The sequence below is a fragment of the Heteronotia binoei genome, chromosome 2 (assembly GCF_032191835.1).
Source record: "Heteronotia binoei isolate CCM8104 ecotype False Entrance Well chromosome 2, APGP_CSIRO_Hbin_v1, whole genome shotgun sequence".
NCBI classification, from domain to species: domain Eukaryota; kingdom Metazoa; phylum Chordata; class Lepidosauria; order Squamata; family Gekkonidae; genus Heteronotia; species Heteronotia binoei.
In genome coordinates, this window is record NC_083224.1 from 9,758,952 (window position 1) to 9,893,533 (window position 134,582).

Genomic DNA, 134,582 nt, shown 5'->3' on the forward strand with positions numbered 1-134,582 from the left:
GGGGCTGGAGAGGGCTCTCACAGCAGCTGCCCTTTCAAGGACAACCTCTGCCAGAGCTATGGCTGACCCAAGGCCATTCCAGCAGGTGCAAGTGGAGGAGTGGGGAATCAAACCCGGTTCTCCCAGATAAGAGTCCGCACACTTCACCACTACACCAAACTGGCCCTTTCATCAGAAAGGGGAGGGGGGAGGGAAATGTCTTCTGGGCACTGCATTATTCCCTATGGAGACCGATTGCAATAGGACATAATGGAGAATTGATCTGCAGGTATCTGGGGCTCTGGGGGTGCTGTTTTCTGAAGCAGAGGCACCGATTTTTTAGCATAGCATTTGGTGTCTCTCCTCACAAAAACCGTCCACGTTTCAAAAGGATTAGACCCACGGGTTCAATTCTCTGAGCCCGAAAAGGAGGTGCCCCTATCCCTGATTATTTCCAGTGGAGAGAAGGCATTTAAAAGGTGTGCGGCGGCTTTAATATTTTCAAAACGTTTTATTCGTTTCAGAAAAAGACAGGGATGAGGAATAGGAAAATTTAAAAAAAAACGCAATACATTCTGGTATTATTTTGCATAAGAGTACTTTCAAGAAGCTTAATTCTACAATATTTTCTTTACATAAATTGTCCCCTAAAAGGTGTGTGGTCGCTTTAAATGTGATGGCCAGAACTCCCTTCGGAGTTCAGTTATACTTGTCACAACCTTGTTCCGGGTTCCACCCCCAAAGTCCCCAGATATTTCTTGAATTGGACCTGGCACCCCTATAAGGGGCTAGGGGGGTTTCTATAACTCTAGAACAGGGGTGGCCAACAGTAGCTCTCCAGAGAGCCAGTTTGATGTAATGGTTAAGTGTGTGGACTCTTACTTGGGAGAACCGTGTTTGATTCCCCACTCCTCCGCTTGCACCTGCTAGCATGGCCTTGGGTTAGCCATAGCTCTGGCAAAGGTTGTCCTTGAAAGGGCAGCTGCTGTGAGAGTCCTCTTCAGCCCCACCCACCTCACAGGGTGTCTGTTGTCAGGGAGGAAGGTAAAGTAGAATGTGAGCCATTCTGAGTCTCTTTGGAGTGGAGGGCGGGATATAAATCCAATATCTTCATCTACCTCACAGGGGGTCTGTTGGGGGGGAGGAAGGGAAAGGAGATTGTGAGCCGCTCTGAGTCTCTTTGGAGTGGAGGGCGGGATATAAATCCAATATCTTCATCTACCTCACAGGGTGTCTGTTGGGGGGGAGGAAGGTAAAGGAGATTGTGAGCCGCTCTGAGACTCTTTGGAGTGGAGGGCGGGATATAAATCCAATATCTTCATCTACCTCACAGGGTGTCTGTTGTGGGGGAGGAAGGGAAAGGAGATTGTGAGCCGCTCTGAGTCTCTTTGGAGTGGAGGGCGGGATATAAATCCAATATCTTCTTCTTCTTCTTCTTCTCTTGCTCCCTTCTGCATAACAGTTTGCCTTGCAAGGCTTGCTCAATTGCACAGGAGCTACAGAGCAAAACCTCTTTTTTCTTCATTGGCTGAGGCTCCTCCCTTGGGGAGGAAAAGGGGGAGGAATAGCTTGCTTTGCTCTCAATTGCACAGCAGAGCTACTGAGCCAAGCCCCTCTTCCTTCTATTGGCTGAGCCTCCCCCCCCCCAGTCCCCTGGGGAAGGAAGGAAAGAGCCGGAGCTTCCTTTGCCCAGTTCCCTGAATCCGATGGGAGAAATGCAAAGAAAAGCATCTTTAACACCCATGAGTGCTAACGTTTATGTTTTTAAAAATATATATTTGTGTTTGTGTTCTTTATAAAAATTTGTATCTCTGCTCTCTAATTTTAAATAGGTAAACGCATGGCCAAACCCGACCTGGCCCAGCCCAACAAGGTGTCATTTATGTCATATTCGGCCCTCATAACAAATGAGTTTGACACCCCTGCACTAGACAAACTCAGCACTGGAGGGTGGACTTTATGGCGTTCCACCCCCCCCCCCCCCAGAGCCCTCTTTCCCTTCGCAGGCTCCGCCTCCAACCGGAACTCTCCACGTACCTCCCAATTGCAGGGTTCTCAGCCTGAGGCCTTTCACATCACCTGTTGCCTGGTTCAGGGTGGTGAGAACCGGAGAGGATTGTGAGGCACTCTAAGGGGACCTGTTGAGGCTGGGTGAGTGGGCGTCAACGTGGCAGATGCGGTTCAGTGTGGCCAAGTGCAAAGTAATGCACATTGGGGCCAAAAATCCCAGCTACAAATACAAGTAGATGGGGGGTGAACTGGCAGAGACTGACCAAGAGAGAGATCTTGGGGTCGTGGTAGATAACTCACTGAAAATGTCAAGACAGTGTGCGTTTGCAATACAAAAGGCCAACGCCATGCTGGGAATTATTAAGAAGGGAATTGAAAACAAATCAGCCAGTATCATAATGCCCCTGTATAAATCGATGGTGCGGTCTCATTTGGAGTACTGTGTGCAGTTCTGGTCGCCGCACCTCAAAAAGGATATTATAGCATTGGAGAAAGTCCAGAAAAGGGCAACTAGAATGATTAAAGGGCTGGAGCACTTTCCCTATGAAGAAAGGTTGAAACGCTTGGGACTCTTTAGCTTGGAGAAACGTCGACTGCGGGGTGACATGATGGAGGTTTACAAGATAATGCATGGGATGGAGAAAGTAGAGAAAGAAGTACTTTTCTCCCTTTCTCACAATACAAGAACTCATGGGCTTTTGATGAAATTGCTGAGCAGCCAGGTTAAAACGGATAAAAGGAAGTACTTCTTCACCCAAAGGGTGATTAACATGTGGAATTCACTGCCACAGGAGGTGGTGGCGGCCACAAGCATGGCCACCTTCAAGAGGGGTTTAGATAAAAATATGGAGCAGAGGTCCATCAGTGGCTATTAGCCACAGTGTGTGTGTATGTATAAAATTTTTTGCCACTGTGTGACACAGAGTGTTGGACTGGATGGGCCATTGGCCTGATCCAACATGGCTTCTCTTATGTTCTTATGTTCTATCAACTGGAGATGCCAAGGATTGAACCTGGGACCTTCTGCATGCCACGCAGATGCTCTACCACTGAGCCACAGCCTCTCCCCGAGCCTTTTCCCGGTGCCCATCAAGTGTTTTTAGAAAGTGGGTGGGGCCAGGAGGGGTCTTTGCCCAGCAAGGCTTTTGATTCGCCACGCAGGTTGTTAAAAACATTGCTTCGGCAGTAGCTTCCACGAGGAACTGGTTGGCCACTGTGTGAGACAGGAGGCTGGACTAGATGGACCCTCACTGGTCTGACCCAGCAGGGCTCTTCTGATGTTCTTATGAAGGCCTCGGCCTCTCTGCCCTGTTGTTGGCCCTCCAGAGGAACTGGTTTGCCACTGTGTGAGACAGGAGGCTGGACTAGATGGACCCTCACTGGTCTGACCCAGCAGGGCTCTTCTGATGTTCTTATGAAGGCCTTGGCCTCTCTGCGCTGTTGTTGGCCCTCCAGGGGAACTGGCTGGCCACTGTGTGAGACCGGAGGCTGGACTAGATGGATCCTCCCTGGTCTGATCCAGCAGGGCTCTTCTGATGTTCTTATGAAGGCCTCGGCCTCCATGCCCTGTTGCTGGCCCTCCAGAGGAACTGGCTGGCCACTGTGTGAGGCAGGAGGCTGGACTAGATGGACCCTCCCTGGTCTGATCCAGCAGGGCTCTTCTGATGTTCTTAACCTCTTCCCTTTTCCAGGTGAATCGTGTGGAAACGGTGACCATGGCAACTTTGTATCCATCACTCGAGGACCTGAGGGTGGACCAAGTGCTGAGGGTGAGGCCTTTTCCTTTCAGCCGCTTCTTGGTCAGACACAGGTTGTACCCGTCCTCGCCTGTTTTCCCTTTATGCTGAGTTAGTGTGAGCTATCTCGTAGGTTTTTTAGCCTTCGGCTCACACGTTTTTGTCTTAGCTCAGGAAAAATGGCCCCAGGGCAAACTAATTAATGCAGTAGCAGGAGCTCACAGCTTTATTGCCAGTAGCTCACGAAGTAGAATTTTTACTCACAAGACTCTGCAGCTTAGAGGGACTTATTGGTCTGGCCTGCTTCGTTTATTTTCTCTTATTTCCTTTTATTATTGTTGTTGTTGGCTGACCGGTGCTTGCACAGGGGGCCTTTCCTTTTCCTTACTGTGTATGCTGTAATTTGTTAGCTGTCTTCGTGGCGCCTGTGAGGCAGGAAGGCAGGGAACAAATTTTGTAAAATAAATAAATTTGTATTAACCAGAATGCAAAACTACAAAATAGTTAACAAAATTGTTGTTGTTCAGTCGCACAGTCGATTCCGACTCTTTGCGACCCCCTGGACCAAGTCGCGCCAGGCCCTCCTGTTTTCCACCATCCTCCGAAGTCTGCTCAAATTCGTGTTAGTGACATCAGTAACGCTGTCCAGCCGTCTCCTCTTTGGCCGTCCCCTTCTTCTTTTGCCTTCTGTCTTTCCTAGCATCAGGATAACAGACAAAGTAACAGACAATAATACAATAACACCATTTTTTGAACTTAGTTTCTGTTGCAATTGACACTTTGAAAGGATGCAAAATTAAGTCCTCTGAGCTGTTTTATAATAGACAGCCAGAAAGTTGCATATGTAAAGGAATTGGGACTGTGGCCTAGACTACTATATTGTTACCTAGTACTGTAAATCATCTCCAGACTAGGTAGTTCCTAAGATCATCAGTAGAGCCCTGCTGGATCAGACCAGTGGTCCATCTAATTGAGCCTCCTATCACAGCGGCCGACTAGTTTCTCTGGAGGGTCAACAACAGGGCAGAGAGGCCGAGGCCTTTCCCTTCATAAGAACATCAGAAGAACCCTGTTGGATCAGACCAGGGAGGGTCCATCTAGTCAAGCATCCTGCCTCGCCCAGTGGCCAGCCAGTTCTTCTGGAGGGCCAACAACAGGGCAGAGAGGCCGAGGCCTTCATGAGAACCTTAGAAGAGCCCTGCTGGATCAGACCAGTGAGGGTCCATCTAGTCCAGCCTCCTGTCTCACACAGTGGCCAAATAGTTCTTCTAGAAGGCCAACAACAGGGCAGAAAGGCCGAGGCCTTCATAAGAACATCAGAAGAGCCCTGCTGGATCAGACCAGTGAGGGTCCATCTAGTCCAGCCTCCTGTTTCACACAGGGACCAGCCAGTTCCTCTGGAGGGCCAATGACAGGGCAGAGAGGCTGAGGCCTTCATAAGAACCTCAGAAGAGCCCTGCTGGATCAGACCAGTGAGGGTCCATCTAGTCCAGCCTCCTGTCTCACACAGTGGCCAAATAGTTCTTCTAGAAGGCCAACAACAGGGCAGAAAGGCTGAGGCCTTCATAAGAACATCAGAAGAGCCCTGCTGGATCAGACCAGTGAGGGTCCATCTAGTCCAGCCTCCTGTCTCACACAGTGGCCAAATAGTTCTTCTAGAAGGCCAACAACAGGGCAGAAAGGCTGAGGCCTTCATAAGAACATCAGAAGAGCCCTGCTGGATCAGACCACGGAGGGTCCATCTAGTCCAGCCTCCTGTCTCACACAGTGGCCAAATAGTTCTTCTAGAAGGCCAACAACAGGGCAGAAAGGCTGAGGCCTTCATAAGAACATCAGAAGAGCCCTGCTGGATCAGACCACGGAGGGTCCATCTAGTCCAGCCTCCTGTCTCACACAGTGGCCAACTAGTTCCTCTGGAGGGCCAGCAACAGGGCAGAGAGGCCGAGGCCTCCATAAGAACATTAGAAGTGCCTGCTGGATCAGACCAGGGAGGGTCCCTCTAGCCCAACATCCAGTCTCACACAGTGGCCAACCGGTTCCTCCGGAGGGCCAGAGAGGCTGAGGCCTTCATAAGAACTAGCGTCGCCAAGTCCAATTCAAGAAATATCTGAGGACTTTGGGGGTGAAGCCAGAAGACACTGGGCGTGGAGCCAGGAGCAAGGGTGTGTCAAGCATAACTGAATTCCAAAGGGAGTTCTGGCCATCACATTTAAAGGGACCGCACACCTTTTAAAAGCCTTTCCTCCACTGGAAATAATGGATGGCAGCACCTTGTTTTGGGGCTCATAGAATAGGACCCACTGGTCCAATCTCTTTGAAACTTGGTGGATGTTTAGAGATGAGGCACTGAATGCTATAATGAAAATTTGGTGCCTCTACCTCAACAAAACAGCCCCCCCCCCCGAGCCCCAGATAGCCACTGATTTGTTCTTCATTATGCCCTATGTGAACTGGCCTCCATAGGGACTAATGGAGTGCCCAGCAGATATTTCCCTTCCCTCCCCCTGCCTTCTGATGACCTTGAAGCAGGGGGAGGGCCTCCAAACTGGGGGATCTCCTGCTCCCAACTGGGAATTGGTAATGCTATCAGCCGGAGACCCTGGAGACCCCCCTGCCAGTTTAAGTAGACTGTATAAATCGATGGTGCGGTCTCATTTGGAATACTGTGTACAATTCTGGTCACCGCACCTCAAAAAGGATATTATAGCATTGGAAAAAGTGCAGAAAAGGGCAACTAGAATGATTAAAGGGTTGGAACAGTTTTCCTATGAAGAAAGGTTAAAACGCTTGGGGCTCTTTAGCTTGGAGAAACGTCGACTGCGGGGTGACATGAGAGAGGTTTGCAAGATTATGCATGGGATGGAGAAAGTTGAGAAAGAAGGACTTTTCTCCCTTTCTCACAATACAAGAATTCGTGGGCATTCGATGAAATTGCTGAGCAGTCAGGTTAGAACGGATAAAAAGAAGTACTTCTTCACCCAAAGGGTGATTAACATGTGGAATTCACTGCCACATGAGGTGGCGGTGGCTACAAGCATAGCCACCTTCAAGAGGGGGTTAGATAAAAATATGGAGCAGAGGTCCATCAGTGGCTATTAGCTACAGTGTGTGTGTGTGTGTGTGTGTGTGTCTGTATATATATATATATATATATATATATATATATATATATATATATATATATATATATATTTTAGCCACTGTGTGACACAGAGTGTTGGACTGCAGGGTCCATTGACCTGATCCAACATGGCTTCTCTTATGTTCTTATGTGACACAGAGTGTTGGGCTGGAGGGGCCACTGGCCTGATCCAACATGGCTTCTCTTATGTTCTTATGTGACACGGAGTGTTGGACTGGATGGGCCACTGGCCTGATCCAACAGGGCTTCTCTTATGTTCTTATGTGACACAGAGTGTTGGACTGCAGGGTCCATTGACCTGATCCAACATGGCTTCTCTTATGTTCTTATGTGACACAGAGTGTTGGGCTGGATGGGCCATTGGCCTTATCCAACATGGCTTCTCTTATGTTCTTATGTGACACAAAGTGTTGGGCCGGATGGGCCATTGGACTGATCCAACATGGCTTCTCTTATGTTCTTATGTGACACAGAGTGTTGGACTGGATGGCCCACTGGCCTGATCCAACAGGGCTTCTCTTATGTTCTTATGTGACACAAAGTGTTGGGCCGGATGGGCCATTGGACTGATCCAACATGGCTTCTCTTATGTTCTTATGTGACACAGAGTGTTGGACTGGATGGCCCACTGGCCTGATCCAACAGGGCTTCTCTTATGTTCTTATGTGACACAAAGTGTTGGGCCGGATGGGCCATTGGACTGATCCAACATGGCTTCTCTTATGTTCTTATGTGACACAGAGTGTTGGACTGGAGGGGCCACTGGCCTGATCCAACATGGCTTCTCTTATGTTCTTATGTGACACAGAGTGTTGGACTGGATGGGCCATTGGCCTGATCCAACAGGGCTTCTCTTATGTTCTTATGTGACACAGAGGTTTGGACTGGAGGGGCCATTGGCCTGATCCAACATGGCTTCTCTTATGTGACACAGTGTTGGACTGGATGGGCCATTGGCCTGATCCAACAGGGCTTCTCTTATGTGACCCAGAGTTTTGGACTGGATGGCTCACTGGCCTGATCCAACATGGCTTCTCTTATGTTCTTATGTGACACAGAGTGCTGGACTGGATGGGCCATTGGCCTGATCAACAGGGCTTCTCTTATATGAAACAGGGTGCTGGACTGGATGGGCCATTGGCCTGATCCAACAGGGCTTCTCTTACGTTCTTATGACAGACCTTGATAGCTCCATGGTCTGATTCAGTGTTAGGCAGCTCTATGTGTTCCTTTCTGTGTCCAGGGAGGGACCTGTCTCCCAGTTTCTGGCCTTTCTTGTTATTTTAGGCTCAGGCCAACCTGGCCCCTCGTGCTCCAGCTTCTGCTCCAGTTCCGGCCGCTGTCTCTGTTCTGGCCGCAGCTCCTTCTGTGGTTTCGACTTCAGTTCCAGCTGCTGGGGCCCCTCCAGAAGAGAAGGCTGAAACCTCCAAAGCAAATGGTAAGTCAGGGGTGGCCAAACTAGTTTAACATAAGAGTCGCATAGAATAAATGTCAGAAGTTTGGGAGCCACAAGACAAGGGAAGAAGGGAGGGAGGCAGATAGATGGGGAGAGGGAGGGAGAGGTGGAAAGAAAGCAACTTTAACTAAAAATGCATTCCTTCAAGCTGCCGGCTGTCTTGTGATTTAAGGAGACAAATGTCTTTTCCAAGCCGGCTGAAGGGGCAGTGCGGGTTTCAAGAGCCGCATAATATGTGTGAAAGTTTGGCCACAGTTTGGCTACCCCTGTGGTTAGTCATCAGAGAAGAAGAAGAAGAGATTGGATTTATGCCCTGCTCTTTGGTAGCCAAAGAACTCTCCGAGTGGCTTCCAATCTCCGTTCCCTTCCCCTCCCCACAATGGACGCCCTGTGAGGTAGGTGGGGCTGAGGGAGCTCTGACAGAAACTGCCCTTGAGAGGAACAGCACTGTGAGAACTTGTGACAGACCCAAGGTCATATCAGCAGGTGCATGTGGAGGAAGAGGGCGAAATCAAACCCGGTTCTCCCAGATAAGAGTCCACACGCTTCACCGCTACACCAAACTGGCTCTCAAGAGAAAGGACCCTCAAGTCAGATGTTCCCAACATGGTGTCCTCAAGTGTTTTTAGAAAGTGGGCGGGGCCAGGTTCAGCTTTTGCCCAGTGAGGCTTCTGATTGGGTGCTGGAGACTTCAACTAATCCTTCTCTCTCCCCTTCTTTCCAGACCCTCCGGTGTTGTACCCCAACCTTTCCGAACTCAACGATTACATGGGTCTCTCCCTTTCCAGCGAGGAGGTCCAGAGAAACCTGGCGCTCATCCCAGCAAGCAGCAACGTAAGTATTCTCTTTACAACTAGGAACTTCTCTTTCCAAAATCTATTAGTAATCCCCAGGCCAAGACTGACATCCACCAGAGAGAGAGCCTTCTCGATTGCTGCCCCCTATTGGTGGAATCAGGAGAGTCCCGCGGCGCAGAGTGGTAAAGCTGCAGTACTGCAGTCGGAGCCCTCTGCTCATGACCTGAGTTCGATTCCTGTGGAAGCTGGGTTCAGGTAGCTGGCTCCAGGTTGACTCAGCCTTCCATCCTTTCGAGGTCGGTCAAATGAGTCCCCAGCCTGCTGGGGGGAAAGTGTAGATGACTGGGGAAGACAAGGGAAAACCACCCTGTAAAGAGCCTGCCGTGGAAACGTGAACGTCACCCCAGAGTCGAAAACGACTGGTGCTTGCACAGGGGAATACCTTTACCCTTTTACTGGTGGAATCAGCTTCCAGAAGAGGTTAGGGCCTTGGGTGACCTCGCACAGTTCTGCAAGACCTGTAAGAAAACGCAATTCCGACTGGCCTTTAATGGATCCGGAATGACTGATACGGTAGTAGGGAATGACATCTAACATATGCTGAACGCCCTCTGAAATGAAACGGTATCAAATGATATTAGCACCAGACTGTTCTAACTGTTTAACTGTAATGTATGATGTAAATAATATGAGTGAATTGTTTCGATTTCACTGGTTGTGAGCCGCCCTGACTCTGCTTCGGCAAGGCGGGCAGGATATAAACCCAATAAATAAATGAGAGCCAGTTTCGTGTAGTGGTTAAGTGTGTGGACTCTTATCTGGGAGAACCGGGTTTGATTCCCCACTCCTCCACTTGCACCTGCTGGCATGGCTTTGGGTCAGCCACAGCTCTGGCAGAGGTTGTCCTTGAAAGGGCAGCTGCTATGAGAGCCCTCTCCAGCCCCACCCACCTCACAGGGTGTCTGTTGTGGGGGAGGAAGGTAAAGGAGATTGTGAGCCGTTCTGAGACTCTTCGGAGTGGAGGGCGGGATATAAATCCAATATCTTCATCTACCTCACAGGGTGTCTGTTGTGGGGGAGGAAGGGAAAGGAGATTGTGAGCCGCTCTGAGACTCTTCGGAGTGGAGGACGGGATATAAATCCAATATCTTCATCTACCTCACAGGGTGTCTGTTGTGGGGGAGGAAGGGAAAGGAGATTGTGAGCCGCTCTGAGACTCTTCGGAGTGGAGGGCGGGATATAAACCCAATATCTTCATCTACCTCACAGGGTGTCTGTTGTGGGGGAGGAAGGGAAAGGAGATTGTGAGCCGCTCTGAGACTCTTCGGAGTGGAGGGTGGGATACAAATCCAATATCATCATCATCATCATCATCATCATCATCATCATCATCATCAACCTTACACCTTTCCATAGGCTGCGTTTGCACCATCTGTGGCACAAGGGTTTTTATTTTTTTGTAGCGGGAACTCCTTTGCATATTAGGCCACACACCCCTGATGTAGCCAGTCCTCCAAGATCTTACAGGGCTCTCAGAACAGGGCTTACTGTAAGCTCCAGGAGGACTGGCTACATTGGGGTGTGTGGCCTAATATACAAAGGAGTTCCTGCTACAAAAACTGCCCACGTGGCACACAGGACAGAATGCGAAAATATCTGTATCAACAGAAGTCTAGTGTCCAGGTCACATGATGTGATGGTATCGCTTTACTCTGCTCTGGTAACACCTCACCTGGAGTCTTGTGTTCAGTTTTGGGCACCACATATTAAGAAGGATCTAGACAAGCTGGAATGGGTCCAGAGGAAGGCGACAAAGATGGTGAGGGGTCTGGAGACCAAGTCCCATGAGGAAAGGTTGAAGGAGCTTGGGATGTTTAGCCTGGAGAGGAGGCGGCTGAGGTGATACGATCACCATCTTCAAGTACTTGAAGGGCTGTTGTATGGAGAAGGGTGCAGAATTGTTTTCTGTGGCCCCGGAAGGTCGGACCAGAACCAACGGGTTGAAATTAAATCAAAAGAGTTTCTGGCTCAACATGAGGAAGAACTTCCTGACCGTTAGAGCTTTCTGATGACTCTGAAGAGAGGGGAGGGCCTCCAAACCGGGGGATCCCCTGCCCCCACCTGGGGATTGGCAACACTATAGAGAAGGCATGTCTCTTGGTAAATCACTTCTCCAAGCCATGCCAACTGGTAGCATGGAGAATGCATTTAAAGTTAAAGTTGCTTCCTTTCCATTTTCCCATCCCCATCTAATTGCTTCCCTCCCTCCATGTCTTGTGGGTCTCAAACATCTGACTTTCCTGCCTTTTGGCTCTCAAACAGTTAACGTTTATTCTGTGTGGCTCTAAAGTTAAGCAAGTTTGGCTGACCCTGGACTATGGGTTCCAGATGCCTCCTGCAGGGAGTGAATCGCTGGCACAGCTTCCTGCCGATCCTTTCCCTTCTGGTTCTTTATTTCCTCCCAAGCCCCATTCTAGGACTGCTGATTTTTTTGCCCAACCTCCCTCTCTGCATGGTTCTGGCCCTGCTGGTGAACTTCCTGATGGCACCTGGGTTTTGGCACTGTGTGACACAGAGTGTTGGACTGGATGGGCCACTGGGCTGATCCAACATGGCTTCTCTTGTGTGACACAGAGTGTTGGACTGGAGGGGCCACTGGCCTGATCCAACATGGCTTCTCTTATGTTCTTATGCGACACAGAGTGTTGGACTGGAGGGGCCACTGGCCTGATCCAACATGGCTTCTCTTATGTTCTTATGCGACACAGAGTGTTGGACTGGAGGGGCCACTGGCCTGATCCAACATGGCTTCTCTTATGTTCTTATGTGACACGGAGTGTTGGACTGGAGGGGCCACTGGCCTGATCCAACAGGGCTTCTCTTATGTTCTTATGTGACACAGAGTGTTGGACTGGATGGGCCACTGGCCTGATCCAACATGGCTTCTCTTATGTTCTTATGTGACACAGAGTGTTGGACTGGAGGGGCCACTGGCCTGATCCAACATGGCTTCTCTTATGTTCTTATGTGACACGGAGTGTTGGACTGGATGGGCCACTGGCCTGATCCAACAGGGCTTCTCTTATGTTCTTATGTGACACAGAGTGTTGGACTGGATGGGCCACTGGCCTGATCCAACATGGCTTCTCTTATGTTCTTATGTGACACAGAGTGTTGGACTGGAGGGGCCACTGGCCTGATCCAACATGGCTTCTCTTATGTTCTTATGTGACACGGAGTGTTGGACTGGATGGGCCACTGGCCTGATCCAACAGGGCTTCTCTTGTGTTCTTATGTGACACAGAGTGTTGGACTGGAGGGGCCACTGGCCTGTTCCAACATGGCTTCTCTTATGTTCTTATGTGACACAGAGTGTTGGACTGGATGGGCCACTGGCCTGATCCAACAGGGCTTCTCTTATGTTCTTATGTGACACAGAGTGTTGGACTGGATGGGCCATTGGCCTGATCCAACAGGGCTTCTCTAATGTTCTTATGTGACACAGAGTGTTGGACTGGATGGGCCATTGGCCTGATCCAACATGGCTTCTCTTATGTTCTTATGTGACACAGAGTGTTGGACTGGATGAGCCATAGGCCTGATCCAACAGGGCTTCTCTAATGTTCTTATGTGACACAGAGTGTTGGACTGGATGAGCCACTGGCCTGATCCAACAGGGCTTCTCTAATGTTCTTATGTGACACAGAGTGTTGGACTGGATGAGCCATTGGCCTGATCCAACATGGCTTCTCTTATGTGGCACAGAGTGTTGGACTGGATGGGCCATTGGCCTGATCTAACAGGGCTTCTCTTATGTTCTTATGTGACACAGAGTGTTGGACTGGAGGGGCCATTGGCCTGATCCAACAGGGCTTCTCTTATGTTCTTATGTGACATAGAGTGTTGGACTGGAGGGGCCATTGGCCTGATCCAACAGGGCTTCTCTTATGTTCTTATGTGACACAGAGTGTTGGACTGGATGGGCCACTGGCCTGATCCAACAGGGCTTCTCTTATGTGACACAGAGTGTTGGACTGGAGGGGCCACTGGCCTGATCCAACATGGCTTCTCTTGTGTGACACAGAGTGTTGGACTGGAGGGGCCACTGGCCTGATCCAACATGGCTTCTCTTGTGTGACACAGAGTGTTGGACTGGAGGGGCCACTGGCCTGATCCAACATGGCTTCTCTTATGTTCTTATGTGACACAGAGTGTTGGACTGGAGGGGCCACTGGCCTGATCCAACATGGCTTCTCTTATGTTCTTATGCGACACAGAGTGTTGGACTGGAGGGGCCACTGGCCTGATCCAACATGGCTTCTCTTATGTTCTTATGTGACACGGAGTGTTGGACTGGATGGGCCACTGGCCTGATCCAACAGGGCTTCTCTTATGTTCTTATGTGACACAGAGTGTTGGACTGGATGGGCCACTGGCCTGATCCAACATGGCTTCTCTTATGTTCTTATGTGACACAGAGTGTTGGACTGGAGGGGCCACTGGCCTGATCCAACATGGCTTCTCTTATGTTCTTATGTGACACGGAGTGTTGGACTGGATGGGCCACTGGCCTGATCCAACAGGGCTTCTCTTATGTTCTTATGTGACACAGAGTGTTGGACTGGATGGGCCACTGGCCTGATCCAACATGGCTTCTCTTATGTTCTTATGTGACACAGAGTGTTGGACTGGAGGGGCCACTGGCCTGATCCAACATGGCTTCTCTTATGTTCTTATGTGACACGGAGTGTTGGACTGGATGGGCCACTGGCCTGATCCAACAGGGCTTCTCTTGTGTTCTTATGTGACACAGAGTGTTGGACTGGAGGGGCCACTGGCCTGTTCCAACATGGCTTCTCTTATGTTCTTATGTGACACAGAGTGTTGGACTGGATGGGCCACTGGCCTGATCCAACAGGGCTTCTCTTATGTTCTTATGTGACACAGAGTGTTGGACTGGATGGGCCATTGGCCTGATCCAACAGGGCTTCTCTAATGTTCTTATGTGACACAGAGTGTTGGACTGGATGGGCCATTGGCCTGATCCAACATGGCTTCTCTTATGTTCTTATGTGACACAGAGTGTTGGACTGGATGGGCCATAGGCCTGATCCAACAGGGCTTCTCTAATGTTCTTATGTGACACAGAGTGTTGGACTGGATGAGCCACTGGCCTGATCCAACAGGGCTTCTCTAATGTTCTTATGTGACACAGAGTGTTGGACTGGATGAGCCATTGGCCTGATCCAACATGGCTTCTCTTATGTGGCACAGAGTGTTGGACTGGATGGGCCATTGGCCTGATCTAACAGGGCTTCTCTTATGTTCTTATGTGACACAGAGTGTTGGACTGGAGGGGCCATTGGCCTGATCCAACAGGGCTTCTCTTATGTTCTTATGTGACATAGAGTGTTGGACTGGAGGGGCCATTGGCCTGATCCAACATGGCTTCTCTTATGTGGCACAGAGTGTTGGACTGGAGGGGCCATTGGCCTGATCTAACAGGGCTTCTCTTATGTTCTTATGTGACACAGAGTGTTGGACTGGATGAGCCATTGGCTTGATCCAACATGGCTTCTCTTATGTGACACAGAGTGTTGGACTGGATGGGCCATTGGCCTGATCCAACAGGGCTTCTCTTATGTTCTTATGTGACACAGAGTGTTGGACTGGATGGGCCATTGGCCTGATCCAACAGGGCTTCTCTTATGTTCTTATGTGACACAGAGTGTTGGACTGGAGGGGCCATTGGCCTGATCCAACAGGGCTTCTCTTATGTTCTTCTGTGACACAGAGTGTTGGACTGGATGGGCCATTGGCCTGATCCAACAGGGCTTCTCTTATGTTCTTATGTGACACAGAGTGTTGGACTGGAGGGGCCATTGGCCTGATCCAACATGGCTTCTCTTATGTTATTATGTCTGGGGCAGTGATGCTTTGTCTTCTTGGTGCTTGGGAGGCCACAGTGGGAGGGCTTCTGGAGTTCTGGCCCTGCTGATGGACCTCCTGAAGGATCCTGTGTTTTTGGCCACTGTGTGCCACAGAGTATGGGACCGGATGGGCTATTGGCTTGATCCAACATGGCTTCTCTTTCCCTCATCTTGGAAAAATGGCATCGTCTCCCCACCCCCAGACTTTGGGATTCCTGGAGTAAGACCAACACCATTGGCCATGCTGGCTGGGGCTGATGGGAGTTGTAGGCAAAAAACATCTGGAGAGCTACCGTTGGCCACCCCTGAAATACAATAAAAACATTTTATGATCAAACCACTCAGCAGCACTCAGGAAATTTCCAAATCATCACAATATCTGGAAGTCATGTTGACCTCCGGTGGCTGACCCCTACTGGGGGCAATTCAGAGAGGTGGCTGAATAGAGACCGCCCCTGCTTCCGGGGCACTCTTGGTGGATGATAAGAGCTGCGAAGTCCCTCTGCCACTGCGGTGGGGGACTTCCGCACACGTGGAACGAGGACGTCACCTGGAAGTGACGCCGTCGTGTTGGGGACGTCGCGCTAGGGATGCTCTAGGACTCACGATAAAACTCCATGGGACCATAGAGTTTTTAGCGCGAGTCCTAGAGCATCGCACTGGAAACACTCACGGGAAAATTCTGTGGTACCATAGAGTTTTTTAGTGCAAGCCCTAGAGTGTCCCTTGCGTGACGTCCCCAGTGTGGCAATGTCACTTCCTGGGGATGCCATTGTGCCGGGGATGGTGCGTGCCAATGGCACTCTTCAGGGGCAGAGACCCCCCCGGTGGCCAGCTCCCTGCCGAAGGGTTGGGGTCTTCCAGGGTGGGGGATTCTCCACCCCTGGTGAGAGTTTGGCAGCCCTAGTGGATGAAGATGAAGATGATATTGGATTTATATCCCGCCCTCCATTCCGAAGAGTCTCAGAGCGGCTCACAATCTCCTTTCCCTTCCTCCCCCACAACAGACACCCTGTGAGGTAGATGAAGATATTGGATTTATATCCCGCCCTCCACTCCGAAGAGTCTCAGAGCGGCTCACAATCTCCTTTCCCTTCCTCCCTCACAACAGACACCCTGTGAGGTAGATGAAGATATTGGATTTATATCCCGCCCTCCACTCCGAAGAGTCTCAGAGCGGCTCACAATCTCCTTTCCCTTCCTCCCCCACAACAGACACCCTGTGAGGTAGATGAAGATATTGGATTTATATCCTGCCCTCCACTCCGAAGAGTCTCAGAGCGGCTCACAATCTCCTTTCCCTTCCTCCCCCACAACAGACACCCTGTGAGGTAGATGAAGATATTGGATTTATATCCCGCCCTCCACTCCGAAGAGTCTCAGAGCGGCTCACAATCTCCTTTCTCTTCCTCCCCCACAACAGACACCCTGTGAGGTAGATGAAGATATTGGATTTATATCCTGCCCTCCACTCCGAAGAGTCTCAGAGGGGTTCACAGTCTCCTTTCCCTTCCCCCCCCTCAACAGACACCCTGTGAGGTAGGGGGGGCTGGAGAGTGTTCTCACAGCAGCTGCCCTTTCAAGGACAACCTCTGCCAGAGCTATGGCTGACCCAAGGCCATTCCAGCAGGTGCAAGTGGAGGAGTGGGGAATCAAACTCAGTTCTCCCAGATAAGAGTCCGCACACTTAACCACTACACCAAACTGGCTGATAGTCGAAGACCGGCCTGTTTACGTTTCACCTGGTCACCAAGTAGATTTGCAGAGCAATCAATTACAGAGTGATTAAAAGGGCACCACGAAAGACTACCCTGGAACTGACCCGTGGCTTAGGCGAGTGGGCACTCATGAAAACAAGCCTTTCTCTTACATGCCACTGGCCAAGTTCTAAGTATGGCGGAGAGAAGTCTTAGAATTAAAGCCGATCATCGAATGATGGAGCTCTGTTTCCCTGGAGAAAATAGCTACCTTGGAGGGTGGACTCTACGGCATTGTACTGCACTGAAGTAGTCCTCCCCCCAGGTTCCCCCCCCCCAATCTCCAGGTATTTTTTAGCCAGGAGTTGGCAACCCTATGAGTGTGGCACCCCTATGATGAGCTGGGTCAAACGTTGCTCTCTCTCTCTGTCCCTCACACTAACGGTGGGTTCTTGGGCAGGCCGTGGCCTCCGGCGTTCCTCCGCATGGCGGGATGGCTGCCCCCGTGACCGGAAACAACGCAGGGATGCGTCGGGCAGAGATCAAACCGGGCCTGCGGGAGATCCACCTCTGCAAGGACGAGCGCGGGAAGACCGGGCTGCGGCTGAGGAGCATCGATAAGGTGGGACAGGACTCCCTTGGGAGAAAGAACATCGGAGACTCCTTTGGGTAGTGAACGCCACTCGGAGACTCCTTTGGGTAGTGAAGGGCGGGGCATAAATCCAATCTCCACCTTCTCCTCCTCCTCCTCAGGGGATGTTTGTCCAGCTGGTCAAAGCCAACTCTCCAGCAGCCTTGGTGGGCCTGCGCTTCGGGGATCAGGTCCTCCAAATCGACGGGAAGGACTGCGCCGGATGGAGCGCAGACCGGGCGAAGAAGGCGCTGAAGAAGGCTTCCCCCGAGAAAATCGTCATGGTGGTTCGAGACAGGTGAGAACTGGGTTATGGGGATCGAGGCCGCTCTGTAGGGTTGCTGACCCCACCCCGAAGAGTTGTCCCTCGTAATGGTGGAAAGGCCCATACAGTCCAACATTCTGTGTCACAGAGCGGCCAAAACCCAGGTGCCATCAGGAGGTCCACCAGTGGGGCCAGGACACTAGAAGCCCTCACACTTTGGCCCCCAAGCACCAAGAAGACAGAGCATCACTGCCCCAGACAGAGTGTTCCCTCTATTCCTTGTGGCTGATAGCCACTAATGGATCTCTGCTCCACATAAGAACATTAGAGAAGCCATGTTGGATCAGACCAATGTTCCCTGCTGTCCAACATTCTGTGTCGCACAGTGGCCAAATCCCAGGCGCCATCAGGAGGTTCACCAGCAGGGCCAGAACTCCAGAAGACCTCCCATTGTGGACCCCCAAGCACCAAGGAGACAGAGCATCACTTGCCCCAGACAGAGAGTTCCATCAATACCTTGTGGCTAATAGCCACTGATGGATCTCTGCTCCATATAAGAATATTAGAGAAGCCATGTTGGATCAGACCAATGTCCCATCAGGTCCCACAAGAGAGATACAAAGAAAGCACCTGTAAAAACAGAAAAGGAAAGCACCTCTGTGTCTTTTATAAAATGTGTAACTTTTGCTTCCTGGCATTACATTTTATGACACACATGGACCGGCCCAAGAAGGCCTCGTTTATGTCAGATCCAGCCCTCATAACAAATTAGTTCGACACCCCTGATAGACCTTGTGGCTAATAGCCACTGGTGGACCTCTGCTCCGTATAAGAAGATAAGGGAAGCCATGTTGGATCAGGTCAGTGGCCCATCCAGTCCGACACTCTGTGTCACACAGTGGTAGGCTTCCCAATCCCCAGGTCCCAGCGGGGGATCTCCTGGTTTTACAGGCTTCCCCCTTCCCCCAGCCAGCTGGCCAGCGGGGGGAGCCCCACCCCCCCACAGCCATTATACACCTCCATGAACGATTCCCATAGGGAATGATGGGGAATTGATCCGCGGGTGTCAGTGGCTCTGGAGGGGCTGTTTTTTGAGGTAGAGGCGCCAAATTTTCGGTATAGCATCTAGTGCCTCTCCCCAAAATACCTCCCAAGTTTCAAAAGGATTGGATCAGGGGGTCCAATTCTATGAGCCCCAAAAGAAGGTGCCCCTAACCTTCATTATTTTCTATGGAAGGAAGGTATTCTAAAAGCTGTGCTGTCCCTTTAAATGTGATGGCCAGAACTCCCTTGGAGTTCAATTGTGCTTGTCACACCCTTGCTCCTGGCTCCGCCCCCAATGTCTCCTGGCTCCACCCCCAAAGTCCCCAGATATTTCTTGAATTGGACTTGGCAACCCTACACACTGACCAAAAACCAGGGGCCATCAAGAGGTCCACCAGCAGGGCCAGAACTCCAGATGCCCTCCCACTGTTGCCCCCCAAGCATGAAGAATACAGAGCATCACTGCCCCAGACGTAAGAGAAGCCATGTTGGATCAGGCCAATGTCCCATCAGGTCCAGCACTCTGTGTCACACACTGACCAAAAACCAGGGGCCATCAAGAGGTCCACCAGCAGGGCCAGAACTCCAGAAGCCCTCCCACTGTTGCCCCCCAAGCATGAAGAATACAGAGCATCACTGCCCCAGACGTAAGAGAAGCCATGTTGGATCAGGCCAATGTCCCATCCAGTCCAACACACTGTGTCACATAAGAACATAAGAGAAGCTATGTTGGATCAGGCCAGTGGCCCATCCTGTCCAACACTCCATGTCACATAAGAACATAAGAGAAGCCCTGTTGGATCAGGCCAATGTCCCATCCAGTACAACACTCTGTGTCACATAAGAACATAAGAGAAGCTATGTTGGATCAGGCCAGTGGCCCATCCAGTCCAACACTCCATGTCACATAAGAACATAAGAGAAGCCCTGTTGGATCAGGCCAGTGGCCCCTCCAGTCCAACACTGTGTCACATAAGAACATCAGAGAAGCCCTGTTGGATCAGGCCAGTGGCCCCTCCAGTCCAACACTCTGTGTCACATAAGAACAGAAGAGAAGCCCTGTTGGATCAGGCCAGTGGCCCCTCCAGTCCAACACTCTGTGTCACATAAGAACATAAGAGAAGCCATGTTGGATCAGGCCAGTGGCCCATCCAGTCCAACCCTCTGTGTCACACAGTGGCCAAAACCCAGGTGTGTGTGTCAGATCTGGCTCTCATAAGGAATGAGTTCGACACCCCTGTAGGTGGTCATGTGAAACAAAAACTTCAATTGTGTTTGTCTGTGTCCTTTATAAAGTTTATATCTCTGCTACCTAATCTTAAGTAGGTACATAAGTGGACCTGGCCCAACAAGGTCTCGTTTATGTCTGATCTGGCCCTCATAACAAATGAATTCAACTCCCTTGATTAGGTGGTCATGAGAAAGACCTCGACCCAAAACCCTGGAGAGCAGCTACCAGTCTGAGTAGACAATACTGACTTTGATGGACCCAGGGTCTGGTTTGGTAGAAGGCAGGTGATTTTTTCCACCCGGGCTGCAAATCTTTCCTTAGTCGTGTATGGTGGATGCAGTTGGCAGTGCAAATGCCCCCCTCCCCTCAGCAGTCATGGAGGAAAAAGTGTAAATCATTTGCAGAGATGTGTGGCTGAAGTGTCCAACTCTGGCCTCTTCCACATGTTAGGTGTAGCGGTTAAGCGTGTGGACTCTTATCTGGGAGAACCGGGTTTGATTCCCCACTCCTCCACTTGCACCTGCTGGAATGGCCTTGGGTCAGCCATAGCTCTCGCAGAACTGTCCTCAAAAGGGCAGCTTTTGTCAGAGCTCTCTCAGCCCCACCTACCTCACAGGGTGTCTGTTGTGGGGGGGGAAGGTAAAAGAGAGGGATGGTGGCTCAATGGTAGAGCATCTGCTTGGGAAGCAGAAGGTCCCAGGTTCAATCCCTGGCATCTCCAACTAAACAGGGTTCAGGCAAATAGGCATGAAAAACCTCAGCTTGAGACCCTGGAGAGCCGCTGCCAATCTGAGAAGACAATACTGACTTTGATGGACCAAGGGTCTGATTCAGTATAAGGCAGCTTCATATGTTCATATGAGATTGTGAGCCACTATGAGACTGAGATTCGAAGTAGAGATCGGTATAAATCTAATTTCTTCTTCTTCCTTCTTCTTCGTCTTCTTCCTTCTTTCTCCTTTTTCTTCTTCCTTCTTTCTCCTTTTTCTTCTTCCTTCTTTTTCTTCTTCTTCCTTCTTTCACCTTTATTTTTTTTCCTTCTTCCTTCTTTTTCTTCTTTGTTCTTTCTCCTTTTTCTTCTTCCTTCTTTCTCCTTTTTCTTCTTCTTCCTTCTTTCTCCTTTTTATTCTTCCTTCTTTTTCTTCTTCTTCCTTCTTTCTCCTTTCTTTCCTTCTTCTTCTGCCTTCCTCCTCCTCCTCCTCCTCCCCCTCCTCCTTCTTCTTCTTCTTCTTCTTCTTCTTCATCCCTCAGGCCTTTCCAGCGGACGGTGACCCTGCACAAGGACAGCTCCGGCCACGTGGGCTTTGTCATCAAGAAGGGGCAGGTCGCCTCCATCGCCCGAGGGAGCTCAGCCGCTCGGAATGGCCTCCTCACCCACCACTACATCTGTGAAGTCAACGGGCAGAATGTCATCGGGCTCCGGGTGAGGATCCGGACCGGGGAGGGTGTTGCGGCAGCGGGGAGAGGGATCGATTCATTCCGAAGTAATTCTTTCAACCCCTACCCTGAATGTCCCGGGCTAGCCCCACCGTGTCAGATTGCAGAAGCGAAGCAGGACTGGCCTTGGTTAGCGTTTGGATGGGAGGCCACCCTGGAAGTCCAGGGTTGCTTTGCAGAATCAGGCAAGGGCCAATCACTGCTGTTTGTCTGCCCTGACGATTTCCCAGGGTAGCTCGATCTCATACGGTGTCAGAAACCAAGCAAGGTTGGCTGAGGTTAGGACTTGGATGGGAGACCACCCAGGAAGTCCCAGGGTTGCTACACAGATGTTTGAGAGCCACAAGACAGGAAGGAAGGAGGGAAGGAAGGAAGGAAGGATTGTAAAGGTGGGACAGGAAGGAAGGAAGGAAAATAGATGGAGAGGGAGAGATGGAAAGAAAGCAACTTTAACATTCAATGCATTTTCAAGCTGGTTTGGCTTGGAGAAGTGATTTGAAGAGACCAATGCCTTCTCCAAGCCAGCCAATGGGGTAGTGGGGGCTTTGAGAGCCACACAATATGTGTAAGAGTCATATGTGGCTCCCGAACCTGTTTGGCCACCCCTGCTCTGGAAAGGAGATTGTGAGCCGCTCTGAGACTCTTCAGAGTGGAGAGTGGGATATAAATCCAATATCTTCATCTACCTCACAGGGTGTCTGTTGTGGGGGAGGAAGGGGAAGGAGATTGTGAGCCGCTCTGAGACTCTTCGGAGTGGAGGGCGGGATATAGATCCAATATCTTCATCTACCTCACAGGGTGTCTGTTGTAGGGAGGAAGGGAAAGGAGATTGTGAGCCGCTCTGAGACTCTTCGGAGTGGAGGGCGGGATATAAATCCAATATCTTCATCTACCTCACAGGGTGTCTGTTGTGGGGGAGGAAGGGAAAGGAGATTGTGAGCCGCTCTGAGACTCTTCGGAGTGGAGGGTGGGATATAAATTCAATATCTTCATCTACCTCACAGGGTGTCTGTTGTGGGGGAGGAAGGGAAAGGAGATTGTGAGCCGCTCTGAGACTCTTCGGAGTGGAGGGCGGGATATAAATCCAATATCTTCATCTACCTCACAGGGTGTCTGTTGTGGGGGAGGAAGGGAAAGGAGATTGTGAGCCACTCTGAGACTCTTCGGAGTGGAGGGTGGTATATAAATCCAATATCTTCATCTACCTCACAGGGTGTCTGTTGTGGGGGAGGAAGGGAAAGGAGATTGTGAGCCGCTCTGAGACTCTTCGGAGTGGAGGGCGGGATATAAATCCAATATCTTCTTCTACCTCACAGGGTGTCTGTTGTGGGGGAGGAAGGGAAAGGAGATTGTGAGCCGCTCTGAGACTCTTCGGAGTGGAGGGCGGGATATAAATCCAATATCTTCATCTACCTCACAGGGTGTCTGTTGTGGGGGAGGAAGGGGAAGGAGATTGTGAGCCGCTCTGAGACTCTTCGGAGTGGAGGGCGGGATATAAATCCAATATCTTCATCTACCTCACAGGGTGTCTGTTGTGGGGGAGGAAGGGGAAGGAGATTGTGAGCCGCTCTGAGACTCTTCGGAGCGGAGGGCGGGATATAAATCCAATATCTTCTTCATGTCCTCGTGTCCTCTATAAAGTTTAAAGCTCTGCTACCCGGCATTACATTTTATGACACTTGTGGCCTGGCCAGGCAAAGTCTCATTTATGTCAGATTCGGCTCTCTTAACGAATGAGTTTGACACCCCTGTCTTATGCTTTCCTCCACCAGGACAGGGACGTCACGGACATCCTGGCCAGTGGCGGCGACGTCGTCACCCTCACCATCATCCCCGCGGTGATCTATGAGCACATGGTCAGAAAGTAAGCCGCTCGAGAGAACCAGCACAGCGCAACGGCTGGCTTGACAGCTCTGGGTTGGGAAATACCTGGAGACTCGGGGGGGTGGAGCCTAGGGAGGGCGGGGTTTGGGGAAAGGCGAGCCTTCGGTAGGGCATATTGCCATCAAGCGCACCCTCTAAAGCCACCGTTTTCTCCAGGGGAAGATGATCTCTGTCACCTGGAGATCAGTTGCAAACCCGGGAGATCTCCAGCCACTACCTGGAGGTTCAAAAATACAAAAATACAAAATATTGTGCACAAACAAACACTCTTAACTGGTGTATATAAAGTTCTATTATAATGAAATGAACAGCCCACAACAGTGGGCATACATTCATACAGTATAAATAGAAAACAACAGTCTCAAAACAATACTCCAAGGAGGACCCCACACAGTCACAGAGTTTTCCAAAATGAGTACACAGACTCAAAAATAATGTTCCACAGGAGTCCCTCCGTTGTTTGTTGACTTCTGAAGGACAAATTCTAACCTTCACGCAAACCCCGGATTTGATTGCGTTCCGCTGCTCCTGCAGCTTCCTCCTAAGTCAAACTGAAAACTCCAGCCAAGTTCTTTCTCAAACGCCCATTTAGGTATCGCAATCAAATCCGGGGTTTGCGTGAAGGTTAGAATTTGTCCTTCAGAAGTCAACAAACAACGGAGGGACTCCTGCGGAACATTATTTTTGAGTCTTTGTACTTATTTTGGAAAACTCTGTGACTGTGTGGGGTCCTCCTTGGAGTATTGTTTTGAGACTGTTGTTTTCTATTTATACTGTATGAATGTATGCCCACTGTTATGGGCTGTTCATTTCATTATAATAGATCTTTATATACACCAGTTAAGAGTGTTTGTTTGTGCACAATATTTTGTATTTTTGTATTTCATATATTGTGCTGCCACTGTTCTTTTGCACTACCTGGAGGTTAGCATCTTTACCAATGGCTGAGCATGGGTTTGAGTGGGCAAACCTTGAGTTCAATGCTCGCTAGCCAAGTGACTAGCTTTGGCCATTGTGTAAGGTTGGAAAAACGCTCTTGGATCAAGCCACAGTCTCCAGAGGGGGACTCTCCCAGCTCAGTTCGGAAATAGGCTTTGCAAACTGAGCTATTTTGGTGAAGTGGGCGGACTCTTACCTGGGAGAACCGGGTTTGATTCCGCACTCCTCCACTTGCACCTGCTGGAGTGGCCTTGGGTCAGCCAGAGCTCTCTTATCTGGGAGAACCGGGCTTGATTCCGCACTCCTCCGCTTGCACCTGCTGGAATGGCCTTGGGTCAGCCAGAGCTCTCTTATCTGGGAGAACCGGGCTTGATTCCCCACTCCTCCGCTTGCACCTGCTGGAATGGCCTTGGGTCGGCCAGAGCTCTCTCATCTGGGAGAACCGGGTTTGATTCCCCACTCCTCCGCTTGCAGCTGCTGGAATGGCCTTGGGTCAGCCAGAGCTCTCTCATCTGGGAGAACCGGGTTTGATTCCCCACTCCTCCGCTTGCAGCTGCTGGAATGCCCTTGGGTCAGCCAGAGCTCTCTTATCTGGGAGAACCGGGTTTGATTCCCCACTCCTCCGCTTGCAGCTGCTGGAATGGCCTTGGGTCGGCCAGAGCTCTCTCATCTGGGAGAACCGGGTTTGATTCCCCACTCCTCCGCTTGCAGCTGCTGGAATGCCCTTGGGTCAGCCAGAGCTCTCTTATCTGGGAGAACCGGGTTTGATTCCCCACTCCTCCGCTTGCACCTGCTGGAATGGCCTTGGGTCGGCCAGAGCTCTCTCATCTGGGAGAACCGGGTTTGATTCCCCACTCCTCCGCTTGCAGCTGCTGGAATGCCCTTGGGTCAGCCAGAGCTCTCTTATCTGGGAGAACCGGGTTTGATTCCCCACTCCTCCGCTTGCAGCTGCTGGGATGGCCTTGGGTCAGCCAGAGCTCTCTTATCTGGGACAACCAGGTTTGATTCCACACTCCTCCACTTGAGGCTGCTGGAATGGCCTTGGGTCAGCCAGAGCTCTCTTATCTGGGAGAACCGGGTTTGATTCCCCACTCCTCCGCTTGCAGCTGCTGGAATGCCCTTGGGTCAGCCAGAGCTCTCTTATCTGGGAGAACCGGGTTTGATTCCCCACTCCTCCGCTTGCAGCTGCTGGCATGGCCTTGGGTCAGCCAGAGCTCTCTTATCTGGGAGAACCGGGTTTGATTCCCCACTCCTCCGCTTGCAGCTGCTGGAATGCCCTTGGGTCAGCCAGAGCTCTCTTATCTGGGAGAACCGGGTTTGATTCCCCACTCCTCCGCTTGCAGCTGCTGGAATGCCCTTGGGTCAGCCAGAGCTCTCTTATCTGGGAGAACCGGGTTTGATTCCCCACTCCTCCGCTTGCAGCTGCTGGAATGCCCTTGGGTCAGCCAGAGCTCTCTTATCTGGGAGAACCGGGTTTGATTCCCCACTCCTCCGCTTGCAGCTGCTGGGATGGCCTTGGGTCAGCCAGAGCTCTCTTATCTGGGACAACCAGGTTTGATTCCACACTCCTCCACTTGAGGCTGCTGGAATGGCCTTGGGTCAGCCAGAGCTCTCTTATCTGGGAGAACCGGGTTTGATTCCCCACTCCTCCGCTTGCAGCTGCTGGAATGGCCTTGGGTCAGCCAGAGCTCTCTTATCTGGGAGAACCAGGTTTGATTCCCCACTCCTCCGCTTGCAGCTGCTGGAATGGCCTTGGGTCAGCCACAGCTCTCTTATCTGGGAGAACCGGGTTTGATTCCCCACTCCTCCACTTGCAGCTGCTGGAATGGCCTTGGGTCAGCCACAGCTCTCTTATCTGGGAGAACCGGGTTTGATTCCCCTCAGCAAGAGCTCTCTTTATCTGGGACGAAGCCGGGTTTGATTCCCCACTCCTCCACTTGCAGCTGCTGGGAATGGCCTTGGGTCAGCCAGAGCTCTCTTATCTGGGGAGAACCGGGTTTGATTCCCCACTCCTCCACTTGCAGCTGCTGGAATGCCCTTGGGTCAGCCAGAGCTCTCTTATCTGGGAGAACCGGGTTTGATTCCCCACTCCTCCGCTTGCAGCTGCTGGCATGGCCCTTGGGTCAGCCAGAGCTCTCTTATCTGGGAGAACCGGGTTTGATTCCCCACTCCTCCGCTTGCAGCTGCTGGAATGCCCTTGGGTCAGCCAGAGCTCTCTTATCTGGGAGAACCGGGTTTGATTCCCCACTCCTCCGCTTGCAGCTGCTGGAATGCCCTTGGGTCAGCCAGAGCTCTCTTATCTGGGAGAACCGGGGTTTGATTCCCCACTCCTCCGCTTGCAGCTGCTGGAATGCCCTTGGGTCAGCCAGAGCTCTCTTATCTGGGAGAACCGGGTTTGATTCCCCACTCCTCCGCTTGCAGCTGCTGGAATGGCCTTGGGTCAGCCAGAGCTCTCTTATCTGGGAGAACCGGGTTTGATTCCCCACTCCTCCGCTTGCAGCTGCTGGAATGGCCCTTGGGTCAGCCAGAGCTCTCTTATCTGGGAGAACCGGGTTTGATTCTTCCCACTCCTCCGCTTGCAGCTGCTGGATCGGCCTTGGGTCAGCCAGAGCTCTCTTATCTGGGAGAACCGGGTTTGATTCTCCCACTCCTCCGCTTGCACGCTGCTGGATCGGCCTTGGGTCAGCCAGAGCTCTCTTATCTGGGAGAACCGGGTTTGATTCCCCCACTCCTCGCGCTTGCAGCTGCTGGAATGGCCCTTGGGGTCAGCCAGAGCTCTCTTATCTGGGAGAACCGGGTTTGATTCCCCACTCCTCCGCTTGCAGCTGCTGGAATGGCCCTTGGGTCAGCCATAGCTCTCTTATCTGGGAGAACCGGGTTTGATTCCCACACTCCTCCGCTTGCAGCTGCTGGAATGGCCTTGGGTCAGCCAGAGCTCTCTTATCTGGGAGAACCGGGTTTGATTCCCCACTCCTCCGCTTGCAGCTGCTGGAATGGCCTTGGGTCAGCCAGAGCTCTCTTATCTGGGAGAACCGGGTTTGATTCCCCACTCCTCCGCTTGCAGCTGCTGGAATGGCCTTGGGTCAGCCAGAGCTCTCTTATCTGGGAGAACCGGGTTTGATTCCCCACTCCTCCACTCTGCAGCCTGCTGGATGGCCTTGGGTCAGCCAGAGCTCTCTTATCTGGGAGAACCGGGTTTGATTCCCCACTCCTCCGCTTGCAGCTGCTGGAATGGCCCTTGGGTCAGCCAGAGCTCTCTTATCTGGGAGAACCGGGTTTGATTCCCCCACTCCTCCGCTTGCAGCTGCTGGAATGCCCTTGGGTCAGCCAGAGCTCTCTTATCTGGGAGAACCGGGTTTGATTCCCCACTCCTCCGCTTGCAGCTGCTGGAATGGCCTTGGGTCAGCCAGAGCTCTCTTATCTGGGGAGAACCGGGTTTGATTCCCCACTCCTCCGCTTGCAGCTGCTGGAATGCCCTTGGGGTCAGCCAGAGCTCTCTTATCTGGGAGAACCGGGTGTGATTCCCCACTCCTCCACTTGCAGCTGCTGGAATGGCCTTGGGTCAGCCAGAGCTCTCTTATCTGGGAGAACCGGGTTTGATTCCCCACTCCTCCACTTGCAGCTGCTGGGATGGCCTTGGGTCAGCCAGAGCTCTCTTATCTGGGAGAACCGGGTTTGATTCCCCACTCCTCCGCTTGCAGCTGCTGGAATGCCCTTGGGTCAGCCAGAGCTCTCTTATCTGGGAGAACCGGGTTTGATTCCCCCACTCCTCCGCTTGCAGCTGCTGGAATGCCCTTGGGTCAGCCAGAGCTCTCTTATCTGGGAGAACCGGGTTTGATTCCCCACTCCTCCGCTTGCAGCTGCTGGAATGGGCCTTGGGTCCAGCCATAGCTTTCTTATCTGGGGAGAACGGGTTTGATTCCCCACTCCTCCACTTGCAGCTGCTGGAATGGCCTTGGGTCAGCCAGAGCTCTCTTATCTGGGGAGAACCGGGTTTGATTCCCCACCTCCTCCGCTTGCAGCTGCTGGAATGGCCTTGGGTCAGCCAGAGCTCTCTTATCTGGGAGAACCGGGTTTGATTCCCCACTCCTCCACTTGCAGCTGCTGGAATGGCCTTGGGTCAGCCAGAGCTCTCTCTTATCTGGGAGAACCGGGTTTGATTCCCCACTCCTCCACTTGCACCTGCTGGGATGGCCTTGGGTCAGCCAGAGCTCTCTTATCTTGGGAGAACCGGGTTTGATTCCCCCCTCCTCCACTTGCAGCTGCTGGAATGGCCTTGGGTCAGCCAGAGCTCTCTTATCTGGGAGAACCGGGTTTGATTCCCCACTCCTCCGCTTGCAGCTGCTGGAATGGCCTTGGGGTCAGCCAGAGCTCTCTTATCTGGGAGAACCGGGTTTGATTCCCCACTCCTCCGCTTGCAGCTGCTGGAATGGCCTTGGGTCAGCCAGAGCTCTCTTATCTGGGAGAACCGGGTTTGATTCCCCACTCCTCCACTTGCAGCTGCTGGAATGGCCTTGGGTCAGCCAGAGCTCTCTTATCTGGGAGAACCGGGTTTGATTCCCCACTCCTCCACTTGCAGCTGCTGGAATGGCCTTGGGTCAGCCAGAGCTCTCTTATCTGGGAGAACCGGTTTGATTCCCCCACTCCTCCACTTGCAACTGCTGGAATGGCCTTGGGTCAGCCAGAGCTCTCTTATCTGGGAGAACCGGGTTTGATTCCCCCCTCCTCCACTTGCACCTGCTGGAATGGCCTTGGGTCAGCCATAGCTCTCTTATCTGGGAGAACCGGGTTTGATTCCCCACTCCTCCGCTTGCAGCTGCTGGAATGGCCTTGGGTCAGCCAGAGCTCTCTTATCTGGGAGAACCGGGTTTGATTCCCCACTCCTCCACTTGCAGCTGCTGGAATGGCCTTGGGTCAGCCAGAGCTCTCTTATCTGGGAGAACCGGGTTTGATTCCCCACTCCTCCACTTGCAGCTGCTGGAATGGCCTTGGGTCAGCCAGAGCTCTCTTATCTGGGAGAACCGGGTTTGATTCCCCACACTCCTCCACTTGCAACTGCTGGAATGGCCTTGGGTCAGCCAGAGCTCTCTTATCTGGGAGAACCGGGTTTGATTCCCACTCTCCGCTTGCACCTGCTGGAATGGCCTTGGGTCAGCCAGAGCTCTCTTATCTGGAGAACCGGGTTTGATTCCCCACTCCTCCGCTTGCACCTGCTGGAATGGCCTTGGGTCAGCCAGAGCTCTCTTATCTGGGAGAACCGGGTTTGATTCCCCACTCCTCCACTTGCAGCTGCTGGAATGGCCTTGGGTCAGCCAGAGCTCTCTTATCTGGGAGAACCGGGTTTGATTCCCCACTCCTCCACTTGCAACTGCTGGAATGGCCTTGGGTCAGCCAGAGCTCTCTTATCTGGGAGAACCGGGTTTGATTCCCCACTCCTCCGCTTGCAGCTGCTGGAATGGCCTTGGGTCAGCCATAGCTCTCTTATCTGGGAGAACCGGGTTTGATTCCCCACTCCTCCGCTTGCACCTGCTGGAATGGCCTTGGGTCAGCCAGAGCTCTCTTATCTGGGAGAACCGGGGTTTGATTCCCCACTCCTCCACTTGCAGCTGCTGGAATGGTCTTGGGTCAGCCAGAGCTCTCTTATCTGGGAGAACCGGGTTTGATTCCCCACTCCTCCACTTGCAACTGCTGGAATGGCCTTGGGTCAGCCAGAGCTCTCTTATCTGGGAGAACCGGGTTTGATTCCCCACTCCTCCGCTTGCAGCTGCTGGAATGGCCTTGGGTCAGCCATAGCTCTCTTATCTGGGAGAACCGGGTTTGATTCCCCACTCCTCCGCTTGCACCTGCTGGAATGGCCTTGGGTCAGCCAGAGCTCTCTTATCTGGGAGAACCGGGTTTGATTCCCCACTCCTCCGCTTGCACCTGCTGGAATGGCCTTGGGTCAGCCAGAGCTCTCTTATCTGGGAGAACCGGGTTTGATTCCCCACTCCTCCACTTGCAGCTGCTGGAATGGCCTTGGGTCAGCCAGAGCTCTCTTATCTGGGAGAACCGGGATTGATTCCCCACTCCTCCGCGTGCAGCTGCTGGAATGGCCTTGGGTCAGCCACAGCTCTCTTATCTGGGAGAACCGGGTTTGATTCCCCACTCCTCCACTTGCAGCTGCTGGAATGGCCTGGGGTCAGCCAGAGCTCACTTATCTGGGAGAACCGGGTTTGATTCCCCACTCCTCCACTTGCAGCTGCTGGAATGGCCTGGGGTCAGCCAGAGCTCACTTATCTGGGAGAACCGGGTTTGATTCCCCACTCCTCCACTTGCAGCTGCTGGAATGGCCTTGGGTCAGCCACAGCTCTCTTATCTGGGAGATCCGGGTTTGATTCCCCACTCCTCCCCTTGCAGCTGCTGGAATGGCCTTGGGTCAGCCAGAGCTCTCTTATCTGGGAGAACCGGGATTGATTCCCCACTCCTCCGCGTGCAGCTGCTGGAATGGCCTTGGGTCAGCCATAGCTTTGGCAGAGGTTGTCCTTGAAAGGGCAGCTTCTGGGAGAGCTCTCTCAGCCCCACCTCACAGGGTGGGTGATGGTATTGCTTTACTCTGCTCTGGTAAGACCTCACCTGGAGCATTGCGTTCAGTTTTGGGCACCACTTTTTAAGAAGGATATAGACAAGCTAGAACAGGTCCAGAGGAGGGCGACGAAGATAGTGAGGGGTCTGGAGACCAAATCCTATGAGGAAAGGTTGAATGAGTTGGGGATGTTTAGCCTGGAGAGGAGGCGGCTGAGAGGTGATAGGATTGCTATCTTCAAGTACCTGAAGGGCTGTCATATAGAGGATGATGTGGAATTGTTTTCTGTGGCCCCGGAAGATAGGACCAGAACCAATGGGTTGAAATTAAATCAAAAGAGTTTCTGTCTCAATATTAGGAAGAACTTCCTGACCGTTAGAGTGATTCCTCAGAGGAACAGGCTTCCTCCTTGGGAGGTGGTGGGCTCTCCTTCCTTGGAGGTTTCTAAACAGAGGCTAGATGGCCATCTGACAGCAATGCAGATTCTGTGAATTTAGGGGGAGGTATTTGTGAGTTTCCTGTATTGTGCAGGGGGTTGGACTAGATGACCCTGAAGGTCCCTTCCAACTCTATGATTCTATTGTGTCTATGTGGGGAAAGAAGAAGAAGATATGGGATTTATATCCCGCCCTCCACTCCGAAGAGTCTCAGAGCGGCTCACAATCTCCTTTACCTTCCTCCCCCACAACAGACACCCTGTGAGGTGGGTGGGGCTGAGAGGGCTCTCACAGCAGCTGCCCTTTCAAGGACAACCTCTGCCAGAGCTATGGCTGACCCAAGGCCATGCCAGCAGGTGCAAGTGGAGGAGTGGGGAATCAAACCCGCTTCTCCCAGATAAGAGAGCTCTGGCTGACCCAAGGCCATTCCAGCAGCTGCATGTGAAGGAGTGGGGAATGAAACCCGGTTCTCCCAGATAAGAGTCCGCACACTTAACTACACCAAGCTGAAAGAAAATAAAGGAGATTGTGAGCCACTTTCAGACTCTGATTCAGAGAGAACAGCGGGGTGTAAATCTGTGGTCTTCTATTTAGCCCTCTGTCAGAAAATAGCTGGCTCTTCCTGACCCTTTGTAAGGTTGTGGTGCTCTACGTTATAAAACTTATATCTGATTTTCCATCTCTCTTCCTTTCTCTCACAAGGCTTTCTGCAGGGCTCGTGAAAGCATCTATGGATCACTCAGTCCCCGATGTTTAAAGCTGGCGAAGATTTTTACGCGTGTCTCCTCTCTCTTATGACATGAAATGCCACGGAGAACACCAGAATAACACGAAGAACCCGTGCTTCTTGGAGAATATTTAGTGGCAACGAGAGACCAAACCAATTCCTTTATGCTTTCATACTTTGCATAATTTTCAGATGGCCAGTGGTGGTCCAGTTGAGTGTGCCAGAGTATACAACTAACACACACTTTTCTGGTGCCTCTGAATAGGACCTCACAATTGTTCCCCCTTGCATAAGGAAATAGCCTCTTCTCTAATGTGTACTTAACCTGAACTTTAACCTTCAGAGGGGCTGTGGCTTAATGGCAGAGATGTCCCGTTGTCCCAGTTCCCGAGGAACTGTTTGGCCCTCTTGTGAGACAGGAGGTTGGACTAGATGGCCTAATGGTCTGACCCAACAGGGCTTTTCTGATGTTCCTACAATCTGCTTTGCAAACAGAAAGTCACAGTTTCAATCCCCAGCTTCTCCAGCTAAAATGTCAAGTAATAGGCAACGTGAAAGACTTTCCACTTGCAAATTAGGCATTTGCCTAGGGCGCAAACCCTGGGGGGTGCTGAATTGGGTGCCCCCCCCACGTGGCTCGCAGAGGCCTTCCCTGCTCTCACGCTGGCTTTCTCGCTCTCCTGCCGCCTTCCCACTCTTGCACCACCTTCCCTGCTCTTGCGCCAGCTTTTTTATTCTTACGCCACCGTCCCTGCTCTCGCACTGCCTTTCTCGCCCTCGCGCTGCCTTCCCCATTGTCACGCCATCTTACCCACTCTCACACTGGCTTTCTCACTCTCTTGCTGCCTTCCCACTCTTGCATCGCCTTCCCCGCTCTCGCACCGGCTTTCTCGCTCTCGCGCTGCCTTCCCCACACTCACACTGGCTTTCTCATTCTCTTGCACTGCCTTCCCCACTCTCGCACTGACTTTTTCGCTCTTGCACTGCCTTCTCCACTCTCATGCCACCTTCCCCACTCCACACTGGCTTTCTCACTCTCCTGCTGCCTTCTGTCTCTTGCACCGCCTTCCCTGCTATCGTGCTGCCTTCCCCACTCTCACGCCATCTTCCACACTCTCACACTGGCTTTCTCACTCTCCTGCTGCCTTCCCACTATTGCATCACTTTCCCCACTCTTGCACTGCCTTTCTCGCTCTCGTGCTGCCTTCCCCACTCTCATGCCACCTTCCCCACTCTCACACTGGCTTTCTCACTCTCCTGCTGCCTTCTGACTCTTGCACCGCCTTCATCGCTCTCGTGCTGCCTTCCCCACTCTCACACCATCTTCTCCACTCTCACACTGGCTTTCTTACTCTCCTGCCACCTTCCCACTCTTGCAGCGCCTTCCCCGCTCTCGCACTGGCTTTCTCGCTCTCGTGCTGCCTTCCTTGCTCTCACGCCATCTTCCCCACTCTCACACTGGCTTTTTCATTCTCCTGTTGCCTTCCGACTCTTGCACCGCTTTCCCCACTCTCGCTTGCTTTCTCGCTGTTGCGCTGCCTTCCCCACTCTCACACCATCTTCCCCATTCTCACACTGGCTTTCTCACTCTTTTGCCACCTTCTCACTCTTGCACCTCCTTCCCCGCTCTCACACCGGCTTTCTCGCTCTCGTGCCACCTCCACACTCTTGCACCGCCTTCCCCACTCTCACACTGGCTTTCTCATTCTCCTGCTGCCTTCCCACTTTTGCACTGCCTTCCCCGCTCTCGCATTGGCTTTCTCGCTGTCACGCTGCCTTCCCCGCTCTCACGCCATCTTCTCCGCTCTCACACTGGCTTTCTCATTCTCTTGCCGCCTTCTCACTCTTGCACCGCCTTCCCCAATCTCACACCGGCTTTCTCGCTCTCGTGCTGCCTTCCCCACTCTCACACTGGCTTTCTCATTCTCCTGCCACCTTCCCACTCTTGCACTGCCTTCCCTGCTCTTGCACTGGCTTTCTTGCTCTCGTGCTGCCTTCCCCACTCTTACACTGGCTTTCTCATTCTCTTACCACCTTCTCACTCTTGCACCGCCTTCCCCGCTCTCACACCGGCTTTCTCGCTCTCGTGCTGCCTTCCCCATTCTCACACTGGGTTTTTCATTCTCTTGCCGCCTTCCCACTCTTGCACTGCCTTCCCCGCTCTCACACCGGCTTTCTCACGCTCGTGCTGCCTTCTCCACTCTCACACTAGCTTTCTCATTCTCCTGCTGCCTTCCCACTTTTGCACTGCCTTTCCCGCAGTCGCACCGGCTTTCTCGCTCTCGTGCTGCCTTCCCTACTCTCCTGCCACCTTCCCCCACTCTCACACTGGCTTTCTCACTCTCTTGCCGCCTTCTCACTCTTGCACCACTTTCCCCACTCTCACACCGGCTTTCTCACTCTCACACTGCCTTATCCACTTTCACGCCACCTTCCCTGCTCTCACACCAGCTTTCTCACTCTCACGCCACCTTCCCCACACTCACGCCACCTTCCCCACCCTTGCACTGGCTCTTTCGCTCTCATTCCGCCATCCCCACCTCCATCTCTCCCCCCTCACTGTGCGGGTGGTGGGGCACGGTGTCGCAGGGCGCCGCCGCGTAGGGGACGGCGGACCTGCCTAGGGCACCATGCGCCCTAGGACCAGCCCTGAGTCAGCCACCCACTTGGCACTGGTCAACATGGTGCTCAGCTGGCTGGCACCAGGGTTAGCCCTCGCATGGAATACTGACACCGTTTGGAGACCCAGATGATGTTTATTACAGCCACCGAACAGACAAAGGTTACAGGACAACAGGAAGTAACACCCCCGGAAGAGCATACAGCTTTTAAGGTTCTGTATTTAAAATATAATATATAGATTATTTTGTTTCTCTTTCAAATGCAATCGTACATTTATTTCTCAGCAGAGCTTTGGATAGTTTAACGGACGTGAACGTGCGCCCAGGAGTATGCGGCACAAGGGATTTATTCACTGTTGCCGCTTCACCAAAATTCACTCCACACTCCCCCCCCCCCCCTCCACCAAATAAAAAGGTCAAGGTAGTCCCCCTGTGCAAGCACCAGTCGTTTCTGACTCTGGGGTGATGTAGCTTTCATGTTTTCACGGCAGACTTTTGACGGGGTGGTTTGCCCTTGCCTTCTCCAGTCATCTGCGCTTTCCCCCCAGCAAGCTGGGGACTCATTTCACCCACCTCGGAACGATGGAAGGCTGCCTGAAAGCCAGCTACCTGAAAACCTAGCTTCTGCTGGGGATCGAACTCAAGTCGTGAGCAGAGCGGAGGACTGCAGTACTGCAGCTTTACCACTGTGCACCGCGGGGCTTCTCCACCAAATACTTTACACTAAAAACAGAAGCATCACCAACATGACCCACCTAAATCACCCTCTTTTCCTTGACTCCCTTTCCCCGCGTGGGGCTGTTCCCGTGTTTGTCGTGCATATCGGCCACAATTCAGTGGGCCGTCCCAAACCCTCCTAAAGCAAGCTAAGGCCACGTAGGACCCCGCCCAATTCCTTAAGGGCTGTTAGACAACTCTGTTCCAGCAGGCCTTTAATCTGACATTGAAGGACTGATACGGGGTGACTGAGATACATTGAATATAGACTGAAGAAGATATTGAATTTATATCCCGCCCTCCACTCCGAAGAGTCTGAGTGGCTCACAATCTCCTTTCCCTTCCTCCCCCACAACAGACACCCTGTGAGGTGGGTGGGGCTTGAGAGGGCTCTCACAGCAGCTGCCCTTTCAAGGACAGAGTCTCAGAACGGCCTACAATCTCCTTTCCCTTCCTCCCCCACAACAGGCACCCTGTGAGGTGGGTGGGGCTGGAGAGGGCTCTCACAGCAGCTGCCCTTTCAAGGACAGTCTCAGAACGGCCTACAATCTCCTTTCCCTTCCTCCCCCACAACAGGCACCCTGTGAGGTGGGTGGGGCTGGAGAGGGCTCTCATAGCGGCTGCCCTTTCAAGGACAGAGGTTCAGAGCAGCTCTCAATCTCCTTTACCTTCCTCCCCCACAACAGACACCCTGTGAGGTGGGTGGGGCTGGAGAGGGCTCTCACAGCAGCTGCCCTTTCAAGGACAGAGTCTCAGAACGGCCTACAATCTCCTTTCCCTTCCTCCCCCACAACAGGCACCCTGTGAGGTGGGTGGGGCTGGAGAGGGCTCTCACAGAGGCTGCCCTTTCAAGGACAGAGGCTCAGAGCGGCTCACAATCTCCTTTCCCTTCCTCCCCCACAACAGACACCCTGTGAGGTGGGTGGGGCTGGAGAGGGCTCTCACAAAGGCTGCCCTTTCAAGGACAGAGGCTCAGAGCGGCTCACAATCTCCTTTCCCTTCCTCCCCCACAACAGACACCCTGTGAGGTGGGTGGGGCTGGAGAGGGCTCTCACAAAGGCTGCCCTTTCAAGGACAGAGGCTCAGAGTGGCTCACAATCTCCTTTACCTTCCTCCCCCACAACAGACACCCTGTGAGGTGGGTTGGGCTGGAGAGGGCTCTCACAGCAGCTGCCCTTTCAAGGACAGAGAGCAGCCTACAATCTCCTTTCCCTTCCTCCCCCACAACAGACACCCTGTGAGGTGGGTTGGGCTGGAGAGGGCTCTCACAGCAGCTGCCCTTTCAAGGACAGAGAGCAGCCTACAATCTCCTTTCCCTTCCTCCCCCACAACAGACACCCTGTGAGGTGGGTGGGGCTGGAGAGGGCTCTCACAGCAGCTGCCCTTTCAAGGACAACCTCTGCCAGAGCTATGGCTGACCCAAGGCCATTTAAGCAGGTGCAAGCGGAGGAGTGGGGGAATCAAACCCGGTTCTCCCAGATAAGAGTCCGCACACTTAACCACTACACCAAACTGGCTCTCCTTCCCCATCTGAAGGGAGAAAACATCAGATACGGTTAGCACCAGGCTGTTTGAATTGTTCTTAACCGTTTTGTTTAACTTGTTTCGTTGTTTAACGGTTAAATTGTTCTCATTTTGCTGGTTGTGAGCCGCCCAGAGCCTGCTTCGGCGTGGAGGGCGGGATATAAATCCAATACACCTTAACCCTTAAGGAGCTTCATGCACCTCTGGTGTTAAACCCATCATGCAATTGGTTCCCCGGTTATGTTTTGAGCCCTGCTTTGAGTGCGCTGAGACTGTGCAACCTGGCTCTTTTTGCTCAACGCTCAAGAGGCGTCAAGTGGGCAGGAAATTGGCTCATCACCATCATCCAAGTCTACCTGTGGAATTAAAGCAAATCTGACCAACAGGCCAAACGCTTTGACTCCAAAGGCTTCCAGTTTCTCTGGACTGGATGTTCTTTGTGTCCTGTGTCTTCACTGACTGCCTTTCTGCTTGTCCATTCCTCGGGTGGGTGAGTGACTATATGCACTTACCAGGGGTGGAATTCTAGCGGGAGCTCCTTTGCATATTAGGCCACGCCCCCTGATGTAGCCAATCCTCCAAGGTGATGAAGAAGATGAAGATACTGGATTTATATCCCGCCCTCCACTCCGAATCTCAGATTCTCAGAGTGGCTCACAATCTCCTTTATCTTTCTCCCCCACAACAGACACCCTGTGAAGTGGGTGGGGCTGAGAGGACTCTCACAGCAGCTGCCCTTTCAAGGACAACCTCTGCCAGAACTCTGGCTGACCCAAGGCCATTCCAGCAGGTGCAAGCGGAGGAGTGGGGAATCAAACCCGGTTCTCCCAGATAAGAGAGCTCTGGCTAACCCAAGGGCCATTCCAGCAGCTGCAAGGGGAGGAGTGGGGAATCAAACCCGGTTCTCCCAGATAAAAGAGCTCTGGCTAACCCAAGGGCCATTCCAGCAGCTGCAAGGGGAGGAGTGGGGAATCAAACCCGGTTCTCCCAGATAAGAGAGCTCTGGCTGACCCAAGGCCATTTCAGCAGCTGCAAGGGGAGGAGTGGGGAATCAAACCCGGTTCTCCCAGATAAAAGAGCTCTGGCTAACCCAAGGGCCATTCCAGCAACTGCAAGGGGAGGAGTGGGGAATCAAACCCAGTTCTCCCAGATAAGAGAGCTCTGGCTGACCCAAGGCCATTTCAGCAGCTGCAAGGGGAGGAGTGGGGAATCAAACCCAGTTCTCCCAGGTAAGACTCCACACACTTCACCACTACACCAAACTGGCTTGCAAGGCTCTTTTTAGCAAGCTCTTGGAGGATTGGCTACATCAGGGAGGTGTGGCTTAATATGCAACGGAGCTCCGGCTAGAATTCCACCCCTGGTGCTTACCATCGAGTTGCCGCTGATTCATGGTCTGAGCCTGCTTCGGTGGGGAGGGTGGGAAATAAATCTAAGAAATAAACAAACAAACAAATAATAATGGTGACCCCAACAAGCAGCTTTCAAGGCAAGTGAGATTAACCTGTGGAATTCACTGCCACAGGAGGTGGCGGCGGCCACAAGCATAGCCAGCTTCAAGAGGGGATCGGATAAAAACATGGAGCAGAGGCCCATCAGTGGCTATTAGCCACAGCATATTGTTGGAACTGTCTGGGGCAGTGATGCTCTGTATTCTTGGTGCTTGGGAGGGGGCAAAGTGGAAGGGCTTCTAGCCCCACTTGTGAACCTCCTGATGGCATTTGGGTTTTTTTGGCCACTGTGTGACACAGAGTGTTGGACTGGAGAGGCCATTAGCCTGATCCAACATGGCTTCTCTTATGTGACACAGTGTTGGACTGGATGGGCCACTGGCCTGATCCAACATGGCTTCTCTTATGTTCTTATGAGAAGCAAAGGTGGTTTGCTGCTGCCTTCCTCCTCAGAGGCTTCCTTGGTGGTCTCCCATCCAAGTACTGACCCTCCTTACCTTCTGAGAGCTGCTGAGATGGGGGCTGCATCTTACCATTCCACATCCCCAGCCTCGCAGTTGCTTGTGAATTGCTCAAGTCACACCCTTTGCTATCTGCAAGGGGACCACTATCTAAGAAAAGGATATGGCAGATGGCTTGAAGGAGCAAGGCAGGGAAAACGAGGCCCCCTTTATGTTCACTCACAGATTTTTGTTTTGCCTCTCACTGCTTGGCATCTCCTAAAAAGGCAACGCATTCAGAAGGTACGTTTGGCTCAAGATCCTTTTGCCACATTCCATTCGCAGGGCTTCTCTGCATTTCCGTATTTTTCTCGTGTGCGTCCCCTTTTGCCACAGCAGGGGTGGGGAACCTTTTTTCTGCCAAGGGCCATATGGATATTTATAACACCATTCGCGGGCCGTAAAAAATTATCAACTTAAAAAACAGTGCTCCGTTGAGGGAACAAAATTAATGCAAATAATTGTTTTTCTATTGGAAGTCATGTGGGGAGAGCCTAATCTGGCACACACACACACATACCTGGCCCACCGCCCTAGGCAAATGCATAGGTCCAGGGCTTTTTCGTAGAGAAAGCCCAGCAGGAACTCAGTAGCATATTAGACCACATTCCCTAATAGTAGTATATTAGGTCACACACTCATTAGCATATTAGGCCACACTCTCTGGGATAATCAAGTGCAAACTGAACTGTGACAGTAACTTTTCCAGGCCCTGCAGCAATTCTGGCCGGCCAGCCAGGCCCCTGGGAGGCTGCCGCACAGTACATCTGGGCCCTGTGATCCCTGCCTGGCCCTGGGGAGGCTGCTGCACAGCGCGGCTGGGCCCCACGATCCTTGCTGGCCAGCCAGGCCCCAGAGAAGCTGCCACATGGCTCGGTTCGGCCCAGCAATCCCTGAGGGCCACACCAAGTGACATCGAGGGCCGTATATGGCCCTTGGGACAGAGGTTCCCCAGCCCTGTGCTGCAGGGTCCCAGCCCCGTTCTGCATGTGTTTTGCTCCCCCTAGTGCCCAGTTCGATATTACATCAGTTGATGTCCTGCACAAAAACCCACACTTTAAATCCGCAGGGGGAGAGATTGGATATAAACTGATCACATATCAAATGGACTACTGGAGAAGGCAGAACATGTGTGGATCAGAATCCCTCCCCAAGCAGCAGGAACACCCGAGTCAGGAAAACAAGAATGCAGAAAAACTCACAGATTTGGACCATGACATAAGCAGGTGTTAAAAACTGGCCTGCCTACTCACCAATGTTCCCTCTAATCTCTCCCTCTCCCACTTTGAGCAGAATCGTAAAATGCTGTAATCTTCAATTGTGAACAATGAAAAAACAGGGACGGGGAGAAAGACTAAACAATCAGAAAACACCAGCTATCTCCCTCGTATAATGGAAACAACGCACTCAATATCTCCAACACATAAATAACACACAGAACACTAGTATTACTCATAGTGTTACTTATGAGAGCTACTGGCCTAGCAGAAAGTATGTACCACTGAGTCGTGAACATTATAGAGGATGTAAGGCTCCAGAGATAAGAAATATTAAAATAAATATTTTTTGAAGCTGACGTATGGTTTAGAGAGCCTCGGAGTAAAGGCTTAAGTTATAGGTGCATCTCTTGACAAAGATATTAATCGAAACGGGAAATATAGCGATCGAAATTCCGTTGAGGACCTGCTTTATGTACACCTGAATATATTACCTTTGAAGAAGAAGAAGAATTGCAGATTTATACCCCGCCCTTCTCTCAGAGCGGCTTACAATCTCCTATATTTTTTCGCCCCACAACAGATGCCCTGTGAGGTGGATGGGGCTGAGAGGGCTCTCACAGCAGCTGCCCTTTCAAGGACAACCTCTGCCAGAGCTATGGCTGACCCAAGGCCATTCCAGCAGCTCCAAGTGGAGGAGTGGGGAATCAAACCCGGTTCTCCCAGATAAGAGTCCACGCACTTGGTTTCTGGGTTTTAGCACTTTGTCGTCGGTGGGGTCTGCAGAGCTTGTCTCTAGCGACCCCCCCCCCCCCACAATCGGGCAGTTGGACGTGTGCCACAGCTGTGGTACCCCCAGTGGGGTCCAGGCAAGGATTCCTTGACAGCAAGCAGCTTGACAGGAGCTGGGGAGAACGGTAGCAGCCAGCCCCCGAGTCTCCTGCTGCTCCGATGCTCCACTGCAACGATCGCCATGATGGCAGCAAGAGGTGAATGCCCAATTGTTTCTTTGTTCTAGTAAACTTTTCTAAGCAGCTTCTTTTCTACGGCAATCACGGATATTCTACCATGCAAGTAAGTCTACTTTACATCCTAAACGACTAATGGAATTCGTATGGTAAAACCAAACGAGACTGTTCAAAAGGAGGGGAAGGAGGGCAATTTCCCCCTCCCCCACAACAAAGGCTTCAAAAAGGAGAAGAACAAATTGTTGAAAATTGGCATCCTTCTTTTTGGGCTTTTTTAATTGGACTGAATGCAGCTATTTGAATTGATTTGGTTTATAATTAAATAAGCCACAACTGGAACACTAACATACATTAATACAGTCTGAATAAAAGCTGAATATTTTCTTAAGAAAAGTTTATCTGATGGGGGAGCAGAACTGATGCGGTTTGAACTGGAACGTAAGGAAAAAGTTCACAACAGGAGTAGAGCTGGAGGATAAACTAACTGGGACTTTGAGCTATTTATTGGCTTTTGCTATTGGACTGAGTAATTCAGTGCAAAGATGACTGAAACGGATGGAAAGATTTTTTTTTTGCTACTCTATCTTCTATAAAGCACGGAATTGATCTATTAGCGGAGTATAACATTGAAAATCTACATGAGCAAGAATGCAGAGAGATCTCAGAGTTGTTGAAAGACAACAGCCTGGAAATGTGCAGGATGAAATCAAGATGGAGAAGCCACACGCAGTTACAAAAGAAGACCGGAAATCACAACTTATTAAAGCTGTCATAAGAGGAAGTGACAGTGTGTGGACCTTTTTGTTCCCAGCAGAACGGATGAGCGTGCTGATGGGAGAAGCCATACATTGCATTCAAAAAATCAAAACTTGGAAAACTTTCAAAAAGAAGGGATTATAAACTGCGTTTTCGTATTTGGTCATCAATGGTCCAACGTAACGGAACTGATATGTCATATGAAGCTGCCTTATACTGAATCAGACCCTCAGTCCATCAAAGTCAGTATTGTCTACTCAGACTGGCAGCCGCTCTCCAGGGTCTCAAACTGAGGTTTTTCACACCTATTTGCTTGGACCCTTTTTAGTTGGAGATGCCGGGGATTGAACCTGGGACCTTCTGCTTACCAAGCAGATGCTCTACCACTGAGCCACCGTCCCTTCCCTGCTCTCCAGGGTCTCAAACTGAGGTTTTTCACGTCTACTTGCCCGGACCCTTTTTAGTTGGAGATGCCAGGGATTGAACCTGGGACCTTCTGCTTACCAAGCAGATGCTCCACCACTGAGCCACCGTCCCTCTCGAAGTCATTTTGAAGTGGAAGCTGGAATTTTATAATCTGGAGGTTTTATATTTTATAATCCAAACAGGGTAACCCACTAGAGACTGTGTTGTAGAGATTATTTTCTTTTTAGGTAAAAATAAATATATACGGGGGATAAGGTCGTTATGTTTAACAAGTCTCCTCTTCTTAAAGTAATAGTTGGATACAGTGTCTCTAAAAGCTTCTAAGTAATTCCTGAATAATTAACTAATAATTAACACACAAATACTTGGTTATGTTCAACTCGTGTTAATGAAGAGAATATAGATATTATATGATATTAAAAAATCTGCTCCTGCTTAGTAGCTCTGCTGTGTGATTGGGAGAGCCTGGCAAAGCAAGCTATCCCTCCCCCACTTCCTTCCCAAAGGAGGCGCCTCAGACAATGGAGAAAATAGAGGTTTTGCTCTGTAGCTCCTGTGTGATCGAGCAAGCCTGGAATTGGTTTATATTGAGATAGACAAAGTAATGTGCTTTTATTTCCAGCTTTGGTTGGCAGCAAATAAGTCAGCTTTATCGATAAAGTGTATATTCATTTTACTTGTTTAGGCCTACTTTTAATATTTTTAAAACTATTCAGTTAGTTTTGTTCTCTCGTTTGCCTCCTTGTTATTCTCATTTAGATAAGTGATTTGATTCTTGTTGCATCAAAGATAAATAGCTTAGATTTATACCATGGGTAGTAGAATTGTATTAGAAAGGGGGAAAAATTACAAAAGGACTGTAGAATTTGACGGTAATATCTGGTTATAACGCAAAGTCTTGCTGGTAGAAGAAATTTGGTATGTTTATTTTTCTTTCTTGTTGTAGAAATGTAATGGAAATAAAGGCTCCAGGTTGACTCAGCTTTCCATCCTTCCGAGGTCGGTAAAATGAGGACCCAGCTTGCTGGGGGGGGGGGAAGTGTTGATAACTGGGGAAGGCAATGGCAAACCACCCTGTAAAAAGTCTGCTGTGAAAATGTTGTGAAAGCAACCTCACCCCAGAGTCGAAAACGACTGGTGCTTGCACAGGGGACTACCTTTACCTTTTAGCAGAGCTATAAACCTCATAAAGGACACAAACACAAAGATTGTTCTTCACCCTTAAAACATGAGCACTTGGTCTTAAAGGTGCTTTCTTTGTATTTCTCCCATGGGACCCAAGGAACTGGGCAAAGGAAGCTCTGGTTCTTTCCTTCCTTCCCCGGGGGACCAGGAGGGGGAAGAGCGTCAGCCAATAGAAGGAAGAGAGGCTTGGCTCAGTAGCTCTGCTCTGCGATTGGGAGAGCCTGGCAAAGCAAGCTATCCCTCCTCCACTTCCTTCCCAAAGGAGGAGCCTCAGCCAGTGGAGAAAATAGAGGTTTTGCTCTGTAGCTCCTGTGTGATTGAGCAAGCCTGGCAAAGCAAGCTGTGATGCGGAAGGGAGCAAGAGAGAGGGAGAAGGAAGCAGATGACAGCCGGTTGCACAGGGGCCTAGTAAGAGTCCTTCGGGGCTGATGGATATTGCACTGATGCATCTTAAACGGTATTCCCAGGAACTGGAGAACCAGAGAGGGAAACGGACCCCGCTGGAAGACAGGTTGTTAAGTGCCCTTTGTGTGACAACACGGAGCTCAGTCTATGTTACCAATTGCCCCTTCACCAATGTTCCCGTTAAGCTGAGTTAGTGTGAGCTAGCTCACGGTTTCTTAAGGCTCTGGCTCACACCTTTTTTGCCTCAGCTCAGGAAAAATGGCCCCAGAGCAAGCTAATCGACGCAGGAGCTCCCAACTCTAATGCCAGTAGCTCGCAAAGAAGAATTTTTTGCTCACAAGACGCCACAGCTTAGGGGAAACACTGCCCTCCACCCCCAATTATTTCAAAACTCCCTCTCTCTCGGACAACCCAGTGCTCTAGCAGAGGGCCAGCAGAAAGCAGCATCCGGAGGCACTGGCTGTGCCCCCCCCCCTCACTGCGGCTCAAACATTCAATGAAATTGCTGAGCATCCGGGTTAAAACTGAGAAAAGGAAGTCCTTCTTCACCCAAAGGGTGATTCACACATGGAATTCACTGCCACAGGAGGTGGTGGCAGCTGCTAGCATAGACAGCTTCAAGAGGGGATTGGATAAACATCTGGAGCAGAGGTCCATCAGTGGCTATTAGCCACAGGGAATTGATGAAACTCTCTGGGGCAAGGATGTCCTGTATTCTTGGTGCTTGGGGCGCGGCACAGTGGGAGGGCTTCTAGTGTCCTGGCCCCACTGGTGGACCTCCTGATGGCACTTGGGTTCTTTTGGCCACTGTGTGACACAGAGTGTTGGACTGGATGGGCCATTGGCCTGATCCAACATAGTTTCTCTTATGTTCTTATGTCTGGGCCAGTAATGTTCTGTCTTCTTGGTGCTTGGGGGGGCACAGTGGGAGGGCTTCTAGTGTCCTGGCCCCACTGGTGGACCTCCTGATGGCACCTGGGGTTTTATGGCCACTGTGTGACACAGAGTGTTGGACTGGATGGGCCATTGGCCTGATCCAACAGGGCTTCTTTTATGTTCTTATGTGACAGAGTGTTGGACTGGATGGGCCACTGGCCTCATCCAAAAGGCCTTCTCTTATGTGACACAGAGTGTTGGACTGGATGGGCCATTGGCCTGATCCTACATGGCTTCTCTCATGTTCTTATGTGACACAGAGTGTTGCACTGGAGGGGCCATTGGCCTGATCCAACATGGCTTCTCTTATGTGACACAGAGTGTTGGACTGGATGGGCCATTGGCCTGATCCAACCTAGCTTCTCTTATGTTCTTATGTGACACAGAGTGTTGGACTGGATGGGCCATTGGCCTGATCCAACAGGGCTTCTCTTATGTGACACAGAGTGTTGGACTGGATGGGCCACTGGCCTGATCCAACATGGCTTCTCTTATGTTCTTATGTGACACAGAGTGTTGGACAGAATGGGCCATTGGCCTGATCCAACATGGCTTCTCTTATGTTCTTCAATCAGACAAAAGAAACGGCTGGCCACACAAGCGATGTATTCCTTTTCTTCAAAGCTGATACAAAGAGAGAAGCAGCAGCCAGTGGGGGAAACAAACGAACGAATGAACATGGAACCCCAATTCCTCCGGCTCGATCGCCATCCTCTTTTGTCCCGAAAGAGAATCACAAAGGTTCTCCCAGTAGCCCTGAGACGCCCAACCAGCAGATTTCCCCGGGCTGTAGTCTCGAAACAGTCAAGAGTTCAAGTTTGCCAAAAGTGAACATAGTGCAAAGCGAGACAAAAACCTCCCCCCCCCCCCGAACTTGAGGCCTTCTCAGATGCTGCCCCCAGAGGGGGTTGGACGGCAGGTTGCTCGACGCGAGGTATATAGCGGCCTTCTCTTCCTCCAGGACGGGTGCCCTTCCCTGGAGCTGCTAGACCGCAGCAGCCTCAGGAAAATGAGTTGCCAGCAGGCAGAGAGGGAGTGAACAGTTCAGAAAGTCTTGTGAATGTGACGGAGGTGGCTGGGAGTGGGGGTGGGGAGAGTGCAGACGTGACATTCAGATGGCAGCCCAGAGTGAATTTTGCATACAACTATTGTGATCTGCTACATTTCCCAACGCGATGCCGTGGGTGCCACCGTCTCTGCCAACGCCGGTGCCCACCTCGTAGTTTTCGAAAGTGGGTGGCGCTTTTGCCCAGTTGGGTTTCTGACTGGCCGCAGGAGATTCTGATTGGCTGTGCGGGTTTTGGTTTTTTTAAAGTTGTTCCAGCAGAAGCGGCCACCACCGCGCAAGGATCTTCATGGTCTGGCTGAAGATAAGCCGTGGCGGCCATTTTGTGGCTGGCTCTGCCTCTTGTGGCAGCCATTTTGCGGCTGTACCCACCACCCTGGGTCAGAATTCCCAAGGTGCTTGCAGGCTCAAAGAGTTGAAGACCCCAATTCCCCCCGCTCTAGGATGGAGGTGGATGCTAAGCAGCTGATTTCACTCTCTGTGTTCTGCAGGCCTTCTTGGGAATAAGCAAAACAGGGCCCAGGCTACGGTTGCCATGGCCGACTCCGGAACTCTGGGGACTTTGGGGGTGGAGCCAGGAGCAAGGGTGTGACAAGCACAATTGAACTCCGAAGGCAGTTCTGGCCGTCACATTGTAAGGCACCATGCTCCTTTTAAATGCCTTCCCTCCATTGGAAATAATGAAGGACAGGGGCACCTTATTTTGGGGCTCATAGAATTGGACTCCCTGGTTCAATCTTTTTGAAACTTAGGGGGTGTTTTGAGGAGAGGTGCCAGATGCTATGCTGAAAATTTGGTGCCTCTACCTCAATAAACAGCTCCTCAAGAGCCCCAGATACCCGCAGATCAATTTATTATAGTCTATGGAGATCCATCTCCATAGGATATAATGGAGAGCCCAGCAACCATTTAACACCCCCCCCCCCCGGTTTCTGGTGACCCTGAAGCAGGCAGAGGGCCTCCAAACTAGGCGATCCCCTGCGCCTGGGGATTAGAAAAGGAACAACCACATAAGGTTATAGTGCCCAAATAACGAAGGCCTTGAGTCTGTGTGAGCATAAAGCAAAGGTAGTCCCCTGTGCAAGCACCAGTCGTTTTCGACTCTGGAGTGACGTTGCTTTCACAACGTTTTCACGGCAGACGTTTTACGGGGTGGTTTGCCATTGCCTTCCCCAGTCATCTACGCTTTCCCCCCTAGCAAGCTGGGGACTCATTTGACCGACCTCGGAAGGATGGAAGGCTGAGTCAACCTGGAGCCGGCGACCTGAACCAGCTTCCACCGGGATCGAACTCAGGTCGTGAGCAGAGGGCTCCGACTGCAGGATTGCAGCTTTACCACTCTGCACCATGGGGCTCTTGTGTGTGAGCATAGTGCCTGTCTTAAATCTCTGGAAGCACTGTTTGTGCCCTTGTGAAAGCATTAATATTATTTGCCGTTACAATACGCGGTGGAAATATCGATGTTAGCTATTTGAGCTGAAACTTTTGAAAATGGAGCACCCCATTCATGAAGACTGATCGAAGCCGGACGTTTCAAGTCGACCCCTCGCAATTGGGATGCCTTGTTGCTTATTATTATAAATGCAATTGATTTTGGCTTGTTCGTTAATCTAATTCCGTTATTTGGTCACTATAACCTTATGCGGTTGTTTCTTTTCTAATCCTGAAGTGACCTTAGCAGTAGTCTGTGCGAAAAGGATCTTGGGGTCTTAGTGGATCATACCCTGCACGTGAGTCAACAGCGTGACGCGTTGGCTAAAAAGGCTGTAATTCTGGGCTGTATCGACAGAAGTCTAGTGTCCAGATCACGTGATGTGATGGTATCGCTTTGCTCTGCTCTGGTAAGACCTCGCGTGGAGTATTGTCTTCAGTTTTGGGCACCACATTTTAAAAAGGATCTAGACAAGCTAGGCACAATGACGTCACCAGGAAGTGACATTGCGCCGGGGATGGCATGCAGGGACGCTCTAGGACTTGCACTAAAATCTTTATGGTGCCATAGAGTTTTACCGGGTTTCCTAGAGAGTTTCCAGTGTGTCCCTAAGGATCTGCCAAATCCGTATCTTAGGTTGAGTCATCTATGAAGCCAGTGAGAATACATTCCATCGTAGCTAAGAGACCATAATACGCTTCCCGCTTCCCTCCAGAACCAGATAAACGGTCAGGAAGAACATCTGTTTTCAGCTGGGGGGACAGATGCTGCAAGGCAACGAGAAAGGAGGGGAAGAGGTGTCGGTCGTGGCCTGTAAGATACATTCAAGCTCAATGGCAGGCATGTTGTCTGGGGCATGAGAAATGAAAACGAACAGGCAAAGGCAAACCTCAACGTGTCCAGTGAGACGGGCTAGGAAGGAGGGATGGGAGAGATGGAATGAGCTAGTGGTAGTTGGTTTTTTTGGAAGCGGGTGGGGGAGGACCACCGTTTTCCTGAAGTGAAACGAGAGGACAGCATCCACGACTGACATAACCTAGGTGGCCTGGATTCTTCTGTAGGGAGGTGGGCTGCCAGCACAGGCCGCCCCGGGAATATATCGGTTCCTTTGGCCTGCAATTCTTCCAAGGCTTCCGCTAGGAAACAGAAGCAACCGCACGACTCCAGGATGGCGTTTCCAAAGTCGTTTGCATAAATCTAGATGCGGCGAGCACTCTGGCCTAGTCGCTCAGGCGTGTTCCGAAATAAATAAAACACATACGTACATAAATAATCCCTTAGAAAAGAAAAGGTTCCCAGTGCCTGTATGTGGAAACTTACAATCAGCGGTCAACTGAAAACCCCGGCTATTTCTGTCCTGTCTCGAGAAAAGCGTGTGCGCGATGCGGTTGGCTGGGCGGGAAGGCGGAGTCACGGCTGGGAGGCGGGGCCGCTGGGACTGGTGACCGAGCGACAGCTGATCTTGCGGATGGAGTGCAAAGCGACCGTGCAGCAGCCCCGCAAGAGGGAGCTGATGTTGTAGATGGGCTGGCCTTGCCTCCGCTGAGAGCGGCACAGCCAGGCGACCGTCGGCACTGCCGGCACCACAATGGCCAACAGATCCACAATGAAGTGGCGGCTCCAGTAACTTTTGGGCTCGATGGACGCAGCTGCCGCCTCTTCTTGGCTCTGGTCAGCAGCCTCTTCGTTCAGGGCGCACATGACGCTGATGGACTGGCTGTCGCCGGATGGCTGGTGCACGGCTGGGTTGTTGTCGTCTACCGACCTCGGGTAACCGGGCGGCCCATCGGGATCCTCGGCACAGACACCTGCAGACACCACCATGGCCAAGTTGGGCTCGGCGGCTGCCAAATCCACGTTCCCATCGGGGCAATTTTGGATGCAAACCTCCGAGTTATTTGGCTCGACGCCCTCCACCACTTCGGACGCCCATCCCGCCGTGGGGTTGCCCGCACCGCAGGCCTGAGACTTCAGGACCTTCTCCAAGATCGTATCAAGATCCGGCTGGTAGTGCACAAAGTCCGTCTGTATGGCTTGCTCCTGCATACAGCTGGCCTGAACGGCAGCCTCCACGCTGTGCTGAGACCCCATCAGTTTCTCGTATGTGGAGCTGGTTGGCATCCGGGAGCCCAGGGTGGACGAGGTCTGGATGGAGGTCTCGTCTCCACCGCAGTCCACCCCGGAGGACAACAGGCTGCTCTGCTCCAGCAAGTCAGTCCGGCTCAGAGAGTCGTCGGCAGCCACGAAGCCGCTGTCTGCCATTTCGTCCACCGAGATGGTCTGGGAACCCCCCACGTTCCTGTCGGCCGCCCCCTGATCGCTCAGCTTCGTGTAGGTGGAGCTGCGTGTGAGCGAGCGAGCCGGGGAGCCCCCTGCTGACTCGGCGGCGCCTTCCTCTTTCACCGTCCCGTTCTGTGCTACCTCCATGCTGTGCAACAAAGTCTCCAGCTTCTTGTTCTGAATGTTGATGTCCACAAAGTATTTCTGGAGCCCTTTGTCCTTCTCGATGAGGTTGTTCTTGACAGTGTCGATCACCTGCTTCAGCTGTTTGATTTCCTTTCGGGCCTCTTTCAGAGCCAGCTGGGCCTCGACACGATGGCACTCTTCCTCGATCCAGTCCTCCTGCATCCGTGAGAGCTGCATCTTTAGATCATCGATCTCAGAGTCTCTGGAACACATAACAAAGCCAACAGTCATGGAAACACAAAATTGGAAGGGACCTCCAGGGTCATAGAATCATAGAGTTGGAAGGGACCTCCAGGGTCACAGAATCATAGAGTTGGAAGGGACCTCCAGGGTCACAGAATCATAGAGTTGGAAGGGACCTCCAGGGTCAAAGAATCATAGAGTTGGAAGGGACCTCTAGGGTCATCTAGTCCAACCCCCTGCACAATCCAGGAAACTCACAAACACCTCCCCCTAAATTCACAGGATCCTCATTGCTGTCAGATGGCCATCCAGCCTCTGTTTACAAACCTCTGAGGAAGGAGAGCCCACCACCTCCCAAGGAGGAAGCCTGTTCCACTGAGGAACCACTCTAACGGTCAGGAAGTTGAGCCGGAAATTCTTTTGATTTAATTTCAACCCGTTGGTTCTGGCCCTACCTTCCGGGGCCACAGAAAACAATTCCACACCATCCTCTATATCAGGGGTGGCCGAGGGTAGCTCTCCAGATGTTTTTTGCCTACAACTCCCATGGCCAATGGCTGGGGCTGATGGGAGTTGTAGGCAAAAATGATCTGGAGAGCTACCCTTGGCCACCCGTTCTATAGGACAGCCCTTCAAGGACTTGAAGATGGTGATCCTATCACCTCTCAGCCGCCTCCTCTCTTGTCCAGCATCCCACATTTAAGACACAGGGGCCTCGGACACCCCTAAACCTGACTGGATCGGACGCTGACCTGTCTTGGAGTCTTTCGTGAGTGTCTTTCAGCCGGGCCCTCAGGTGCCGGATACAGACCTCCTTCTGCTGGAGGGGCGTCAAGTACTGCTCCGGGGTCGGAGGCTTGATGCCATGGTTGTCGCTACACAGCAGGTACTTCATCGGGCGCCTGGAAAGAGTAGGAAAAGTCAGCGATGCAATCAGTCACAAGCTTATTCCCTCTAAACTGAGCTAGCGCGAGCTAGCTCACAGATTCTTTTAGCCTCCAGCTCTCACGTTTTTGTCTTAGCTCACGAAAAATGCCCCCAGACCACCGTAATTGGTGCAGGAGCTCACGTCTTTAATGCCAACAGCTCACAACTTTAATGCCAGTGGCTCACAAAGTCAAATTTTGGCTCATGAGCCTCTGCAGCTCAGAGGGAACATTGGTTAGAGGGCTTGTGTAGGAGCACTTACGGTCCACCAAGGTCAGCCTTGCCCAGTGTTCCCTCTAAGAAGAAGAACTGCAGATTTATACCCCACCCTTCTCTCTGAAACAGAGACTCAGAGTGGCTTACAATCTTCAATATCTCCCCCCCCCCCCACAAAAGACACCCTGTGAGGTGGGTGGGGCTGAGAGGACTCTCACAGCAGCTGCCCTTTCAAGGACAACCTCTGCCAGAGCTATGGCTGACCCAAGGCCATTCCAGCAGGTGCAAGTGGAGGAGTGAGGAATCAAACCCAGTTCTCTCAGATAAGAAAGTTCTGGCTGACCCAAGGCCATTCCAGCAGCTGCAAGTGCAGGAGTGGGGAATCAAACCCGGTTCTCCCAGATAAGAAAGTTCTGGCTGACCCAAATCCATTCCAGCAGCTGCAAGTGCAGGAGTGGGGAATCAAACCCGGTTCTCCCAGATAAGAGAGCTCTGGCTGACCCACGGCCATTCCAGCAGCTGCAAGTGGAGGAGTGGGGAATCAAACCCGGTTCTCCCAGATAAGAGAGTATTGGCTGACCCAAGGCCATTCCAGCAGGTGCAAGTAGAGGAGTGGGGAATCAAACCCGGTTCTCCCAGATAAGAGAGCTCTGGCTGACCCAAGGCCATTCCAGCAGCTGCAAGGGGAGGAGTGGGGAATCAAACCCGGTTCTCCCAGATAAGAGAGCTCTGGCTGACCCAAGGCCATTCCAGCAGCTGCAAGTGGCGGAGTGGGGAATCAAGCCCGGTTCTCCCAGATAAGAGAGCTCTGGCTGACCCAAGGCCATTCCAGCAGCTGCAAGGGGAGGAGTGGGGAATAAAACCCGGTCCTCCCAGATAAGAGAGCTCTGGCTGACCCAAGGCCATTCCAGTAGGTGCAAGTGGAGGAGTGGGGAATAAAACCCGGTCTCCCAGATAAGAGAGCTCTGGCTGACCCAAGGCCATTCCAGCAGCTGCAAGGGGAGGAGTGGGGAATCAAACCCGGTTCTCCCAGATAAGAGAGCTCTGGCTGACCCAAGGCCATTCCAGCAGCTGCAAGTGGAGGAGTGGGGAATCAAACCCGGTTCTCCCAGATAAGAGAGCTCTGGCTGACCCAAGGCCATTCCAGCAGCTGCAAGTGGAGGAGTGGGGAATCAAACCCGGTTCTCCCAGATAAGAGAGCTATGGCTGACCCAAGGCCATTCCAGCAGCTGCAAGTGGAGGAGTGGGGAATCAAACCCGGTTCTCCCAGATAAGAGAACTCTGGCTGACCCAAGGCCATTCCAGCAGCTGCAAGTGGAGGAGGGGGGAATCCAACCCGGTTCTCCCAGATAAGAGAGTTCTGGCTGACCCAAGGCCATTCCAGCAGCTGCAAGTGGAGGAGTGGGGAATCAAACCCGGTCCTCCCAGATAAGAGAGCTCTGGCTGACCCAAGGCCATTCCAGCAGGTGCAAGGGGAGGAGTGGGGAATCAAACCCGGTTCTCTCAGATAAGAGTCCGCGCACTTAACCACTACACCCAACTGGCTTAGTTGGAATTCGATCTAGCTCACAGTTGTTTAGTCTCCAGCTCACATCTTTTTTGTCCTAGCTCAGGAAGGATGACCCCAGAGCACAGTCATTTATGCAGTAGCTCACAACTTTAATGCCAGGAGCTAACAAAGTAGAATTTTTGCTCATAAGACTCTGGAGCTTAGCGGGAACACTGCTCACAAGAACTCTCCCCGTGCTCCTTTGGCTAAAGGTCAGAGCTGGGGTTCCCCAACGCAATGCCCACAGCACCTGCTGATACCCACCAAATGTTTTCAGAAAGTGGGTGTGGCTGGGTGGGCTGCTGATTGGCTAAGATTGCCAGGTCCAACTCAGGAAATATCTGGAGACTTTGGGGGTGGAGACAGGAGACCTTGGCGGTGGAGCCTGAAGCAAGGTTGTGACAAGCTCGATTGAACCCCGAAGGCTGTCACATTTCAAGGGACCACACTCCTTTTAAATGCCTTCCTTCCACTGGAAATAATGGAGGATGGAGGGGGGCGTCTTCATTTGGGCCTCATAGAATTGGACCCCCAGGTACAATCTTTTTAAAACTTGGGGGGGTGTTTTGAGGAGAGGCACTAGATGCTATGCTGAAAATTCGGGGCCCCTACCTCAAAAAACAGCCGCCAGAGCCCCAAATACCCCAAGACAGATTCTTCATTGCACCCTATGGGTACTGGTCTGCATGGATTATGATGGAGTGCCCAGTGGACATTCAAACCCCACTCCCGGCTTTCTGACAACCCTGAAGTGGGGGGAGGGCCTCTAAAACCAGGGGATCTCCTGCCCACAACTGGGGGCTGGCAACCCTACTGGCCGCACAAATTACAATAACGTTGTTGCTAGCGGCCATCCCAGCGATGGTTTCGTTCTCTTGCTCACTTGTCTTTCCCACTGCTTTTTAAAAAACATGACTCCTCTCGTCCCCCGGCCTTGGGCTTCCTTTGTGCGTGGCTCCGCTTCGCACGGCGGCCATTTTGCGGTTGCTGTTTGAGCCCGAATTCCAACTGAGCTGCAGGCTAATAAAGGCGAGGACTCTTGTCGGTTACCAGGTGGCATGGATCAGTGGAGAGTTCTTGTACCCACTGGAATTGTCCCAGGTGGTAGGAGAAACCTTCCAGTGCTGGGGCTTCCGGGGCCCTAGGCGAGCTGCCCACTAGCGCCCCCCCCCAAAAAAAAACCCCTTAAAAACCAGAATTGTAGGAGAAATGAAGAAACCTGAAACGATTTAGATTTTTAATTAGCAGGGTTTTGTTTCAATTGTAAGATTAAGCAATGAAAACTGTGAAAACACCACTTAATCCTTTTAGCTGGAGGTGCGAGGGACAAGACCTTCACATGACCATTTCTACCTGATCCTTCGAGTTGGAGGTGCTAGAGACAAGAACTTCGCAAGACCATTTCTACCTGATCCTTCAAGTTGGAGGTGCCAGGGACAAGACCTTCGCATGACCATTTCTACCTGATCCTTCGAGTTGGAGGTGCCAGGGACAAGACCTTTGCATGACCATTTCTACCTGATCCTTCGAGTTGGAGGTGCTAGGGATTAGACCTTCGCAAGACCATTTCTACCTGATCCTTCGAGTTGGACGTGCTAGGGACAAGACCTTCGCATGACCATTTCTACCTGATCCTTGTAGTTGCAGGTGCCAGGGACAAGACCTTAATATGACCATTTCTTCTTGATCCTTCGAGTTGGAGGTGCTAGGGACAAGACCTTCGCAGGACCATTTCTACCTGATACTTTGAGTTGAAGGTGCTAGCGACAAGACCTTCGCATGATCATATGTACTTGATCCTTCGAGTTGGAGGTGCTAGGGACAAGACCTTCGCAAGACCATTTCTACCTGATCCTTCGAGTTGGAGGTGCCAGGGACAAGACCTTCGCATGACCATTTCTACCTGATCCATCGAGTTGGAGGTGCTAGGGACAAGACCTTCGCAAGACCATTTCTACCTGATCCTTCGAGTTGGAGGTGCTAGGGACAAGACTTTCGCAAGACCATTTCTACCTGATCCTTCGAGTTGGAGGTGCCAGGGACAAGACCTTCGCATGACCATATCTACCTGATCCTTCGAGATGGAGGTGCTAGGGACAAGACTTTCGCAAGACCATTTCTACCTGATCCTTCGAGTTGGAGGTGCTAGGGACAAGACCTTCACATGACCATTTCTTCTTGATCCTTCGAGTTGGAGGTGCCAAGGACAAGACCTTCGCATGATCATTTCTACTTGATCCTTCGAGTTGGAGGTGCTAAGACAAGAACTTCGCAAGACCATTTCTACCTGATCCTTCAAGTTGGAAATGCTAGAGACAAGAACTTCGCATGACCATTTCTACCTGATCCTTCGAGTTGGAGGTGCCAGGGACAAGACCTTTGCATGACCATTTCTACCTGATCCTTCAAGTTGGAGGCGCCAGGGACAAGACCTTCGCAAGATCATTTCTACCTGATCCTTCGAGTTGGAGGTGCTAGAGACAAGAACTTCGCAAGACCATTTCTACCTGATCCTTCAAGTTGGAGGTGCCAGGGACAAGACCTTCGCATGACAATTTCTACCTGATCCTTCGAGTTGGAGGTGCCAGGGAGAAGACCTTCGCATGACCATTTCTACCTGATCCTTCGAGTTGGAGGTGCTAGGGACTAGACCTTCGCAAGACCATTTCTACCTGATCCTTCGAGTTGGATGTGCTAGGGACAAGACCTTCGCATGACCATTTCTACCTGATCCTTGCAGTTGCAGGTGCCAGGGACAAGACCTTCACATGACCATTTCTTCTTGATCCTTCGAGTTGGAGGTGCCAAGGACAAGACCTTCGCATGATCATATGTACTTGATCCTTCGAGTTGGAGGTGCTAGGGACAAGACCTTCGCATGACCATTTCTTCTTGATCCTTTGAGTTGGCGGTGCCAGGGACAAGACCTTCGCAAGACCATTTCTACCTGATCCTTCGACTTGGAGGTGCCAGGGACAAGACCTTCGCATGACCATTTCTACCTGATCCTTCGAGTTGGAGGTGCCAGGGACAAGACCTTCGCATGACCATTTCTACCTGATCCTTCGAGTTGGAGGTGCTAGGGACAAGACCTTCGCAGGACCATTTCTACCTGATACTTCGAGTTGAAGGTGCTAGGGACAAGACCTTCGCAAGAACATTTCTACCTGATCCTTCGAGTTGGAGGTGCCAGGGACAAGACCTTCGCATGACCATTTCTACCTGATCCTTCGAGTTGGAGGTGCCAGGGACAAAACCTTCACAAGACCATTTCTACCTGATCCTTCGAGTTGGAGGTGCTAGGGACAAGACCTTCGCATGACCATTTCTACGTGATCCTTCGAGTTGGAGGTGCCAGGGACAAGACCTTCACATGACCATTTCTACCTGATCCTTTGAATTGAAGGTGCCAGGGACAAGACCTTCACATGACCATTTCTACCTGATCCTTCGAGTTGGAGGTGCCAGGGACAAGACCTTCGCATGACCATTTCTACCTGATCCTTCGAGTTGGAGGTGCCAGGGACAAGACCTTCGCATGACCATTTCTACCTGATCCTTCGAGTTGGAGGTGCCAGGGACAAGACATTTGCATGACCATTTCTACCTGATCCTTCGAGTTGGAGGTGCCAGGGACAAGACCTTCGCATGACCATTTCTACCTGATCCTTCGAGTTGGAGGTGCCAGGGACAAGACCTTCGCATGACCATTTCTACCTGATCCTTCGAGTTGGAGGTGCTAGGGACAAGACCTTCGCATGACCATTTCTACGTGATCCTTCGAGTTGGAGGTGCTAGGGACAAGACCTTCGCATGACTATTTCTACCTGATCCTTCGAGTTGGAGGTGCTAGGGACAAGACCTTCGCAAGACCATTTCTACCTGATCCTTTGAGTTGGAGGTGCCAAGGACAAGACCTTCGCATGACCATTTCTACCTGATCCTTCGAGTTGGAGGTGCCAGGGACAAGACATTTGCATGACCATTTCTCCCTGATCCTTCAAGTTGGAGGTGCCAGGGACAAAACCTTCACAAGACCATTTCTACCTGATCCTTCGAGTTGGAGGTGCTAGGGACAAGACCTTCGCATGACTATTTCTACCTGATCCTTCGAGTTGGAGGTGCTAGGGACAAGACCTTCGCAAGACCATATCTACCTGATCCTTTGAGTTGGAGGTGCCAGGGACAAGACCTTCACATGACCATTTCTACCTGATCCTTCGAGTTCGAGGTTCCAAGGACAAGACCTTCGCATGATCATTTCTACCTGATCTTTCGAGTTGGAGGTGCCAGAGACAATACCTTCACATGACCATTTCTACCTGATCCTTCAAGCTGGAGGTGCTAGGGACAAGACCTTCACATGACCATTTCTACCTGATCCTTCGAGTTGGATGTGCTAGGGACAAGACCTTCACATGACCATTTCTACCTGATCCTTCGAGTTGGAGGTGCCAGGGACAAGACCTTCACATGACCATTTCTACCTGATCCTTCGAGTTGGAGGTGCCAGGGACAAGACCTTCACATGACCATTTCTACCTGATCCTTCGAGTTGGAGGTGCCAGGGAGAAGACCTTCGCATGACCATTTCTACCTGATCCTTCGAGTTGGAGGTGCCAGGGACAAGACCTTCGCATGACCATTTCTACCTGATCCTTTGAGTTGGAGGTGCTAGGGACAAGACCTTCGCAAGACCATTTCTACTTGATCCTTTTAGCTAGAGGTGCCAGGGACAAGACCTTCGCATGACAATTTCGACTTGATCCTTCGAGTTGGAGGTGCTAGGGACAAGACCTAGGGACATGACCATTTCTTCTTGATCCTTCGAGTTGGAGGTGCTAGGGACAAGACCTTCGCATGACCATTTCTACCTGATCCTTCGAGTTGGAGGTGCTAGGGACAAGACCTTCGCAAGACCATTTCTACCTGATCCTTCGAGTTGGAGGTGCCAGGGAGAAGACCTTCGCATGACCATTTCTACCTGATCCTTCGAGTTGGAGGTGCCAGGGACAAGACCTTCGCATGACCATTTCTACCTGATCCTTCGAGTTGGAGGTGCTAGGGACAAGACCTTCGCAAGACCATTTCTACCTGATCCTTCGAGTTGGAGGTGCCAGGGACAAGACCTTCGCATGATAATTTCGACTTGATCCTTCGAGTTGGAGGTGCTAGGGACAAGACCTAGGGACATGACCATTTCTTCTTGATCCTTTGAGTTGGAGGTGCTAGGGACAAGACCTTCACAAGACCATTTCTACCTGATCCTTTGAGTTGGAGGTGCTAGGGACAAGACCTTCACAAGACCATTTCTACCTGATCCTTCGAGTTGGAGGTGCTAGGGACAAGACCTTCACATGACCATTTCTACCTGATCCTTTGAGTTGGAGGTGCTAGGGACAAGACCTTCACAAGACCATTTCTACCTGATTCTTTGAGTTGGAGGTGCTAGGGACAAGACCTTCACATGACCATTTCTACCTGATCCTTCGAGTTGGATGTGCTAGGGACAAGACCTTCACATGACCATTTCTACCTGATCCTTCGAGTTGGAGGTGCCAGGGACAAGACCTTCACATGACCATTTCTACCTGATCCTTCGAGTTGGAGGTGCCAGGGACAAGACCTTCACATGACCATTTCTACCTGATCCTTCGAGTTGGAGGTGCCAGGGAGAAGACCTTCGCATGACCATTTCTACCTGATCCTTCGAGTTGGAGGTGCCAGGGACAAGACCTTCGCATGACCATTTCTACCTGATCCTTTGAGTTGGAGGTGCTAGGGACAAGACCTTCGCAAGACCATTTCTACTTGATCCTTTTAGCTAGAGGTGCCAGGGACAAGACCTTCGCATGACAATTTCGACTTGATCCTTCGAGTTGGAGGTGCTAGGGACAAGACCTAGGGACATGACCATTTCTTCTTGATCCTTCGAGTTGGAGGTGCTAGGGACAAGACCTTCGCATGACCATTTCTACCTGATCCTTCGAGTTGGAGGTGCTAGGGACAAGACCTTCGCAAGACCATTTCTACCTGATCCTTCGAGTTGGAGGTGCCAGGGAGAAGACCTTCGCATGACCATTTCTACCTGATCCTTCGAGTTGGAGGTGCCAGGGACAAGACCTTCGCATGACCATTTCTACCTGATCCTTTGAGTTGGAGGTGCTAGGGACAAGACCTTCGCAAGACCATTTCTACTTGATCCTTTTAGCTAGAGGTGCCAGGGACAAGACCTTCGCATGACAATTTCGACTTGATCCTTCGAGTTGGAGGTGCTAGGGACAAGACCTAGGGACATGACCATTTCTTCTTGATCCTTCGAGTTGGAGGTGCTAGGGACAAGACCTTCGCATGACCATTTCTACCTGATCCTTCGAGTTGGAGGTGCTAGGGACAAGACCTTCGCAAGACCATTTCTACCTGATCCTTCGAGTTGGAGGTGCCAGGGACAAGACCTTCGCATGATAATTTCGACTTGATCCTTCGAGTTGGAGGTGCTAGGGACAAGACCTAGGGACATGACCATTTCTTCTTGATCCTTTGAGTTGGAGGTGCTAGGGACAAGACCTTCACAAGACCATTTCTACCTGATCCTTTGAGTTGGAGGTGCTAGGGACAAGACCTTCACAAGACCATTTCTACCTGATCCTTCGAGTTGGAGGTGCTAGGGACAAGACCTTCACATGACCATTTCTACCTGATCCTTTGAGTTGGAGGTGCTAGGGACAAGACCTTCACAAGACCATTTCTACCTGATTCTTTGAGTTGGAGGTGCTAGGGACAAGACCTTCGCAAGACCATTTCTACTTGATCCTTTTAGCTAGAGGTGCCAGGGACAAGACCTTCACATGACAATTTCGACTTGATCCTTCGAGTTGGAGGTGCTAGGGACAAGACCTTCGCAAGACCATTTCTACCTGATCCTTTGAGTTGGAGGTTTTAGGGACAAGACCTTCACATGGCCATTTCTACCTGATCCTTCGAGTTGGAGGTGCTAGGGACAAGACCTTCGCAAGACCATTTCTACCTGATCCTTGTAGTTGGAGGTTTTAGGGACAAGACCTTCGCATGACCATTTCTACCTGATCCTTCGTGTTGGAGGTTTTAGGGACAAGACCCTCGCATGGCCATTTCTACTTGATCCTTTTAGCTAGAGGTGCTAGGGACAAGACCTTCGCATGACCATTTCTACTTGATCCTTCGAGTTGGAGGTGCCAGGGACAGGGCCTTGTGCATGCGAGAAGGATGCTCTACCACTGAGCTATGGCTCCCACCCTGTGGCTCTGTAAAGTAGAGTAGGAATGAGGAGTGGCAGCAGACCACTTCAACAGGAGCCAATTTTTAGAAACTTCAATTGGCTCTTCTTCAGTTTTTAAAAAGGTCAAGGTCGTCCCCTGTGCAAGCACCAGTCGTTTCCGACTCTGGGGCGACGTCGCTTTCACGTTTTCACGGCGGACTTTTTGACGGGGTGGTTTTGCCCTTGCCTTCCCCAGTCGTCTACGCTTTCCCCCCAGCAAGCTGGGTCCTCATTTGACCGACCTCGGAAGGACAGAAGGCTGAGTCGACCTGGAGCCAGCTACCTGAACCCAGCTTCCTCTGGGATTGAACTCAGGTCGTGAGCAGAGCTTAGTCGACCTGGAGCCAGCTACCTGAAAACCCAGCTTCTGCCAGGGATCGAACTCAGGTTGAGAGCAGAGCTTTACCGACCTGGAGCCAGCTAGCTGAAAACCCAGCTTCCACCGGGATCGAACTCAGGTCATGAGCAGAGCTTAGTCTACCTGGAGCCAGCTACCTGAAAACCCAGCTTCTGCCGGGATTGAACTCAGGTCGTGAGCAGAGCATAGCCGACCTGGAGCCAGCTACCTGAACCCAGCTTCCACTGGAGATCGAACTCAGGTCGTGAGCAGAGCTTAGTCAACCTGGAGCCGGCTACCTCAACCAGCTTCCACCGGGGATCAAACTCAGGTCATGAGCAGAGGGCTCCGACTGCAGGACTGCAGCTTTAGCACTCTGTGCCACGGGGCTCTTTCTTCAGCTTTCACAACTGGTTAATTTATCTCTGTCGGTCTCCGAGGAGCGCACTGTGCAGACGCCATCGGCTTTTGCATTTCCCAGCTCTGTAACGGACCTGGGGAACCCAAAACCGGCCAGCCAGCATCTGCGCTCCATGGAGCCTGTTTTCCATTGGGCAAGGCAGGCTCCAAGGAGCACAAACGCTGTGTGTGGGGAGAGGGGGCAGCTGGTGGTGCCCCTAAGTCCGATGGCGCCCTAGACGGCCGCCTACGTGGCCTACTCCCAAGCACCGGCCATGGCCATCCTTGGTTAGCTTTACTTCTCCCATTCATTCCTCAAACCTCTTCCCTTTGTTCATGGCCTCTGCCTCTTCTTCCCTTCTCTCTCCTGACTTGAAATCCAGATTCAAGCTTCTTTGCCATGGGAACCTGACCTTTTAGCTTCCAAAAACAAAATCAGTGCCAAGCGCCACCTCGCCTGGTTAATTCCATGCGCTTTGGGCGCCAACCCTGCCAGGCTTTGCGTCTGCTGTGATCTTTATCAAGACTGCCTTTCCAAAGCCCTATCGACGATGGAGACCAGGCGCTTGGGTTTTTAAGCGGGTTAAAAAGCAGTGAAGTAAGAGACACGTGAGATGACGGATGAAGAAATACAGAAGCGTGGCGAGGGGAAGGAGATCAGATCGACACCGAAGACAAGGACAAGCCTTTACCCTGGCACAAGGACTCTGGTTTGCCAACAGCAAATTGCAAAACTCAGAGAACCCTCCCTCTTATCTGCCTGTGGCCACCAGCTAGGGCCACTATTTTTGGTGCAGTGGTGAAGTGCGCAGACTCTTATCTGGGAGAACCGGGTTTGATTCCCTCACTCCTCCACTTGCAGCTGCTGGAATGGCCTTAGGTCAGCCAGAGCTCTCTTATCTGGGAGAACCGGGTTTGATTCCCCACTCCTCCACTTGCAGCTGCTGGAATGGCCTTAGGTCAGCCAGAGCTCTCTTATCTGGGAGAACCGGGTTTGATTCCCCACTCCTCCACTTGCAGCTGCTGGAATGGCCTTAGGTCAGCCAGAGCTCTCTTATCTAGGAGAACCGGGTTTGATTCCCCACTCCTCCTCTTGCACCTGCTGGAATGGCCTTAGGTCAGCCAGAGCTCTCTTATCTGGGAGAACCGGGTTTGATTCCCCACTCCTCCACTTGCAGCTGCTGGAATGGCCTTGGGTCAGCCAGAGCTCTCTTATCTGGGAGAACGGGGTTTGATTCCCCACTCCTCCACTTGCAGCTGCTGGAATGGCCTTGGGTCAGCCACTGCTCTCTTATCTGGGAGAACCGGGTTGGATTCCCCACTCCTCCACTTGCACCTGCTGGAATGGCCTTGGGTCAGCCAGAGCTCTGGCTGAAGTTGTCCTTGAAAGGACAGTTGCTCTGAGAGCTCTCTCAGCCCCACCCACCCCACAGGGTGCTTGTTGCAGTGGGGGGGGGGGGAGGTAAAGGAGATTGTAAACCACTCTGAGATTCGGAGTGGAGGGCGGGATATAAATCCAATATCATCATCATCTTTTTTAGGGAGAGAGGCGGAAAGCAGGTTCCCAGAAATATAATCAGAATACATAATATGGGAATAAAATGCAGCCATTTTGTTCTGCAGTGTGCGGGGAAGAAATAGCTCTCTTTCCCTAGGCCGGACATCTAAACAGGCTTGCTTATTCTGAGTTCTTCTTCACATGTTTACTGATGGTTGAGAATGCTTATGTACTTTTAAACTCTGTGCCTGTCTCTCAGAGGCTAACCAGGGGTCAATGAAGAAGACAACGACGATTATGTTTGATGTAGATGATGGTTGTTGATGATGATGAAGAAGAAGATGAGGAAGATGATGATGGTTGATGAGAGTGTTGGACTGGATGGGCCATTGGCCCGATCCAACATGGCTTCTCTTATGTTCTTATGTTCTAAGAAGAAGATGAAGATGAAGAAGATGGTTGATGATGAAGAAGATGATGATGAAGAAGATGAAGATGGTTGATGATGAAGAAGAAGATGATAAAGAAGAAGATGAAGATTATGATGAAGAAGATGGTTGATGATGATTAAGATGAAGATGAAGAAGATGATGATGAAGAAGATGGTTGAAGATGATGAAGATGATTAAGAAGAAGATGAAGAAGAAGATGAAGATGATGATGAAGAAGATGGTTGATGATGATGAAGTTGATTAAGAAGATGAAGAAGATGATGATGATGGTTGATGATGAAGAAGAAGAAGATTAAGAAAAAGATTAAGAAGAAGATGAAGAAGAAGATGATGATGGTTGATGAAGAAGAAGAAGAAGATTAAGATAAAGATGAAAAAGATGATGATGATGATGAAGATGAAAAGAGGTGATGATGAAGAAGATGATTAAGAAGAAGATGAAGATGATGAAGAAGATGGTTGATGAAGATGAAGAGATTAAGATGAAGATGATGAAGAAGATGGTTGATGAAGAAGATGGTTGATGAAGAAGATGATAAGAAGATGAAGATAAGAACATAAGAACATAAGAGAAGCCATGTTGGATCAGGCCAACGGCCCATCAAGTCCAACACTCTGTGTCACACAGTGGCAAAAAATGTTATATACACACATACACTGTGGCTAATAGCCACTGGTGGACCTGTGCTCCATACACTGTGGCTAATAGCCACTGATGGACCTGTGCTCCATATTTTTATCTAAACCCCTCTTGAAGGTGGCTATACTTGTGGCCGCCACCACCTCCTGTGGCAGTGAATTCCACATGTTAATCACCCTTTGGGTGAAGAAGTACTTCCTTTTATCCGTCTTAACCTGTCTGCTCAGCAATTTCATCGAATGCCCACGAGTTCTTGTATTGTGAGAAAGGGAGAAAAGTACTTCTTTCTCTACTTTCTCCATTCCATGCATTATCTTGTAAACCTCTATCATGTCACCCCGCAGTCGACGTTTCTCCAAGCTAAAGAGTCCCAAGCGTTGCAACCTTTCTTCATAGGGAAAGTGCTCCAGCCCTTTAATCATTCTAGTTGCCCTTCTCTGCACCTTCTCTAAAGCTATAATATCCTTTTTGAGGTGCGGCGACCAGAACTGCACACAGTACTCCAAATGAGACCGCACCATCGATTTATACAGGGGCATTATGATACTGGCTGATTTGTTTTCAATTCCCTTCCTAATAATTCCCAGCATGGCATTGGCCTTTTTTATTGCAAACGCACACTGTCTTGACACTTTCAGTGAGTTATCTATCATGACCCCAAGATCTCTCTCTTGATCAGTCTCTGCCAGTTCACACCCCATCAACTTGTATTTGTAGCTGGGATTCTTAGCCCCAATGTGCATTACTTTGCACTTGGCCACATTGAACCGCATCTGCCACGTTGACGCCCACTCACCCAGCCTCAACAGATCCCTTTGGAGTTCCTCACAATCCTCTCTGGTTCTCACCACCCTGAACAATTTAGTGTCATCCGCAAACTTGGCCACTTCACTGCTCACTCCGAACTCTAAATCATTTATGAACAAGTTAAAAAGCATGGGACCCAGTACCGAGCCCTGCGGCACCCCACTGCTTACCGTCCTCCACTGCGAAGACTGCCCATTTATACTCACTCTCTGCTTCCTATTACTCAGCCAGTTTTTGATCCACAAGAGGACCTGTCCTTTTACTCCATGATTCTCAAGCTTTCTAAGGAGCCTTTGATGAGGAACTTTATCAAAAGCTTTCTGGAAGTCAAGGTAAACAACATCTATCGGGTCTCCTTTGTCCACATGTTTGTTCACCCCCTCAAAGAAATGCAACAGGTTAGTGAGGCAAGATCTTCCCTTGCAGAACCCATGCTGAGTCTTCCTCAATAACCCGTGTTCATCAATGTGCCTACTCATTCTGTCCTTGATAATGGTTTCTACCAACTTTCCCGGTATTGAAGTCAGACTGACTGGCCTGTAGTTTCCCGGATCTCCTCTGGAACCTTTTTTAAAGATGGGGGTGACATTTGCTACCTTCCAGTCCTCAGGAATGGAGGCAGATTTCAATGAAAGATTACAGATTTTTGTTAGAAGATCCACAAGTTCAACTTTGAGTTCCTTCAGAACTCTCGGATGTATGCCATCCGGACCCGGTGACTTATTAGTTTTTAATTTGTCTATCAGTTGTAGGACCTCCTCATTTGTCACCTCAATCTGACTCAGGTCTTTCAACACCCCTTCCAAAATTAGTGGTTCTGGGGCGGGCAAAAAGTTCTCGTCTTCTACAGTGAAGACGGAGGCAAAAAATTCATTTAGCTTTTCAGCCATTTCCCTATCCTCCTTCAGTAATCCTTTTACCCCATGGTCATCCAAGGGCCCCACTGCCTCCCTGGCTGGTTTCCTACTTCTAATATATTTGAAGAAAGTTTTATTGTTGGTCTTTATGTTTTTTGCAATATGCTCCTCATAGTCCCTTTTTGCCTGCCTGATCACAGTCTTGCATTTGATTTGCCACAGCCTGTGTTCCCTTTTACTAATCTCACTTGGACTGGTTTTCCACTGCTTAAAGGAGTCCTTCTTACCTTTTACAGCTTCCATTACTTTATTTGTTAACCACGCAGGCCTTTTCTTATGCCTGTTTGTGCCTTTCCTAACTTGTGGTATGTATTTTATCTGAGCTTCTAGGATTATAGTTTTAAATAGCGTCCAAGCTTTCTCAAGGGTTTTGACCGTATGTACCTTTCCTTTCAGTTTCTTCCTCACATGCCTCCTCATCTCAGTGTATTTACCCCTTTTAAAGTTAAACGTGGTTGTGGTGGTCTTTTTGGACAACTCCCTATTTATACAAACGGTGAAATCAATAACATTATGGTCACTGCTCCCAAGCGGCGCAATCACTTTTACATCTCTCACCAAGTCTTGGGCATTACTTAGGACCAAATCCAGGATCGCCCCACCCCTGGTAGGTTCTGAGACCATCTGCTCCATAGCACAGTCATTGAGAGCATCAAGAAACTCAATCTCTTTCTCTCGACCAGAACACATATTGACCCAATCAATCTGCGGGTAGTTAAAATCACCTATTACAACACAGTTTTTACGTTTAGCCGCTATCTTTAAGCGGCTAAATGATGATGATGAAGATGGTTTAAGCGGCTAAATGATGATGATGAAGATGGTTGATGATTAAGAAGAAGATGATGATGGTTCTTGATGATGAAGATGAAGAAGATGGTTGATGATGAAGAGCAAGATGATGATGATGATGAAGATGATGATGATATTGGATTTATATCCTACCCTATACTCTGAATCCCCGAGTCTTCAAGCAGTCACAATTTCCTTTACCTTCCCCCCACCCCCCACAACAGACTCTGGGATTCCAAAGTCTACTGCCTCTGAACCTGGAGGTTCCCCTCAGTCGCCATGGCTGGTCACCACTGATGGATTTATTCTCCCTGAATCTCTCTAATCTGCTTTTAAAGCTGTGTAGAAGTGGGATCTCCAGGCCCCACCTGGAGTTCAGCAGCACTTGGGAATGCAGCCCGTGAGACAGAGAGGAGTATGCATTTAAAACTCAATGCAGGTAAACAGACAACCCTATTCTATAAGGCAGGGTTCCCAACCCCTGGTCCGTGGTCTGGTACTGGTCCGTGGCCTGCTAGCAACTGGGCCGTGAGTTGTATGATTATTTCATTATATATTACAATGTAAGAAGAAGAAGCCAACGACACTGGATTTATATCCTGCCCTCCACTCCGAATCTCAGAGCGACTTAGAATCGCCTTTATCTTCCTCCCCCACAACAGACACCCTGTGAGGTAGATGAAGATATTGGATTTATATCCCGCCCTCCACTCCGAAGAGTCTCAGAGCGGCTCACAATCTCCTTTCCCTTCCTCCCCCACAACAGACACCCTGTGAGGTAGATGACAATGTTGGATTTATATCCCGCCCTCCACTCCAAAGAGTCTCAGAGGGGCTCACAATCTCCTTTACCTTCCCCCCCTCCCACAACAGACACCCTGTGAGGTAGATGAAGATATTGGATTTATATCCCGCCCTCCACTACGAAGAGTCTCAGAGCAGCTCACAATCTCCTTTGCCTTCCCCCCCTCCCACAACAGACACCCTGTGAGGTAGATGAAGATATTGGATTTATATCCCGCCCTCCACTCTGAACAGTCTCAGAGCGGCTCACAATCTCCTTTGCCTTCCTGCCCCACAACAGACACCCTGTGAGGTAGATGCAGATATTGGATTTATATCCCGCCCTCCACTCCGAAGAGTCTCAGAGCAGCTCACAATCTCCTTTACCTTCCCCCCCTCCCACAACAGACACCCTGTGAGGTAGATGAAGATATTGGATTTATATCCCGCCCTCCACTCTGAACAGTCTCAGAGCGGCTCACAATCTCCTTTGCCTTCCTGCCCCACAACAGACACCCTGTGAGGTAGATGCAGATATTGGATTTATATCCCGCCCTCCACTCTGAAGAGTCTCAGAGCGGCTCACAATCTCCTTTGCCTTCCTGCCCCACAACAGACACCCTGTGAGGTAGATGAAGATATTGGATTTATATCCTGCCCTCTACTCCGAAGAGTCTCAGAGTGGCTCACAATCTCCTTTACCTCCCCCCCCCTCAACAGACACCTTGTGAGGTAGATGAAGATATTGGATTTATATCCCGCCCTCTACTCCGAAGAGTCTCAGAGCGGCTCACAATCTCCTTTCCCTTCCTCCCCCACAGCAGACACCCTGTGAGGTAGATGAAGATATTGGATTTATATCCCGCCCTCCACTCTGAAGAGTCTCAGAGCAGCTCACAATCTCCTTTCCCTTCCTCCCCCACAACAGACACCCTGTGAGGTAGATGAAGATATTGGATTTATATCCCACCCTCCACTCTGAAGAGTCTCAGAGCGGCTCACAATCTCTTTTACCTTCCTCCCCCACAACAGACAACCTGTGAGGTGGATGGGGCTGAGAGGGCTCTCACAGCAGCTGCCCTTTCAAGGACAACCTCTGCCAGAGCTCTGGCTGACCCAAGACCATTCCAGCAGCTGCAAATGGAGGAGCGAGGAATCAAACCCGGTTCTCCCAGATAAGAGTCCACTCACTTAACCACTACACCAAACTAACAGAAATAAAGTATACAATTGTATCATCCAAAAATCATTGTGTGCCCCCCCTCTCCGTCCATGGAAAAACTGTCTTCCACAAAACCAGTCCCTAGTGCCAAAAAGGTCAGGGACCGCTACTCTACGGCATCAGCCAAGGTAGTTGGAGAAAGGCGCTGTTAGTCTGGCTGCCCTCTATTAATATTTTGCATTCACAGGGTAATTCTGAAGTATTCAAGGGGCACAGTACATTAAAAAGGTCAAGGTAGTCCCCTGTGCAAGCACCAGTCGTTTCCGACTCTGGGGTGACGTTGCTTTCACGCTGGGTTCTCATTTGACCACCCTCGGAAGGATGGAAGGCTGAGTCAACCTGGAGCCGGCTACCTGAACCCAGCTTCCACCGGGATCGAACTCAGGTCGTGAGCAGAGCTTAAGACTGCAGTACTGCAGCTTTAACACACTGTGTCACAGGGCTCTTTAACATAAAACCCACATAGAATAAATGTCAGAGCTTTGGAGTCCAGCTTTTCCACTCTGATCCATGGGGCCACATGTTGCTAAAAAGATAAAGGTAGTCCCCTGTGCAAGCACCAGTCGTTTACGACTCTGGGGTGACGTCGCATCACTTTTACTGCCTTCTCCAGTCATCTACCCTTTGCCCCCAGCAAGCTGGGTACTCAGAAGGACGGAAGGCTGAGTCAACCTTGAGGCGACTACCTGAACCCAGCTTCCATCGGGATCAAACTCTGTGCCATGGGGCTACATGTTGCTAAAAAGGTAAAGGCAGCCCCTTGTGCAAGCACCAGTCATTTATGACTCTGGGATGACGTCACATCGCAATGTTTTCATGGCAGGCCTTTTAACGGGGTGGTTTGCCATTGCCTTCCCCAGTCATCTACGCTTTCCCCCCCGGGCGAGCTGGGGACTCATTTTACCGACCTTGGAAGGGTGGAAGGCTTAATCAACCTGGAGCTGGCTACCTGAGCCCAGCTTCCACCGGGGATCGAACTCAGGTTGTGAGCAGAGAGTTCAGACTGCAGTACTACAGCCTTAACACTCTGCGCCACGGGGTCCCTTAAAGGAAAGGTCCCCTGTGCAAGCACCAGTCATTTCCGATTCTGGGGTGACATTGCTTTCACGTTTTCACGGCAGACTTTTTACTGGGTGGCTTGCCCTTGCCTTCCCCAGTCAGCTGCACTTTAACCCCAAGCAAGCTGGGGACTCGTTTGACTGACCTCGGAAGGATGGAAGGCTGAGTCAACCTTGAGCCGGCGACCTGAACCTAGCTTCCACCGGAGATCGAACTCAGGTCGTGAGCAGAGCTCTGGATCTGCAACACAGGGCTATGTGATTCTATAGGGTGTGCTTGTGCGGGGTGTGTTTGTAAGCTCAGGTGCGCCCCCTGGCGGCTCTCCTCTGCCTCTCCAGGAGCCCAGGGTTACCTTGGGGTGGGGCTGCTGTCGCTGCCCTTGCAGGAGCCGGAGTTGCTGCTGCTGCTGAGCGAGGCGGTGCCGTAGGTGTCCCGCATGCTGACGGGTGGGGAGGGGCGCCTGGAGGCAGGAAGAAGAAGCTGTTTCTCAGTCGGAGTGGCAGCGGGCGCCGCAGGCTTAAAGAACGAGGCAAAGCCACTCTTCCCGTAAAACTCACAACTTCCAAAAGCCACCAAAACAAGAGAGAGACACACAAAACACACAAGGACACAGGAACGAGAGAGAAAGGAAAGAAAAGGACAAGAACAAACAAGCAGGATTTCAAAAATGGGACACGGCAAAAGCGACCGGTTAGTGAAGCAGCAGCAAAGGCAGGACGGCAGGACGGATGGACGGAGGAGGCCGCTGGAAGCCCCCCAACCCAACCGGGCCAGCCAGTGTCATTTAGCACATGTGAAAATGCCCGTAAGCATATTGTGGGAACTCTGTCTGGGGCGGTGATGCTGTGTGTTCTTGGTGCTTGGGTGGTAAGAGGTGCTTCTGGAGTTCTGGCACCGCTGGTGGACCTCCTGATGTCACTGTGTTTTTGGCCACCGTGTGTTGAACTGGATGGGCCACTGCCCTGATCCAACATGGCTTCTCTTATGTTCTTATGTGACACAGAGTGTTGGACTGGATGGGCCATTGGCCTGATCCAACAAGGCTTCTCTTATGTTCTTCTGTGACACAGAATGTTGGACTGGATGGGCCATTGGCCTGATCCAACAGGGCTTCTCTTATGTTCTTCTGTGACACAGAATGTTGGACTGGATGGGCCATTGGCCTGATCCAACAGGGCTTCTCTTATGTTCTTCTGTGACACAGAGTGTTGGACTGGCTGGGCCACTGGCCTGATCCAACAGGGCTTCTCTTATGTTCTTATGTGACACAGTGTTGGGCTGGATGGGCCATAGGCCTGATCCAAGAGGGCTTCTCTTATGTTCTTATGTGACATAGAGTGTTGGACTGGATGGGCCATTGGCCTGATCCAACAGGGCTTCTCTTATGTTCTTATGCGACACAGAGTGTTGGACTGGATGGGCCATTGGCCTGATCCAACAGGGCTTCTCTTATGTTCTTCTGTGACACAGAGTGTTGGACTGGATGGGCCATTGACCTGATCCAACATGGCTTCTCTTATGTTCTTCTGTGACACAGAGTGTTGGAATGGGTGGGCCATTGGCCTGATCCAACAGGGCTTCTCTTATGTTCTTCTGTGACACTGAGTGTTGGACTGGAGGGGCCTTTGGCCTGATCCAACAGGGCTTCTCTTATGTTCTTATATGCAGCAGAGGTCCATGAGTAGCTATTAGATGGAACACTGTCTGGGGTATTGTTGGAGCGCTCTGTCTGGGGCAGTGATGGCCTGAATTCTTGGTGCTTGGGGGGTAACAGTGGGAGGGCCTCTAGTGTCCTGGCCCCACTGGTGGACCTCCTGATGGCACCTGGGTTTCTTTGACCACTGTGTGACACAGAGTGTTGGACTGGATGGGCCACTGGCCTGATTCAACATGGCTTCTCTGATGTTCTTATATGGAGCAGAGGTCCATGAGTAGCTATTAGATGGAACACTGTCTGGGGTATAGGTGGAATGCTCTGTCTGGAGCAGTGATGCCCTTAGTGCTTGGGAAGTAACAGTGGGAGGGCTTCTGGAGTTCTGGCCCTGCTGGTGGACCTACAGAGGACCCCTGGGTTTTGGCCAGTCTGTGATGCAGAGTGTTGGACCACTAAACTATGCCAACTCTTGCGCACGCCCCATTCTCAGGAGAGATTAATAAGAGATTTTCCAGGCTTCCAAGAAAAACCTGCCAGGTATCTCACAACAGATGGGCTTACCCTTCTTTCTGGAACAGAGCTGAATTTTTGCTTTTGCTCCTGTGTCTTTGCAGGCCTGACTTGTATGAAGAAGAAGACCACCGCAGATTTACACCCCGCACTTCTCTCTGAATCAGAGTCTCAGAGCGGCTCACAATCTCTTTTATCTCCTCCGCCACAACAGACACCCTGTGAGGTGGGTGGGGCTGAGAGTGCTCTCACAGAAGCTGTCCTTTCAAGGACAACCTCTGCCAGAGCTATGGCTGACCCAAGGCCATTCCATCATGTGCAAGTCGAAGAGTCTTAGTGACCATACGCTGAGTCAACGGTGTGATGTGGTGGCTAAAAAGGAAAATGCAATTTTGGGCTGTATCGACAGAAGTATAATGTCCAGATCATGTGAAGTGATGGTATCACTTTACTCTGCTCTGGTAAGACCTCACCTGGAGTCTTGTGTTCAGTGTTGGGCACCACATTTTAAGAACGCTATAGACAAGCGGGAACGGGTCCAGAGGAGGGCGACGAAGATGGTGAGGGGTCTGGAGACCAAGTCCTACAAGGAAAGGTTGAAGGAGCTGGGGATGTTTAGCATGGAGAAGAGGCAACTGAGAGGTGATAGGATCACCATCTTCAAGTCTTTGAAGGGCTGTCCTATAGAGGATGATATGGAATTGTTTTCTGTGGCCCCAGAAGGTAGGACCAGAACCAGTGAGTTGAAATTAAATCAAAAGAGTTTCCGGCTCAACAGTAGGAAGAACTTCCTGACCGTTAGAGCAGTTCCTCAGTGGAACAGGCTTCCTCAGGAGGTGGTGGGTTCTCCTTTGAGATTTTTAAACAGAGGCTAGATGGCCCTCTGACAGCAACGAGGATCCTGTGAATTTAGGGGGAGGTGTTTGTGAGTTTCCTGCATTGTGCAGGGAGTTGGACTAGATGACCCTGGAGGTCCCTTCCAACTCTATGAGAACTTCCTGACAGAGCAGTTCCTCAGTGGAACAGGCTTTCTCGGGAGGTGGTGGGCTCTCCTTCCATTAAACAGAGGCTGGATGGCCATCTGACAGCAATGAATTTAGGGGGAGGTGTTTGTGAGTTTCCTGCATTGTGCAGGGGATTGGACTAGATGACCCTGGAGATCCCTTCCAACTCTAGGATTCTATGAGTGGGGAATCAAACCCGGTTCTCCCGGATAAGAGTCCGAGCACTTCACCACTACACCAAACTGGCTCTCCTGGAGAGGAGCTTCAGGGGCAATGCAGAGGAGTAGAGCCCCTGAAAGAAGTCAGTCTCTCGACTTCCTGCCTGACAAGCGTCAACTCAACTGTATCAGGGGCCTGGTTTGGATCTGACGGTGTTACAGCCAACAGACCACCCCAGCTGTTGAGGGAGCAGAAGGCCCCAGGGCCTGCCTTTGGCAACAGCAGAACTGAATCGCAACATCCCAGCTTCAGTTCCTGCGACGGAGAGCTCTGCGTGGGCGGTGTGTGCATGCGTCACAAGGTGGGCGTGAGCGGAGCGACTATGCTTCGGTGTGCGCCACGGACATGCGATGCCGGATTGCAGCAGGCAGCAGAGAATGCCTTCCCCTCCTTCCGGGGGGTGGGTGGGTGTCTGCATTAAGACCTGTGCAGTGTGAAGCCTTTCCGAAAGGGGAGATGATGATATTGGATTTATATCCCGCCCTATACGCTGAATCTCAGAGTCGCAAAGCGGCTCACAATCTCCTTTACCTTCTCTCCTTCCCATAACAGACACCCTGTGAGGGAAGTTGGGCTGAGAGAGCTCTGACAGAAGCTGCCCTTTCAAGGACAACTCCTACAAGAGCGATGGCTGACCCAAGGCCATCCCAGCAGGTGGAAGTGGAGGAGTGGGGAATCAAACCCGGTTCTCCCAGATAAGACAGCTCTGGCTGACCCAAAGCCATTCCAGCAGCTGCAAGTGGAGGAGTGGGGAATCAAACCCGGTTCTCCCAGATAAGAGTCCGCACACTTAACCACTACACCAAACTAGCTCTCTTGTTGAACAGTTGGATTTATACCCTGCCCTTTACTCGGAGAGGCTTACAATCTCCTCTATCTTCTCCCCCCACAACAGACACCCTGTGAGGTGGGTGGGGCTGAGAGAGTTCTGACAGAAGCTGCCCTTTCAAGGACATCTTCTGCCAGAGCTATGGCTAACCCAAGGCCATCCCAGCAGGTGCAAGTGGAGGAGTGAGGAATCAAACCCGGTTCTCCCAGATAAGAGTCCATGTGCTTCACCGCTACACCAAACTGGCTCTCAAGGCAGCAAGATTCTTCCCATCTTGCTCTCTTCGTTGCAGGAAGGCCTTGCATCGAGGTATGCAAGAGGCGGGGACAGAAAGCTTTTGGTGCAAATCCGTTGCTGCGAACGGGCACAAAGGGCTGCAAGAAGCTCCCGGCAATTTGCAGCGTGCCAGGGGAATATTTAATCGTATTCACCTTCGGGATCCAGTGGAGGGTCGTCTGCTCCCCGGCAAGGACATAGCAATGGAACAGCAAGGCCTGGTAGTGGAGCCAACCCCACCTGTAAAGAAAAAAAGGAAGAAGGAAACATCTGGGTGAGAATCTGCCACATGGAAATGCTTAGAATCCTAGAGTTGGAAGGCACCTCCAGGGTCATCTAGTCCAACCCCCTGCACAATGCAGGAAACTCACAAAAATCTCCCCCTAAATTCATAGGGCCTTCATTGCTGTCAGAGGGCCATCCAGCCTCTGTTGAAAAAGCTCCAAGGAAGGAGAGCCCACCACCTCCCAAGGAGGAAGCCTGTTCCACTGAGGAAGCACTCTAACGGTCAGGAAGTTCTTCCTAATGTTGAGCCGGAAACTCTTTTGATTTAATTTCAACCTGTTGGTTCTGGTCCTACCTTCCGGGGCCACAGAAAACAATTCCACCCCAACCTCTATAGGACAGCCCTTCAAGGACTCGAAGATGGTGATCATCTCACCTCTCAGGCTAAACATGCCCAACTCCTTCAACCTTTCCTCTTTGGACTTGGTCTCCAGACCCCTCACCGTCGCCCTCCTCTGGACCCGTTCCAGCTTGTCCATATCCTTCTTAAAATGCGGTGCCCGGAACTGAACACAATACTCCAGGTGAGGTCTTACCATTGGTTCTGGTCCGACCTTCCGGGGCCACAGAAAACAATTCCACACCCTCCTCTATAGGACAGCCCTTCAAGTACCTGAAGATGGTTCTCCTATCACCTCTCAGCCGCCTCCTCTCCAGGCTAAACCTCGAGGCTGGACTACTGTAATGCCCTCTACATGGGGCTGCTCCTATACCGAACGCGGAAACTGCAGCTAGAGCAGAATGCAGCGGCCAGGCTGTTAGTGGGACTACCTCGGTGGGAACATGTACAGCCTAGGCTGCGGGAACTGCAGTGGCTGCAATTGTGTACCGAATTCGTTAAAAGGTGCTGGTTATTAACTTTAAAGCCCTATATGGCCGAGGACCTGCCTACCTTAGGGACCGCCTCTCTCCATCTGTTCCTCAGAGAGCACTGAGATCTAGTTCTCAAAATCTTTTAAAAATCCCTGGACCAAGGGAGGCCAGACTGAAAACAACGAGGGAGCAGGCCTTCTCAACAATGGAGGAGGTGCGAGCCCTAAATCAGTTTCGCAGGGCTTGCAAAACCGTCCTCTTTCAACTTGCTTTTAAGATGGAACCCGGGTAATGACATCTAGCCATCCTCTACATATATCGATCTGTAGCACCTTAATCTATAATCTGTAATGGTTTTAACTGTTTTATTTAACTTAATTTATGAATGTAACTTAACTATATTTCAACTGTCTTTTGTAGTAATGATTGTATTTTATTGTAATCATGGTATATACCATGTCCTGTGAGCCGCCCTGAGCCTGCCTTGGCGGGGGAGGGCGGGATATAAAAATAAATAAATTATTATTATTAAACATGCCCAGCTCCTTCAACCTTTCCTCATAGGACTTGGCCTCCAGACCCCTCACCATCTTCGTCACCCTCCTCTGGACCCCTTCCAGCTCGTCTATATCCTTCTTAAAATGTGGTGCCCAAAACTGAACACAAGACTCCAGGTGAGGTCTGACCAGAGCAGTGTCTAGGAGTCTTAGGATTCAAGCCTAAACTCTCCTACTTGCCCACAGAGACATTTCTGTAGGGCCGCTGAAATATTGCAGCTGCAAAAGCTAACCTTCTTGACTTGATTTTAAAATCCGGTTAACTAACCAGACAAGGGATGGGAAGCCCCGTGGCACAGAACGGTAAAGCTGCAGTGCTGCAGTCTGAACTCTCTGCTCACGACCTGAGTTTGATTCCAGCGGAAGCTGGTTTCAGGTAGCCGGCTCAAGGCTGACTCAGCCTTCCATCCTTCCGAGGTCTGTAAAATGAGTACCCGGCTTGCTGGGGGGGAAGCGTAGATGACTGGGGAAGGCAATGGCAAACCACCCTGTAAAAAGTCTGCCGTGAAAATGTTGTGAAAGCAACGTCACTCCAGAGTCGGAAACGACTGGTGCTCGCACAGGGGACCTTTCCTTTCCTTTCCTAACTAACCAGACAAGGAATGGGAAAACATTATCTTGAGAGCCTGCCTCAGCAGTCTGCTTTAATTTATTTTATTAGATTTCTATCCCGCCATCCCTGCTGAAGCAGGCTCAGGGGAGCTCACAATACAGAGCTTAAGAACAGAAGAGAAGCCCTGTTGGATCAGGCCAATGACCCATCCAGTCGAACATTCTGTGTTGTGCAGTGGCCTGCTTTGGCGGGGAGGGCGGGATACAAATAAAAATTGATTGAAAACCCAGGTGCCATCAGAAGGTCCATCAGTGGGGCCAGGACACTAGAAGTCCTCACACTGTTACCCCCCCTACGCACCAAGAATACAGAGCATCACTGCCCCAGACATAAGGACATAATAGAAGCCATGTTGGATCAGGTCAGTGGCCCATCCAGTCCAATACTCTGTGTCACACAGTGGCCAAAAAAACCCAGGTGCCCTCAGGAGGTCCACCAGTGGGGCCAGGACACTAGAAGCCCTCCCACTGTGCTCCCCCTTCAAGCACCAAGAACACAGAGCATCACTGCCCCAGACATAAAAACATAAGAGAAGCCATGTTGGATCAGGCCAGTGGCCCATCCAGTCCAACACTGTGTGTCACACACTGGCCAAAAAAGCCAGGTGCCATCAGGAGGTCCACCAGTGGGGCCAGGACGCTAGAAGCCCTCGCATTGTTGCCCCCCCAAGCACCGAGAATACAGAGCATCACTGCCCCAAACAGAGAGTTCCATCTATACCTTGTGGCTACTTGGTAGATCCAGGTGGGCAGCTGTGTTGGTCTGAAGCAATAGTAGTTGTCCAGTAGCACCTTTAAGGCCAACAAAGTTTTATTCAGAACGTAAACTTTTGTATGCATGCATGTGGAACCCCGCGGCGCAGAGTGGTAAAGCTGCTGTACTGCAGTCCTCAACTGTCCTCACGACCTGAGTTCGATCCCAGCGGAAGCTAGGTTCAGGTAGCCGGCTCAAGGCTGACTCAGCCTTCCATCCTTCCGAGGTGGGTCAAAGGAGTCCCCAGCTTGCTGGGGGGAAAGCGGAGATGACTGGGGAAGGCAAGGGCAAACCGCCCCGTAAAAAGTTTGCCGTGAAAACATTGTGAAAGCACCATTACCCAGAGTCGGAAACGACTGGTGCTTGCACAGGGGACTACCTTTACCTTTATGTGGCTAACAGCCACTCATGGACCTCTGCTCCATAGATGCTATACTCCATATTGACTGGTGCAATCTCCAGGTGTATCAACAGAGCCATAGCCTCCAAATTGCAAGATGTCATAGTTCTGCATTGGTCAGGCCACACCTGGAGTCTTGTGGGCAGTTCTGGGGGTCTCACTTCAAATAGGATGTGGGCTGAATGGAGCAGGTGCAGAGGAAGGGAGGGACGGTGGCTTAGTGGTAGAGCATCTGCTTCGGAAGCAGAAGGTCCCAGGTTCAATCCCCGGCATCTCCAACTAAGAAGGGTCCAGGCAAGTAGGCGTGAAAAACCTCAGCCTGAGACCCTGGAGAGCAGGGGAGGGACGGTGGCTCAGTGGTAGAGCATCTGCTTGGTAAGCAGAAGGTCCCAGGTTCAATCCCTGGCATCTCCGACTAAAAAGGGTCCAGGCAAGTAGACGTGAAAAACCTCAGCTTGAGACCCTAGAGAGCAGGGGAGGGACGGTGGCTCAGTGGTAGAGCATCTGCGTGGGAAGCAGAAGGTCCCAGGTTCAATCCCCGGCATCTCCAACTAAGAAGGGTCCAGGCAAGTAGGCGTGAAAAACCTCAGCATGAGACCCTGGAGAGCAGGGGAGGGACGGTGGCTCAGTGGTAGAGCATCTGCTTGGTAAGCAGAAGGTCCCAGGTTCAATCCCTGGCATCTCTGACTAAAAAGGGTCCAGGCAAGTAGGCGTGAAAAACCTCAGCTTGAGACCCTAGAGAGCAGGGGAGGGACGGTGGCTCCGTGGTAGAGCATCTGCTTGGTAAGCAGAAGGTCCCAGGTTCAATCCCCAGCATCTCCAACTAATAAGGCTCCAGGCAAGTAGGCGTGAAAAACCTCAGCTTGAGTCCCCTACCTTGAGTGCAGCTACTTAGCAATGGTGACCCACGCCTCGGTCACCTCAAGAATCGATTACTGTAATACTCTCTACATGGGGCTGCCCTTGACTCGGATTCGGAAGCTGCAGCTGGTGCAGAATTCTGCAGCCAGGCTACTAATGGCAATTCCCCATCAGGAGCACATTCAGCCTGTGCTGAGAAGAAGACTCCAGATTTATACCCTGCCCTTCTCTCTGGATCAGAGTCTCAGAGTGGCTTACAATCTCCTATATCTTCTCCCCCCAAAACAGACACCCTGTGAGGTGGGTGGGGCTGAGAGAGCTCTCACAGAAGCTGCCCTTTCAAGGACAACCTCTGTTAGAGCTATGGCTGCCTCGTACCGGCAATCTTTAAACAGCAGCTGGACAAACACTCCTCAGGGACGTTCTAAGCTGATCCTGCATTGAGCAGGGGGGTAGACTAGATGACCTCTAAGACCCCTTCTAAAATTCTATTATGCTATGTTGATCCAGTCCCATCTGGAAGCTGTCTGTGTTTGAAACTGCCACTGCTTCTTCTGGCAGTGAAACATGCGGCCCAGGGGCCGAATCAAGCCCCCAGAGGGCTCCTATCAGGTCCTCGAGCAACTGGCTGTTATCTGCTTCCTTCTCCCTCTCTCTTGCTCCCTTCTGCTTCATAGCTTGCTTTGCAAGGCTTGCTCAATTGCACGGGAGCTACAGAGCAAAACCTCTATTTCCTCCATTGGCTGAGGTTCCTCCCTTGGGGAGGAAGGGGGAAAGGCAGAGCTTACTTTGCCAGGCTCTCTCAATCCCACGGCAAAGCTACTGAACCAAGCCTCTCTTCCTTCTATTGGCTGAGGCTCCTCCCCCTCCTGGCCCCCAGGGAAGGAAGGAAAGAGCCAGAGATTCCTTTGCCCAGTCCCCTGGATTTAATGAGAGAAATACAAAGAAAGCACATTTAAGACTAACAAACGCTAATGTTTTAACCATGTTTCAAGGCTGGTTTTTTTAAAATCTTTTAATTGCGTTTGCTTGTGTCCTTTATAAAGTTTTTGCTACCTAATCTTAAATAGGTACACACATGGCTACCTAATGTTAAATAGGTACACACATAACATAGCCCAGCCTGACAAGGAGAGCCAGTTTGGTGTAGTGGTGAAGTGAGTGGACTCTTATGTGGGAGAACCGGGTTTGATTCCCCACTCCTCCACTTGCAGCTGCTGGAATGGCCTTGGGTCACCCATAGCTCTCGTAGGAGTTCTCCTTGAAAGGGCAGCTGCTGTGAGAGCCCTCTCAGCCCCACTTCCCTCACAGGGTGTCTGTTGTGGGGGAGGAAGGTAAAGGAGATTGTGAGCCGCTCTGAGACTCTTCGGAGTGGAGGGCGGGCTATAAATCCAATATCTTCATCTACCTCACAGGGTGTCTGTTGTGGGGGAGGAAGGGAAAGGAGATTGTGAGCCGCTCTGAGAGTCTTCGGAGTGGAGGGCGGGCTATAAATCCAATATCTTCATCTACCTCACAGGGTGTCTGTTGTGGGGGAGGAAGGGAAAGGAGATTGTGAGCCGCTCTGAGAGTCTTCAGACTGGAGGGTGGGATATAAATCCAATATCTTCATCTACCTCACTGGGTGTCTGTTGTGGGGGAGGAAGGGAAAGGAGATTGTGAGCCGCTCTGAGACTCTTTGGAGTGGAGGGCGGGATATAAATCCAATATCTTCATCTACCTCACTGGGTGTCTGTTGTGGGGGAGGAAGGAAAAGGAGATTGTGAGCCGCTCTGAGACTCTTTGGAGTGGAGGGTGGGATATAAATCCAATATCTTCATCTACCTCACAGGGTGTCTGTTGTGGGGGAGGAAGGAAAAGGAGATCGTGAGCCGCTCTGAGACTCTTCGGAGTGGAGGGCGGGATATAAATCCAATATCACCATCTTCTTCTCATTTATGTCAGATCTGTCCCTCACAGCCAATGAATTTGACACCTCTGTGTTAATGGCTCTCTGGGTGAAGAAGTGGTGTGAAAAGCCACCCAAGACCCTGGAGAGCGGCTGCCAGTCTGACTAGACAAGACTGACTTTGACGGATTGAGGGTCTGATTCAGTAGAAGGCAGCTTCATGCAAGTTCACGGAAGCCCTGTGTTTTTAACGCCCGCCCTTCTCCCTCTTCCCAGGTCGCGGGATTGCTGCTGCGTCAGCATCCGTTGAAGGAGACAGGAAAGGCGATTGCGCCGTGTGAGCTGCTTGCTAATCAGTTCGGCGTTACCAGCCACGCAAAGCTTCGCTGACCATCTCCACTCATCTGCTCTGACCTTCGTTACGCCCTCAAATTTGGATGAAAATCTTCCAGGATGCTGTGCGGGCCTGAAATGTTTGTTCCTCCACGTGAACTGGTTCAATGAATGACCACGTTAAAGAGAGCTCAGGTCCTGACGCTAAGAAGACGACGACGATGATGACAGAAGACAGAAGAGGACTGCTGGGAATTATTAGGAAGGGAATGGAAAACAAATCAGCCAGTATCATAATGCCCCTGTATAAATCGATGGTGCGGTCTCATTTGGAGTACTGTGTGCAGTTCTGGTCACCGCACCTCAAAAAGGATATTATAGCATTGGAGAAAGTTCAGAAAAGGGCAACTAGAATGATTAAAGGGCTGGAACACTTTCCCTATGAAGAAAGGTTGAAACGCTTGGGGCTCTTTAGCTTGGAGAAACGTCGACTGCGGGGTGACATGATAGAGGTTTACAAGATAATGCGTGGGATGGAGAAAGTAGAGAAAGAGGTACTTTTCTCCCTTTCTCACAATACAAGAACTCGTGGGCATTCGATGAAATTGCTGAGCAGCCAGGTTAAAACGGATAAAAGGAAGTACTTCTTCACCCAAAGGGTGATTAACATGTGGAATTCATTGCCACAGGAGTTGGTGGCGGCCACAAGCATAGCCACCTTCAAGAGGGGTTTAGATAAAAATATGGAGCAGAGGTCCATCAGTGGCTATTAGCCACAGTGTGTGTGTATGTATAAAATTTTTTGCCACTGTGTGACACAGAGTGTTAGACTGGATGGGCCATTGGCCTGATCCAACATGGCTTCTCTTATGTTCTTATGTGACACAAAGTCAAAGCGTTGGACTGGATGGGCCACTGGCCTGATCCAACAGGGCTTCTCTTATGTTCTTATGTGACACAGAGTGTTGGACTGGATGGGCCATTGGCCTGATCCAACAGGGCTTCTCTTATGTTCTTAAGACGACGGAAGACAGAAGAAGATGATGGAAGACAGAAGAAGAAAAAAGAGAAGAAGAAGACTGCAGATTTATACCCTGCCCTTCTCCGTGAATCAGAGACTCAGAGCGGCTTACAATCTCCCATAACTTCTCCCCCCACAACAGACACCATGTGAGGTACGTGGGGCTGAGAGGGCTCTCCCAGCAGCTGCCCTTTCAAGGACAACTCCAGTGAGAGCTCTGGCTGACCCAAGGCCATTCCAGCAGCTGCAAGTGGAGGAGTGGGGAATCAAACCCGGTTCTCCCAGATAAGAGAGCTCTGGCTGACCCAAGGCCATTCCAGCAGCTGCAAGTGGAGGAGTGGGGAATCAAACCCGGTTCTCCCAGATAAGAGTCTGCACACTTCATTACTACACCAAACTGGCTCTCTGGGACAATTTCTATTACCAGGGCCTTTCGGAGACAAAGGGCAAATGCAGGAGTGGCCAAACTTGCTCAACTTAAGAGCCACACAGAATAAATGTCAGATGTTTGAGAGCCACAAGACATGAACATCACTTGGTTGAGAGCCGCAAGGAAAGAAGGAAGGGTGGAAAGAAAGGAAATTGTTAGGGAGGAGGGAGGTAGAGGAGGAAAGAAAACAGCTTTAAATGCATTCTCCAAGCTGCCAGCCGGCGTGGCTTGGAAAAGTTATTTAAAGAGATCAATGTCTCCGTCATGCTGGCTGACAAGGCACTGGGGACTTCGAGAGCCACACAATATGTGTGAAAGAATTACGTTTGGCCACCCCTGGGCTAATATGAAAGTTATATTCTGTTAGGCAGTCAGCAGCATGCCACAGGATCATGACCCTGCAACCAATGTTCCCGCTGAGCTGCAATAGTGTGAGCTAGCTCACAGCTTCTTTAAGTCCCCAGCTCACCCAGTTTGGTGCAGTGGTGAAGTGTGCGGACTCTTATCTGGGAGAACCGGGTTTGATTCCCCACTCCTCCACTTGCAGCTGCTGGAATGGCCTTGGGTCGGCCAGAGCTCTCTTATCTGGGAGAACCGGGTTCGATTCCCCACTCCTCCACTTGCGGCTGCTGGAATGGCCTTGGGTCAGCCAGAGCTCCGGCAGAGGTTGTCCTTAAAAGGGCAGCTGCTGTGAGAGCCCTCTCAACCCCACCCACAACACAGGGTGTCTGTTGTGGGGGAGGAAGGTAAAGGAGATTGTAGGACGCTCCCTGTCCTTGAAAGGGCAGCTGCTGGGAGAGCCCTCTCCAGCCCCACCCACCTCACAGGGTGTCTGTTGTGGGGGAGGAAGGTAAAGGAGATTGTAGGACGCTCCCTGTCCTTGAAAGGGCAGCTGCCGGGAGAGCCCTCTCCAGCCCCACCTACCTCACAGGGTGTCTGTTGTGGGGGAGGAAGGGAAAGGAGATTGTAGGACGCTCCCTGTCCTTGAAAGGGCAGCTGCTGGGAGAGCCCTCTCCAGCCCCACCTACCTCACAGGATGTCTGTTGGGGGGGAGGAAGGGAAAGGAGATTGTAGGCCGCTCCCTGTCCTTGAAAGGGCAGCTGCCGGGAGAGCCCTCTCCAGCCCCACCTACCTCACAGGGTGTCTGTTGTGGGGGAGGAAGGGAAAGGAGATTGTAGGCCGCTCCCTGTCCTTGAAAGGGCAGCTGCTGTGAAAGCCCTCTCCAGCCCCACCCACCTCACAGGGTGTCTGTTGTGGGGGAGGAAAAGAAAGGAGATTGTGAGCCGCTCTGAGACCCTTTGGAGTGGAGGGCGGGATATAAATCCATCTACCTCACAGGGTGTCTGTTGTGGGGGAGAAAGGGAAAGGAGTTTGTGAGCCGCTCTGAGACTCTTTGGAGTGGAGGGCAGGATATAAATCCAATATCTTCATCTACCTCACAGGGTGTCTGTTGTGGGGGAGGAAGGGAAAGGAGATTGTGAGCCGCTCTGAGACTATTTGGAGTGGAGGGCGGGATATAAATCCAGTATCTTCATCTACCTCACAGGCTGTCTGTTGTGGGGGAGGAAGGGAAAGGAGTTTGTGAGCCGCTCTGAGACTCTTTGGAGTGGAGGGCGGGCTATAAATCCAATATCATTATCATCTTCTTCTTCTTAGCTCAGGAAAAATGGCCCCGAAGCAAATGAATCGATGCAGTGGATCACAGCTTTAATGCCTGTAGCTTACGAAGTAGTATTTCACCTGGAGAAAATTTCTGCTTTGGAAGGTGGTCTCTGGCCATCTGACAGCAATGAGGATTCTGTGAATTTAGGGAGAGCTATTTGTGTTTCCTGCACTGTACAGGGAGTTGGACTAGATGACCCTGGAGGTCCCTTCCAACTCTGATTCTAAGGATTTTTGTTCACAAGACCCCAAGGCTTAAAGCAAGGATGTCAAACATGCAGTCTGGGGGCCGAATCAGGCCCTGGAGGGCTCCTATCAGGGCCCCGAGCAACTGGCTGTCATCTGCTTCCTTCTCCATCACAGGCCTTCATAAGAACATCAGAAGAACCCTGTTGAATCAGACCAGTGAAGGTCCATTGAGTCCAGCCTCCTGTCTCACACAGAAGCCAACCAGTTCCTCAGGCGGGCCAACAATAGAGCAGAGAGGCCGAGGCCTTCATAAGAAGAGCCCTGCTGGATCAGACCAGTGAAGGTCATCTAATGGCAGCATCTTGTCTTACACAGTGGCCAACCAGTTCCTCCGGAGGGCCAACAACAGGGCAGAGAGGCCGAGGCCTTCATAAGAACATCAGAAGAGCCCTGCTGGATCAGACCAGTGAGGGTCCATCTAGTCCAGCCTCCTGTCTCACACAGTGGCCAACCAGTTCCTCTGGAGGGCCAACAACAGGGCAGAGAGGCCGAGGCCTTCATAAGAACATTAGAGGAGCTCTGCTGGATCAGACCATTGAGGGTCCATCTAGTCCAGCCTCCTGTCTCACACAGTGGCCAGCCAGTTCCTCTGGAGAGCTAACAACAGGGCATAGAGGCTGAGGCCTTCATAAGAATATGAGAAGAGCCCTGCTGGATCAGACCAGTGAGGGTCCACCTAGTCCAGCCTCCTGTCTCACACAGTGGCCAGCCAGTTCCTCTGGAGAGCTAACAACAGGGCATAGAGGCTGAGGCCTTCATAAGAATATGAGAAGAGCCCTGCTGGATCAGACCAGTGAGGGTCCATCTAATCCAGCCTCCTGTCTCACACAGTGGCCAGCCAGTTCCTCTGGAGGGCCAACAACAGGGCAGAGGGGCTGAGGCCTTCATAAGAATATGAGAAGAGCCCTGCTGGATCAGACCAGTGAGGGTCCATCTAATCCAGCCTCCTGTTTCACACAGGGGCCAGCCAGTTCCTCTGGAGGGCCAACAACAGGGCAGAGAGGCTGAGGCCTTCATAAGAACATTAGAGGAGCTCTGCTGGATCAGACCATTGAGGGTCCATCTAGTCCAGCATCCAATCAGTTCCTTTAGAGGTCCAAAGAAGCAGGGCATAGAGGCTGAGGCTTTCCTCTAAAAGAAGATAAGAAGAGCCCTGCCGGATCAGACCTTTGAGGGTCCAGCTTGTCCAGCATCCAACCAGTTCCTCTGGGTGAGAAAAGCAGCCAATAAATATCTTAGATAAAACGATTCCTTACTTGCAAACGGAGCAAAGCCCCATTCAAGTAGGAAGTGTTTCTAAGATTTCATCCGCAGTCCTGGCACTGGTGAAAGACCAGAGCCGTGCTTCAGGCATTAGCAGTTGATTCTGAATGCAATTAGAGGGGGAAAAAACCCAGGAGGGCGGCTTTAGAAATGTGTTTAATGGGTTGGTTTGGATCCCCTGTGAACTAAAACTCAAAGCAAATTCACACGTGCCTTCACAGCAGTTGGAAGAGACAATGTTCGCATGTGAATTTATTCACTGCAACAATTTACAATGGGGACGTCAAACATGCAGTTTGGGTGGGGGGCTGAATCAGGCCCCCGGAGGGCTCCTATCAGACTCCTGAGAAACTGGCTGTCATCTGCTTCCTTCTCCCTCTCTCATGCTTCCTTCTGCATCACAGCTTGCTTTGCCAGGCTTCCTCAATCGTACAGCAGAGCTACACAGCAAAACCTCTATTTTCTCCACAGGCTGAGGCTCCTCCCTTGGAGAGGAGGGGGGGAGGAATAGCTTGCTATGCCAGGTTCTCTCAGTAGCACAGCTAGGCTTGCCAATCCCCAGGTCCCAGTGGGGGTTATTCCGCTTTCCCAGACTCCTTCCCGTCCCCAGTCAGCTGGCCAGCAGGTGGGGGGGAAGCCCCGCCCCCAGAGGACCATGTGCCTTTCCACCTCTGGAGGCTCCAGTCTCTGATTGAAAGGCTTCCTCTTGGGATGGTATGTCTGTGTTACTTTGAAGAAGTTGGCAGCAACTCGTGAGTAGAGAGGCCAATCCCTCGCTTCAGAGTCCCCAGAAAAGGTGGGGGGGAGGGAAACGTCTACTGAGCATTATTCCCTATGTGGAGATCGATTCTCATAGGGTATAATAGGGAATTGATCTGGAGGTTTCGGGGGCTCTGGGGGAGCTGTTTTTTGAGATAGAGGCACCAAATTTTCAGTATAGTACCTATTGCCTCTCCCCAAAGTACCCCCCAAGTTTCAAAACGATTGAACCTGGGGGTCCAATTCTATGAGCCCCAAAAGAAGGTGCCCCATCCTTCATTATTTCCTATGGAAGAAAGGCATTTAAAAAGGTGTGTGGTCCCTTTAAATGTGATGGCCAGAACTCCCTTTGGAGTTCAATTCTGCTTGCCACAACCTTGCTTCTGGCTTCACCTCAGTCGCCAGATAATTCTTGAACCAGACCTGGCAACTCTCGTCTTGGGCTCTTTTAGTTTGATTGGGTGCCATGCTGATTTTCAGTAGAACCACCAAGGTTTTAGTCCAGGAGCATTTCAGAGACCAAAAAGATGTTCAGGATATAAACTTTTGAGAGTGAAACCTCCCTGTATTGGACAAAGGGAACTTCAGCTCTCCAAAGCTTATACGGGAGTGTGGACTCTCATCTGGGAAAACTGGGTTTGATTTCCCATTGCTGCTGGTATGACCTTGGGTCAGTCACAGTTTTCTCAGAGCTGTTCCTATCAAGAGCAGTTTCTGTCAGAGCTCTCTCAGTCCCACCTACCTCACAGGGTGCCTCTTGTGGGGAGCGGAAGGGAAAGGAGATTGTAAGATTTCTCACAATACAAGAACTCATGGGCACTCAATGAAATTGCTGAGCAGTCAGGTTAGAATGGATAAAAGGAAGTGATTAACATGTGGAATTCACTGCCACAGAAGGTGGTGGCGGCTGCAAGCATAGACAGCTTCAAGAGGGGATTGGCTAAACATCTGGAGCAGAGGTCCATCAGTGGCTATTAGCCACAGTGCATTGTTAGAACTCTCTGTCTGGGGCAAGTGATGCTCTGTATTCTTGGTGCTTGGGGGGCACAGTGGGAGGGCTTCTAGTGTCCTGGCCCCACTGATGGACCTCATGATGGCACCTGGGTATTTTTGGCCACTGTGAGACACAGAGTGTTGGACTGGAGGGGCCACTGGCCTGATCCAACAGGGCTTCTCTTATGTTCTTATGTGACACAGAGCGTTGGACTGGATGGGCCACTGGCCTGATCCAACAGGGCTTCTCTTATGTTCTTATGTGACAAAGAGTGTTGGACTGGATGAGCCATTGGCCTGATCCAACAGGGCTTCTCTTATGTTCTTATGTGACACAGAGTGTTGGACTGGATGGGCCACTGGCCTGATCCAACAGGGCTTCTCTTATGTTCTTATGTGACACAGAGTGTTGGACTGGATGGGCCACTGGCCTGATCCAACAGGGCTTCTCTTATGTTCTTATGTGACACAGAGTGTTGGACTGGAGGGGCCACTGGCCTGATCCAACAGAGCTTCTCTTATGTGACACAGAGTGTTGGACTGGAGGGGCCACTGGCCTGATCCAACAGGGCTTCTCTTATGTTCTTATGTGACACAGAGTGTTGGACTGGAGGGGCCACTGGCCTGATCCAACAGGGCTTCTCTTATGTTCTTATGTGACACAGAGTGTTGGACTGGATGGGCCACTGGCCTGATCCAACAGGGCTTCTCTTATGTTCTTATGTGACACAGAGTGTTGGACTGGATGGGCCACTGGCCTGATCCAACAGGGCTTCTCTTATGTTCTTATGTGACACAGAGTGTTGGACTGGATGGGCCACTGGCCTGATCCAACAGGGCTTCTCTTATGTTCTTATGTGACTCAGTGTTGGACTGGATGGGCCATTGGCCTGATCCAACATGGCTTCTCTTATGTTCTTAAGCTGCTTTGAGGCTCTGAGTGAAGGGTGGGGTATAAATCCAGTCTCTTCTCTTCTTATTGCCTCTGAGGTGCTTCTGGACCCGAATCTAGGCTTTTCACCACAAAACAAAAGCCTGAACAAAATATCCTCTCAGCTCTACCAATTGGTATTTAACAGACAAACAAGAAAGAATAAGACATCCTGGAGAGTTAGTTTCTCCATGGTGACAAATAGTGTGGGAGGATCTGAAAAAGAACGCAGGGAAAATAGGAACGCAGAGAAAATTATTATCGTCCCGCCAAGGCTCCGGCAGTGACGAAGAGACATTCTGCAGGTCAGCTTCTGGCAGATAACCGCCTACATTTTTTTCTCTTTCAGATGCAGCATGAGTGAGCCTTTCCCCTGATCGGGGTTTCCATCTGCAGGGGCTGTGTTTCTCGGTGACCAGATTTGAAAACCAAGCAACTAAGATTTGTGTAAGGAAGGAATGGACTTTGGAGCCGGTATGTCAGATGGAGAAAATACTAATTTGGACGCAAGCGCTCAACACTGTCTAGCTGCCTAAGAGAGTCTCTCGGAAAGGGTACCTCGCTGACAGAAAAGGATGCATGGATCCTTGGGGGTCGTTTTGTAGAAAAACAGGTGGTGGAGCTCATTAGCATATGCCGCCCAAAGCAACCCAAGGCAAGAAGGAAGAGCCCCAGGTGAGCGAGGCCTGCTTGGGCTGGCTAGAGATCCAGCCAGCCCAAGCAGGCCTCGCTCGCCTGTGGCTCTCCTGGGCCGCCGCCCCCCCCCCCCCCGGTCAAAAGGTCTGATCAGGGGTCATTTTGTAGAAAAATAGGTGGTGGAGCACTTTAGCATAACTTATTAGCATACACCGCTCCCCCAGGCCAAAAGCAACCCAATGCAAGAAAGGAGAGCCCTGGGTGAGAGAGGCCTGCTTGGGCTGGCTAGAGATCCAGCCAGCCCAAGCAGGCCTCACTCCCCTGGGGCTCTCCTGGTCCATTGCCCCCACCCAGTCAAAAGGTCAGCAAGCCACCCACCACCCAAAATCACATAAGAAATGGAGAAAGGGTGGTGTGGGCTTCTCCAAGGGTTAATGAGGGCTGCTGGGGGCGTGGCAAAGCCTCTGGTGGCCGGCTGGCTGCCCCCTCTCTTAATCCAGGGATTGTTATGCAGCTGCACCTCCTAATTGATGGACAAGGTTGGTGGGGAGGAGGAGGGGGAACCCTCAGAAAGGTTCAGGAGCTGCGCTCCTGCTGACTTCAAGGCCTCGATCCACTGCTCTTGAAGGCAATGTGCTTGTTAAAGTCTGTTCACTGTTTGCATCCAATTTAATATATTCTCTGTTGTGTTCCAGTTGGAAGTCCATTCTCTTTTGTGGCTCTTTCAGTTCTCAGTAGGGCTGCCAAGTCCAATGCAAGAAATATCTGGGGACTTTGGGGGTGGAGCCAGGAGCAAGGGTGTGACAAGCACGATTGAACTCCAAAGGGAGTTCTGGCCATCACACACCTTTGAAATGCCTTCCCTCCATTGGAAATAATGAAGGGTAGGGGCGCCTTCTTTGGGGGCTCATAGAACTGGACCCCCTGGTCCCAACTTTTTAAAACTTGGAGGGTGTTTTGAGGAGAGGCACTGGATACTATGCTGCAAATTTGGTGCCTCTACCTCAAAAAACGGCCCCCCTAGAGCCCCAGATCAATTCTTCATTATACCCTATGGCAGCAGTCCCAAACCCTTTTGGCACCAGGGACCGGTTTTGTGGAAGACAATTTTTCCAAGGATTTGGGGGGGGGGGGGCGTTCAGAATGATACAATTGTGCAATTTATTTCTATTTGTTTGGTACAGCGGGTAAGTGTGCGGACTCTTATCTGGAAGAACCGGGTTTGATTCCCCACTCCTCCATGTGCAGCTGCTGGAATGGCCTTGGGTCAGCCATAGCTCTTGCAGAGGCTGTCCTTGAAAGGGCAGCTGCTGTGAGAGCTCTCTCAGCCCCACCCACTTCATAGGGTGTCTGTTCTGGGGGAGGAAGGGAAAGGAGATTGTGAGCCGCTCTGAGACTCCGAAATTGAGTGGAGGGCAGGATATAAGAACATAAGAGAAGCCATGTTGGATCAGGCCAATGGCCCATCCAGTCCAACACTCTGTGTCACACAGTGGCCAATATATGTGTGTGTGTGTGTATATACACACACACACACCCATATACATACATAGATACACACATCTCTCGGCTTGGCTTCGCGAACGAAGATTTAAGAAGGGTGCAGTAGTCCACGTCTGCTGCAGGCTCGCTGGTGGCTGACCCTGGAGGTCCCTTCCAACTCTAAGATTCTAAGAGCCTGTGAATTTAGGGGGAGGCGTTTATGAGTTTCCTGCATTGTGTAGGGGGTTGGACTAGATGACCCTGGAGGTCCCTTCCAACTCTAAGATTCTAAGAGCCTGTGAATTTAGGGGGAGGCGTTTGTGAGTTTCCTGCATTGTGCAGGGGGTTGGGCTAGATGACCTTGGAGGTCCCTTCCAACTCTATGATTCTGTGATCCTCTCCAAGTTGTGGTGAGTGTTCTGTTGGAAGGTAGGACCAGAACCAATGGGTTGAAATTAAATCAAAAGAGTCTCGGGCTCAACATTAGGAAGAACTTCCTGACCGTTATAGCGATTCCTCGGTGGGACAGGTTTCCACGGGAGGTGGTGGGCTCTCCTTCCTTGGAGGTTTTTCAACAGAGGCTAGATGGCCATCTGACAGCAGTGAAGTTCCTGTGAATTTAGGGGGAGGCGTTTGTGAGTTTCCTGCATTGTGCAGGGGGTTGGACTAGATGACCCTGGAAGACCCTTCCAACTCTATGATTCTATACTAGAAGTTATATGTGAAAATACATTATGCACAATGCCTAATGAAGGCACAGATGTTGAGCTGGGGATAGGTCAGCAGGATTCCCAAGGGCTGCCAGAACAATCATGCCCTGGTTTGGAATTAATTCCGGTTCCAGAATCTAGATATTTCTCTGGGCACAGAGCATTTTTCTTTTCAATCTTAAATTGCTTGTATGGATTTATGGCTGTGATCGTCAACACGTCCTCTTCCCTCTCTGAGACTAACGGCTTCTGCAGATCCATCCCAAATTACATTTTCTCCCCCTCAGCTTGCAGCTGCGCCAGAGGACGGCTTCACACTGCTGAGTCACGGCTCTGCCGGGGATGACTCATCTTTCTGTCAAGGATCCTTTCTAATCCTCTTGTTCTGCACAGCGGTGGAAGCGCCTGGAGAGCTGCCGGTGTGTTCTTGATTGTTGTTTTGTTTTGTTCTGCAGAAGGAGTTGTTTCTGCTACGGTGGCAGTGGAGAAGAAGACTGCAAATTTATACCCTGCCCTTCTCAATGAAAGAGCCCCGTGGCGCAGTGTTAAAGCTACAGTACTGCAGTCCTAAGTTCTGCTCACGACCTGAGTTCGATCCCCGGCGGAAGTTGGGTTTTCAGGTAGGCGGCTAGAGGTTGAGTTAGCCTTCCATTCTTCCGAGGTCGGTAAAATGAGCACCCAGCTTGCTGCGGGGGGGAAGTGGAGATGACTGGGGAAGGCAATGGCAAACCACGCCGTAAAAAGTCTGCCGTGAAAACATTGTGAAAGCAATGTCACCCCAGAGACGGAAATGACTGGTGCTTGCACAGGGGACCTTTCCTTTTCCATTTCCTTCTCAATGAATCAGAGATTACAATCCCCTATATCAGGGGTGGCCAAACTTGCTTAATGTGAGAGCCACATAGAATAAGCATCAGGTGTTTGAGAGCCACAAGACATGAAGAAGGAAGGAAGGAAGGAAGGAAGGAAGGAAGGAAGGAAGGAAGGAAGGAAGGAAGGAAGGAAGGAAGGAAGGAAGGAAGGAAGGAAGGAAGGAAGGAAGGAAGGAAGGAAGGAAGGAAGGAAGGAAGGAAGGAAGGAAGGAAAATAGAAGGGGAGAGCAAGGTAGAAAGAAAGCAACTTTAACTTTAAATGCATTCTCCAAGTCACCGACTGGCTTGGCTAGGATAAGTGATTTAAAGAGATTTTAATTGTCTTCTCCAAGCTTCAAGAGGGGACTGGATAAGCATATGGAGCAGAGGTCCATCAGTGGGTATTAGGCACAGGGTATTGTTGGAACTCTCTGTCTGGGGCAGTGATGCTCTGTATTCTTGGGGCCCGGGGGGGGGGCAGTGGGAGGGCTTATAGTGTCCTGACCCACTGGTGGACCTCCTGATGGCACCTTGGGTTTTTTGGCCACTGTGTGACACAGAGTGTTGGACTGGATGAGCCATTGGCCTGATCCAACATGGCTTCTCTTATGTTCTTATGTCTGGGACAGTGAAGCTCTGTATTCTTGGTGCTTGGGGGGGGCACAGTGGGAGGGCTTCTAGTGTCCTGGCCACACTGGTGGCACCTGGTTTTTTGGGGGGGCCACTTTGTAACAGTGTTGGACTGGATGGGCCATTGGCTTGATACAACAGGGCTTCTCTTATGTTCTTATGAGATGGTTGTGATTTGACAGGACATGGTTATTATCATGTACCTCTCTCTACCACCCCATAACAATCCCATTAAGTCAGACAAGCTGAGAAGGTACCAAAGGTTCACAGAAGAAAAGGGATTTGCATTGGGTCTCCCAGCTCACAGTCCAACTCTCTACCACACTGGTTCTCAAAAATCCACTTACAAGGACCTGAATGGCCTCTGTGTTCATACAGTGACAACCTCTGAGTGTGATGCACACAATCTTTGTCCCTAATTCAGGCCCTCAAGTCCTTCCCCAGTCCTAAACAAAACACCAAAGAGAAGTCCATCACTTCCTGCAGCCCTTGCAGAAGAGGTTGTCAAGACGACACTGCATGAGACTTAAGGGACCATCTGAAGTTGCTAGGGGCAGGACAAAACATGAGATGAGCTTCATCTAACTTGTCACCCAGCTGATGTGCAGCTTTGGTTTCAGCTAGGAATAAATATTTGACACAGCTGCCAAGAGGTGGGCCATGAGCCAACAGGAAATGCTTCTTTGATACCCACAGAACAACCAGAATCTAGGTATTCCCATAAGACCAACAAGGTTTTATTCAGAATGTCAGCTTTCGTGTGCTCGAAGCACTTCATCAGACAAGGAATCAGGTGCAGTGAGCAGAGCTATATAGAGCTGGTAGGCAGTGGTTTAGAATGCAAAACGGTCCAAATTTAAGATCCAAGGACAGAACAGTAAAATGAACAAATTGAGCAGACCTTTGATCTGGGTAGCATGAGCATGAGAAAGCAATAAAACCGGAATATGTCAAAATGTGAAGTTTAGTGGAATAATGGACTAAAAATACTTTTCTTCTGACAAGGACTAAAAGATAACAATGAAGATGGATTATAACCACTTTATATGGTTTTGTTTTTTCTTTCTTTATTCTTTTTTTTTTTGTTATAAGGTTTTCTATATGAAGATTCTATCATTGATAAAATTACCTTTTATTTTTAGCAATTTAAATAAAAAACACCGGCGGGGGTCATGAAAAGGGGTGATGGGAGGGGTAAAATGTAATGTATTTGTATTAATTTCGTATTAATTTTTATTTTAAGAATATTGTTACAATATATTGCAGAATAAAATTGCTTTACACTTAAAATGTGAGAATGACTGTCAATCACTCCATTGTTATAAGCCTGGGCCAAAAAGGGCATTTCTTTCTCCGAAGTTTTTCCCCATCCAACTAATTAATCTTTTAACATGTAACATACATGTAGTTTGCCATTAGATGAAAAATACATTCAAATATAGTAGGAAATGGGTTTAGTATATGTAATGAAATAACAGCCAATATCCCTATTTGAGTCGGTCAATGCAGCTAAAAGAGAAATACATCGGAATCCATCACTATCCAATATATTTCTCTTTTAGCTGGAGGTGGGAATGAATTTATTGAGAAAGGTTTTAAGAGGCAGAATCACAGAATCCTAGAGTTGGAAGGGACTTCCAGGGTCATCTAGCCCAACCCCCTGCACAATGCAGGAAACCCACAAATACCTACCCCAAATTTACAGGATCTTCATCGCTGTGGAAAGAGAACTAGCATATTATTGGTCTAAATTGTGGCTCGGATAAAGCAACATTGCAAAACAGGAATATAGTAGACCGGTTATACCTGTAAGCGGATACTTAAAAATGTACGAAAGTATCTTGTGCATACACGGTGCAAATCCGGACATACTGTCATCAGTAAAAAATTTATACAAACAACTGAAATGGCGGAGTGGATTTTTAAGGAAGGAAATTTACAAGATGTGTAACTGTACACGGAGCTGCTGCTTATACCTGCCAAACGGGGACGGACAACCCTAACCCCCAAGGTACCAATGGACTGGACTCCAGTTCTTCTACTGCAACCAACACGGTTACACTGCGAAACTATATTCATACAGCAGTGATTAAGAAGTACAGGAGCTTCACCAGTAACTTGTATATGTGCGAAGAGCGGTGAAATGGAAAGGAAAGGAAAGGAAAGGAAAGGAAAGGAAAGGAAAGGAAAGGAAAGGAAAGGAAAGGAAAGGAAAGGAAAGGAAAGGAAAGGAAAGGTCCCTTGTGCAAGCACCAGTCGTTTCCGACTATGGGGTGACGTTGCTTTCTCGACGTTTTCACGGCAGACTTTTTACGGGGTGGTTTGCCGTTGCCTTCCCCAGTCATCTACACTTTCCCCCCAGCAAGCTGGGTACTCATTTTACCAACCTCGAAAGGATGGAAGGCGGAGTCAACCTTGAAACGGCTACCTGAAAACCCAGCTTCTGCCGGGGATCGAATTCAGGTCGTGAGCAGAGAGTTCAGATCACAGTGCTGCAGTACTGCTGCTTCACCGCTCTGCATGGTGGGCCGTTTAAAAAACAAACAAACAGAAGAATGTCATTTTCACATCAAGAGCTTTTCTCTTGGAGCCTTGCTTCCTTTTTCTACTCTACCAAGTAATAACGGGAGGAGGTGGCAGAACAATGCAGCAGAACTGTGGCTGCTGGGGGAGGGGAAGTAATTAATTTTGCAGCCCCCTGCCCCTTTCCCTTTGCAAATCCCCCTCGCCCCCCCCCCCAGCTTCTTTCTTTCTGTACATCTTTTCCTCCCCCACTGAGTTAAATGTTTCCCAGCTGGTGAAATTCACAAGCCAAGTAAAAGCAGAGTGCTGGGTGCTATTTTACCATCAAATTATGTAATGGACTAAAAGAAGCTGATTCAACAGCGAACACGGCAGAATCAACCCGATATTTTAATTAATCGCATTCGCATTGTCCGATCTCTCTGCTGATGCTTCTTAAGGAGAGATGTCAATTTGCAACCATGTTACTACATGGTTGAGAGAGCCAGTTTGGTGTCGTGGTTAAGTGTGTGGACTCTTATCTGGGAGAACCGGGTTTGATTCCCCACTCCTCCACTTGCACCTGCTGGCACGGCCTTGGGTCAGCCATAGCTCTGGCAGAGGTTGTCCTTGAAAGTGCAGCTGCTGGGAGAGCCCTCTCCGCCCCACCCACCTCACAGGGTGTTTGTTCTGGGGGAGGAAGGGAAAGGAGATTGCGAGCCGCTCTGAGACTCTTCGGAGTGGAGGGCGGGATATAAATCCAATGTCTTCTTCTTCTTCTACAAGAAGAGCATCTCACTTACAGCTAGGGGGATATTCCCATTAAATCAGCGGTCCCCAACCTTTTCAGCACCAGGGACTGGTTTTGTGGAAGATAATTTTTCCATGGACCAGGGGGGTGGGGGGGGGGACGGACAACGATTTCAGGATGATACAATAGTGCACTTTATTTCTATTAGTTTGGTGTGGTGGTGAAGCGCTTATCTAGGAGAACCAGGCTTGATTCCCCACTCCTCCACTTGCAGCTGCTGGAATGGCCTTGGGTCAACCATAACTCTCACAGAGAGGTCCTTGAAAGGGCAGCTGCTGGGAGAGCTCTCTCAGCCCCACCCACCTTTCAGGGTGTTTGTTGTAGGGGAGGAAGATAAAGGAGATCGGGGAGCCGCTCTGAGACTCTGAAATTTGGAGTGGAGGGCAGAATATAAATCCAATGTTGTCATCTTCTTCTTATCGTTATTATTACTACATTGTAATATATAATTATACAACTCACGGCCCACTTGCTAACAGGCAAGGGACCAGAACCAGTTCGGGATCCCTGCTTTAAAAGTATTATATTTTGTGAGGGACAACCAGTTTATGCGGAAACAACAGACAAAGAATCCAGCTCAGCGACACACAAAGTCACCAGGAAATCAGGAAACCTGGACAATTCTTTTTTTAAAATAATGCCAGATTTTATTTCACACAGAGATGGATTTTACGCACAATCTAGAGATGGATTAAATGTATGGAGGGTTTATGAGACGTGAATCCATTTAGACGTATTAGCAAATTAAGCAGACGCATGACAGATGTGTGCAATACAAGATCTGATTTTATTATGGACCGTAGAATGTCCCACAGAATTCTGAGATTCTGTCCATCTCTTTCTCTTTAATCTCTTTGTTCCCGCAGGTGGAACAAAGATGACAGCTTAGAACAGGGGTGGGGAACCTCCATCCCGAGGACAGTATAGGGCCCTTGAGGTCACTTGGTGTGGCCCTCGGGGATTGCTGGGCCAAACTGTGCCATGTGACAGCCTCCCTGGGGCCTGGCTGGCCAGCGAGGATCGTGGGGCCCATCCACACAGTGCAGCAGCCTCCCCAGGGCCAGGCAGGGATCACAGGGCTGAGATGTACTGTGCGGCAGCCTCCCTGAGGCCTGGCTGGCTGGCCAGAATTGCTGCAGGGCCTGGAAAAGTTACTGTCAGCATTCAGTTAGCACTTGATTATCCCAGAGGGTGTGGCCTAATATGCTAATGAGTGTGTGACCTAATATGCTAATATTAGGGGATGTGGTCTAATATGCTACTGAGTTCCTGCTGGGCTTTTTCTACAAAAAAGCTCTAGACCTATGCATTTGCCTAGGGTGGTGGGCCGTGTGTGTGTGTGCATGTGTGCGCCAGATTAGGCTCTCCCCACATGACTTCAAATAGAAAAAACAATTATTTGCATTAACTTTGCTGGCCTGAATCATTCTCCCTTGGCGGAGCACTGTTTTTTAAGTTGATGATTTTTTATGGCCCGCGAATGATGTTCTAAATATCCATATGGCCCTTGGCAGAAAAAAGGTTCCCCATCCCTGGCTTAGAAGGAGGGGAAAGTAAAAAGGCTGAATGAAGATTTCAGCATCTCAACACCTTCTTCCTTGAGCAGGCCTCGGATTCAGCAGGAGCTCATCAGAGTGCAGCTCCTGAACCTTTCTAAGGGTTCCCCCTCCTTCTCCCCACCTTGTCCACTGAATAGTAAGTGTAGCTGCATAACAGTCCCTGGATGAGCTCCACCGCCTATTTTTCTACAAAGCGACCCCTGGCCTTGAGAGACTCCCAAAGAAATTAGGAACTGCCATAGACAACAGCATCATTTTCACCTGGCTCAGAGAGACATGAAAGCCTTTGGGGCGTCAACAACTACTATACCAGTCCCTGTAACCATCACATGCCTAGCAACCAACACAGCTCAGACCCCCCAAATGACAAAGCTGTGATAAACCTGGAAGCAAAGAGTCAAAAACGAATGTGGGTACAAAGCCAGCAAAGTTACTCCATGCATATTCCTGCCATCTGAGGGGCATTTAGCTAGCAGGTAAGATATATGTTAAGGAGACCCCGTGGCGCAGAGCGGTAAACTACAGTGCTGCAGTCCTGCTCACGACCTGAGTTCGATCCCCGGTGGAAGCTGGGTTCAGGTAGCCGGCTCAAGGTTGACTCAGCCTTCCATCCTTCCGGGGTGGGTAAAATGTGTACCCAGCTTGCTGGGGGGAAAGTGGCAAACCACCCTGTAAAAAGTCTGCCATGAAAATGTCATGATGCAACGTCACCCCAGAGTCGGAAACGACTGGTGCTTGCATAGGGGACTACCTTTACCTTTTAAAAGATGTATATCCCTATTTGCGCTTTCCCCAGGATGTTATAACTTTAAAAGGAGCAATAATAAAAAGACATGGATGTCACAACCTGACCTGCTGTATTACTGAACATACGAACATATGAAGCTGCCTTATACTGAATCAGACCCTCGGTCCATCAAAGTCAGTATTGTCTACTCAGACTGCCAGCGGCTCTCCAGGGTCTCAAGCTGAGGTTTTTCACGCCTATTTCCTTGGACCCTTTTTCGTTGGAGATGCCGGGGATTGAACCTGGGACCTTCTGCTTACCAAGCCGATGCTCTACCACTGAGCCACCGTCCCTCCCCTGCTCTCCAGGGTCTCAAGCTGAGGTTTTTCACGCCTATTTCCTTGGACCCTTTTTTGTTGGAGATGCCGGGGATTGAACCTGGGACCTTCTGCTTCCCAAGCAGATGCTCTATCACTGAGCCACCGTCCCTCCCCTGCTCTCCAGGGTCTCAAGCTGAGGTTTTTCACATCTATTTGCCTGGACCCTTTTAGTTGGAGATGCTGGGGATTGAACCTGGGACCTTCTGCTTCCCAAGCAGATGCTCTATCACTGAGCCACCGTCCCTCCCCTGCTCTCCAGGGTCTCAAGCTGAGGTTTTTCACATCTATTTGCCTGGACCCTTTTAGTTGGAGATGCCGGGGACAGAACCTGGGAGCTTCTGCTCTACCCCTGAGCCACTGTCCCTCCCCAATGAATGTTTACAATCCAATCCAAAGAAAGTTAAACATGCTTAGATCTCATTGACATCAATAGAATTTGGTGATTCAAGTATAGCCAGACCTTTCTTGCTGGCGGGTTACAAAATACAAAATGATGCAACCAGACATTATAAAGCAATCAATGAATACAGCAACTGGACTAAGATTACAGAATTAGAAAACAACGAGTCAAACTGATCCTCACTGACCTTTCCTTCCATCCAGCAACCTGGCTAACATTCAACTCCTTTAATAATTGGGTCAGTACCATCTAAGATTACTTAGCCACGCTCGCCTGTAGTGGCAAAACAATATTCTAGTCCAACAGTAGCTCAAAGATCGACAAACATTTGCAGGGCTTCCAAAATTTCCATGCATAATAATATTATTCAGTGCAGCGTTAATACAGTGCAGTAACATTATTACAGTGCCGTAGCATCTATTGTAACATCATACTTGTTCCCAGTGTTCACTATAAACGTAACTCTCTAGACCCGGGTTGTCAAACATGCAGCCCCGGGGGCAGAATCAGGCCCCCGGAGGGTTCCTATCAGGCCCCCAGGCAAATGGCTGTCATCTGCTTCCTTCTCCTTCTCTCTTGCTTCCTTCTGCATCTCGGTTTGCTTTGCAAGGTTTGCTCAATGGCACAGGAGCTACAGAGCAAAACCTCTATTTTCTCCATTGGCTGAGGCTCCTCCCTTGAGGAGGAAGGGGGGGGGAGGCAAAGCTTGTTTTCCAGGCTCTCTCAATCGCACAGCAGAGCTTGTTTTCCAGGCTCTCTCAATCGCACAGCAGAGCCAAGCCTCTCTTCCTTCTCCCTCCTGATCCCCTTGGGGAGGGAGGGAGGGAGGAAGGAAGGAAGGAAGGAAGGAAGGAAGGAAGGAAGGAAGGAAGGAAGGAAGGAAGGAAGGAAGGAAGGAAGGAAGGAAGGAAGGAAGGAAGGAGCCAAAGCTTCCTTTGCCCAGTTCCCTGGATCCCATGGGAGAGATACAAAGAAAGTACCTTTAATACCAACAAGTGCCTACGTTTTAAGCATTTAAAAAAAATTGTTTGTCTGTGTCCTTTATAAAATTTATATCTCTGCTACCTAATCTTAAGTAGGTACACACATGGCCCAGCCCAACCTGACATGGCCTGGCCCAACAAGGTCTCATTTATATCAGATCCTGCCCTCATAACAAATGAGTCCGACGTCCTCGCGCTAGACCTTTTGGCTGTAGAGTTACAAGCAGGAATGCGCAACCTTTCCCCTGATAACTCCGCAATCCCTTTTCAAAAAAGGGAAGTCCCATGTTAAATAGATCAACAGGTAGCCTCAACCATGCCATCCCTCAGCCTCAGCTCTCCTGCCCCCGTATCTACAATATAAAGATAATACTGATCTTTTCTTGTAGTGATGCCAACCTCCAGGTGGGTTTGGGGGATCCTCTAGAATTACAGCTTTTCTCCAAACTACAGAGATCAGTTTCCCTGGAGAAAATGGCTGCTTTGGAGGGTGAACTCTATGTCACTGGACTCCACTGAAGTCCCTGTTCTCCCCAGGCTCCATCCCCAAATCTCCAGGAGTTTTTCAACCTAGATCTGGCAACCAGACCACTCCCCCATCTGAAAGTAGGGTTGCCAAATCCAATTCAAAAAATATCTGGGGACTTTGGAAGTGGAGCCAGGAGACCTTGGGGGTGGAGCCAGGAGAGGTTGGGGCGGAGCCAGGAGACGTTGGAGGCAGAGCCAGGAGCAAGGTTGTGACAAGCATCATTGAACTCCAAAGCGGGAGTCCTGGCCATCACATTTAAAGGGACCACACACCTTTTAAATGCCTTCCCTCCTTGGAAATAATGAAGGATAGGGGCACCTTCTTTTGGGGCTCATAGAATTGGACCTTGCGGTCCAATCTTTTTGAAACTTGGAGGGTCTTTTCAGGCGAGGCATCAAATGCTATGCTGCAAATCTGGTGCTGCTACCTCAAAAAACAGCCCCCCCCAAAGCCCCAGATACCCGCTAATCGATTCTCCATTATTCCTTATGGGAATCGGTCTCCATAGGGAATAACGGAGTGCCCAGCAGACATTTCCCTCCCCTCCCCCTGCTTTTTGATGATCCTGAAGCGGGGGGAGGGCCTAAAAACGGGGGATCCCCTGTCCCCACCTGGGGATTGAAGTACGTAACACTTATGACAAATTTACAAAAGTCGATATTATATTGTGCAAAAGCATCCAAAATTCATTCCAAAGATATAAATCGCATAGAGAGCATAAAGTCCCAAGCAAAAACACAGTTCCCAAGGATGACTCTGGAAAATTCCAAAAAAGTCTATAAGGAGTACTACTCCTCAGAAGTAAATTACAGCACATAATACAACCTGACAAGGTCCTCAGACCCGCTTCTCTCAAACACCCATATTAAATATTTCAATTGACGGCTTGACCACACTAGAGAATCACCGTCCTAAAAGGACAAGTCACAGCCGGTACCAATTAAACACTTAAAGGGGACCTCACATACATTCACAAACACATACCGCAAAGAACCTAAACAAAACAAGAGAGATCATTACATTGGTTAAAACCAAAAGCGATGTATCCAGCTCTCCTCCTTCTGCAACAGGATTTTTTGTATATCACCACCCTTACAACTAGAAACTTCTACCTTCTGCAATACAAAGAATTTCAGAGATTCTAAGTCATGGCTGGTTTCCATATAATGTTGAGAAAGAGGAATGCCAGGAATTTGATGACGAACCCTTGAGATGTGTTAAGAACATGAGAAGCCATGTTGGATCAGGCCAGTGGCCCATCCAGTCCAACACACTGTGTCACATAAGAACATAAGAGAAGCCATGTTGGATCAGGCCAATGGCCCATCCAGTCGAACACTCTGAGAGCTATGGCTGACCCAAGGCCATTCCAGCAGCTGCAAGTGGAGGAGTGGGGAATCAAACCCGGTTCTCCCAGATAGGAGAGCTCTGGCCGACCCAAGGCCATTCCAGCAGCTGCAAGTCGAGGAGTGGGGAATCAAACCCGGTTCTCCCAGATAAGAGAGCTATGGCTGACCCAAGGCCATTCCAGCAGCTGCAAGGGGAGGAGTGGGGAATCAAACCCGGTTCTCCCAGATAAGAGAGCTATGGCTGACCCAAGGCCATTCCAGCAGGTGCAACTGGAGGAGTGGGGAACCAAACCCGGTTCTCCCAGATAAGAGAGCTCTGGCTGACCCAAGGCCATTCCAGCAGCTGCAACTGGAGGAGCGAGGAATCAAACCCGGTTCTCCCAGATAAGAGAGCTCTGGCTGACCCAAGGCCATTCCAGCAGCTGCAAGGGGAGGAGTGGGGAATCAAACCCGGTTCTCCCAGATAAGAGAGCTATGGCTGACCCAAGGCCATTCCAGCTGCTGCAAGTGGAGGAGGGGGGAATCAAACCCGGTTCTCCCAGATAAGAGAGCTCTGGCTGACCCAAGGCCATTCCAGCTGCTGCAAGTGGAGGAGCGAGGAATCAAACCCGGTTCTCCCAGATAAGAGAGCTCTGGCTGACCCAAGGCCATTCCAGCAGCTGCAAGTGGAGGAGTGGGGAATCAAACCCTGTTCTCCCAGATAAGAGAGCTCTGGCTGACCCAAGGCCATTCCAGCAGGTGCAAGTGGAGGAGTGGGGAATCAAACCCGGTTCTCCCAGATAAGAGAGCTCTGGCTGACCCAAGGCCATTCCAGCAGCTGCAAGTGGAGGAGTGGGGAATCAAACCCGGTTCTCCCAGATAAGAGAGCTATGGCTGACCCAAGGCCATTCCAGCAGCTGCAAGGGGAGGAGGGGGGAATCAAACCCTGTTCTCCCAGATAAGAGAGCTCTGGCTGACCCAAGGCCATTCCAGCAGGTGCAAGTGGAGAAGTGGGGAATCAAACCCGGTTCTCCTGGATAAGAGAGCTCTGGCTGACCCAAGGCCATTCCAGCAGCTGCAAGTGGAGGAGTGGGGAATCAAACCCGGTTCTCCCAGATAAGAGAGCTCTGGCTGACCCAAGGCCATCCCAGCAGCTGCAAGTGGAGGAGTGGGGAATCAAGCCCGGTTCTCCCAGATAAGAGAGCTCTGGCTGACCCAAGGCCATTCCAGCAGTTGCAAGTGGAGGAGTGGGGAATCAAACCTGGTTCTCCCAGATAAGAGTCCACACACTTCACCACTACACCCAACTGGCTAGAAGGTGTTTAACAGCAGAAGCCTGCACAACTTGAGTCCCAAACTAAACACAGCCCACTAACCATGTCATGGCGGCCCACCAGGGGCCCAATAGACTTGCCTGGGACTGCGGCAGGCGGGTTGTCAAGCACTTGGCAGGCTACGACATGGCGGGCAGGCTGCATTTGGCTTGACGGGTCACAAGAGGGGGAGGCCTGCAACAGACAAAACAGGGACATAAAGAGGAGCTGTAATTAAGGCTTTCAGCAGCAGCCAACCGAGTAGACCGGTAAGGAAGTACTTCTAGAACAAAAATAGCCTGTCACGTTTGCTTCACTGCCAAAGCAAGCGTGCTTACCAGCGCGTTGTCCAAACTGCAAGAAAAGCTAGAATTAAACATCACACATGGAGCTATGTTGCGTGGCAGAACATAGGGTTGTCAACTCCAGGTTGGGAAATTCCTGGAATTTTGGGGGTGGAGGCTGCGGAGAAGAAGAACATGAGAACATAAGAGAAGCCATGTTGGATCAGGCCAATGGCCCATCCAGTCCAACACTCTGTGTCACACAGTGGCCAAAAAACCAGGTGCCATCAGGAGGTCCACCGGTGGGGCCAGGACACTAGAAGACCTCCCACTGTGCCCCCCCCCCCAAGCACCAAGAATACAGAGCATCCCTGCCCCAGACAGAAGGACATAAGAGAAGCCATGTTGGATCAGGCCAGTGGGCCATCCAGTCCAACACTCTGCATCACAAAGTGGCCAAAAAACCCAGGTGCCATCAGGAGGCCCACCAGTGGGGCTAGGACAGAATTCCTCCCGCTGTAGAGTGTAGATTCAGATTTGCACTAGAACATGCACAGAGTGCCAGATAGATTTGCATTAATCCTGATCATAGAACATATCTGCAGTAACTTGCCTTCACTATTATATTTATATTAATCTGCCTGAGTGTATTATATTTGTAGAACTTGTCTTCAAGTACATGAAATAGCATTTTTAATGGGCCATAGGCCTAGGGGTCTTGGGAACAAAGAACAAAGAACAACGTAATTTCTTGTAGACAGATCCACGTGGGCAGCCGTGTTGGTCCGAAGCAGCTGAACAAAGCAGGAGTCCAGCGGCACCTTTAAGACCAACCAAGTTTTATCCAGAACGTCAGCTTTCGTGTGCTCTCTAAGCACACTCCATCAGATGAAGCAAGCGGCCATCATGAATGGAAGTTATGAAGAAATTCTAACTAAAGGGCATCTATCACCATGGAATTAAAGGTGATTATAGAGCACAGCTGAGACGCAGTGTTAGTCTTGGGGCTTTTCCCACATGGTATTTTTTATTCATTGGTTCAGGCCTCTGATTTCCACATGCATGGTTATGCCCTTAGCTTTCACTTTAGGTTTTTGTTCCCTCCACCCACCCCCTTTTTTTCTTGGTTCTTATGAGATGATTTTTTACCCTGATGTTCTTCTGGGAGCCAGTTTTGAATTAGCCTTTTCCTCATGCGTGATGTTTGTATCGGTTTTCTTTGCCCTGCTCTCTTGTACACACTGCTCGACAACTAGATTGAGGGGTCAAACCACGCCCTCTCCTCCACTCCACCCTGAAGACAACCGATTTCTTTTTTTAATAAGGGCTCTAAATTATCGATATATCGCTTGGGTGTTGTAACGATCCAAAGGAATCGCAGAGCAGCTTACGATCTCCTTTCCCCCTCCCCGCAGCAGACACCCGGTGAGGTAAGTGAAGCTGAGAGAACTCAGAGAGCTGTGATTGGCCCAAGGTCACTCCAGCAGGTGCATGTGAAGGACTGGGGAATCAAACCTGATGCTCCCAGATAAGAGTCCGTGCACTTCACCACTACACCAAAATGGCTCTCACAGTACACAGTAATCCAAACAAGACCACACCATAGACAGACAGAAGATGATGATGTTGGATTTATATCCCACCCTATACCCTGACTCTCAAGAGTCTCAGAGCGGTCACAACCTCCTTTATCTTCTTCCCCCACAACAGGCCCTGTGAGGTGGGTGGGGCTGAGAGAGCTCTCCCAGAAGCTGTCCTTTCAAGGACAACTCTGCCAGAGCTATGGCTGACCCAAGGCCATTCCAGCAGGTGCAAGTGGAGGAGTGGGGAATCAAACCCGGTTCTCCCAGATAAGAGAGCTCTGGCTGACCCAAGGCCATTCCAGCAGGTGCAAGTGGAGGAGTGGGGAATCAAACCTGGTTCTCCCAGATAAGAGAGCTCTGGCTGACCCAAGGCCATTCCAGCAGGTGCAAGTGGAGGAGTGGGGAATCAAACCTGGTTCTCCCAGATAAGAGTCCACGCACTTCACCGCTACACAAAACTGGCTACACCAAACTGATGAGGATAAAAGGAATCAATGGGGCTTTGACTCTCGAACACTCATACCCTGAAACAGGGCCTTTTTTGTGTAAGAAAAAGCCCAACAGGAACTCATTTGCATATTAGGTCACACCCCGACACCAAGCCAGCCGGAACTGCGTTCCTGTGTGTTCCTGCTCAAAAAAGCCCTGCCCGGAAATGTTTGTTGGTCTTTAACTGTTGATCTCTAACTCACATCTAACTGTTCTTAAAAGTACAGAAGCCTTTGGGGGTCTGGTGTTGGCACACTACACAGGGGAGGCATCTTAGTATTTTCTTTTTTGAAGACCTCCCCAGTTCTAGTTTTGCAAGGTCCTAACCCCAGAAACCCTGGTTTTAGGAACACAGAGACACTGCCCACCAAGTAAGGTTGCCAAGTCCAATGCAAGAAATATCTGGGGACTTTGGGGGTGGAGCCAGGAGCCGGGGGGGTGACAGTGACAAGCATAATTAAACTCCAAAGGGAGTTCTGGCCATCACATTTAAAGGGACAGCACACCATTTCAATGCCTTCCTTCAATAAGAAATAATGGATAGGGGCACCTTCTTTTGGGGCTCATAGATGTGGACCCCCTGGTCCAATCTTTTTGAAACTTGGGGGGGGGGGTATTTTGGGGAGAGGTAATGGATGCTATACTGAAAATGTGGTGCCTCTACCTCAAAAAACAGCCCCCCCCCAAGCCCCGGATACCCGCAGAACAATTCTCCATTATTTTTTATGGGAATAAGTCTCCATAGGGAATAATGGAGTGCCCAGCAGACATTACCCCCCCACCTCCCGCTTTCTGATGACCTTGAAGCAGGGGGAGGGCCTTCAACCCAGGGGATCTCCTGCCCCTACCTGGGGATTGGCAACCCTACCACCAAGTGTCTCTAGAAAGTGGGTGGGGCCAAGAAGGGCTTTTGCCCAGCAAGGCTTCTGATTGGCCACTGGAGTTCTGATTGGCTATGCAGATTATTTTTAAAACATTCCTTTGGTGGCAGCTGCCACCACACCACAAGGATCTTTACCATGGGACTGAAGTTAAGCTGTGGAGGCCATTTTGTGGCTGGCTCTGCCTAGGGTTGCCAGGTCAGACTCGGACTAGATGACCCTAGAGGTCCCTTCCAACTCTATGATTCTAAGAAATATCTGGGGACTTTGGGGGTGGAGTCAGGAGCAAGCATGACTCAATTCAGAAGGGAGTTCTGGCCATCACAATTCAAGGGACCGCACGCCTTTTAAATGCCTTCCCTCCATTTGAAATAATGAAGGACTGGGGCACCTCCCTTTGGGTCTCATAGAACTCGACTCCCTGGTCCAATCTTTTTGAAACTTGGTGGGTGTTTTAAGGAGAAGCATCAGATGCTATGGTGAAAACCTGGTGCCTTTACCTCAAAAAACAACACCCCCAGAGCCCCAGATACGCACGGTTCAATTCTCCTACCCTATGGAAATTGGTCTCCATGGGGTACAATGAAGATGAAGATATTGGATTTATATCCCGCCCTCCACTCCAAAGAGTCTCAGAGCGGCTCACAATCTCCTTTACCTTCCTCCCCCACAACAGACACCATGTGAGGTGGGTGGGACTGAGAGGGCTCTCACAGCAGCTGCCCTTTCAAGGACAACCTCTGCCAGAGCTATGGCTGACCCAAGGCCATTCCAGCAGGTGCAAGTGGAGGAGTGGGGAATCAAACCTGGTTCTCCCAGATAAGAGTCTGCACACTTAACCACTACACCAAACCACTACAATGGAGTGCCCAGCAGACATTTTCAGTGCCAGAACTCATCTCACCGAAACAAATGTAGACGCTTCGGGCAGCGACGATGCAAAACAGTTGTGAGAACGTTAGGTGACGTAAAAGGAGAGTTCCAAAGGCGGCGAGAGAGAGTCACAAACTGTCAGTGTAAAAACGACGCGTGAGAACGGTTCAGGAGCTGTGCTCCTGTGAGCTCCTGCTGAATTTGAGGCCTGCATAAGGTTATGCCAATTTCCACCAAGTCCCCCCTGCCCAGGCCTTAAGAGAGCTACCGGGGAGCACCACCGCAAAAACAGCCCTGGGATCTTCCCCCTCGCATCGGTAACCTGAGAGCACCTGCTCCCAATCCAGGCCTGTCTGGCACGATGCGGCGTGAGCCGTTCAGCGATGAGGCCGTCCCTGGCAGAGAGCAGCTGCAAGGCGTTAAGAAATGACTTGCAGTTTGCAGCATTCGAGCCTGGGGCGGTGGGAGTATCCGAGCCGAGCTCTTTCCTGACAAGAACAGCGGGGATGAGGAGGATAAGAAGAGGCAGCTCTGCGGGCAGATGTTTTAAATGGATGCTCCTCATCCGATCCCCCGCTGGAAGCAGCGAATCAGGCTCAGTGTAGTCTGAGCCAGTCTCCAGGTGGGTTACGTTATCATAGAATCACAGAGTTGCAAGGGACCTCTAGGGTCACCTAGTCCAACCCCTTGCACAATGCAGGAAACTCACAAACCCCTCCCCCTAAATTCACAGGATCTTCATTGCTGTCAGAGGGCCATCTAGCCTCTGTTGAAAAACCTCCAAGGAAGGAGAGCCCACCACCTCCCATGGAGTTGGAAGGGATCTCCAGGGTCATCTAGTCCAACCCCCTGCTCAATGCAGGAAACCCACAAACACCTTCCCCTAAATTCACAGGGATCTTAGAATCACAGAATCATGGAAGGTACCTCCAGGGTCATCTAGTCCAACCCCCTGCACAATGCAGGAAACTCACAAACACCTCCCCCTAAATTCACAGGATCTTCATTGCTGTCAGATGGCCATCTAGCCTCTGTTGAAAAACCTCCAAGGAAGGAGAGCCCACCACCTGCCATAGAGTTGGAAGGAACCTCCAGGGTCATCTAGTCCAACCCCCTGCGCAATGCAGGAAACCCACAAACACCTCCCCCTAAATTCACAGGATCTTCATTGCTGTCAGATGGCCATCTAGCCTCTGTTGAAAAACCTCCAAGGAAGGAGAGCCCACCACCTGCCATAGAGTTGGAAGGAACCTCCAGGGTCATCTAGTCCAACCCCCTGCGCAATGCAGGAAACCCACAAACACCTCCCCCTAAATTCACAAGGATCTTAGAATCACAGAATCATAGAGTTGGAAGGGACTTCCAGGGTCATCTAGTCCAACCCCCTGCACAATGCAGGAAACCCACAAACACCTCCCCCTAAATTCACAGGATCTTAGAGTCACAGAATCATGGAAGGGACCTCCAGGGTCATCTAGTCCAACTCCCTGCACAATGCAGGAAACTCACATACACCCCCCACCTAAATTCTACTAAGTTATACTAAGAGAGAAGTCACTATGGAGATAATCAAAAACACAACCACAAGGTTATAGTGACAATTAACTAACAAATATATTATTAACCATGAACACAAAAAAACATGAGTCCCGCTTAGAGCCTTTTGAGCAATTGCCACAAGGTTTTTGAGGAGACTATCGTCCCTACTAGTGTCTTGCAAGAATCTTATATTTGCTATTAAAATTTGTGGAACATCCCCTGTTGAAAAAGAATTGGAAACAGGTGGGGCGGAAGTCGATGACTTGTCCTGCGAATTTAAAGCAACATTTGGAAATTCATATTTCACTGAAGAAAATCTCACTAAAAAAAATCACTACTTGAAGACAACGTTCTCATGTTGGACTTTTTCCATATGTATCTACTCTAAGGACTTTATTAGGGAACCATGTTTCTTTGTGTTTATGGTCAATAATACATTTGTTAGCTAATGGTCACTACAAACTTGTGGTTGTGTTTTTGATAATCTCCAGCTGGGGGCAGGGAATTCCCTGGTTTGGAGGCCCTCCCCCCACTTCAGGGTCATCAGAAAGCAGGGGGAGGGGAGGGAAATGTCTGCTGGGCATTCCATTATTCCCTATGGAGACCGATTCCCATAGGGTATAATGGAGAATCGATCTGTGGGTATCTGGGGCTTGGGGGGGGGCTGTTTTTTGAGATAGAGGCCCCAGATTTACAGCGTAGCATCCAGTGCCTCTCCTCAAAAAACTGCCCAAGTTTCAAAAAGATTGGACTACGGAGTCCAATTTTATGAGCCCAAAAGAAAGTTCCCCTATCCTTTATTATTCCCAAATGGAGGGAAGGCATTAAAAAAGCATGTGGTCCCTTTAAATGCGATGGGCAGAACTCCCTAAGACATTCATTCCATTTACTTTAACGTTACTATGGGTCTATAAGCCATAGAATGCTCACGTTCTGGTGCTCTAACACCATAGGAAGAGCCCTGATGGGTCAGACCAATAAGGGTCCATCTAGCCCAGCATCCTGTCTCACACAGTGCCCAACCAGTTAATCTGGAGGACCAACAAGAGGGCAGAGAGGCTGAGGCCTTCATAAGAACATCAGAAGAGCCCTGCTGGATCAGACCGGTGAAGGTCCACCTAGCTCAGCATCCCGTCTCACACAGTGGCCAACCAGTTTCTCTGGAGGGTCAACAACGGGGCAGAGAGGCTGAGGCCTTCATAAGAACATCAGAAGAGCCCTGCTAGATCAGACCAGAGAGGATCCATCTAGTCCAGCCTCCTGTCTCATAAAGTGGCCAACCAGTTCCTCTGGAGGGCCAACAACAGGGCAGAGGGGCTGTGGCCTTGAGGATCCAACTAGTCCAGCCTCTTGTCTCACTTAGGGGCCAGCCAGTTCCTCTGGAGGACCAACAATAGGGCAGAGAGGCTGAGGCCTTCATAAGAACAACAGAAGAGCCCTGCTGGATCAGACCAATGAGGGTCCATCTAGTCCAGCCTCCTGTCTCACACAGTGGCCAACCAGTTCCTCTGGAAGGCCAACAACAGCGCAGAGAAGCTGAGGCCTTCCTCTGATGTTGCCTTCTGGCTCTGGGATTCAGAGGTTGGCTGCCTCTGAATGTGGAAGTTCCCCTCACTTACCATGGCTGGTAGATCCACTGGTAGCCTTATCCCCCATGAATCTATCTAACTCCCTTTAATGCTGTTTATTCCAGTGGCCACTGCTACATAAGAACATAAGAGAAGCCCTGTTGGATCAGGCCAATGGCCCATCCAGTCCAACACTCTGAATCACATAAGAACATAAGAGAAGCCATGTTGGATCAGGCCAATGGCCCATCCAGTCCAACACTCTGAATCACATAAGAACATAAGAGAAGCCATGTTGGATCAGGCCAATGGCCCATCCAGTCCAACACTGTCACACAGTAGCCAAAAAACCGAGGTCAAGGACACTAGAAGCCCTCCCACTGTGCCCCCCCCCAACACCAAGAATACAGAGCATCACTACCCCAGAGACTTCCAACAATACGCTGTGGCTAATAGCCACTGATGGACCTCTGCTCCATATGCTTATCCAATCCCCTCTTGAAGCTGGCTATGCTTGTAGCTGTCACCATCTCCTGTGGAAGTGAAATGCACGTGTTAATCACCCTTTGGGTGAAGAAAGACTTCCTTTTATCCGTTCTAACCCGACTGCTCAGCGATTTTATTGAATGCCCACGAGTTCTTGTATAGCGAGAAAGGGAGAAAAGTCCTTCTTTCGCTACCTTTTCTGTCCCACGCATAATCTTGTAAACCTCGAACATGTCGCCCCTCAGTCGACGTTTCTCCAAGTTAAAGAGCCCCAAGCGTTTTAAATTTTCTTCACAGGGAAAGTGTTGAAACATTCTAGTTGCCCTTTTCTTGACTTTTTCCCAATGCTATAATATCCTTTTTGGCTTTTCCTCTGCGCAAGCTCAAACACCACAGCTTTCTGTTTACTTCCTTGTCTGCTGAGAGCCAGTCTGGTTCGCTGACGTCAGCAGTTCCTGGGACTATCCGAGGGCAGGAGAACTGCTGATTTGAGCCAACGGTGCAGAGGCTGGTCGAGTGCTCTCTCAGATCTGTTCTGGGCCAAGTTTATACATTCTAACTAGGGCTCTTTCCATAGGCAAGCTGACGTCACGGATAGAGGATGACGGGCAGTCCAGCTGGCTGTCTGGTGAGAATTTTGCATGAGGATTTCCACGCAATGACAGGTTCAAACTCCTCACTCTCACAGCCATGCTAGAGGCCGGCAGACAAAACTTGGCTGCTCGTTTGAAAACAGCTGCATGCGTCCAATCAATCACACAGCCCTGATGACTGAAGGGTACCTGTGACTTCAGAAGAAGAGGTAGTAATTCCTGGCAGTTCTCCCCTCTCTGGTAGATCATGGATGGCCAAACTGCAGTTTGGGAGCCCTGTCCCTGGTGGATTTCAGATGGGCCTCCTTTGGCCCGGGGATAGCCAGCAGATTTTGAGAGCCCGATCTCAGTACTCTCTGGGGAACATGCAGGGAGAGACGGTCTCTAAGGTATCACAGTATCACAAGGACCAACCAATTCAATCCAAGGACCAACCAACCAATCCAATCAAGGACCAACCAACCAATAACAACAGGGCATAGTGGCTGAGGTCTTTTTACCATGCAGCCTCCTGGCTACAGTTGCCAATCCCCAGGTGGGGGCAGGGGACTCCCTGATTTGGAAGCCTTCCCCCTGCTCCAGGGTCATCAGAAAGCAGGAGGAGGGAGGGAAATGCCTGCTGGATACTCCATTATTCCCTGTGGAGACTGATTCCCATAGGGTATCACCAGAGGGTGTGGCCTAATATGCAAACGACTTTCTGCTGGGCTTTTCTGTAGAAGTCATTTGCATATTAGGCCACACCCCCTGACATCACCATGGTTTCCCACATGCTTTTTGGTAGAAAAAGCCCAACAGGAACTCATTGGCATATTAGGCCACACCCCTGACACCAAGCCAGCCAGAACTGACACCAAGCCAGCCGGAACTGCGTTTTGCGCATTCCTGCTTAAAAAAAAAAAAGCCCTGGGTATCGTGGATAATTGATCCATGGGTATCTGGGGCACTGGGAGGGGCTGTTTGTTGAGGTAGAGGTCCCAAATTTTCAGCATAATATTTGATGCCTCTCCTTAAAACACCCTGCAAGTTTCAAAAAGATTGACCCAGGAGGTCCAATTCTATGAGCCCTCGAAGAAGGTGCCCCTATCCTTCATTATTTCCAATGGAGGGGAGGCATTTCAAAGATGTGCGGTCCCTTTAAATGCGATGGCCAGAACTCCCTTTGGAGTTCAATTGTGCTAGTCATATCCTTGCTCCTGGCTCCACCCCCAAAGTCCCCAGATATTTCTTGAATCGGACTTGACAGGCCTACTCCTGGCACTGGTATTCAGAGATATACCAGGGCTATTTTTTGTAGCAAGAACTCCTTTGCATATTAGGCCACAAACCCGATGTAGCCAATCCTCCTGGAGCTTACAGTAGGCCCTGTACAAAGAGCACTATCAGCTCTTGGAGGATTGGCCATCTAGCCTCTGTTTAAAAACCTCCAAGGAAGGAGAGCCCACCACCTCCCGAGAAAGCCTGTTCCACTGAGGAATCGCTCTAACGGTCAGGAAGTTCTTCCTAATGTTGAGCCGGAAACTCTTTTGATTTAATTTCAACCCACTGGTTCTGGTCCTACCTTCTGGGGTCACAGAAAACAATTCCACACCATCCTCTATAGGGCAGCCCTTCAAGGACTTGAAGATGGTGATCCTATCTCCTCTCAGCCGCCTCCTCTCCAGGCTAAACATGCCCAGCTCCTTCAACCTTTCCTCATAGGACTTGGTCTCCAGACCCCTCACCATCTTCATCGCCCTCCTCTGGATCTGTTCCAGCTTAAAATGTGGTGCCCGAAACAGAACACAATACTCCAGGTGAGGTCTTTCCAGAGCAAAGCGATACCATCACTTCACGTTATATGACACTATACTTCTATTGATACAGCCCAAAATTGCATTTGCCTTTTTAGCCACCACATCACACTGTTGACTTACGTTCAGCATATGGTCCACTAAGACCCCTAGATCCTTTTTGCACATACTACTGTTAAGACAAGTCTCCCCCATCCTATAGCCATGCATTGGATTTTTCCTACCTAAATGCAGAACATTACATTTATCCCTGTTAACATTCATTTTATTGGTTTTAGCCCAGTTTTCCAGCCTGTCAAGGTCATCCTGTATCCTGTTTCTGTCTTCTTCTGTGTTTGCAACCCCTCCACATATGCGTCGGTGAATTACTCAGCCACAGGTTTTGCCACCAAACCTCTTAGCACATTACAGTCTCGGTTTTCAGAGACAGACTTGACAAGTTAGATTGGAATTTCCTTTAAAAAAAAAAAAAGCCTGAAAGCGAAAAGGTGTCTGCAGTCAGGACAAAACAAAGAAAAGGCGGAAACAATGTACTGAAGATCTCTACAGGAGAGAGCAAAGAATGGCAGATTCCTTCCCAGAAGGAATTGCAACCTGCAATTTTAGCAAGTGAAGCGAAAGCTGCACTCAAAACATTTCGGAGAAACAAATCACCCGGATGAGACTGGATATCAATTGAGCTACAGAAAGCGAGTCCATCGAAATCTTAAGAATATGCCAACAAATATGAAAAAATGCCCCCCCAACCCCCCCAGACAGGAGATGCTCAATCTATGTTCCAATATCAAAAAAAGGAGACGTCAAAGACTGCAGCAACTATCAGACCGGTGTGTTAATTTTTCACATGAGAAAAGTCATGCTTAAAATCTCACAGCAAAGCTTGTTACCATATATAGTACCTGACATGGGTTGAAATTAAATCAATAGAGTTTTCGGCTCAACAGGTTGGTGGGTGTCAGCGAAGGGGCATTGAAGTTTCAAGAAGGAACAGACTTGTCATTATTCAAAACAAAGTTTCCTTTTATTGATTACAGCAATGCTATTCACTACGCAGGTTCATTGATACTAATGACGAGAGGGGGGCAAGCATGGGCATTTATGGATAGACATCAAAGTAAAGCAGTTTAAATCATTTCCCATAATAAAGCTGGGGCCTCTCTGCTGAAAGTAACCAGTGCCCTTATCTGTTATCTTTCCCCATACACAGCCTGTCTCTCCTCCCCTGCTGTGGCCTTGCCTGGTCTCGGCCGGTGTCTGGGAACTAGCAAGATGTTTTGTATTTCAAAGACCTTTGACACCTCCATCTCCGCTCCCGTCCATCTTCTACATTCCACTATGGAGCATAAAGGTTAGTAAAGCAAAGGGGCTATAGAGTTAGTTAACAGTAAATGTTTATGGTAATAAAGCAAACTTCAAGGCATACAAGCTGACAGTGGGGCTGAGAGGGAGAGGTGAGGTTGGTGGGGCTGAGAGAGCTCTGAGAGCTCCGCTCTTGCGAGAACAGCTCTGTGATAACTGTGACTGACTGACGGTCACCCTGCTGGCTTCACGTGGAGGAGTGGAGAATCAAACCTGGCTCTCCAAATTAGAGGCCCCCATTCTTCACCACTACACCAAATGAGTCAACAGTGTGATGCAGTGGCTAAAAAGGCAAATGCAATTTTGGGCTGTGTCAACAGTAGTATCCAGATCACGTGAAGGGATGGTATCACTTCACTCTGCTCTGGGAAGACCTCACCTGGAGTATTGTGTTCAGTTTGGGGCACCACATTTTCAGAAGGATCTAGACAAGCTGGAACGGGTCCAGAGGTGGGTGACGAATACGCTGAGGGGTCTGGAGACCAAGTCCTATGAAGAAAGGTTGAAGGAACTGGGGACGTTTAGCCTGGAAAGGAGGCGGCTGAGAGGTGATAGGATCACCATCTTCAAGTACCTGAAGGGCTGTCATCTAGAGGATGGTGTGGAATTGTTTTCTGTGGCCCCAGAAAGTTAGACCAGAACCAACGGGCTGAAATTAGATCAAAGAGTTTCCGGCTCAACATTAGGAAGAACTTCCTGACCGTTAGAGCGATTCCTCAGTGGAACAGGCTTCCTCCTTGGGAGGCGATGGGCTCTCCTTCCTTGAAGGTTTTTCAACAGAGGCTAGATGGCCATCTGACAGCAATGAAGATCCTATGAATTTAGGGGGAGGTGTTTGTGAGTTTCCTGCATTGTGCACGGGGTTGGACTAGATGACCCTGGAGGTCCCTTCCAACTCCATGATTCTATGAAACTGGCTCTTTTGAAACAACTGGATATATACAGTACATCGCCATCAGTGTTCCCACTAAGCTAAGTTAGCGTGAGCTAACTCACAGATTTTTAGCCTCCAGCTCACAGATTTTGGTCTTAGCTCAGGAAGGATGACCCGAGAGCGCGATAATTTGTGCAGTAGCTCCCAACTTTAAAGCCAGGAGCCCACCACTTTAATCCCAGCAGCTCACAAAGTAGAATTCTCGCTCACAAGAGACTGCAGCTCACAAGAGAGAACATTGCCCATCCTAATTTTAAACCAATCTTAAAAGTTAAAACTTAACGATCAATTCATCATAACAGAAGGCGTCCCAACGAAAGCTCAAGATGCATAACTGCAGGAGGCAGCCAGTACAGCGAAACGTGTGGCTATCAATGGGAGAGCCAGGTGATCTTTCTATCCGTCACTGTCCTCAACTAGACACTCGGTGGAAGATCTCTGTCTTACAGGTCCTGGGGAACTGAGCCAAATACTGCAGCGCTTGGGTCTCAGAAGACAAAACCTGATTTAGGGTTGCCAATCCCCAGGTGAGGGCAGGGGATCCCCCGGTTTGGAGGCCCTCTCCCCGCTTCAGGGTCGTCGGAAAGTGGGCAGCGGGAGGGCAATGTCTGCTGGGCACTCCATTACTCCCTGTGGAGACTGATTCCCATAGGGAATAATGGAGTAATGATCTATGGGTATCTGGGGCTCTGTGGGGGGGCTGTTCTTTGAGGTAGAGGTACCACATTTTCAGCATAGCATCCAGTACCTCTCCTCAAACAACCCGCCACGTTTCAAAAGGATTGGACCGGGGGGTCCAATTCTATGAGCCCCAAAAGAAGGTGCCTCTATCTACTTTATTATTTCCAATGGAGGGAAGGCCTTTAAAAGGTGTGCGGTCCTTTTAAATGCGATGGCCAGAACTCCTTTGGAGTTCAGTGATGGCTTATCACAACCTTTCTCCTGGCTCCACCCCCAAGGTCTCCTGGCTCCGCCCCCAAAGTCCCCAGCTATTTCTTGAATTGAACTTGGCAACCTTAGCCTGATTCCTTACTAGCAGCTGCTGAGTCCCCAGGCTTCTGCTTTCCCCGGCTCAAGCAACCAAGTGAGCCGCGGGGAAAGCAGTAAGCTGTGCGGACTCTTATCTGGGAGAACCGGGTTTGATTCCCCACTCCTCCACTCGCACCTGCTGGAATGGCCTTGGGTTAGCCATAACTCTGGCAGAGTTGTCCTTGAAAGGACAGCTTCTGTCAGAGCTCTCTCAGCCCCACCCACCTCACAGGGTGTCTGTTGTGGGTGGAGAAGATACAGGAGATTGTGAGCCGCTCTGAGTCTCTGATTCAGAGAGAAGGGCGGGGTATAAATCTGCAGTCTTCTTCTTCAATTCCTCATCAGTTGCTGCACAAGTGCATTTTGAAACCCTCCAATTTTTCCCCACAGCTTCCAGATCTCAGGAGCAAGAAGCCACAAGGGAAGTTGGAAATTGGTAAGAGAGTTTCACCAAGTTGGGGCCAGAGCTGAAAAGGCCCTGGTCCTGTCTGAGGACAGCCGGATTATTTTGGGGCTAGGGGTTACCAAGTAAATTGTTACTTAAAAGGTAAAGGCAGTCTCCTGTGCAAGCACCAGTCGTTTCTGACTCTGGGGTGATGTTACATCACGACATTTTCACGGCAGACTTTTTAATGGGGTGGTTTGCCCTTGCGTTCCCCAGTCATCTACCCTTTCCCCCCCAGCAAGCTGGGTACTAATTTTAACAACTTCGGAAGGATGGAAGGCTGAGTCAACCTTGAGCCAGCTACCTGAACCCAGCTTCTGCCAGGATCAAACCCAGGTCGTGAGCAGAGAGCTTGGACTGCAGGACTACAGCTTTACCACTCTGTGCCACAGAGCTCCTCAAATTCTAGTTGCTCTTTTCTGCACTTTTCCCAATGCTATAATATCTTTTTTGAGGTGCGGTGACCAGAATTGTACACAGTATTCCAAATGAGGCCGCACCATCAATTTATTCTGTCTTACACAGAACCAGACCATTGGTTCAGTATTGTCCACTCCGAATGGCAATAGCTCTCCAGGCTCTCTGTAGGGAAAGGTCTTTCCCATCACTACCTGATCCTTTTAGCTGGAGATGCTGGGGATTGAACCTGGGACCTTCTGCATGCCAAGCAGAGGCTCTTCCCCTGAGCCATGGCTCCCCCTTCTGGCTCTCCAGGGTCTCAGGCTGAGGTCTTTCCCATCACCTCCTGCCTGGTCCTTTTAACTGGAGATGCCAGGGATTGAACCTGGGACCTTCTGCATGCCAAGCAGAGGCTCTTCCACTGAGCCATGACTCCTCCTCCTGGCTCTCCAGGGTCTCAAGATGAGGTCTTTCCCATCACCTCCTGCCTGGTACTTTTAACTGGAGATGCTGGGGATTGAACCTGGGACCTTCTGCATGCCAAGCAGAGGCTCTTCCACTGAGCCATGACTCCTCCTCCTGGCTCTCCAGGGTCTCAAGATGAGGTCTTTCCCATCACCTCCTGCCTGGTCCTTTTAACTGGAGATGCTGGGGACTGTACATGGCACCTTCTGCATACAACAACAGATGCTCTACCACTGAGTTACAGCCCATTACCCAGATTCAGTGAGGCACACCTTGAGACAGGGCACCGAGGACAGAATTAATGCAGATGTGTACAGCCAAGCAAAGCACAACCCACCAAGCCATGCCAGGTACTTGGCAAGCCCTCTGCTTTTACGGCACCGGGCACGCAACAAAGGTCCTTGTGGTGGACCACAAGTTGTGCTGGGCTGGCCTATCCTCCATACTTGGAGGAGAGGTCCATCAGTGGCTACTAGCCAACGTGACTAAGGAGAATCTCCTCAATCAGAGGGAGCAAATATCTGAATCCCAGTGTTAGGAAGCAACGTCGGGGAAGGCCTCAGCCTCTATGCCATTGTTGGCTGTCCAGAGGAACTGGTTGGCCACTGTGTGAGACAGGAGGCTGGACTAGATGGACTCTCACTGGTCTGATCCAGCAGGGCTCTTCTGATGTTCTTATTAAGGCCTCGGCCTCTCTGCCCTGTTGTCGGCCCTCCAGAGGAACTGGTTGGCCACTGTGTGAGACAGAAAGCTGGACTAGATGGACCCTCACGGGTCTGATCCAGCAGGACTCTTCTGATGTTCTTATGAAGGCCCCGGCCTCTCTGCCCTGTTGTTGGCCCTCCAGAGGAACTGGTTGGTCACTGTGTGAGACAGGAGGCTGGACTAGATGGACCCTCACTGGTCTGATGCAACAGGGCTCTTCTGATGTTCTTATGAAGGCCTCAGCCTCTATCCTCTGTTATTGGCCCTCCAGAGAAACCGGTTGGCCACTGTGAGAGACAGGAGGCTGGACAAGATGGACCCTCACTGATCTGATCCAGCAGGGCTCTTCTGATGTTCTTATAAAGGCCTCGGCCTCTCTGCCCTGTTGTTGACCCTCCAGAGGAACTGGCTGGCTACTGTGTGAGACAGGATGCTGGACTAGATAGATCACTAGTCTGATCCAGCCTTTTCTTATGTTCTTACAAAGGCCTCGGCCTCTGTGTCCTGTTGTTGGCCTTCCAGATGAACAGGTTGGCCACTGTGAGAGACAGGAGGCTGGACAAGATGGACCCTCACTGGTCTGATCCAGCAGGGCTCTTCTGACGTTCTTATGAAGACCTCGGCCTTTCTGCCCTGTTGCTGACCCTCCAGAGGAAGTGGTTGGCTACTGTGAGAGAGGATGCTGGACTAGATGGACCACTGGTCTGATCCAGCAGGGCTCTTCTGATGTTCTTATGAAGGCCTCGGCTTCTCTGCCCTGTTGTTGACTCTCCAGGAGAACTGTCTGGCAAATGTGTGAGACAGGATGCTGGACTAGATAGATCACTAGGCTGATCCAGCCTTTTCTTATGTTCTTACAAAGGCCTCGGCCTCTGTGTCCTGTTGTTGGCCTTCCAGATGAACTGGTTGGCCACTGTGAGAGACAGGAGGCTGGACAAGATGGACCCTCACTGGTCTGATCCAGCAGGGCTCTTCTGATGTTCTTATGAAGACCTCGGCCTTTCTGCCCTGTTGCTGACCCTCCAGAGGAACTGGTTGGCTACTGTGAGAGAGGATGCTGGACTAGATGGACCACTGGTCTGATCCAGCAGGGCTCTTCTGATGGTCTTATAAAGGCCTCGGCCTCTCTGCTTTGTTGTTGACCCTCCAGAGGAACTGGTTGGCCACTGTGAGAGACAGGAGGCTGGACAAGATGGACCCTCACTGGTCTGATCCAGCAGGGCTCTTCTTATGTTCTTATGAAGGCCTCGGCCTCTCTGCCCTGTTGTTGACCCTCCAGGGGAACTGGCTGGCAAATGTGTGAGACAGGATGCTGGACTAGATAGATCACTAGTCTGATCCAGCCTTTTCTTACGTTCTTATAAAGGCCTCGGCCTCTGTGTCCTGTTGTTGGCCTTCCAGATGAACTGGTTGGCTACTTGCGAGACAGGAGGCTGGACTAGACGGGCCATTGGCCTGATCCAGCAGGGCTCTTTTTGTCTTCATGCATGATCTTTGATATTTATTTACATTTTCTAAACTGAAATATTTATATCCTACCTCTTAAGTGTTTCATTTCAAAAGCAACCTCCATAAATGTTAGAATACACAGAATAACACAACTCTCCTTTTTAATTGTGATCACCAGGGGTCATTTTGTATAAAAATAGGTGGTGGAGCTCATTAGCATAACTCATTAACATATGCCACTCCCTCCTCCAGCCAAAAGCAACCTGATGCAAGAAAGCAGAGCCCCAGGCAAGCGAGACCAGCTTGGGCTGGCTAGAGATATAGCCAGCCCAAGCAGGCCTCGCTCACCTGGGGCTCTCCTGGGCCGCCCCCACAGTCCAAAGGCCAGCAAGCCACCCACCACCCAAAATTACATAAGAAGTGGAGAAGGGGTGGCGTGGGCTTCTCCAGGGGTTCACGAGGGCTGCTGGGGGCGTGGCAAAGCCCCTGGTGGCCAGGGATTGTTATGCAGCTGCACCTCCTATCCAACAGACAAGGTAGGTGGGGAGGAAAAGGGGGAACCCTCAGAAAGGTTCAGGAGCTGCCCTCCTGTGAGCTCCTGCTGAATCTGAGGCCTGGTGATCACACTTTGGGTTAAAGCTTTCTCACTCTGCAGCAGCGTGGGAAGGGACCCCTCTGTCTGCGCCTGACATTAATTATGGGGATATTTTATAGGATCTGGCCTCCAAGGGGAGGTCCCGGCAGCGCGAGTGACTCAGAGAAAACAGACAACACTTCGTGGTTGTTTACAGGAGCCCGAACGCTTTCCTTACAAGGGAGGAAAAACCATATACTCCACTGGGAGGAGGGCAAGGAAGATGAAATTAATTCCCAAGCAGGTTCATGAAAAGATACACTACCGTGACTCCAGGCCCAGATTGCCTTGCAAAGCTTGCCGGTCCAAGCCCCGCCCCAGAATAGGGTTGCCAAGTCCAATTCAAGAAATATCTGGGGACTTTGGGGGTGGAGCCAGGAGACATTAGGGGTGGAGCCAGGAGCAAGGTTGTGACAAGCATCATGTACTCCAAGAGAGTTCCGGCCATCACATTTCAAGGGACCGCACACCTTTTAAATGCCTTCCTTCCATTGGAAATAATGAAGGCGAGGGGCACCTTCTTTTCGGGCTCATAGAATTGGACCCCCTGGTCCAATCCTTTTGAAACTTGGAGGGCATTTTGGGGAGAGGCACCGGATGCTATGCTGAAAATATGGTGCCTCTATCTCAAAAAACAGCCCCCCCCCGAGCCCCAAATACCCACAGATCAATTTTCCATTATACCCTATGGGAATCGACCTCCATAGAGAATAATGTCTGCTCAGCAGACATTTCCCTCCCCCCCTTCACTTTCTGATGACCCTGAAGTGGGGGGAAGGGCCTCCAAATCGGGGGATCCCCTGTCCCCACCTGGGGATTGGCAACAGTACCCCAGAAGCCTGGAGCTAAAACTGAGAACAGAAATGTAAAACTATGGCATGGCCCCTGCCATGCTGGAAAAGGTGGGTTTCATTTGCATTCAAGATGGAGGAGTCTGAAGACCAGAGGGGGCAGGGCAGAATATTCAGGGTTATTCTGGGCTTTTTTCGTAGCAGGAACTCCTTTGAATATTAGGCCCCACACCCTTATCGTCAATCCTCCAAGAGCTGACTGTAGGCCCTGTAATAAGAGGCCTGTAAGCTCTCCAAGGATTGGCGACATTCGAAGGGCGTGGCCTAATATGCAAAGGAGTTCCGGCAACAAAAAAAGCGCCCTAGCATAGCCCTCCATGGGAGACCATTCCTTTAAATCTATTATTCCAAAGCAAGGTCACATTAAAAGAGGATGATACAGCAATGACCTTGGAGCTGAGAAGGAAAAAGCCATGGGGGGAAAAGGCAGGCTGCCGCTTAAAAACCTTTACGAAAGATGGCAACGATAACCGTGGGACAATTTTTGCAGCATGGGTTTGCAAGGGGCCACGGCGGTGGGGGCCCTGCCAGCAAAGAGGCCATCCGGCCATCGGGAGTGGGTGTGAGGGCCTGAGCTTCTCCCTTTCCCCTGAACAGAGAGGAGAAGAAGAAAGAAGGAAAGGTGTGCAAAGCGGAGCAAACACGCACGCTCTCCCAAAAGCATCACCCCCACCTGGGACTGCAGAGGTTGCCCTTTGCAGACTTGAACGCATTTCAGTTTACAAGGATCAAGGCTAAGTTTGGAGGAAAACCTCTGAGGGGTGGGGGTGGGGGGGAGGAGATATCCTATGAGTCACGCTTAACCCCTTCCCTCCCGGAGAGCGAAAACTGGGGGACGTCTTCAGCGCCCAGGGTGGGCGGCCCTGGCCCTTTGCAAGGTTTGCAAAAACCTGAGTTCTGCACGGCGGCGCTCTGGCGAAGGGGGGGGGGGGTCTTACCTGATCTCGGGGTGGGGGGGGGAGATTTACCTGAGAGATTGAGAGAGCGCGCGCCAGTGGGGCTGGAGGGACAAGGAAGGCGGCGTCCAGAAGCGAGTCCTCGGGCCGGGGGGAGGGAAGCAGAGCCCCGCTGCGGTAGCTGCAGCCGGCCGGCTAGCCCAGTTAGCAACCTGTCAGCAGAAGAGGGAGAGAAAAGAGGCGGCTCGAGCATCCTGCCCGGGAGGAAGATGAAGGATGCCCCCCCGAGCTCCTCCCCCAGCCAAGAGCCAGGCGGCCTCACCTGCTCCCGCGCCTGCTGCCATGCTCCCTCTCCGGCCGAAGCCCCGCCGCCGCCAGCGCTGGTGGGAGGCAGCTGCATCGAGCCCGCTCTCCCCGGCTGGGGCGGGGGGGAGGGGGGGGGGAGGACGCCGGAGCTGCGTCGGTTGCGGCCGGCCTCTGCGCTTCCTTCTTAAAGGGAGAGCATCAGCCACAGGCCTCTCGCCGGGCTTCTGCTACCGTTCACAGGCTGACATGCGCGAAGGGAAGGGAAGGGGAGGAAGGAAGGAAGGAAGGAAGGAAGGAAGGAAGGAAGGAAGGAAGGAAGGAAGGAAGGAAGGAAGGAAGGAAGGAAGGAAGGAAGGAAGGAAGGAAGGAGGGAAGGAAGGAGGGAGGAAGAGGGAAGGAAGGAGGGAAGGAAGGAAGGAAGGAGGAAATGGGGAGGGAAGGAAGGAAGGAGGAGGGAAGGAAGGAGGGAGGGAAGAAAGGAAGGAGGGAGGAAGGAAGGAAGGAAGGGAGGAAGGAAGCGAGGGAGGAAGGAAAGAAGGAAGGGAGGAGGGAAGGAAGGAGGGAGGGAGGGAAGGAGGGAGGGAAGGAAGGAGGAAAGGAAGGAGGGAGGAAGAGGGAAGAAAGGAGGGAGGGAAGGAAGAAAGGAGGAGGGAAGGAAGGAAGGAGGAGGGAGGGAAGGAAGGAAAGAAGGAAGGAGGAAGGAAGGAAGGAGGGACGGAAGGAAGGAGGGAGGAAGGAAGGAGGGAGAGAAGGAAGGAAGGAGGGAGAGAAGGAAGGAAGGAGGGAGGGAGGGAGTAAAGGAAGGAAGGAAGGAAGGGAAGGGAGAAAGGAAGGAAGGAGGGAGGGAAGGGAGGGGGAAGGAAGGAAGGAGGGAGGGAAGGAATGAAGGAAGAAGGAAGGAAGAAGAAGAAGAATTGCAGATTTATATCCCGCCCTTCTCCCTGAATCAGAGACTCAGAGCGGCTTACAATCTCCTATGTCTTCTCCCCTCACAACAGACACCCTGTGAGGTGGGTGGGGCTGGAGAGGGCTCTCACAACAGCTGCCCTTTCAAGGACAACCTCTGCCAGAGCTATGGCTGACCCAAGGCCATTCCAGCAGGTGCAAGTGGAGGAGTGGGGAATCAAACCCGGTTCTCCCAGATAAGAGTCCGCACACTTAACCACTACACCAAACTGGCTCTCACTCAGTATAGGGAGGGAGGAAGAGGGAAGGAGGGAGGGAGGGAGGGAAGGAGGGAGGGAGAGAGGAAGGAAGAAGGAAAGGAGGAGGGAAGGAAGGAGGAGGGAAGGAAGGAAAGGAAGGAGGGAGGGAAGGAAGGAAGGAGGAAAGGAGGAGGGAAGGAAGGAAGGAGGAGGGAAGGAAGGAGGGAGGGAAGGAAGGAGGGAAGGAAGGAAGGGGGGAAGGGAGGGAAAGAAAGAAAGAAAGAAAAAGGAAGGAAGCAAAGGAAGAAAGGAAGAAAAAGGGAGGGAAGGAAGGAAGGGAGAGAGAGAGAGAGAGAGAGAAGAAAGAAAGAAAGAAAGAAAGAAAGAAAGAAAGAAAGAAAGAAAGAAAGAAAGAAAAAAGAGGAAGGGCCAAGGTGTTTTTGTTTCCCTTTTGGGCCATCCCTTTATCTGCATGCCAGGAAAAACTCCTAGGTCACGGGTGTCGAACGCATTTGTTATGAGGGCCGGATCTGACATGAATGAGACCTTGTGGGGCCGGGCCTTGTGTGTACCTATTTAAGATTAAGTAGCAGAGATATAAATTTTATGAAGACGCAAACACAATTAAAGATTTTTTTTTTAAACTTAAAATAATTTATTATTTTAAGTTTTTTAAAAGTTGGAAGTAAGATCTGTGTTGTTTTAACTGTAAACAAATATGTCCTTACTCTACTTGTATGCATGTCAAATAAAACACAAAGGGGGAAATAAAACCCTTAAAATAAGATGCTAAAAACATTAGCACTCATTGGTCTTAACGGTGCTTTCTTTGTATTTCTCCCATGGGATCCAGGGAACTGAGCAAAGGAAGCTCTGGCTCTTTCCTTCCTTCTGCAAGAGACCAGGAGGGGGAAGAGCCTCAGCCAATAGAAGGAACAGAGGCTTAGCTCAGTAGCTCTGCTGTACAACTGAGAGAGCCTGGCAAAGCAACCTCTGCCTCTTCCCCCTTCCTCCTCGATGGAGGAGCCTCAGCCAATGGAGAAAATAGAGGTTTTGCTCTGCAGCTTCTGTGTGAGTGAGCAAGCCTGGCAAGGCAAGCTGTGACGCAGATGACAGCCAGTTGCTCAGGGGCCTGATAGGAGCCCTCCAGGGGCCTGATTCAGACCCCAGGCTGCATGTTTGACGCCCCTGTGAATGATACATTTCTGCAGGTCAAGGACTGTTCGAAAAGATTTTCAGCCTACTTCAAGTTATTTGGGTTTAGGGTTGCCAAGTCCAATTCAAGAAATATCTGGGGACTTTGGGGGTGGAGCCAGGAGACTTTGGGGGTGGAGCCAGGAAACATTAGGGGTGGAGCCAAGATCAAGGCTGTGACAAGCATAACTGAACTCCAAAGGGAGTTCTAGCCGTCACGTTGAAAGGGACCGCACACCTTTTCAATGCCTTCCTTCCATAGGAAATAATGAAGGATAGGGGCACCTTCTTTTGGGGCTCATAGAATTGGACCCTCTGGCCCAATCTTTTTGAAACTTGGGGGTTATTTTGGGGAGAGGCACTAGATGCTATACTGAAAATTTGGTGCCTTTACTCCAAAAAACAGCCCCCCCCCCAGAGCCCCAGTTACCGCAGATCAATTCTCCATGATTTTCTATGGGAATAAATCTCCATAGGGAATAACAGAGTTCCCAGCAGACATTTCCCATCCCTCCCCCCGCTTTCTGACAACCCAGAAGCGGGGGGAGGGTCTCCAAACCAGGGGATCCCCTGCCCCCACCTGGGGATTGGCAACCCTATTTGAGTTGGAGCACAATGTCCCAGTTGTTAGGGTTGCCAACGCTGGCCTGAAATTCCTGGAGATTTGTGGACAGTGCCCAGGGAGGGGGAGGAATCTGGGTAAGGATTTCAACTAGAATCTATGGTAGGGTTGCCAGCCTCCAGGTGGGGCCTGGAGATCTCCCGCTTTTACAACTGATCTCCCTAGGCTCCCCAATCCCCAGGTCCCAATGGGGGATCCCCCGGTTTTACAGGCTTCCTCCCGCTCCCAGCCAGCTGGCCCGTGGAGGGAATCCACACCCCCACAGCCACCAGTACCTCTAGATCACCCGCAGGTTAAGAAACCTGCAAACAGGCCCCGTTTGCAGGAAGGTAAAGGAGATTGTGAGCCGCTCTGAGACTCTTCGGAGTGGAGGGTGGGATATAAATCCAATATCTTCATCTACCTCACAGGGTGTCTGTTGTGGGGGAGGAAGGCAAAGGAGATTGTGAGCCGCTCTGAGACTCTTCGGAGTGGAGGGCGGGATATAAATCCAATATCTTCATCTACCTCACAGGGTGTCTGTTGTGGGGGAAGAAGGTAAAGGAGATTGTGAGCCGCTCTGAGACTCTTCGGAGTGGAGGGCGGGATATAAATTTTATTATTTATTTATTTATTTATTTATTTGAGATTTATATCCCGCCCTTCCCACGAATGGCTCAGGGCGGGATATAAACCTGCAAACAGGCCCCTTTTGCAGGAAGGTAAAGGAGATTGTGAGCCACTCTGAGACTCTTCGGAGTGGAGGGTGGGATATAAATCCAATATCTTCATCTACCTCACAGGGTGTCTGTTGTGGGGGAGGAAGGCAAAGGAGATTGTGAGCCGCTCTGAGACTCTTCGGAGTGGAGGGCGGGATATAAATCCAATATCTTCATCTACCTCACAGGGGTTCTGTTGTGGGGGAGGAAGGGAAAGGAGATCGTGAGCTGCTCTGAGACTCTTCGGAGTGGAGGGTGGGATATAAATCCAATATCTTCTTCAAATGTACCACATGGGTATTTCCATTGTTTGTCTGATAAATAGGTTCCCCACCCCTGGCCTCTGATAGCATATTTGAGATTACTGTTATTTATTACAATTTTGATGTAACATTACTCTGTATGCAGTACTTACAACTGAACTAGTTTCATGACGGAAAAAATCCTTCCTTGAAGAATTTGGTCTAAAACTGCCCTCGCTTTGCCTAAGCAAATGCTACATAAATGATTAATGATGTACTATCTAATCAGTTTAAGCTAATTAGGTGATTATTTTTCTCTTCGTCTCCAGGTCTCTTTAGAGAATCCATCCTTTCTTTCTTTATGGGTATTTCCCTGTTAAATGGCTTTTAATATAGGACTTAACATGGGTTTACCATAACTTAACACAAGGTCCCAGTGTGCCGGCTTTAGCACCTGGTGGTTGGAATGTTCCATAAATAGAGTGGATGGTGATGACTATAATGTAAGATGTAATAGGCAGAAGGTCAATTAAATTTTATTTGTGTACTCCCTAATGCAAGGAAACGGCAGCACTGCAAGCTGTCTTACAATAGAGGCAGCTGAGGTCTTGCTATTTCCTGCTGCAGTTTATGTATTTATTTATTTCAGGTCATTTATAGTCCAACCTATCCCAAGGAGGGCTCAGGGCAGATAGTAAAAGGTAGTCCCCTGTGCAAGCACCAGTCATTTCCGACTCTGGGGTGACGTTGCTTTCGCAACGTTTTCACGGCAGACTTTTGACGGGGTGGTTTGCCCTTGCCTTCTCCAGTCCTCTACGCTTTCCCCCCAGCAAGCTGGGGACTCAATTTACCGACCTCGGAAGGATGGAAGGTGTCATGGGTGCTGGGGGCCCTGCAGAAGAAGCCGAGCCTGCAGAAGAAACTGTGCCCCTGCCTCCTGCTGGAGAAGATCCAAGCCCCCCTGCCTCGCCCTCTCGGGTGGCTCGTGTGCGTGACCGCCTTCGTCAGGACCTCAGGGATCGGAGGAGGCCGGCACGCTCACGAGCAAGACGCTCCCTGAGCCCTGAGTTTTGAAAGGATTCTGGCCCTTCTAGGAGTGAGGGTGCTTGAGTCTCAGCAGGATCCTGGCTGCCCTCTGAGTCAGCAATTAGCCCAAATGGGCAACAGACAGCAGAGGGCTATATAGCTGTGGGCTTTGGGAGGAGGCTTTGTGGAAGCAACTAGTCACTTATCTGATGTTCTAGCATCCACGTCGGCTTCTGACTTCAGCTTCTGGACCCCCTGACTCTGGCATTGACTTCTGGACCCCCTGACTTTGGCTTCTGAACCTCTGACCTGCGATACCTGGACGGTGATTCGGTTTTGGCGCTTTGGACCCTCCTTGCTACCCAGCTACAGACCTTGGACTGACCCTGGACTTCGCCTGGCCTGGCCCCAGCCCGTGACAGAAGGCTGAGTCAACCTGGAGCCAGCGACCTGAATCCAGCTTCCGCCGGGATCGAACTCAGGTCATGACCAGAGGGCTCCGACTGCAGTACTACAGCGTTCCCACTCTGCGCCACGTTATAAAAACCAATATGAATAACAGTTAAAACGTGAATAAAACAAAAAGACAATTCAATCATAGTTTTAGATAGCGGCTCAGTTGGCACATGTTGTATGTATTCTAAGAATCAGACACAGCAAAGGTGATTTAATATTAGGACCAGGGCTTTTTCCATAGAGAAAGTCCAGCAGGAACTCATTTGCATATTAGGCCACACACCCTGATCCCAAGCCAGCCGGAACTACATTCCTGCTATTTAAAAAGCCCTGATCATGACAGAGGTGGCGCTACAGTGTAGGGTCGACCAATGGAGAAGAATGTCCGATAGTGTAAGAAGAAGAAGAAGAAGATATTGGATTTATATCCCGCCCTCCACTCGAAAGAGTCTCAGAGCGGCTCACAATCTCCTTTCCCTTCCTCCCCACAACAGACACCCTGTGAGGTAGATGAAGATATTGGATTTATATCCCGCCCTCCACTCCGAAGAGTCTCAGAGCGGCTCACAATCACCTTTACCTTCCTCCCCCACAACAGATACCCTATGAAGTAGATGAAGATATTGGATTTATATCCCGCCCTCCACTCCGAAGAGTCTCAGAGCGGCTCACAATCTCCTTTATCTCCCTCCCCCACAACAGACACCCTGTGAGGTGGGTGGGGCTGGAGAGGGCTCTCACAGCAGCTGCCCCTTCAAGGACAACCTTTGCCAGAGCTATGGCTGACCCAAGACCATTCCAGCAGGTGCAAGTGAAGGAGTGGGGAATCAAACCCGGTTCTCTCAGGTAAGAGAGCTCTGGCTGCCCCAAGGCCATATCAGCAGGTGCAAGTGGAGGAGTGGGGAATCAAACCCGGTTCTCCCAGATAAGAGTCCGCACGCTTAACCACTACACCAAACTGGCTCTCCATCCTGCCTCATCTAAAGGCATGGGGGAATAGCTCCGTTTTACAGGCCTTACGAAAAGGTAACAGTTCAGTAAGGACCCGGATCTTGACAGGGAGCTGATTCCACCAAGCTGGGGCCGCAAAAACCCTGGCCCTAGTTGTGGCGAGACAGATGTCCATCGAACCAGGGATGGTCAGCAGGTGTTGTGAACGAGACCATCACGGTCTCCAGAGCATATAGGGGGAGATGCAGTCCCATAGATACGTCGGTCCCAGGCCGTGTGATTCAGGCGATTTGTCTGGCTTTTTCCTTGGCCGCTAACGACCCGTATAAACTTTAGTTTATTTGACCCTAAATAGGAAACTTGGAGAGTTGAACGACCGGCTAGCTAGAAAAGAATGAAAGGGAAGCCTCGTTAAAGGAGGAAAGCATTTTGTGGCTAAGGCTGGGCCACAATCCAGATGCAATGACCTCAAAAAATATGACTCCAGCAATCGCAAAACCTACCGTGGGAATCATGAGCAGGACTAGGGTTGCCCGGTCTGACTCAAGAAATATCTGGGGACTTTGGGGGTGGAGCCAGGAGCAAGGGTGTGACAAGCGTCATTGAACTCCAAAGGGAGCTCTGACCATCACATTTAAAGGGACTGCACACCTTTTGAATGCCTTCCCTCCGTTGGAAATAACGAAGGATAGGGGCACCTTCTTTTTGGGCTCATCAAACTGGACCCCCCTGGTACAATCTTTTTGACACTTGGAGGGTATCTTGAGGAGAGGCATTGGGTGCTATGCTGCAAATTTGGTGCCTCTACCTAAAAAAACACCCCCCCCAGAGCCCCAGATACCCGCAGATCAATTTTCTATTATACCCTATGGGAATCGGTCTCCATAGGGAATAATGGAGCGCTCAGCAGACAGTTTCCTTCCCCCCCTCCCCACTTTCTGATGACCCTGAAACGGGGGGAGGGCCTCAAAACTGGGGGAATCCCCTGCCCCAACCTGGGGATTGGCAACCGTAGATATGAACAACCAGTTAGCAAGAAAAGAATGAAAGGGAAACCTCGTTAAAGGAGGAAAGCATTTTGTGTTAAAGGCTGAGCCACAATCCAGACGCAATAACCTCAAAAAATATGACTCCAGCAATCACAAGACTTCCTATAGTAAGAACATAAGAGGAGCCCTGTTGGATCAGGCCAATGGCCCATCCAGTCCAACACTCTGTGTCACATAAGAACACAAGAGAAGCCCTCTTGGATGAGGCCAATGGCCCATCCAGTCCAATACTCTGAGTCACATAAGAACACAAGAGAAGCCCTCTTGGATCAGGCCATTGGCCCATCCACTCCAACACTCTGTGTCACATAAGAACACAAGAGAAGCCCTTTTGGATGAGGCCAATGGCCCATCCAGTCCAACACTCTGAGTCACATAAGAACACAAGAGAAGCCCTGTTGGATCAGGCCATTGGCCCATCCAGTCCAACACTCTGTGTCACATAAGAACACAAGAGAAGCCCTTTTGGATGAGGCCAATGGCCCATCCAGTCCAACACTCTGTGTCACGTAAGAACACAAGAGAAGCCCTTTTGGATGAGGCCAATGGCCCATCCAGTCCAACACTCTGAGTCACATAAGAACATAAGAGAAGCCCTGTTGGATTAGGCCAATGGCCCATACAGTCCAACACTCTGTCACACAGTGGCCAAAAAGCCCAGGTGCCATCAGGAGGTCCACCAGTGGGGCCAGGACACTAGAAGCCCTCCCAGTGTTCCTCCCCCCCACCCAAGCGCCAAGAATACAGAGCATCACTGCCCCAGACAGAGAGTTCCAACGATATGCTGTGACTAATAGCCACTGATGGACCTCTGCTCCAGATGCTTATCCAAATCCCCTCTCGAAGCTGGCCATGCACCACCTTCTGTGGCAGTGAATTCCACACGTCAATCATCCTTTGGGTGAAGAAGGACTTCCTTTTATCCGTTCTAATCCGATGACATCTCTGGTATCTCTGCATGAGCAGGACAACTTCTCTGATATTTACACTGCTACAAAAGGCTGAGAATTTGACCCAAGAAAGTCACTCACCAAAGCACAAATACATGTAATTGAAATCAGTAGGTAGGCACTCTTCTTAAATTGAGTTTTTGAGGTTATTGAGGAAGACTCAGCATGGGTTCTGTAGGGGAAGATCTTGCCTCACTAACCTGTTACATTTATTTGAGGGGGTGAACAAACATGTAGACAAAGGAGACTCGATAGATGTTGTTTACCTTGACTTCCAGAAAGCTTTTGATAAAGTTCCTCATCAAAGGCTCCTTAGAAAGCTTGAGAGTCATGGAGTAAAAGGACAGGTCCTCTTGTGGATCAAAAACTGGCTAAGTAATAGGAAGCAGAGAGTGAGTATAAATGGGCAGTCTTCGCAGTGGAGGACGGTAAGCAGTGGGGTGCCGCAGGGCTCGGTACTGGGTCCCATGCTCTTTAACTTGTTCATAAATGATTTAGAGTTGGGAGTGAGCAGTGAAGTGGCCAAGTTTGCGGATGACACTAAATTGTTCAGGGTGGTGAGAACCAGAGAGGATTGTGAGGAACTCCAAAGGGATCTGTTGAGGCTGGGTGAGTGGGCGTCAACGTGGCAGATGCGGTTCAATGTGGCCAAGTGCAAAGTAATGCACATTGGGGCCAAGAATCCCAGCTACAAATACAAGTTGATGGGGTGTGAACTGGCAGAGACTGACCATGAGAGAGATCTTGGGGTCGTGGTAGATAATTCACTGAAAATGTCAAGACAGTGTGCGTTTGCAATAAAAAAGGCCAACGCCATGCTGGGAATTATTAGGAAGGGAATTGAAAACAAATCAGCCAGTATCATAATGCCCCTGTATAAATCGATGGTGCGGTCTCATTTGGAGTTCTGTGTGCAGTTCTGGTCGCCGCACCTCAAAAAGGATATTATAGCATTGGAGAAAGTTCAGAAAAGGGCAACTAGAATGATTAAAGGGCTGGAACACCTTCCCTATGAAGAAAGGTTGAAACGCTTAGGGCTCTTTAGCTTGGAGAAACGTCAACTGAGGGGTGACATGAGAGAGGTTTACAAGATAATGCATGGGATGGAGAAAGTAGAGAAAGAAGTATTTTTCTCCCTTTCTCACAATACAAGAACTCGTGGGCATTCGATGAAATTGCTGAGCAGACAGGTTAAAACGGATAAAAGGAAGTACTTCTTCACCCAAAGGGTGATTAACATGTGGAATTCACTGCCACAGGAGGTGGTGGCGGCCACAAGCATAGCCACCTTCAAGAGGGGGTTAGATAAAAATATGGAGCAGAGGTCCATCAGTGGCTATTAGCCACAGTGTGTGTGTGTATATATATTTTGGCCGCTGTGTGACACAGAATGTTGGACTGGAGGGGCCATTGGCCTGATCTAACATGGCTTCTCTTATGTTCTTATGTTCTTAAATTCAAAATAGCAAACCCTATAAAAAGACAAAGGAGGGAACAAGAGAGAAAACTAATCCTGAGCTTTGGCTAACATACAATGAGCAAGTATTTTCACGTGCAAAGTGTAAGATACATTAAGTCCCAAATCTGCATGGAGGAAAAGTTTCTTGGTAGGCCACCAGGAACTAGGAAGTCATTCAAACATTGATGTGGCGGAAAACTTGTCACCATTTGGTGCTTGGGAGGGGCAACAGTGTGAGGACTTCTAGTGTCCTGGCCCCACTGATGGACCTCCTGATTGCACCTGTTTTTTTTGGCCACTGTGTGACACAGAATTTTGGACTGGATAGGCCATTGGCCTGATCCAATATGGCTTCTCTTATGTGACACAGAGTGTTGGACTGGAGGGGCCATTGGCCTGATCCAATATGGCTTCTCTTATGTTCTTATGTGACACAGAGTGTTGGATTGGATGGGCCATTGGCCTGATCCAACATAGCTTCTCTTATGTTCTCATGTCTGGGGCAGTGATGCTCTGTATTCTTGGTGCTTGTGGGGGGCAACATTGGAAGGGCTTCTAGTGTTCTGGCCCCACTGGTGGACCTCCTGATGGCACCTGGTTTTTTGGCCACTGTGTGACACAGAATGTTGGACTGGGTGGGCCTTTGGCCTGATCCAACATGGCTTCTCCTATGTTCTTATGTTCTCCTGCCACACAGCCAAGGCAGTTGCTTATACAACCCTAGCCAGAAGGATTGTTTTGCAGAAACTGGTTCCAGCCATGGAGATCATCCCCTGTGTGGTGTCACGATAGGGATTTGGCCCCATATGATCCCATCGTGTGTCTTTGTTTTAGCAACAGTGTCCACCAATCCTTTTTCCAAACCTCCTGGGCACCTCCTCCTTGGTGATGTCAGGGGTCACATGTAGTGATGTCAGGGGACATCTGATAGCGCCTGAGGATACAAATTTGGCTCTATCAAGGCCGGGTTCGGGTCATTCAGGTGTCACTTATGGCACTGCCTACCTTTGCTGCCTGAGTCGCCCGCATATACCTGATCAATATTGGGTCCCTTTTATTGGCAAGTTACGCAGGTCGTTTCTTGCTTCCCCTCCCCCTCATTGTCTTCGCTTTTGGCTACTGCTCCCGGATTCTTGGAGATCGGTAAAGTATCTGCCCTGTCTGCTTTTATCCTATGTAATTCCCTGTCCTGTTTTCACGCTACTTTTCCTAGGACTGTGTGTGATATTATTTCTTGTATGCTTGATCTATTTTCTTTTTAAAAAATCCTTTTAGTTTACCATTCATCTCATTATTGTTAGGGTTCCCCTAGGTAAAATAAGAGCCCCGTGGCGCAGAGTGTTAAAGCTGCAGTCCTGCAGTCCCAAGCTCTGCTCACGACCTGAGTTCGATCCCCGTTCAGGTCACCGGCTCCAGGTTGACTCAGCCTTCCATCCTCCCGAGGTCGGTAAATTGAGTATCCAGCTTGCTGGGGGGAAAGTGTAAAAGACTGGGGAAGGCAATGGCAAACCACCCCGTAAAAAGTCTGCCGTGAAAACATTGTGAAAGCAACGTCACCCCAGAGTCGGAAACGACTGGTGCTTGCACAGGGGACCATTCCTTTCCTCTCCTAGGTAAACCACCTCCTGTATACATAAGTTATTGGCCCCGCCCATTTGCCATCTTTGCCCACCTAATAAATTCTCCACATACCTTCTCAGAGGGCAATTTGGCTAACAAGGGCACCGACTCGGGGCCGCTGACCTTCCATCGTGCCTCTTCAGGAAGGGAAGAAGACTGCAGATTTATACCCCACCCTTCTCTCTGAATCAGAGACTCAGAGCGGCTTGCAATCTTCTATGTCTTCTCCCCCCACAACAGACGCCCTGTGAGGTGGGTGGGGCTGAGAGGGCTCTCACAGCAGCTGCCCTTTCAAGGACAACTCCTGCGAGAGCTATGGCTGACCCAAGGCCATTCCAGCAGCTGCAAGGGGAGGAGTGGGGAATCAAACTTGGTTCTCCCAGATAAGAGTCCGCACACTTAACCACTACATGAACTGGCTCTCAAGATGATATTAGATTTATACCCCACCCTTCACTCTGAATCTCAAGAGTCTCAGAGCGGCTCACAATCTCCTTTACCTTCACTCCCCCAGAACAGACACCCTGAGGTAGGTGGGGCTGAGAGAGCTCTGACAGCAGCTGTTCCTCCTTCAATGACAGCTCTGCGAGAGCTATGACTGACCCAAGGCCATTCCAGCAGCTGCAAGTGGAGGAGTGGGGAATCAAACCTCATTCTCCCAGATAAGAGTCTGCACACCACTATGCCAAACTGGCTCTCTGGAAGGCAAGGCAAGGTTGCAGGGAGGCTATGAGAGCCAGGAATTTGGGGCGGAAGGAGCTGGGAGAACGGCAGGAAGAGAAGGCTGTGGGGCAGCGAACTGGCAGCCTGCAAGAGAGCCAGTTTGGTGTAGTGGTTAAGTATGCGGACTCTTATCTGGGAGAACCAGGTTTGATTCCCCACTCCTCCACTTGCACCTGCTAGCATGGCCTTGGGTCAGCCAGCGCTCTGGCAGAGGTTGTCCTTGAAAGGGCAGCTGCTGGGAGAGCCCTCTCCAGCCCCACCCTCCTCACAGAGTGTCTGTTGTGGGGGAGGAAGGGAAAGGAGATTGTGAGCCGCTCTGAGACTCTTCAGAGTGGAGGGTGGGATATAAATCCAATATCTTCATCTACCTCACAGGGTGTCTGTCGTGGGGAAGGAAGGGAAAGGAGATTGTGAGCCGCTCTGAGACTCTTCGGAGTGGAGGGCGGGATATAAATCCAATATCTTCTTCTTCTTCTTCCTCCTCAAGCGGCAATGGCAGGAGAAAAGGCCATGGAGGTGAGGCCACTGAGTGCCCCCCCCCCAAAATGAAAGGCCCCCTGGTTTTTTCAAATCTTGGCTACAGGGCTGCCCTAGGAAGAACTTCTGGAAGAAGGGGAGTTTGGCAAAAATCACCCTCCCCTTCAGCAGTCATTTTGTAGGGAAAAAAGGCGCAAGAACTCAGTAGCATATCTCATTTTCATATGCCCCGGGATCTGTGTGCAGCGGGGAGAGAACTCCCCACTGCATGCAGACCCTGGCTGGAGGTTCAGGAGCTGTGTTCCTGTGAGCTCCTGCTGAATTCAAGCCCTGGTCTCCTTTGTGCTTGAGGAAATCCAAGTGTGATCTCTGAGCCCACCGCATACAACCAGCTGCCTTGTTCTGCGCACTGAATTTCTTTCTACCAGGCCATCTAGCAGCTTTTCTTTCTGCAGCTTCTCTGTTATTCCAGGCTATTTTCAAGCTCAAGGACTCTCCCTCCTTCTCCTTTCTAGCTTCTTGCTGTTCTCCATCTCCTGCTTTGAACGGCAGCTCGTTTTTCTTCCTCCCTCCATCCCTGGCAAATCCGTCACCGGGTGACATTTCTATCTGC

The 134,582-nt window shown here is 50.5% G+C and overlaps 2 protein-coding genes and 1 non-coding gene across 3 annotated transcripts; 2 read left to right on the forward strand and 1 right to left on the reverse strand.

Annotated features, from left to right (window-relative positions):
* Window positions 1–9,052: 9,052 nt before the first annotated feature.
* Window positions 9,053–31,982, forward strand: SDCBP2 (syndecan binding protein 2). The gene is made up of 6 exons (XM_060233194.1): window positions 9,053–9,157; window positions 17,208–17,369; window positions 17,501–17,676; window positions 21,170–21,341; window positions 23,128–23,219; window positions 31,880–31,982. Exons 1-6 carry the CDS (start codon window positions 9,092–9,094, stop codon window positions 31,932–31,934), a joined length of 723 nt encoding a protein of 240 aa, XP_060089177.1. The 5' UTR covers window positions 9,053–9,091; the 3' UTR covers window positions 31,935–31,982.
* Window positions 31,983–48,474: 16,492 nt separating this feature from the next.
* Window positions 48,475–73,381, reverse strand: SNPH (syntaphilin). The gene is made up of 4 exons (XM_060233195.1): window positions 73,300–73,381; window positions 69,005–69,211; window positions 50,510–50,659; window positions 48,475–49,776 (listed from the first exon to the last, which is right to left on the reverse strand). The coding sequence occupies exons 1-4, from the start codon at window positions 73,341–73,343 to the stop codon at window positions 48,519–48,521; spliced, it is 1,659 nt and encodes a 552-aa protein (XP_060089178.1). The 5' UTR covers window positions 73,344–73,381; the 3' UTR covers window positions 48,475–48,518.
* Window positions 73,382–76,776: 3,395 nt separating this feature from the next.
* On the forward strand, window positions 76,777–76,843 carry TRNAP-CGG (transfer RNA proline (anticodon CGG)). Its single transcript has one exon. It is a non-coding gene; the product is annotated as a tRNA-Pro (tRNA).
* The last annotated feature ends 57,739 nt before the right edge of the window (window positions 76,844–134,582 follow it).

Coding starts and splice junctions, on each gene's coding strand:
- SNPH (XM_060233195.1), bottom strand. CDS start 73,343: ATGTCCTTGCCGGGGAGCAGACGACCCTCCACTGGATCCCGAAG. Junction 69,212..73,299: donor CCCTCCACTGGATCCCGAAG/GTGAATACGATT, acceptor GGCTTTTGGAAG/TTGTGAGTTTTACGGGAAGA. Junction 50,660..69,004: donor GACAGCAGCCCCACCCCAAG/GTAACCCTGGGC, acceptor TACTCTTTCCAG/GCGCCCGATGAAGTACCTGC.
- SDCBP2 (XM_060233194.1), top strand. CDS start 9,092: ATGGGTCTCTCCCTTTCCAGCGAGGAGGTCCAGAGAAACCTGGCGCTC. Junction 17,370..17,500: donor GGCTGAGGAGCATCGATAAG/GTGGGACAGGAC, acceptor CCTCCTCCTCAG/GGGATGTTTGTCCAGCTGGT. Junction 17,677..21,169: donor GTCATGGTGGTTCGAGACAG/GTGAGAACTGGG, acceptor TTCATCCCTCAG/GCCTTTCCAGCGGACGGTGA.